This window comes from Lissotriton helveticus, chromosome 9, assembly GCF_964261635.1.
Source record: "Lissotriton helveticus chromosome 9, aLisHel1.1, whole genome shotgun sequence".
Classification (NCBI taxonomy): Eukaryota; Metazoa; Chordata; class Amphibia; order Caudata; family Salamandridae; genus Lissotriton; species Lissotriton helveticus.
Genome location: NC_136070.1, coordinates 829,646,256 through 829,790,434, shown reverse-complemented (window position 1 = coordinate 829,790,434; position 144,179 = coordinate 829,646,256). Strand labels below are relative to the sequence as shown.

The 144,179-nt window shown below is 45.8% G+C and overlaps 1 long non-coding RNA gene across 1 annotated transcript; it reads left to right on the top strand.

Annotated features, from left to right (window-relative positions):
* The first annotated feature begins 32,932 nt into the window (after positions 1–32,932).
* On the top strand, positions 32,933–131,665 carry LOC144783007 (uncharacterized). The gene is made up of 3 exons (XR_013601359.1): positions 32,933–33,065; positions 131,342–131,474; positions 131,570–131,665. It is a non-coding gene; the product is annotated as an uncharacterized LOC144783007 (long non-coding RNA).
* Positions 131,666–144,179: the final 12,514 nt, after the last annotated feature.

Genomic DNA, 144,179 nt, shown 5'->3' with positions numbered 1-144,179 from the left:
CACACCCCACTGCATCTGCATCAGGAATATCTCAAAGGGCACAATCCTAGAATTTTTCTTCACATGAGCGCGCTCACCTCTAGTGCCCCAACCTCAGTGCACTGCAACTCACGGACACTTCTGTTTGCAAGTTGGATGACCTCTGGACCTGCCCCGGCCCCTCCATGTTGCTCAGCAGTTGACTCAGTTATGCAGGTGTTTTCAGTTTCCTTTGCACTGGTGTCCACTGTTCAAGTTGTTGCCAGCACCAAGCACTCCGTGCGGGCTGGTTTACACTCACCCCACACACATCCAGTACAGGCATCACTGTACATGTGGCCCTGCCAATAAAGGGGCCGGGTGCAAGTGCCCGTAGCCAGTTCAACATAATATCTGCGTGTGTCCCTGTGGTCTTGTTGTATGCATGAGGAATCTGGGCCCTACAACATTACATTGTGCTGTGTACAGTGGGCGCAGACATGTCACCGCAGGCAGTGGGTTGGAGCTTGGACATGCAGCTTTTGTTTTCGCGCACTCAGTTCATAAGGGGAGTGGCCTGGGCCATCGTACGCAGAGCCAACATGGTTGTGTGACTGCTATTTGCATGCCCCTGGGCATGGTTCTGTACTGGGAATGTGCATCTGCATGTGTTTCTATGGCAGTGTGGGTCTCCTTTGTGGGCTGTTGGTGGTCCCTGAAGGATGATAGACACCAACGTATGTGATCTAGTTCGCCTTCCATGGGTTTGGACCTTCCCACACCTGTTCGGCCACCTCCTTTTGGTGTGCTGACACCTGGCATTGGGGTGCCATGTGTGGGTGAGTGAAGTGTCGTGAGCCCGCTGTGCTTGCGGGTGCTTCCTGCTGTGTGGTCTGTTGCAGGGTCTGTGTTCTTCTCTAAGTTGCTTGGCTGCCTGGGTCCTGGTGGTGGGTTGCGTGGGATGTTCATGGGCTGTTGTAGGGCATCGGTGTCGAAGATGTGGTTGTCCTCTCCGGCATCACAGATGTGTTATGTTCTGTGCTCTGCTGGAGGTGTTGGATGCCCCTCCGCAATGTGAAGGGGAGATGCATGTTGACATTGCGTTGACATGTTCGTTGGCGCATTGTTCTTGTTTACATGCAGACTGTATGACAATGTACATTGTGACTGTTTGGGAGGTGCTGAATATTGCTGCGGGACAGTGTACATTTGGATTACATGACGGATGTGAGGTTGTACGAGTGCATTTCCATTTCACAGTTTCCAGCTCTGTCAGATGTAGTAGGCATGTTGCTTCGCGTGTGGCGGAGCCAGTTGGGTCCTCTGTTCTGCAGTGTCGGCTTTGCTCATTGTACCACATTGTCTTCAATGTGGGTGTGCTGTTCTTGCTGTGTGTGTGCTGGAGGGTGCCACGGTGTACTACGTTGTCGTCAATGTGGGTGTGCTGTGCTTGCTTTGTGTGTGCTGCAGTGTGCAACAGGGATCAGGGAAATGATCCAGGGTAATTGTGGGTGTGCAGTGTGCTACACCTCGTTGTACATGTGTGCCATTGTGCCCATCTCCCCCTGCCCCCCCCCCAGTCCCTGGTCATTACTCACCCTGTTGATGTTGTGTCAGTTCCTCTCAAGCTGTGTCCATACTCCCTACTCCTTGCACGTCTCCACACTGTTGACTGTGGCCTCCATTTCCTCCAGCTTCTTCTATGGCGCAGCACTCCCAGCTCCTGTCACCTTTGCAGCCTTCCTGTTGGCAGTGGGTTTGTGCCTGGTGTAGGTTGTCACATCATGCCAGCGCCTCTTGGCCTCCTCGATTGGCCTCCTCAATACTCCGATTGCATTCCAGGTGGTCTACATGTGGGTCAGTTGATGGTTGTGTTCTTTAGCCTCCGTGGTGCTGATCTGGTTTTGCTGTGGACTGCACCCCGTCTTCCTCTCCCTCTCCTCCTTGGCCGTCCCCGTTGTTCCTTGCTGGTGGTCTGTGGGGGTTGTGGGGTTCGCGTTGGCCTCTGCGCTTGGTCAGGGGGCATCCATGTTGCTACACGCTTTGGATTGTTTCTGGTGTGTTGTTTCTGTAGTTTTTATGGTGCATTTTCCCACCAGACACGTGGGATTTGCAAGCCTGTCTCTGGTTTTCACTGCTTTATGTACCGCGATTGGCCTCATTGAAAGATTTTTTGCGTTCGCGTTCCGCATGGATGTTAACGCGGGCACTTGAAGGGTTATCTGGAGACTATCGCATGGTACCACCTTGTTGAGAAGGCTTGTTCTTTTTCACACTTTCCGCCCATACTGACAGAGAATGTCCTCAGTTTGGTGAGCTCCACTAAATCTGGCTCCCCTACTGATAGCTGTCCTTCCCATATCCTTCGTAAGATCTTTTCGATCTGTGTCGATCCACCCCTTACTCTCCTTAATAAATCTCTGACCTTGGGCGTTGTCCCTAATCTTTTTAAATCAGCCATGATCGTTCCTGTGTTGAAAAAGGTGGGAGCGGATCCGACTATTTCTTCCAACTTTCGACCCATCTCCCTACTTCCCCTTTTTGGGTAAGGTCTTGGAGAAACATGTCACCAACTGCCTTAGCTCTTTTATAGAGGCCTCTGATTACTTAAACCCTTATCAGGCGGGTTTCCGTCCCACTCACTCTACGGAAACGGTCACTCTCGCAGTGCTGGATAAGCTGAGAGTCAGTGCCGACCGTGGATCTACTCAGGCACTTGTACTTCTCGATCTCTCGGCGGCCTTTGACACGGTCGACCATCATTTTTTGGTCGGCCGTGTCCAGGCAGCTGGCATCTCCGATGTGGCCTTGAGCTGGGTTTCTTCATTCCTGGAGAACCGCCAACAGGTGGTTCAGCTTCCCCTTTTTCGTCTACTTTTCACACAGTCTCTTGTGGTGTCCCCCAAGGTTCTGCTCTTTCCCCTCTTCTCTTCAATCTTTACATTTTTCCTTTAATTTTGGCTTCACGTAATCGGGAGGTCACAGTGTTTAATTACGCTGATGACCTTCAACTTATTTTTTCCTTTTCTTCCTCTCCTCACTCTATTTCCCATTTTCAAAACACAATGATTTTTATCCAGGACTGGATGAGCTTAAACCATCTAAAGTTAAATCCCAACAAGACTGAGTTAGTCTTGTTCGGAGGCTCATCCAATCCCTGGTCTTCTAATTTTTGGCCTCCTTCCCTTGGACCTGCCCCCTCTCCTGGTAAGTCGGTGAAGAGTCTGGGCATTAAAATCAGTGCCGATCTTTCAATGCACACCCAGATTAGTATGATCGTCTCTTCTTGCTTTTTATGCCTCCACACTATTCGCAAGGTCTCCTGTTTTTTCACCATTGAGGCTCTTAAGGCTATCCTTCTCGCCCTGGTTATTACCCGGGTCGATTATGCCAATTCTCTCTACATTGGTATTCCGGCCTATGAACTACGCCGTCTCCAGCTCATTCAAAATCAGGCGGCTAGGCTGATTTATAACCGCTCCAGAGTCCATCATGCCCTCCCGCTGTTGAGGCAACTGCATTGGCTACCGGTGGTTCATAGATGCCTATTTAAATTAGGGTGTCTTATTTTTAAATCATTAGGGGGCTTAGCCCCCCTCTATGTTGCTTCTAGGCTTTTAACCTATTCTCCTTCTAGGAATTTGCGGTCTTCCTCCAAAAATCTCTTGGTTGTTCCTCGTTTTGTTAGGAAGAAACACGGAGGTCGCGTTTCTCCTTTCAGGCTCCCAGATTTTGGAACTCTCTCCCTGAGGACCTTCGATTTTCTCAATCCTACTTGGAGTTCCGCAAAGGTTTGAAGACCTTGTTATTCACTAGTGCTTTTGAGGCCTAATTGTCACCCTGTCTGCTGCCGACTGCCTTAGCGCCATGAAACCTTTTTGGTATACGCGCGCTCTACAAATTTCCCTAACTTCAACTTAACACAGCATAATTTTCCCGCTATAGACTGTGATGTTGGAAGTTGCGGTAAGTTACTTTTGTGATGGTTATCACACGTTCTTGAGAATATGCCCCGCAGAAATGTTAGGGTACCATGATTTACAGTATCACATTTAAACATCTGCTAAGGACCCCAATGTCATCCGTGGCACTTTACCAGTCCTGACTTTTTTACACAATTGCAATTCTGTGTTCGAACATTTAATCCCACGTTTATAGTAGTAAAAATGAAAAAAGTCTCAGCAGGTAGAAAGTCTATGGCTGAAATGTCAGGAGTAGCTGCTAGGGGTGCACTTGACACGGGGCTGCTTGGCAGCTAAGCTATCAACAACACTGTGCACTTGATTCACAAAAAAGTAATACATTTTCACAGGTTGTAGTATTTTTACGAACAGGTGCAGGTTTACTACTTTTGGGAATTCAAACATTTGCCCAGTGTTATGCATGGAAAGCTGTGCAAGGCACAAGTTACCAGGTTCGCTGCTGAGAATGTTATTTTACATATTTCCAGGGCTTTGAAAGGCAACCTGGTGCCCTATTATGTATATGGTGGACTTTTCCATTTTGCACCACAACTCACCTTTCAAATGGTGTGCCAGGCGCAAACAAGGAAAGTGGGCCCTATTATGTAGAATGCGCTCCCTCAGGGCAACTGCAAACTCACACTGTCCTGGGCATAGTACATTCAAGTGAAATACGGAGTGACTGATTTCAAAGCCACTCCGTGTTTCACAGTGGAAGCGGCATGCCGCCTGCACTTTCAAAACGGAATAGAGATCCCCTTGCAGGGGGGTGCAGTGAGTGACTGCACCTGCCTGAAGGGGATGTCTGGGGGGCCATGGGATCTCCTTCACCCCTCACAGGTCTTCCTTTGTGATGTACAGTGAAAGTGCACCATCTTTCTGGGGTGCACTTTCAGTGCACCTCCTAAAGGCATGTTTGCTTCTGCGCCCACTTCCATAATACGATGCGGGCACAGAGGCAAAGTGATTCCCTCATTTGCTTGGGGCTACACCCCCATGCAATTGAGGGAACACCCTCTCATGATAGCGCTGGCGATACATGTGTGCCAGTGCTATCAGTATTACAGAGGGGGACACACAAGCATGTGCAGACCCTTCCCTATTCCCATTGCACCCCAGGGCGTGCACAAAGCTGGCCCATATGCCTGTTGTACCCCGGGGCACAATGTATAATACGACCCTCGATGTGCAAATGTCATTTGTATTATTATTTGGTTTTTTCAACAAGGGGAAAACATGTTTTACTTTGGAGAAACCCATTTCCCTACACGACCTCCAAGTTTTGAGGTGATTGAATTGAATTGAATTGAATTGAATTAGGCACTTGTATAGCGTGACTGCCACCCTTTGGGTATCCTGCCGCTTGGATTATCGGGTAGATACCACACAGCAGAATCAATTGTCAATAAGACAGTCTAAGGACCACCTTTGGGAAATAGCCACGTTTTCAGGCTCTTCCTGAAGCAGGTCAGGGAGTTAGCCTGTCTGAGATCCAGAGGTAGCTCATTCCATGCACGTGAGGCAGTCACACCGAACGCTCTGCCCCCCATCCGAGATCTCTTAAATCTAGTGGTTGTTATCAGATTTGCATTTGAGGCGCAGAGCTGCCTCCCAGGACTGTACCAGGTAAACATCTCCTGCAAAGGGACAGGGCCCTGACAGTGTGCTGCTTTGTATACAATGCAGAGAGACTTAAAACAGATTCTCTCTTTGATAGGGAGCCAATGAAGGTCTCTCAGAACCGCAGTCGTGAAAGATCTGCGGTGTCTGTCAGGCACCAGCTTTGCTGCCATAGACTGGACTCTCTGTAACCCCTGCATAACATATTGTGGTGCCCCCATATACAGGGAGTTGCAGTAGTCCAGCCTACTCAGGATTACACTCCTCACTACAAGAGATCGAGTATCCTTTGGGAGTAACAGGAGGACCTTCCGTAACATACGCAGCAAGTTGAAACATACGCTAGCTGTTTTATTAGCTTGGGGGACCATTTGTAGATTTTCATCCACCATCACCCCCAGAATACGCACCACTTTAGCCGGAATCAGGGGCTCATCCACGGGGGTAAGCTTGAACTCTACCGGTATACGGCGAGACACTCTAGTGGCAGGACAGTACACCACCTCTGTCTTCCTCCCATTAAACTGTAGGGATTTTTTCCTGAGCCAACCAGCCATCTGGCACATGCACTCCTAAAAGGTGTCCATAGATACCGCTTGTTTCCCCTCTAGAGAGAACACTAGTTGGGTATCATCTGCATAGTTGACCAGGTCTATCCCATAAGATTTAATGAGGGGGAATAGAGGGCGCAGATAGATGTTGAAAAGAATTGGGTTGATCGACCGAGCCCTGTGGTACCCCATGTGGTACTGAGGACATGCCTGAGGTGAACGGCGTCAAAGACACAGCTTGTTGTCTTCCAAACAGATAATATGTTAACCACTGTAAGGCCCGTCCATTTACCCCTATGCCTTTCAGTCTCTCCACTAGCACATTATGGCTCACCGTATCAAATGCGGCTGACATGTCCAATAACACGAGGACAGAGAAATTCCCATTGTCAGCACACATTCGTAGATTTTTCATTACGGTTGCCAGTGCAGTCTCAGTACTGTGTCCCGGGCGAAAACCATATTGATCCCTATCCAGCAGAAAATTATCTTCCAGATAGCACAATAGATTTTTGCTAACAACCTTCTTAGAATTTTAATAGGGTATGGCAGTAAAGAGATAGGTCTGAAATTTTCTGGATTAGTATGGTCCAAAGATGTTTTTTTTAGCAGAGGAGTCACTACAGCTTGCTTCCATGCCTCTGGTACCTGTCCTTCCTCCAATGACTGGCAGCAGATCTTCCATAGCCAGAGGAAGGTATCTTGACCAACCCTTTTCCAGATTTTATTAGGAAGAGGGTCTAACGGAGAGCCCGAGGATATGCTTTGAGCCAACTGATTAAAAGAGTCCTCCGTGGGGGCATGAAGAAATTCAGCGAGGCATCTGTTTGAGAGTCTGTATCTGACGTCCAGGCACAATCATCTGGGTCAGCATGATGTAGTTGCCCAAAAATTGTGGATATTTTTTTCTAAAAAAAAATGGCAATCTCATCGCAGAGTTTCTGCGATGCGACAACCTCATTACTCATACAGACAGGATTAGATAAATCCCTAAAAATGTTGAAAAGCGCTTTTGTACTGTTTGGAGATTGCAGTATGGATTTAGCGTAAAAATCTGCTTTTGCCCTGACAATAGATTCCTTATACTGGGCCTGGGCCAGTTTATGGGCTTTCTTATCTAAGTCTTAATAGCTCCTCCACCATTTTCTCTCTGCTTTTTTACAGGCTGTCCGTGTTTTTTCCTGTTTTTAATACGTCTTACTGGGACTATTAAATACAAAGTACTTACTATATAATTGCAGTAGGACTGATAGTTTTCCCCTACAGGGGCAGAGGGAGTAAAAAGATTCTGATCCCGAAAGATCGGCAGGGCTCTGTTATTTTCCAACTTGGCCCATTCTCTACCTTTTTGATAGGTCAATGGCTGGTTATTACGATCTTCTACATTAGGTGTTGTAATGCGAAAATGGATTAGAGAATGGTCGGTCCAGCTTTGGGGCAGAACAGCGATCACCTCAGTCTCTGCTGCCTGATTCGCAAATAGGAGATCTAAGACATGTCCTCCTAGATGTGTCGGTTCTGAAACCATTTGATGTAGATTAACATTCTCACAGGTATACCTTAGGTCTCTCAGATGGTTATCTAGGTTACCGTTGTCCCATAGATTAAAATCCCCTAATATAATCAATCTCGAATGGGTTAGGCTCAGGTCAGTAATGGAATTAAATAGATCTTGGTACTGTGTATCTGCGCCCGGTGGTCTATAGCAGACCACTCCTGTGAGTAGCCTGCCTTTAGTGTCTTGCAATAAGAAATCCAGCCCTTCAATCCCAGTGACCTCATCCACTTGTAAAGGTGAAAAATTCAATTTTACTTAAAAATCACCCCAACCCCCCCTCCTCTCCCAACTGTCCTAGGTTTATGAAAGATTTTATATCCATCTGGGCAGGCAAATCCCATTTGTACCAGTGACTCAGTGTTGGTCCATGTCTCAGTTAAGAAGAGGAAGTACAAATCCATGCTTTCTAGCATGTCGGACACCTCCTGATAGTGTTTCACCAGTAATCTGCAGTTGATCATCCAAAAGTTTAAAGTACCTTTACAGTGGCCCATGCCAGTGGGCAGTGGGCACTTCCCTCCTTCATCCTTCTTACCTATGGCAAGTAACTGATGTACCGAAAAATAAATAATATCATATAGAGCTATACTTACTGATAGCCCCCAATACCAATTACTAATAACCAGTCAGTTGGCAGTGAAGAAGATACAATCATTTATTACACAACAACTCTGCCAGAGGAGCCTCTCGGGACCTAACCCCTCGAGGTCCGCCGAGAAGACTGCTGGCACATTATCAAGAGATCACATATATACTGTTACATTTCGAAACCGTTACCTAAGAAGGAAAAATACAAGTTGGTACAGGTTGCTGAACAGGAAAGACCATATATGGCATACAAAGCAGCTTCAGTTTAGCTCAGCTCGTTATAGCAAGGTCGATGAGGGTAACTCCCTTCTGCCTGTCTCAGGAGGGTTCGCACAGTGCCTCCTGGAATGTGTTTATCCGGCCTACCCCACCTATAACCTTGACAGGCCTAACATGCAGGAGCAGCAGTTTGTTGTAGTTGTCATGCTATTTGTTAAGGGAACAGCCCTTACCAACTATAAGATGGATTTTACTAGTGCTATAGACAAGCTAGGCCACAAATTGCGCTGGTCGGGTTAAGTTATAATACCCGTCAAAAGGCAGAACGTGTTCAAAAACCATAAGAAACTAACTAATGTGAAACCCACTAATGCCAGGGTACCTATACTGAACTGAATAGATGCATCACGCTAATTTCTAACCAATACTATGTGTCTGCAGCTTTTTCACGAGGCCTGATTTAGACTTCAGTTCCTCAAACCCTCCTTTTAGCGTGATGTAGCTAACTATTAAGGAACTAATCCTGGAAAACCTCCTCATCAACGGCCATCAACTCATTAATCTCCTGTTGGAGCATCTGAGTTTTGGAGGAGATGGGAGAGGGGACAATCAGGGCCGTAAGTTTAGTAGCACAATAAGAACAACAGGCAGGACCACATTGCATACAAAGACAGCAAGTGAATAGAATGCCTGCAGCCCCGGCCACTATCATTAATAATTTCCATCCCCATGCTGATAAGAGTCCCCAGAACCAACCAGAGAGTGACCAGGATCCATTGTCTGTGTGTATTTCTGAGGCTATGCGATGTAACTTCTGAATTGCTAAGTGAACTGTGGGGGCGGAGTCTGGGATGTAAACACAGCAGGAGCTGCCGATCACGCGGCATGCTCCTCCTCGATCAGTCAAGATAACGTCTAAAACCATCCGATTTTGAAGCGAGACAAGTCTCGTGGCCTGAAGCTCTTCCGTCATGTTTGTCATAATTTCCGTTGTAATATTGATGACATTTTCCACCACCCTGGGCAATCGCCTAACTTCTCTACTAGTGAATATGGGACCCAGATAGGAAACAATCCCTTGGCAACGTCATAGAACTGTTGCAAGGAAGTATCAGTCTGATCAACTTCGGACATCCCCAACTGCCTCCTGCGTCTGCTAGGAGCTACATTGGAATCATATAATTGATGAGTTTTATGATAATTTGAAGGTGCTATACACTGGGGGGTACAAGAAAGACAAATAACATTGACCTGCCCATCCCCGTGGTAATCAGGTATAAGCATTTTCCCCCACATACAAAATAAACATTTGGAGGGGTCAATAGGTATAATTACAAATACTATTCCCCGACCTGTACATGTCCCATACCTTGTACACAGAAAGCGGAGGAAGTGTTCAAGTATGATAAGGGTAAAGAAAGGAACAAATCATGTTTGTGCATAACTGATGCCAAAAGGCCACAAACCCAACAATCGGTAATGTTAGTGCTACTATGCGTCTGATGGAGCATTTCCACATATACATTTTTAGCATATGTTTGACGATGTCTTTTCTTATGGGGAGCCAAGGAAAACAACAAATGTTCTGGGGGAGCAACAGTAGTTTTCATCATTGTTTGCATCGGATGTTGATACTCTAAATATATGAATACACTCATAAAAATTACTAATATAACTGCTATCACTACTACAAAGGCTATTTTCACACGCATGGTCCAAGCAGAAAACATGGGTTCATAAAAAGGTAAATGTCGCGGAGAAAAAGGGCGTTCTTCTTCAGGCACAATACGACCAAAGGGGTACATCCCTAGCTAAAAGTCCAAAACTACACTGGGCCAGAGCAGACCTTCCTGCCAGAGGGTTCTTCTTCCCTGTGTCCGTCTAGAGTCTCACAGGCAGACTCCTATTGTTCATCTCAAGAACCATGAATCCGTGTCGTACTTCGTGATGCAGCGAGGAAATCAAGCATACAACCTGGGCCCTGGTATACAAAAGTCTTTCTTTCTGAACAGAGCAAAATATCAAAGTTCCAGCTCTCAACTGGTTCAGTCCAGTGTCTCGCTCAGTACCTCCAAATGAAATCTAGCAAACCCTATTTATTCAAGTCTTTCCTTATCTCCTAGCTGTTTCGTCTGAGGTACCGTGATGTTTTCTTGGCCGCAGGTTGTAACGGACATGACCCGGGACTTCAGATCCGAAAATAACACAGGAGAAGATGTGTCTCCTTCATCAGAGCCACTACTAACAGAAGTGACAGCGACAGGGTCAGAGGCAATTGCAGATTCCACTGGTGCTGCCTCACCCGATCCTGTTACTCCTTCTTCTTGCCTCTGCTCTATTTCACAGGCGTCGGAAAAAGGAAAAAATCTAGTGGCTCTCTCGCTTTCCTGTGTCAGAATTCCATCGGGATGCTGCTGATCATAAGGAAGCGGGAGGGGCAGCTTCTTCAGGTGAGACACATGGATCCAGTGTTTCCATCCACCTTCACTGCTGTCTGTGTCGCCAGGAGAATCTGGTATGGCTTAGACCACCTTGGAGCCAGGCTGGTGTCTCGCTGATATTTCTTAACCAGTACTCATTGACCAGGTTCCAAACGATGTCCGGGGCCCTCTGGCAGGGGCTGCAACACGGATGCTACCTGCTGATGAATAGAACGAAGATCTTTAGTCAGAGTGTACAGATAGTCTATCAACATAGGATACTCAACATCTTTAAATGATCTCGGCCTAGGTACTCCCCATACATTAGCAGGCCGTCCAAAGATTATTTCATAAGGTGATAGGCCAGATCGTGAATGAGGGGTAACTCGTAACGACATTAGGGCCAAAGGTAGGGTATCAGGCCATTTCAGGTTAATACTTTCTTGGATTTTTGCCATGTTTAGTTTCAAGATTCCGTTATATTTCTCAACTAATCCTGCTGACTGAGGATGTCAAGCTGCATGGAATTTCTGTCTTATCTGCAGTCCATTACAGATATGCTTAACAAGGGCCCCATGAAAATGTCCCCCGTTGTCCGACCAAATCAAACGGGACAATCCAAATCTTGGGATAAACTCTTTGAGAAGAGCTTTTGCTGTCGCCAATGCAGTGTTTTCTTTAGTCGGGTAGGCCTCAACCCATTTGCTAAAAGCACAGACCACCACTAAGACGTACTTCAGGTTGTTGACGCGCTCCATATGGATATAATCCATTTTGAACACTTCAAAAGGTAAATTTGGGGGTGCAAAGTTCCCGCTCAGAACAGTTTCCCCTTTCCCCGGATTATGTTGCAAACAGACTATACAATATTGGACTAAATGGACAGCCGTCTTCTGAATATTGGGATTATTCCATACTGGGTCCAATAGGGCACAAATGCCTTTCGCCCCAATATGAGCTGGGCCATGAGCCATAGTTACAACGGCCTGTACCAGAGCATTGGGCAACAGCCATCGTTGTCTTTCAGTCAAATCCACCCAACAGTTATTCTCATCCAACCTTCCCACCTCCTGCTCCCATCGAGTCAACTCAACTGGGGTAGCCTCTTTCTGTATTTCTTGCACACTTTCTATGGTATTATTAAACAAATCAGATTCCTCCACCCACCTTGCAGAAGAAGTTACAAACATAGAGGTGAGTGTGGATTAAGCCGTTTGTTTAGCTATTTGGTCAGCAAAAGCATTCCCCTCCCCCACGTCATCCACCACTGCCTTATGTGCACTACATTTTATTATTGCTACTCTTTTGGCTAATGTCAGAGCTGTAAGCAATCGCAACACTAAGGGACCATTCTGTATTTTCTGACCATGAGAGGGAAGAAAACCTCTTTCCTTCCACAGCCTCCCGAAGCTATGGGCCAGGCCAAAGGCATATTGGCTGTCGGTATAGATGTTAACCTCTAACCCCTCGCTCAATTCACAGGCTCGTAATAATGCCACTAGCTCAGCAGCCTGGGCTGATCGATAGGGCACTCGAGAAGTCTCAACTACTGTTTTTAGCGTTGTGACTGCATATGCAGCTGTTGTTGTACCATCTGCTAACTTGAAACAAGAACCATCCACATACAATTCCCCCTGGGGGTCAGATAGTGGAATGTCTGTGAGGTCAATCCTCCCCTTCGTTTCTTCTTCTGTCCGGAATATACAATCATGTGCATCATTTTTAGTTTCCTCCGAAGGGAGAGGTAGCAATGTGGCAGGATTTAAAGTAGCACATCGCTTAATCATGATATGTGGGGCAAACAAAGTTAATTCATAACTGGTAAGGCGTGCACTCGTAAGATGCTATGTTTTTGTTTTATTTAACAAGGCATCCACAGCCTGGGGCAACATCACTGTTAGGCTAGAATTTAGAACGAGCTCCTCCGACTGTCAGATGGCCACCGCTACAGCCGCAGTGGCCCTCAGACAGCTAGGAAGCGCTCTGGCAACATTATCCAATGTGGCCGAAAAGTAAGCACAAGGTCTTTGCTTACCACCAAATCCTTGTGTTAACACTGAAAGCGAGCAACCGTCGACCTCATGCACATATAGAACAAAAGGTTTATGGTAGTCAGGAGTACCCAAGACGGGTGCAGAACAAAGAGCAGATTTCAGAGAGTCAAAAGAATGTTGACATTCATCAGTCCACGGAAGGGGTTCATACACATCTTTAGTGGTTAAATGTAACAAAGGTTTAGCAAGGAGAGAAAAGTTAGGAATCCATTGGCGACAGTAGGAGGTAATGCCAAGAAAAGCACGAACATCACGCTGGGTGCAAGGCACAGACATGTTAGAGATAGTAATAATACGTTCAGGAGTCAAACGCCTCCCCTCCTTCGACAGTAGATGACCTAAGTAGGTCACCTCCTGACGACAATATTGGAATTTGGACAGGGACACTTTATTACCTTTCGCCGCTAGGTGGTGCAACAGTTTCACAGTGGCGTCTTTACAACCGTCTTCAGTGTCTGATGCTATTAACATATCATCCACATATTGTAAGAGCACATTACCTGCAGGCAAAATCAAATAGTCTAGAACTGCTTTAAGGGCTTGACTATAAATGCTAGGACTTTCGGTATAGCCTTGAGGTGCGCGGCAAAATCTGAAGCTGTGGCCAGATAATGAGAAGCCGAAGATCTGACGGCTATCGGGATGGATTGGGATGCTAAAGAAAGCATTTTTCAGATCAATGACCGAAAAATACCTAGCAGTCGGAGGGATCATGGTAAGTATGGTAGTTATATCAGACACCACTGGGTACGGGGGCACCACAATCTTATTAACCTCCCGCAAATCGATCACAAAGCGATATGTATCGACATTTTCCGGATTCCCAGTATCAAGAGTCTTTTTCAAAATCGGGAGAATAGGGCTGTTACAAACATTAGCAGCTGTTTCCTCTACTACACCTTTATCAATCAAGTCCTGTATAATGGAGAGTAAAGCTCGTTCGCCAGCCGGCAAAATTTTATATTGAGGTATCCGTGGTAACTTTACACCAGGTTTTAATGTGATATGAATGGGAGGGATGTCTAATTTACTGACATCCGCATCCCCCGTAGCCCACAGCGTAGAGGGAACAGTGTTGAATTCAGGTGGAAGAGGTTTTAGTTTTTAGCAAAGTACTGTTTTATATTTAGATTGGGGGGTTGTATTGTCAGATAGACACCATCCGGGGAACAGTGGATTTTTGCGTTTAGTTTCTTTATCATATCCAGGCCTAATACATTTTCACCACTATGTGAAGTTAACAGAAAGGGGGAGTCAACAGTAACTGGACCAATAGTGAATGGGAGCGGCCTGGAGATGGGGCTTACCACGGGAACTCCTGAAAATCCTACTGAAACGTTATTTTGCCCAGACAGAGCAGCCCCTGGGACCAATGATCGGCCAACGGAACTGGTCATTGCTCCTGTGTCAATCAGAAAATTTTCGGAAGTCCCCATCAACTCCCCCTTCACATAGGGTCCTTGTTGATTGACTGGTATCGACACTTGGACCCCACTCTGTCCTTGGCTGGCCTATGTATAAACATACGCATCTTGGTCTCTGAACGCGTAGTCCTCGTTAAAGTATTGCCTACCTTGAGGATTATCAAAATGATTTCGTTCAAACTGTCCTTGCGCTGCTTCTTCTCTACGTATATCACGTCGGTCTGGACTACCTCGACCACATCCTCGCCCTCGGACAGCTCCGTTCTGTGCTAACAGCAACGGACACTGAGCTCTCCAATGTCCTTCCTGTTTACAGTACGCACACTGATTTATTCCCAACGACGGGACTGGGCCTCCACCCCTTCCTGTCCCCACCCCTCTGAACACGGGCCCTCGGAAGCCTCTTCCTCCTCCTCGTCCTCTGACGACTTGCTGTAATAACACTCGTGTTTTGAGATCGTTAGCCTTCTTTTTTTATTTTATCCTTACTTTCGTTTTCCCTATGCTCATAGTACTGAGCCATACTCAGTATAACAGAAGGGGTGGACGTAGTCCAAGTGCTCTCAGCGACTTGTAGCCGGGTAGAGACTTCTGGTAACAATTTAGCCACAAAACGATTTACAGACAACCGAATCCCACCCTCTGCAGCAAGGTCCTGTCCGCTAAAGTCGATAAATGTGCCTTCAAATCTCGTGAAGAAATCGGAAACACTTTTCTCTTTCTTTTGCTTACAAGCCGTCAATTTATCCCAATCGACCTTGCGAGGGGGGATCAAGGAATGCATATAAGCAATAATTTTGGCTGGGAGGGTAGTAATTTCATTTTTCAGCTTGTCCCCTGGTTTGCGATCCCATTCTTTCAACTGTTCCCATATTCCCCCTAATTCGGCAGCGTGATCAGTGTCATGTACCTGTCGCCATATATCCACAGGGACCAACAGCCTGAAAAACAATTCAACATCGGCCAAGGACATTACGGCTGAAGCCGCAGCTTCAGTTAATTCCTTATAGTAGGCTGTGGGATTCTTGCGGGGATCGGGAAGCTGCGATTTTAGGGCCAGGACTTCACTTCTTTCCATGGAGTGTATACCCATTGCTCCTGTAACCGAGCCTCTACTCTGTCTCTTGTTACTATGTTCTGATCATTGCGTAATTCGGGCACTTCAGGAAGAAAAATGGGATGCACTTCCCTCATGGGATGTTGAGAATCCCAATTGGGACATTTCAAAAACATTCTACTTCGATATTTTACCAACGTTTCTACGTTCTTGTACACTTCCCCTGGACTTAAATCAAACTTATGAGTTCGGTCCAAAATGTCGTACAATATCTGAGAAGCCAACCCGTCACAAAAGCATTTCTCCCAAACTTCAATAAGGTAACGAGACATTTGATACAATGCATGCTGTTGCATGACGGGTTCAAGATCCCTTATGGTACTCCATAAGTCAATCACAGTATACACATTTTTCTGCATCCATTTAACTGCCTGTTCTGTTATTGCTTCCTTTTCACTATATCCAACTGCTACCCTTGTGAACAGTCGCCTAGCGTTTGGTCCACTTATGTCCCCTAACGGTGTATGGTCCCTTACTTCAGGTGTCGTACCAGCCGATTGAGAAGTCCATATAGGACTTGGGGTTGCTAAAATTACACAAGAGCCTCCCATAGGTTGCTGCGCATCAGGAATTAGGGTAGCTGCATCTCTTAGTGAGGTAGGTGTAGTACTCGAAGTACCAACAGTAGCTAGAGATGCAGCTACCACTGGGGCCGGGTCTAAGGGAGCACTGGAGGGGGATAGCGGGGTACACGCGCTGCGTCGCATACGGTGGGGGAGGTCGAACGTCCAATAGATCCTCTATTTCATCTTCAACTTCATTTCGAGTGACGTAGCTTTTGTCTATCTGTAATCTAAACTGTCTGTCCAAACAATCAATATTCTGTTCAGTCTGATTTTTATCATAGGCGACGGCTTTCTAGGTAACAGTCTGTCCTTCTTTTATCTTGACTAATTTCTCTGCTCTGATGCGTCTACGCTTCGCTTCTTTCTGCCATTTATTAAGGGTGTCAAACATGGCTTGTCTGCTGCGTTTAGGAAACAGACAATCTTGTAAATATTGAATCTTCTTTTCATCAAAAGACCCTGTCAACGGCCACTGTAATTCTACATTATCCTTTGTATATTTGTGCCATAAGGTATTAAACAAGAGCGGTACAATCCTGTGCTTGCAATACATATCATGACTAGGGCTCCCTTCTGGAGGGGCCGGTTGGCTTTCATCCAATCTTGTGCCTTTCCGACAAATACTGCTGAAGCATAACTTACTGAAGCACGGCATTATTTTTCTACGGTCTAATTTAGCTGGCTGGAAGGGAAAGAAAGTTAATTACAACACTCTCATACACATGGCCATGTTCAAGCAACTTCAACTATTCACATATAATGAACATACAACAATCTTCGGACAACATAAAAGACAAAACAAATTCATACTAAACAAAAGGCAGAGCCCGCGACTCCTGCTCATGGAGAACTCGTGTATTTTCCAATTCTTAACAAAAAGAAACCCAAAGTCAAGTAGTCCTGTCCTTAGACTACCTAGAGATAGCCACACAGGTTTTCAAACCACAGACCGACCTACGGACCATCCGGCAGCCTTCCTGGTTCACCTCTTGGACTATTCTGGCTTAGCCCGCTTTCCAAGCGTCGCTCCAGATCTGTCCAGGGGCTACCCAATCGTGACCGCCAGCATTTCCGAGAGCAGTCCGACCGGGTGCGAACATTATCACAAGGCACACCTAGGCGTCTGGTTCATATCTCTATTACTCACCAAGTTTGCTCAAAACAGGAGCGTCTGCCCGTACAGTCTCAGTACTGCCCCGTCAGACCCCCACTAAGTTCTCCGTGGTTTCAAACCACCAAATACCGAAAACCAAAGTCAAAGGATATCCAACACAAAACAAGACGAATCACTCACCTGGTGCACTCAGGTTCGATTGCAAGTTTCTCCACTGCCAACTCCTGAAGACCAACACGGTCTGCTTCTGGGTTACACCCGTAGGACTCCGGCGTGGGGCCACTAGCAGCCAAGGCTCTCCTGATCGGGTGAGCGGAGTAACTCCCAAACTGCGGTCAGTCTACCCCCTCGACCAAGATTACCTTTTCTAAGGTCCCGTTCTTTTCCGATTAGGGAGGGACGACCCCAACGCGGAGTCCCGGCGGAGTCGCCAACTTATGTACCGAAAAATAAATAATACCATATAGAGCTATACTTACTGATAGCCCCTAATACCAATTACCAATAACCAGTCAGTTGGCAGTGAAGAAGATACAATCATTTATTACACAACAACTCTGCCAGAGGAGCATCTCGCGACCTAACCCCTCGACTACGCCGAGAAGACTGCTGGCACATTATCAAGAGATCACATATATACTGTTACATTTCGAAACTGTTACCTAAGGAGGAAAAATACAAGTTGGTACAGGTTGCTGAACAGGAAAGACCATATATGGCATACAAAGCAGCTTCAGTTTAGCTCAGCTCGTTATAGCAAGGTCTATGAGGGTAACTCCCTTCTGCCTGTCTCCGGAGGGTTCGCACAGCGCCTCCTGGAATGTGTTTATTCGGCCTATCCCCACCTATAACCATGACAGGCCTAACATGCAGGAGCAGCAATTTGTTGCAGTTGTCATGCTATTTGTTAAGGGAACAGCCCTTACCAACTATAAAATGGATTTTACTAGTGCTACAGACAAGCTAGGCCACAAAATGGCGCTGGGCGGGTTAAGTTATAATACCCGTCAAAAGGCAGAACTTGTTTAAAAACTATAAGAAACTAACTAATGTGAAACCCACTAATGCCAGGGTACCTATACTGAACTGAATAGATGTATCACGCTAATTTCTAACCGATACTATGTGTCTGCAGCTTATTCACGAGGCCTGATTTAGACTTCAGTTCCTCATAACTGTTCCCTGGAGTAAATTATCCTGTTCTGTTTTTGACTACTACGGGCAGCCAGGCTGGCGCTGTGCGCGACCATGGCGTGGACGAGCGCAGACGGGCTTGCCTCTGGCACGCCTCCGCGCTGAAAGAGAAGTTACTGCATTTGCTGAAGTAAACTCCATTTCAGGGGTGAGAACGGGTCAGATCAGCGTTTCTGAACATTACAAACACATAAGTTTGTTAGCATTCACAAATTTTTGAGCCAAACCAATCTGGATCTGTCCACTCCCCACGCTTTGTATGGGGTTTAATACTGCAGTTTTTTCTGCATGCATTGTGGAGAAATCTGCATTAGCAAAACTATGTATGTCTGTCAGGAATCCTTCAGTGAATTTCTCACAAAAGTTAAGGAAGTAAGGATCCTATATACTAACATCTGTGTTTGAGATTTCCAACTATCGAATTTTTACAAATCGCTATTTGGTAATCGCAAACACAAATGTACTAAAATGTGTTTTACACTTTTTGCGATTCTCAGTGGGTTGCAAATAGACCAACCTCATGAAAAATAATGAGGTAGGTCTCAGCTTGAGTCCGATTGAGAATCGCAAAAATCACAGGGATGGCGGCCTGCTGAGGTCAGCAGACCATCATCTCGGTGATTGCTTTTAAAAAAATAAATCTTTTTTTTTTAAATGCAGCCTGTTTTCTTTAAAGGAAGATGGGATGCGTCCAAAAGTTTTCTTTTCATTTTTTGAGAGTAGGCAGTAGGCCCTTCCAAATATCACATCCCAAACACAAATTAAGATTTGGTAACGTGTTGTATAACGTGTTGTACATATGTATAAGAATATTTGCGGTCTGAAACTGCCCGATCGTCCGTTTGTGACCGAAAAAATTACTTTGTAAATGGGGCCCTATATTTCTACCGTAATCATACGCTTACAGCCAAACATTGCTGTGTGGAACAGGTCTCCGTCTGCTGGATAATATTTGCAGGAGATCTTGGAGAAAAGCCGTTCATGCTGTCTGACCACAGTGTGTGTGAGATGACATAGTAGGCATCAGTGCTGATCTACATACAGATGTTGTATGAGGGGCTGAGGAGCAGCACAGAAGGTCACATCTAGCTAGACACTTTGTAATAATCCTGAAAAAGTGTAAAGTAATCTCATCCTACTCCTGAGCCACCAGTATCCTTCTTGCCAGGCTGCACCATTGGTGTGGCACTGGGCCCAGTCTTGTTTGCATAGCCTCAACTGTGTAAGCCAGCATCGCATGCATCCGTAATGTTATGTGTTATATTATGTTAATGAGTTTTATAAAGCGCACAGCTGCCCCAGCAAAGGGGCGTCCCGGCGCTGGCCGCGTGAGGGCACAGACAACATAACAGTCTAAAAAGTGGCAGTTAGTCCTGTAAAAAAGCTACATTAGAGGAAAAAGAAAAGTTTTAATAGCTTTCCTAAAAGCGAGCAAGCAGTGTATGCCACGAATTTGCTCAGGCAATGAGTTCCACAGCCTAGGGAAAAGGTGGCGGAAGGAGCGTCCGCCAGCACGGGAGAGCCTAACTCTAGGCACAACCGCCAGATGTTGCCCCGCCGAACGAAGCCGGCGGGAGGGGACATAGAAGGTAAGCAAATTGCGCAGAAGATCAGGACTAGCAGGTTTCAGTGTCTTAAAGAAAAGACACAGAGTCTTAAAATGAATCCGCTTTTCCACAGGGAGCCAGTGCAACCTACCGATAGTACTGGTGGCAGAGCAAAAGCATGGAAGACCCACCAGGGCTCTGGCAGCAGCATTTTGCACACGCTGCATCCTGAGTATTTCCGCCTTATTCGCCCCCAAGAGGAGGGAGCTAGCATAATCCAGGCTGGATAGAATAGTCGCCTGAACAATCAGTTGTCGTATAGGTGGATCAATGAACTTCAGAACGGGCCGGAGGCCCCGCAGAAGGCCAAAGCAGGTGGCAGCAACTTGCCTTGTGTGGTCTTGAACAGAAAGGGATGAATCCATCAGGGCCCCAAGGTTTTTAACCACTCTCCTGGGCGTAGGGATTACACCCAAGGCAGTAGGCCACCAATACTCGTTCCACAGACTGGCATTGTTTCCAACCAACAGAATCTCAGTTTTGCTAGCATTTCGTTGCAGGCAATTGGCGGCCATCCATTCTGCTACCGCAGTCGTCCCTTCTCTAAATCTAGAGGCAGTCGAAGAAGATCCTTCGGCCAGGGTGATAACAAGCTGCGCGTGGTCAGCGTAGGAGACCATAGTAAGGTCCCATTGCTTAGCGACCGCAGCCAAAGGCTGAACGTAAAGATTAAAGAGCGATGGGCTCAGTGCCGAACCGCGGGGGACCCCCTGATCGATGGAATGGATCTTAGAAAGGAATGGGGGGGCAGAAACACGGAAAGATCTTTTAGTCAAAAGAGAACGAAACCATTCTAGAGCAGACCCCGTTGCCCCCACCTCATCTAGCCTTCGAAGTAGGATGCCATGAGAAACCGTGTCAAAGGTGGCACTGAGATCTAGCAAAAACAGAGTCACACTTTGACTAGTTTCCATGATAGACCACAGGTACTCAGTCGTGGCCAGTAGGGCTGTTTCCGTACTATGACCCGGACGGAACCCATTCTGTGAGGAGTCCAAGATGTTATTAGAGTTCACGAACTGAGTTAGCACGCTGTTAACATGTGCTTCTGTGATTTTGGCCACCCATGGACGAAGGGATATAGGTCTGAAATTCTCCGGTTTGGTTAGGTCCAGTGTCGATTTTTTTAGAATGGGCAAAACCCATTCCTGTTTCCATAAGGCCCGAACAGTTCCAGTTGAAAAGGAGGAGTTGATAATTTTGCAAAGCGGGGCCTGAAAGATGGAAAGAGTTTCCCTGAATTGCATTGGCCTCAAAGGATCAGAGGGGGAGCCAGTTTTAATTTTTCAGCTTAGCCTACTGAACTCTTCCTCTGACAGGGTCGGGATTATTGACAGGGTTGCACTGGACCCACTGCCAGACAACAGTGAGGTGAAAAGGGTGGGAATTTGTGGAAAAGATTGATAGATGGTGCGAACCTTTTCCACGAAAAAGGTTGCGAGCTCGTCGCATTGGCGTGCAGATGATATAACAGATGCCGCAGCTTTCCTAGTCCTGAGATCTTTGAGAATCTTAAAGATGCATTTAGCTGGATTAGGACTTAACCTGATTTCATTCGCATAGTAGGCAGCACAAGCTTTACAGATAGGTCTGTGATAGTGTTTAATTTTAGCCAGATAACATAGCTTTTCCCCAAACTCATAGTCTTGTCTCAAGTCCCGTTCAGTTTATTTGCATTCTTTTCTTAAAGCAGTCAAAGAGTCGTTATACCAGGGGCTAGAGGTGGAAGTCCGTCCCTTAACCCATTTAGTGGGGATAAGGGTACTTAAGCCCTTCTTAATCCAGTCGCAAAACCGACCATAATCTAGGTCGGTGTCATGCGAAGGTCCCAGCGGATTGGCATCGAGGAAAGTATGAAAATCTTCCAGCTTCAATTTACGCCAAGGACGTTTAAAGACCGACTTAGAGGTCTCTGAGTAAAGAGGCTCTGCGAGCGGAACAGACCACTCAACCAGCGAGTGATCGGTCCAGCCCATAGGTTTAGGTGTCTCCACTCTTAGGGATTGCAGATTAGAGAATAAGGGGTCTAGCAGCTGCCCAGCTTGATGCGTAGGGCCAGCTACCAATTGGTCCAGCTGTAGCGCCGCCAGATCTGCAAGTAAGCTACAAGAGGCACTGTCTTGGGTGTGGTCAAAGTGGATATTTAAGTCTCCACAGATACTAAAGTTAGCTGAGCCCGCAACGAGCACGCTGGCCACATCCAAAAGAGCCTCCTTGAACTTGGCAGCCAGTCCCGGAGGACGATATACCAGGAGACCTGTTAAAGTATACTGAGAGCTTACAGAGACCCTGAAGCGAGCCGATTCACAGCCTGCAATAGTTTCTTTATTCAATTGACAGGAGTAACAAGATTTGAAAGCAACAGCTAGGCCGCCCCCCCCTGGAGTCCCTATTTATCGTACAGATGGAGTACCCTGGAGGTAGAGCAAGATTAGGTTCTGCTACCATATCATCTTTTAGCCATGTTTCGCGCATAAAAAATAAATCAGGGGCTTCCTCAGTGATCAAGTCATATATTTCCGAGTAGTGTTTTACTAAAGATCTTGCATTAAGTTGGAATATTTTCAATCGAGCCTGAGGTTTACTGATCTGTACACATAGAGGGGGGACAGGGGTAGGGATAGAGAAACTGCTACAAACAGGACATTCCCATTGCTTTACCCCTAAATAAGGTGGAAAAGCATTGCATATGGCAGACCCAGGGTTAATTGACAGGAGTTCTTCCCTACCATAGGAAAGTGGTCCAAGCTGTTTCCAGACAGAATTCCTTAATCCAGTCCCTTAGGCAGCAGTTCCTGGAAGCCACACCAGCAGCCTCTCCCTACCTTCCACTTCAAGATTCCCAGAAGAAGAGAGACGCGCAATAATCCTCAAGAAAATGTGACGGATCCTGACTCGGCTATCACTCTTGCTGATCTTCACAGTATGCTCCAAAGAGGTGGGCCTCAAACGGGCCCAGCCATGCACAGTGGTGTAGCCCAGGGGATCTCCAACCTTTTCTGTAATGAAAGCTACTTAAGATCCGTGAAAAACGTCATGCGCTGCTGAAGACCCAGCTTCATTACTTTAAACCTAATGTCAATGGATCCCGATTCTATGGTTTGAACAAAATACTTTGACAAGGGGTACAATGATTGGGTTGACATGTGAAACAGTGAGTGCATAGTCTTTGTGGATGTATGATAATGTGTGTGAAAGAATGGGATATATGTATGGGCGACTGAGAGACTATGTCATATTTACTTGTGTCACCGGACATACCTTTCCCCATATGTGACATCTTACGTGTACAACACAAACACAACATTTTTTTTAAATGGGAGAAATGTAAAGTACATTTTTCTGCATTTGGTTAAATGTGAGGAATTTAAAGTGAAGAAACAAGCTTCATGAAAGATTAGGACATTATTGGCTTAATTTAAAGTAGAGAAAATATAAGACAATGTTTCAAAGAAACATTTTTCTTCACGTTAAGTGTCTCAAATTTAAAAGAAAAAGACTATTTTTCAGTTATAAATATGGCACTGTGTCTACCAGCCACTGGGAGCAAGATGCCTGCTGTTTGTAATGTGACACTTTGAAAAGGGAGATCATTAAAATGAAGAGTTAACTTATTATTAAGTTAACTCTTCATTGTAATTTTGTCTAATTTAAAGCATTCAGAAAAATAATTTTCAACTCATGCCCCAATATTCAGTTGAGAATGACTTTTATTTAAGAATTAAATATCTTAGTGCTTCAGTTCTGAACTCTGTGACTCACATGGGTCGTAAATCTGAGTGGAGCACTGCTCATTATCAGACTCTGCTATCTGCAGCCTGATAATGATGTTAAATAACCAGTGAAGGTGCCCTGCAGGGGGACCAGAAGCCCACACTCACCCCCACCGAAGACAGAGGCCGGGCAGCGCCGTCGCGCTCCCCATTAAAATGCCCCCACAGGGTGCCAGGAGCCCACCATGGCCCCTGACGAAAATGGTGATGGGGCACGCCGTTGCGCAACCCAATGCAGAGGAGGAGGGGCCCGGGACCCCATCCCCGGGCCCGAGGTGCCAGGATGGGGGGAGCACCGTCGCACCCCACGAAGATGTCCGGGGGCCTGGGACCCCATCCCCGGGCCCCAGCGAAGAGGAGGAGGCCAGGGGAGTGCCGTCGCACTCCTCCGCAGGAGTCCTCGCTTCTGCACGGAGCGGGCTGGCCAGAAGGGATCGGCCGGTTCCCGTGGCAGCACAGAAGAGTGCTGGCCACGTGGGGAGCCGGCGGGGGCAGCTGGGGGTGGGCTCCCAAGGCTGCCCTCCAACAAAGGAGGACGGCGGGTGTCCCGGGTGGGACCAGGGCCCCCAAGGAAGACCACAAGAGTACGAGAGGCCCAGGTAAGACTGGGCCCCCGGAAAAGAGGAGGAGCGGCCGGGGGTGGGCTCCCCGAGCCTCTTACGATTACCTGGGGGTCCGGGTGGGACCAGGCCCCCTAGCAAGGCCTGAAGATGCGGTGAAGCCGCCAGCATATCAGCGCTGCTCTCCCCAGCGCAGCGGGAAAGCCGCTCATCACATATTCACGAGAAGGAGCACAATCGCCCCATAATGCCTCAATGGTGAAAAGGTGCCAGGGGGAGCTGCTGGAGAAGCGCAGTCTCCCCTCTGCATGAAGAAACACATCACCCTAAGTTTCCTAAGTATTTCGAAGGAATAACCCCCCCCTCCCCTCCCCCCCCCCCAAGGGCTCAGCCAACAATTATCACCTTCTGGGCTGGAACTATTGTTTTTTTGGCTGAGGGTGCTTGCATAATTGCCTCAAGGAGTGAAGGGTTGAGGCGGGTTGTCTGGAAGAAGGCATCCCCTGCAGATGAAGAGGTGTAATGGCACCAGAAATGCTTTTACTAATGGTTATTTCCTTTAAAGGGACTGAAGGTCACCTGAGTAATGTGAAGTACTGGTGTAAGGTGATGTCATAAGCAAAGTGGGGTTAGGTTATCAGACATTCCTGCTAGGGTGTCCGGCTTTATATGCATAATCCTGTGATCATCTGTGATGCCTTTAGGGGCTGTAATTGCAATGCATTTTTTAATGATATTCAAATGTTATGAGTATGATCATTCTAAAGTGGTGCTTAAACATGTATTCTTGCTGCTGCTGTTAGGTGAGGAACAACCCAGACTGTTAGCCCTTAAGATGTAGAGGTGCATACTTTATGGTCAGTAGGAGATGCTCAGTCAGGGTTATGTGTCACCAAGGCAAGTGTACCCATTTTTAATGCTGGTTGACGTAATGGGGGTGTGGGGGGTCGCCACTGGGATGGTGCCAGTGTGCAGGGCCCTCGCTCCAGGTTAAGTCCAATTCACTGCATTGGGGGCAAGATGATGTGAATACATGGGAGTGGTGGTACTAGACCCCACCCCCCTACGGGAGGGGTGGAGATGTTACACAATGTCACAAAGTAATTCCAACAGCTTATGTATATTTGTAAATTGGTGCATAGTATTGAGTAGTGTGTGTGTTTAATAAATGTACTCCCACTTTAATAAAGCAAAAAAAAATAAACGTATGGCTGGGACTGACTCTGGAGGTTTCTGAGAGATCATGGGAGCTCGCGATCTACTGGTTGGAGACAGGTGGTGTAGTCAGTGTGTCATTGGCCCTAGAGCAAGGAAGGAAATTGGCCCGTGGCTCCTGCTTGAATTGTGAAATGCAGCAATACTTAGTGTTCATTGGGTCCCTCAGGCCTCTGGGCCCCAGTGCTACTAAACTGGCTGCACCAACAGAAGCTATACCCCTGGCGATGAAAGCCCTTGTGTGAAAACCTATCCTGTACTTTGCACTTCAGAGCACAGGGCTACGGTGGAAGGGATTGCCATTGAGGTCCCTTCCTCTGTGCCATAAACTTAGGGAAACCAGGATTTCTTTGCCGAACATCATCACAGCTGTACACCACAAGAAAAATCTTGGTAGTCCAAAGTGGGTATGTCGCGAGCCTTTCCTGGCAAAGATTAATTATATATGAAGACAGTACTGTACAGAGCTGGGGTCTTACACCTTTTCTGTAATATGAGCATTACATAATTTGTGCCTGTGTTTTTCGGTGCTCAGCACCAGCACTTATTTCTTAACACTGGCACTTATTTTTAACAGTCCACAACATGGTGTTGCTGTCTATTTTTTTTAGCAGTGTATGTGATACAAAAGTGGTTTCAATCCATGAAGGATGTTATGTGAGAGTCAGGGGGAGCTATCCACACTTATACTACTGTTGCCTGACTGCTCTGTCATGTCCTGTATATTCCATTTCTCTCCTCCACTGTAGGCCACCACCGCCAGCTCCTTGGGTAGAGCGAGTACATAGACTCCCGGGCAGCCACTCTTACTTGTTAAAGATGGCCACCAAGGTATCAGGCGAGTAGCCCAGATTTCCTACACCACGCCCCACGTTAAGTCCCAATTTTCAGGTCACGGGGAGGCAGCCAGCCGGTTCCCTGGCTGACAGCGTCCCGCGCCATTTGATCAGCGCTGTTTTGAGGAGCCCGTCCTTCCGGGTGAGCAGACGTTGGGGTAGGTGATTATACAGACTGCTACAAGAGATAATTGTGAGTATGTTATGCCAAGCGGGCAAGTTTTTCCTCAACTGTCCGATTCCCTTGTTTTAACTTTGAGCCTCTTCTGTTACCCTATCCTGTAGATCTCATTCAGTGAGCGCCTGCTCTTATCTAAGGGGCTATATCCTTTGCAAAAGAGGGTAAGCAACATATCCCTCTTAAGTCATGGATATTTATCAATAAGCAAAATCTACTTATGGTTTTATGTGTTTGTTGTGATGGTTGTGTACATGAGGTCCTGCTAACAATACAATACTTTTCTTTAAGCACGTTAACGCATGTCAATCACACTTGATTTTTTAAATGAGTGACACCCAGCAATGATATAATCTTCATACTGCACCACAAGCAGTTCTTTTCTATGATGTGCGGATACAGTTTAGTGTCACGTTATTTCTGATGCTGTATTCTTAAATCATTTTTCTTTCCTCTTTTTCAGGTTGGATATATATGTTTTAGGTGACTGGCCATCTACGCTTCTCCTTGCAACTAATTTACTAGTCATACCCAGAGTAGGGCACAGGTGGGTAATCTATTGATACCCCCTACCTGGGTTTCCGTCTCCTGAATCTGGTCAGGGATAGATATTCCTTTTTACTTTTATTACACTATACTTGGTCCTGATAAAATGCCATGGATCTCTCCTGGACCAATAGGGCGTGAAACATGTCGACCCAATCCACTTCACCTGCACCTATGAGTAAACTGTGTTTAATCATTGTTGGGAAGTCACAGTTTGGCTTCTGCTTTTAACCTTACCAGATGGACCCAGGAATAAAAATCTCCCTTTTTGGGTACCACAGCTGTACTTTTAACCCACAGTTTCACCAGCTCCACAAACTGGCACTCACCATTATGGCGTTTTATACTTTAAAAGATCTCTGCCAAAGAGCACTCTTGAGGGGACCGTGAGGACTTACAGCGCCGACCCCACAAGGAGCAAAAACACCCAATGATGAAGCTTGACATCTTCACGGGTGTGTGATGGCAACACTTGCTAATAAGGAAGCTTCCCCTGACTCTAACATAACATCTGTAATAAAATAACGAAGTACACTGTAGTTGAAAAGGAGTCTTCTTTATTGCATCTTAACACCATCACGGGTTCCAGTCAGCTGGAGGCAGCTGTGGAATGTTCATGCATTCTTGCGTGGGCAATACCAACAGAAGGCTGGGGAAGGGGGGGAACGGAAGGAACCAAGTGAGATTACAACACATCTCCTTATGGAGGGAAGTAAAGAAAAGGATAGACAGTACATTGCATAGATAACAATTTTCCATTAATAAGGTAGGCAGAAATGAGGTAATAATACCACAACGCAGTAATCAGTGCAGAAACAAATAATCATGTGGTATAGTAATCTTTGCTCCACCGGGGTGCAACTGTGGGTCTAGACGACCTTCTGAGGGTCACTTGACTCATACTGTGAGGCAAAGACTGCAACTGGGGAACATTGAATTCCTTGTGTAGAACAATTCTATCCATTCTCCAGGTTTGACCATTGGCTAACTGTACCACATTCTTACCCACTTTAGTCACCCGCAGGGGATCCGAGAATCTGGTGGCACCTCTCCGTCTAGACTTGGGAAGGTCAATGCGAACCAAATCCCCTTCTCTCACCTGGCTGGTTTTTACATGTTTATCCACATTGTACCTTGCTTCATACTTTTCTTGGTGGCTTTTATAGGGTTCTCCAATCACATCTCTGTTTACCAGACAATTGGCCTGTCTTTTAATTGGGGGAGAAAGTCTGGTTTTAGGAACTCTCCCCTTCAATGAAGTGAAAGGAGAAGGAGACACCCCCGTGACTAAGTTAGGGGTAGTGCGGTGAGCCCAGATTGTTTCTTGAAGAGCCTGTGCAGCAGGTGTGTTTAAAATCTCTGCACGCTGTATGCACTCTTTTACCAATCGGTTCATGCGCTCCACCAACCCGTTGGCACGGGGACAATACAATGCAGTTTTTTGGTGGATGATACCCATGTCTGAAAGAAACTCTTTCATTTCTTCTGATGTAAATTGCACCCCGTTATCAGTAATTAGAATATCCGGGATGCCTTCCTCGAAGAAGGTTTCTTGGAGGAAGCTTACGAGTGCTTTGGTGTCAATTTGGTGGACGCATTTGTAAATCACCCACTTCGAGTGGTAGTCCACCAAAACAAACATAAATCTTTCCCTCAAGGTTTTCAAATTAAGTGGGCCAATTATGTCCAGGGCTAGTTTGGACCAAGGCCTCTCTGGTATAGACACCGGGAACAGGGGTGGTTTCCTGGTTTGATGGGTTTTATCAGCTTTGCAGCATTCCATGCAGTCTCTCACAACGAGTTCTGCCATGGCATCCATCCCCGGCCACCAGTAGTCCATCCTGATCTTACTTTTAGTTAAGCAACGGCCCAAGTGTCCCACATGTGCCAGGTCAACAATTTTCTGTCTTAAAGAATCAGGTGGGACCACCTTTTCTCCTCTGAATACCACACCATCATAAATGTTAAGTTCCAGCCTCACCTCCCAGAATCCACTCAATTCAGGTACCACCTTGCTCTTTTCACCCGGCCATCCATTTACTATATAGTCTTTGAGTGCTTGCAAGTATCTGCCTTGGTTCAAACCTTGATCCCACTCCTCTTTGCCCAAACATGTGAGTTTCAACACCCGTTCCTCATCCTCTGTTACCTCTTCGTTCCCATCAACACTGTTTGGTGAGCGGGACAGGAAATCTGCAACCACATTTTGTGAGCCTGGCATGTACTTAACAGTGAAATTGTACCCCTCCAAACCTAAAATCCACCTTGAAATACGTGGCGTGGTTTTCTCTGATCCTTTCGTAGTGAAGGCATACATGAGGGGTTTGTGGTCGGTCCGCACAGTGAAAGGAATGCCCCATAGGAAGGAACGAAAATGCTTTATAGCCCACGTACATGCTAGCGCCTCTTTCTCTACTACAGAGTAGTTAACCTCCGCTCCTTTAAGAGCGCGTGACGCAAAAGCCACTACCTGTTCTTTGTTCTTATCCATCTGTACGAGGCTAGCTCCCACTCCCTTGTTACTTGCATCGGTAAATAGAATGGTGGGTTTGGTCGGGTCAAATCTCCCCAAAGATGGGGCTGAGGCAATGCTGTCTTTCACTGTGGTGAACGCCACTTGAAACTTTCATTCCAAACAAACGGAGTTCTTGCTTTCACCAACATTCTTAGTGGTCCAACAATACTGGCATAATTTCTCACGAATTTGGCATAATACTCTGAAAGCCCAAGAAATGACTTTAACTCATCAACATTTGTAGGTGGTTTAGTACCTTGAATAGCTGCAACTAGGTTTAACTTGGGCTTAATACCATCCTCTGAAATTGTGTGGCCCAGGTATTCCACTGACCCCACCCCAATGCGACACTTCTCTCTTTTTAGGGTTAACCCCCCAGCCTCTAGTTTAGTTAATGCCCCCCTCAAAATGGAATCATGCTCCTAAACATCCTTGCCATAGATGAGGATGTCATCCTGGAAGCACAACGTCTTAGGAAGGCCCCCCAGCACATGTTGCATGATCCTCTGGAATGCAGCAGCAGCTGAGGCTAAGCCAAAAGGCATGCAGATGTACTGGAAGGCTCCCAATGGGGTAATGAAAGAGGTTAAGTGCCGTGAATTGGGGTGTAACTCTACCTGGTGGTAGGCAGATGAAAGGTCAAGAACACTGAAAAAACTAGCCCCTTTGATCAAGGTGAGGACCTCGTGTATGCGTGGCAGAGGATGCCTGTCTACCCATATGCTGTTGTTGAGGTCCCTAAGGTCCACACAAATCCTAATGTCCTTTTCTGTTGACTTCGTTGTGAGGACAATCGGGGCCAACAACTGTGAGCTCTCTATGGGCTCAATAACTCCTTGAGCTAACAGTCTGTCTATCTCTGCTTGTAGCAGAGCCTGCATCAAATGGGGAATAGGCCTTACCCTATGAGCCACAGGCTTAGCCTTCCCTTTAAGTTTTATAGAATGCTGGTAGCCCTTGAGTAATCCCAATTTATCCGTAAACACCTGGGGAAACTCCTCACACACATTCTCGCCCCCTACAGACTGATCCACCAGGAGTACTTGATCAGGACTGTTGGGGTCTAGTTTGATGCCTAACTCCCGTTGGTGTCTCCATCCCAACAGACAAGAGCCTTTCTTTGTGATATAAATTTTACCCACAGTGCACCTTCCTTTGAACCCAATCCTCATCGTTGTCATTCCCACCAAAGGTATAGGTTCCTTATTGTACCCCCCTGGGTTGTAAGTCATGCTGTCCTGTGGGAAACACTTTAGAAAATGTCTCCTCTTCAACTAATGTATATGGTGAACAGGAATCAGCGAAAACGGTAACCTCTCTCTGGTCTAAAGTAATAGTGCAAGACGGAAACTTCTCAGCCTCGTCTTCATTATCAACCTTGAACACCATTTTGACCTCATGGTCAGTCTCCTGTTCAATAGAGTGGACTGATTTAGGTTGAAAATCCTTGCACAGGTTAGCTAGGTGTCCCCTTTTCCCACACTTGTGACACATGACTGATCTTCCCGGGCAACTTGCATGATTGGCCAAGTGATTAGGGCTCCCGCATCTGAAACACTTAAGCTTAGTCCCAGGAGGAACCAGCCCTTGACTTTTCCCTTTAGTTTCCCTGTTTGTTTCCTGTTTGTTTATGGCATTAACCTCAGTGTTCTTCTGCCCTTCTCCCTTCATGGCTGCCATGCAATCTGCCGTGTGCTCGATCCCTACAGCAATATCCACAGCCTGCTTGAGATCTGGATTTGCAACCAATAGTCTCTCTTGAATTTTGTTGTTATTAGTACACCTAAGTAGTTGATCTCTAATAAGGGAATCTTGTAAATTCTCAAACTCACAAGTGTTTGCTAACCCTTTGAGTGCTGCAATATAAGTTTTCACCTTTTCCCCTTTACCTTGCACCCTAGAGAAGAATTTATGCCTCTCCAAAATTACATTAATGGTCTTCCCAAAATGTTTTTCCAGCCTGTTAACTGCTGCTAAATAAACATTTTCATCGTCATCACTGTCCTCCTCTGCCTCCGCAGATATGTTATCATAAGTTTTACGCCCTTCCACACCTAAATTATGAAGTAAGGTGTGCAGTTTTCTTAAAGCAGAAAATTTCTCGCCCCCAATGGCTATCAGATAAGACTCTAGGAGTCCCAACCATTGTTTCCAGGGTAACTGTGGCTCCCCCACCTCGTTCAAAACTGGTGGTGGCTGAGACATACTCGTGCTCGCCTTGCTGTAGGAACAATAATACAATGGCTATACTTCAATATTATAACAAATGATGTACCTCACAAGAAATAGTCACTCCCTTGCCCCTAAACCTTGTCAGGAACACTCAACCACAAACCTATAATGTTCTAAAACATTTCAAAGGTACAAATGGAGTTAACAAGGATAGAAGTTGATAGTACACTTGAATGGAGGGTTCCTGGTAAAAAAAAAACGGAAACGTTCCACCACCTCTACACAGCTGTGCCCATAAGCGAAAGATAGACAGGCAACTCTTTAAACATGCAGAGAAGTGAGAACAGTCCAGCTGTGCCTGTCAGCGAAGATGCAAGCAGAGAGTAGACAGTACCTGTTGAATAACACACTTGTCGATCAAGGGAACACTGCTACCACTGTCGCCTGACACACCTACTTGAAGGAACAGGTAACGCAGGCGTTGTACTTTCTCCCCAACTCCGGCGCTTACGTACCAAAAAATAGCTTGAGGGAAGTCGTGTAATTAGAATCAGCTGTGCCTGTCAGCGAAGAAAGCAGGCAACGACAGAGTGGCACCAAAGGGGTTAACACACCCTCAATGCTCCCATCAATGCTCGGGAGGAGGCACCGCTTAAGCTTACCGTCTACTAGCGGACACCTCTGTGAGGGAAAATTAACTGCGCAGGTGCGGTGTTCTTTCCACAGCTCCCCGGCTCTGGCGCTGTGAGGAAAACTAACTGCGCAGGTGCGGTGCTGTCTCCACAGCTCCCCGACTCTGGCTCTGTGAGGAAAACTAACTGCGCAGATGCGGTGCTCTATCCACAGCTCCCCGGCTCTGGCGCAACTTCGTGAAAGGAGCCGCGTTCCTTGAGGAGACCACACAGCAAACGCACAAAGAGGGAGCTTGTGCCGCACGACTCCACAAACTGACCAGGCAGATACACCACCGACAGCCCCTGCCGCACGACAGGTCTTCTCAGCAACTGTCACAAAGATCCTTGTAGCGCACGCTACACACTACGGAGATGAGGCGACTAACCCTTCCAGGCGACACTCGCAGGCTGCACATAACTTTTCCCGAAAGTTACCACACCTGCTCAACCACTTAAACGTCAAGCCACGGAATCACTTACTGGCTGACACAGCTGATGACCGCACCGGAAGATTCCCCACACCTCACCTCAGCACGAAGACCAACAGCAACGTAGCGAGAACCTCGGAGTAGACGCCTCAATACTCCATCCTCTCCTTAAAAGGTGAAGAAGGTTCACGAGGGACACGTCTCCTCTCTTCACAGGTATCGTTTAATTCTTCATTTAATTACTTGCTGTGCTGGAGCATAACTTGGGGGTGATGGTGAACTGCCCCCACGCAGTCTTCAATCGCCAGTGTAATAAAATAACGAAGTACACTGTAGTTGAAAAGGAGTCTTCTTTATTGCATCTTAACACCATCACGGGTTCCAGTCAGCTGGAGGCAGCTGTGGAATGTTCATGCATTCTTGCGTGGGCAATAACAACAGAAGGCTGGGGAAGGGGGGGAACGGAAGGAACCAAGTGAGATTACAACAACATCCTTCCTGGATTCAATCCCCTCACATGGCTCTATTCGTTTAGGAACAGCTACCTCCTTGTCTATTACATACCTGTTTGTGGGAGCTAGGGCACTGGACCTCTTTTTCTGCTCCCCGTCCCCATCTCTTGTGATTTGTATTTTTTTTAGCAGACCATATCTTCAAAAATTTGTAACAAAAGAATGTACTTTAAAAAGCATAACAATATCAGGTTGCAGAGGCCATTCTCACAGCCTAGGTAGGTGACCTTGTTTTTTTGATTGTTTGCAATGGAATAATCTAAATTGTGCCTTTTTTTGGAGTATCGGCATCAATGGCACTGGCATTTGCCAGATCTGTCAGGAGCTGTGGCTGGTGCAGCGTGGAGCGGCATCATGTGAAATACCTTTGGCCCTGGCACTTTTTTAAAATACAAATTAAGCACTGAATATGAGTTACTTATGTACAATGACTATCACCCTGAGATACTGTTATTACTGTTGTTATAGTGACTTTGTCTGACAAAATGACATCAGTGGCCACCCCGTGCAAAATTACCGGCGATGATTACCTCAGTGCCTCAGACAGGGTTGCCACCAGCAAAATATAAGAGACTTTATCAATTTGGAGTGTCTCTACATGGATAATACATTAAAGCCATAGCTGAAATGCCCCTGATAACGAGGTAATAATATAAGTAATAGGTCTCCCCGACACTGTGTAATTTATTACTCAAACATCACCTTTAATTTTATCTTACAAAGTCAATCATTTTTCTCCAAACATCAGTTGATGAGTTCTGAAGATATACACATTTTTATTTCCTATACACTTTTTTCAATTTTGGTATAAAGCAAAAGTTTCTACTTTAGTAGGCTGGGCTGCATACTGGAGACCTGCTTAAAGGTTGCTAGGGAGCCACCAGTAGCTCACAAGCTACTTATTTAAGCAGCCTGGTATACATAGGCAGCTTTTGAAATGATGCCTCGGTGAGTTTAATACTCGCTGGCGGCTCACACAGTGATCCACTAAAGCTGCCATCATCTGACACCATGCCAGATCAGTAGATTCAGTATCATTTAAATGGTAGTAGTTATGTGTTATTTACAGTGTTTACTTTGCTCTTGGTTCTCTTTGCTATGGCCATGCTGGAATGCTAAAGTTAAAGAAACCAATATGACGGTAGGTGCATTGCGATGCATAGAGTGGCCATTTTGGAATGTTTCTTTCTCCTAAGGAACAGAGGGGCATATTAGCAAGAACCTCGTTAAAATTATTGCTGTTTTAGCGGCAGGAAACTGCGGCTAAAACGGCGATAATGGGCTTGCTAATATGCGTTATAGAATTCCAATAGAAGCCAAGGTTACATGTGCAGGACATCTAACCTGGGCTTCTATTGGAATTCTATAACGCATATTAGCAAGCCCATTATAGCAGTTTTAGCGCCAGTTTCCTGTCACTAAAACAACGATAATTTTAACGAGGATCTTGCTAATATGCCCACAATTCCATGATGGCTGCTGTGTGCTTGCATGCAGGCACCTGCATTGTGATACTCCGGCGACTATTTTGTCTTTTTTACTTTACAGTTTCAACATGGCTGATTGGCATTTTAGAACAGTAAAATAAAAATAAAGCATGTGGGAACACAAAAGGGGGGAAAGCCACCCATTAGAACAATGCAGCTGCCAGGCCATTGAGAAATAAATTAAATAACAGTTTTTAAAAAACGGGGACCAGGGTAAAGAGCATGGGGAGCAGTGGGTGAGCAGTGGGAGAGCAGAGCTGGGTGGTGTAAGCACCAATGGCAGCTGCTCGTATTGCTTAGTGATGGGGCGGGGAGAAGGCAAACAATTGAAAAGGAAGACATAATTAAAATTATTTAAATTGCACTTACCTGCCGCTGCGACTGCTGTTGCCTTGCTTCTCTCTCCCGATACTCGACTCCGGCTGCACACTGCATGGGCTCCCTGATGCCAATCAAGGTGCTTCTCTCATGCTGGGAATAATATTCCCAGCATGAGAGAAGTGCTGGGATTGGTCTCAGCGGCCTGGTTTGTTGCTCAGACAGTGCCTGGGAGCCAGTGGCATTTCTCCAACCCAGTTGTGCACCACGCTCGGTTGGAGACACCAAAGTGTGCATGTTTGTTTGACTGGCCTAAGACGGACTGCTAAACTGACATGTGCCCTTAAAAGTGCCCCCCACTCCTCCCCTGCCATGCCTGTCACACAGGATGCCTGGACCCACCCCGCTGAAGACTTGCGTCGTCGACTATCAGATAGGTAAAAATAAAAGGATAATTAAATGCTTTTATTATCATTTTATTTTTCATCTTTTAGCAGGGAGAGGCACTCCTCCACCATTACGGAGAAGCCACCCCTGGTAAACACAAGCACCATGTTTTGAGGACAATAATCAGTGAGAGATGTGGTGCCATTAGCATTACTCTTTTCCTATTTTCCTGCTTGAATTTTGCAAAGTCAAATTAATATTGTGGGTCTGGTTAAGGGCAGATCTTTGGTGGTGCACAGCATTGGCTTAATAAATAAAACACTCTACTACACGAGTTGTGGACAAACACACATAGCATGGAAGTATCTAGTACCAACACATCTGAAGATAAACAAGCATTGGCAAAGCCAACAGGCCTCATCAATTACAGCTATTGACTGTCAATGTGTGTTGCCATGCTGTGCATCAGTATGGCTGCTGTGCAGTATGGCTAAAAGTAATTTACAAAAGCACTGTGACGCGGCTAGCGATAGAAACCGTGCACTTCATGCATTACTTATAGCAATGCAGTACAGCAGAGCTGCACAGCATCTGAGCTGCTCAACAGCATTGCTACAAAACACTGACAATGTCAATGAATTTCCTTGGCAAGACCTATTGGTTTTGCCAATGCTTGTTTGTTGTTTGAGGTGGAGGAGAGTGTTGCGCATATGCACAATACATCATTTATGATGACACAACAAGAGTAATGGAAGTGTTTTGAAAGTATTTATTTCCCAGTCAAAATAGAGACACGTTCATCCTCTGTTGTGTTGTTTGTGTGCTTTTACTGTAAACCCCTGGTTGCAAGCCAGGGTTGTTGTTGATGGTTAGCCACCAAAGACTCCATATTATGTTTTTGTTGCTTCATCTGTGCAGCCACAAGATTGACGTCTATCCTCATTCAGTTCATGGTAAACAGAGAGGTGACGAGAGGCACATCCATTCACTATACTGCACATCATGTTTGTTTATACTGAAATAGCTGGTCCTGATGTTGCTGTAGTCCCTTTTCTCTAATGTAAAATTATAGTGCTTCTGGTTAACCTGGAGCAGTGTTAGTCCCTTTAGAATTGAGTTGCTCCTCCCTGGATCTGATCATTCAAAATTAAATTTAAAACACATTAGGCTTCACAGTAAAGACTGACAAGTAATATAAAAAAAGTGAAGGTTTATTTAAAAGTTAAAGGCATTATAGAAAGCAAAATAAATGTTAAGGAGTCAGTCAGTTAGTTATTTGTCATATAAAAGCATGAATCTCAAAATAAAAGGCAAAAAATAAAATAGCGCAACAAAGTATGGCCCAGCTCAAGTGAAATATATCATAAATAAGACAGACATTGTGTCGCCTTCTAAAGATCTGGGGACTGTGAGCCCATAACCCTCAAGAGGGTGCCTCTTTTATATGAAATTATACCTAAGATCCCTACATTTGAAGTTAATGTGCAAAGGTGTCACAATCCCGACCAGAGTATAGAAAGAATGTTACAGTTTGAAATCCCATTATGTAGCACTATCCCACACATTAATGGCATGCAGTTCTGTAGGCACCTCAGTTGTTATTACAAATAATGAGAATCACACTGTGGTCCCAATTCGTGAGGCCTTGAGTACCAGTCACTTTGCTAAGACGGCATGTAAACGAAACTTAAGAACGAAGCATCATGTTGTTAATGGAAAAGAAACAATACGTTTCAAAACAATATTTACAAAGTTGCCTACGTGTATTGTGAGCATGGTGAGAAAAGGGCAGCGAGATAACTGCACGCTAAAAAACATGGCTGCAGGAAGCAGCAGCCATTTTGAAAGTGAGGCCTACATTGTCCAATGCTAAAATAAACACAACTTCTCAATGGAATATCTCAGATTCATTATGTGCTAATCACGTTGTTTTAATACAATTAAACATTTGATTAAAAAGCCGTTATCACTGAGCTACACACTTCCGTCCGAGGCTGGTTGTTTAATCCAGGAGGCATTGAATAATTGTAACAACCTTCCACTTGAGGCTTTAAATTACTGAAAAACTCAAAAGTCTAAATACTCTGTACTGTCTATAGAATGGCATTACGAACAAATACAATGGAAGTTTCTTGTTGTATTGCTTTTTTAGATCTGAAATTTATAGCGTACGGAAAACGGACTTAATTATCACTGAATGAAGCATACATGTTTCCAGTGATCTGAAATTCGGTTATTTCAGGGAGTGCAGGAATCAGGACGATTTTCTTCTATTAGAATTAATTTTGCGCAAGCATTTAAGGAATCGCAAATTGCGATTCCTTAAATGCTATGTATGTAGCATTTAAGCTTTGCGAATTTAGGCTAAGAAATCGCAAATTACCACCAACTTGCAGTTGGTGGTAATATGCTTATTCTTTTAAAAATGCAGTTTTTGAAAATTCTAAAGGTGCCATGTGACGCTCATACATGCCCCTAGGGCATGTATGTGCGCCATATGCGCACACATGCCAATGTCAGGGGTGCAGCAGGGTGTCCTTAAGACACCCTTGCACCCTTGAAATTATTCTCAATTTGCGATTCGCACAATGCGAATCGCAAATTGAGAATAATTTCACATTCATTCCTATGGGCCTCCTGGCCCATAGAAATTAATGGGAAATTATTTCTTAATTGCGATTAGCAATTTGCTAATCGCAATTAAGGAATTTTAAGAAATCGCTAAAAAATAGCGAATTTCTACATACATCCCAATTTGCTATTCCCAAATAGCGATTCCTTAAAAATCGCTATTTGGAAATCGCAAATGATGGGGATGATACGTCTGCCCCTTAGTTTCCATAGCGTAACAATGGTTGTGCATGAACGGTTTCTATCAAAAGTTCTATGCATAAAGACTCTATCTTTTACAAATAGCCAAGTTATCCTATTTTTCGGGGAAAAACAGGCTACTGAAAACATTTGGAGACTTGATTTCAGAAACATCATTGGTTACTGTGTCCTGAATTTGCCCCAGTGATTGAGGGGAGAGCTATCAGTACCAATCTCCAGTGCCGTGGGGGGTGTTGGGACATGTGGCCGCGGTGCCCACCCATCGCGCTGCATGTACTGTGCAGGTCATGGCTGTTGCTGTGTCGGACATCTGGTGCAAGATTATTATGGAAACACAGCTACAGATATCAGCAACTGCTCACTTCAGCCTCCACTGGTGCAGATAAACTACCAGCAAAGCGCTGATGAGCACCAGGTATTGGAGCACATATGTCAGGCTAAAGCAATAAAAATTATTTAAATAAGTACATGGTTTAAGTGTCAAAGTACCTCAATATGAGCTGGAGCAGCAGAAGGACACTAATCACGTAATCAGTCAGTACTTGGTTCATGCTCCATCAAAGCGAAAAGCACACAAAGAAGAAAGTAAAACCAGCATATGCTTAACAATGAGAAGCCAGGAAAACTGGTAATGAAGCCAACCAATGATACAAATTGGTCGAGCTCTGAGAGCTTTTCCTATTTTGTAAGGAACAACAGATCTTGCAGGTGACAATGCATGTGTTGTCCCAGGCAAGACCTAAAAACATTATGTACTCATGGGCAACACCAGCAAATGGGCAAGCAGGCACATAGCCTCTTGTTTGCACAGAACGGTACAGTTTACCTGATCCAGCCACAAAACCATGATGGTTAAATCAAAGGGACTCTCAAACATTCCATAAATGCAGCAAGATGCAGCGGATGCCCCTACAGCTGTTCCTGTAACAGCTGCATTTCTTGGAACAACGCCATCTCGTATACATCGTGAGCTGATCTACTTCTGTTACTAAAACACATAAAAGCAAGCAGTCAGGGCATTTCTTCAAACAGCACCATCCGGTATACATCCTCAAAGTTGATCTACTTCTGTTACTGGGACACAGGGTTCCTAGAGCTTTGAGCCCCGGTGTCACTGTAGCTGCTGCACTATTGAAATCATGACCCTAATGACTGCAATTATAGAGGTCAAATAGCGTTCAATATCTAGACAGACTACCTGGGCCTGACAAAAGTTGTAGAGACAATGAGAAAAGAGCACCTGCAACGTGTGCAGCCCCTCACAAAAAGAACACCATCGTGTGGCTTAGACAACGCACCACCCTCAAGGCCAGAAAGATGGGAGAAGAGCCAGGCGCCCTCACACTGGTCCGAGGTGGAGCGCCGAGACCCTGTATTCACAAGGAGAGAAAGGCAGCTGGAGGTTGCCCCACGGTCCTCACCCATATGTGAACAAAGTGGCTCGAGCATTAAACACTCATGGGGGTCAGAGAGATTTAACCAGCTACCACCAACCCCGTCTGAGCCATGTGGCTTCGATACAGTGGGGCTTGTGTCTGGGCCAGAGGTAGAAAATGCAAAGTAAAGTACTATATGACCACAAGCAGTGCAAATTGACCCCAGCCGATCCACTGCTGCTGCCACTCAGTAAACTGAGCTTGTGCCCTTCAGTGCACCATAAGATGTCGATCGGAGCGGCCAGGTAGACGACCTCATGTCCTTTCCTCCCTCCTCCTCCTAATTTGCCCCTCAGGGGTTTCTGCAGATGAGAAAGCGCCTTCGATACACGAAGACCGAAGGGCGGCCGGTGGCTGACCGGACGGTGCTCACCTTATGCCACCCAAAAAAGCCTCAAATAACAAGGTCTTGCAATTCTTTGCTACTACCGTCACTAGGTAGAGAATGTGCCTGGGACCGGAGCGCCTATTGGGACCCTGGGGCAGAGTAAACAGACCAAAGAGGCAGCAATGGAGCAGAGGTGAACGAGGGGTGGAAGCGGCCACCACCTAATAAATGCACAATGACAATCTCTGAGCATACTCCTGATCTCCTTCCTGACAGCGGAGTCCGAGCACAATGTCCGACGCCTGGTGGAGCTGCTCTGTTCAGCTATTGAGGAGGTCGTCCTTGGATCATCCCCTGACTGTCACCTACCCAGCCGGACTTGGGCCCAGTTGTTTTCCCCCGTCTCCCTGTCTCCCCCCCATCGTATTTCTGGTTGTGTGTGGTTGTGTGTGTGTGTGTGGTTGTGTGTGTGTGGTTGTGTGTGTGGTTGTGTGAGGTTGTGTGGTTGTGCGTGTGGTTGTGGTTGTGGTTGTGGTTGTGTGTGTGGTTGTATATGTGGTAGTGTGTGTGGTTGTGTGTAGTTGTGTGTGTGTGGTTGTGTGTGGTTGTGTGTAGATGTGTGTGTGTGGTTGTGTGCATGGTTGTGTGCATGGTTGTGTGTGTGGTTGTGTGTGTGGTTGTGTGGCTGTGCGTGTAGTTGTGGTTGTGTGTGTGTGTGGTTGTGTGTGGTTGTATTTGTGGTTGTGTGTGGGTCTGGTTGTATGTGTGGGTGTGGGTGTGGTTGTGTCTGTGTGTGTGGTTGTATGTGTGGATGTGTGTGGTTGTGGTTGTGTGTGTGGTTGTGTGTGTGGTTGTGTGTGTAGTTGTGGTTGTGTGTGTGGTTGTGTGTGGTTGGTTGTGTGTGGTTGTGTGTGGTTGTGTGTATTTATGTGTATGTGGTTGTGTGTGTGTGTGGTTGTGTGTGTGTGTGTGGTTGTGGGTGTTTGTGTGGGTGGTTGTGTGTGTTTATGTGTGTCGATGTGTTTGTGATTGTGTGTGTGGTTGTGTGGTTGTGTGTGGTTGGTTGTGTGTGGTTGGGTGTGGTTGTGTGTGTTTCTGTGTGTGGTTGTGTGTGTGGTTGTGCGTGTGGTTGTGTGTGTGGTTGTGTGTGTGGTTTGTGGGTGTTTGTGTGGGTGGTTGTGTGTGTGGTTGTGTGTGTGGTTGTGTGTGTAGTTGTGGTTGTGTGTGTGGTTGTGTGTGTGGTTTGTGGGTGTTTGTGTGGGTGGTTGTGTGTGTGGATGTGTGTGTGGTTGTGTGTGGTTGTGCATGTGGTTTTGGATGTGTGTGTGGTTGTGTGTGTGGTTTGTGGGTGTTTGTGTGGTTGGTTGTATGTGTTTATGTGTGTGGATGTGTGTGTGGTTGTGTGTGGTTGTGCGTGTTTGTGTGTGTGGTTGTGTGTGTGCTTGTGTGTGTGGTTGTGGTTGTGTGTGTGGTTGTGGTTGTGTGTGTGGTTGTGTGTGTGTGGTTGTATGTGTGGTTGTGTGAGTGGTTGTGTGTGGTTGTGTGTGTGGTTGTGTGTGTGGTTGTGTGTGTGGTTGTTGTGTGTGGTTGTGTGTGGTTGTGTGTTGTTGTTTGTGTGTGGTTGTGTGTGTGGTTGTGGTTATGTGTGTGGTTGTGTGTGTGGTTGTGTGTGTGTGTGTGTGTGGTCGTGTGTGTGTGTGTTTGTGGGTGTGGTTGTGTGTGTTTATGTGTGTGTGGTTGTGTGCCTTTGTGTGTGTGGTTGTGCATGTGTGTGGTTGTGTGTGTGGTTGTGTATGTGATTGTGGTTGTGTGTTTGTTTGTGTGGTTGGGTGTGATTGTGTGTATGTGTGGTTGTCGGTGTGGTTGTGTGGTTGTGTGTGTGTTTGTGTGTGTATGGTTGTGTGTGGTTGTGTGTGTAGTTGTGTGTGTGTGTGGTTGAATGTGTGTGGATGGTGTGGGTGTGTGTGGTTGTGTGTGTGGTTGTGTGTGTGTTGTTGTGTGGTTGTATGTGTGGTTGTTTATGTGTGTGTGTTTGTGGCTGTGTATGTGGTTGTATGTGATTGTGTGGTTGTGTGTGGTTGTGTGGTTGTGTGTGGTTGGGGTTGTGTGTGGTTGGGGTTGTGTTTGTGGATGTGGTTGTGTGTGTTTGTGGTGGTGTGTGTGGTTGTTTGTGGTTGTGTGTGTTTGTGTGTGTGGTTGTGTGTGTGTGGTTGTGTGTGTGGTTGTGGTTGTGTGTGAGAGTGTGTGTGTGCATGTGTGTGTATGTTTCTTCTAAAAATCGGGACAGGGCAGACATGGAAGTAAGCTTGAAGGCTTAGTCCTACTTTTATATTCGGCTTGTCCTGGTTTTGGCTTTGCAAAATCTTGTCACCCTAGACCTGGGGAACCAGGCTAGAGTCCCGGCGTTAGCTCAACATCATGTGATTCTGGAAAAATCACTTATTTTCTCCATGTCCAACAAAAATATCAATCTGAACCTGTGTAATGTAACTGGTGCCAATATAAAACATGAAAAACTTATTAGAGGTCATCATCTCGTAGCTTCTGGAGTAAGTAGGACCTCATTACCCCATTATCCACCTTAGTGAGGAGTGGTATCTTTTGTGACAAAAAGGCCAGGATAGAGAAGACTAAACATAATGCCTTTTCTTGCCATTCTTGCCATTTTGTAAGCTAGTGGAACTTTCAGCTGCCTGTAGGTGAAAACCTATTGTGGACCATACGAAACACTTACAGTGGGCTTAGATCCCATCCACTGCTTATCGTTGGATGGCTTTATTGTCACTCTCATTTGCTTGCTCTTATTGTCTTTGTCCCTTTCCTTCTCTTTACCATTCTTTTCATTAGCTGACGTGAATCCGTCGACTGCACATATATAGGATATTACTTTTTTGTGAAGCACTCCATCAGAGCACATGTGTTTGCTTACTCTCTCCCGTGCACTGACTATACGCCTTTTCAAATACCTTCCTCCTACCACCCATTGCTAAACTTCACCCGCTTCTCTGTTGCCAGCCTACACCTTCATTTAATTTTGCATTTTTTCCAAGGACCTGGCAGCTACCATTTCCTGCCAGGGCCTCACAAGCTTTTTTACTTGTATCCATTGCGCTCTCGCCCCATCCCCACCCACTGCTTCATTGCTTCCTCATCCTTCATGGTCATTTCTATTTTATCGATTTTTTGGGAAGACCAGGCAACTGCTGTTTGCTGCGGGGTGATCCCGTAGCCAAAAAGTGCTTTTGCGCACATACATTTTTATTTTTTTTAATCGAAGAGACATCCACCTTTCTAGATTAGTATGTAAAACAAGCCTTTGCAATGCAATAGCTCTCGCATTTTCGAGAGTTTGAGCTATTGGCATTGTGAATGACAATGCCTTTTATTTATGTGTTTATTTTTAAACAGATAAATAAGGTGAATTGTCATTTACAATGCCAACAGCTTAAACTCTCACAAATGTGGGACCTATTGCATTGCACATTGAATAGGAGAGAACATGCCCTGACTTTTCCTGCTGGGAAGAGCAGGCGTGACAAAGCTCTTTGAGAAAATAGTGCTGGGAGGCTGTAATTAAAGCCTACTGAGCAACAAAACACGTAACAGGGGATGTCCTCATGGGAGGTTACAAAATGGGAAACGGTGGTACTAAGGAGGGGCTACTAATCCTATTGACTAATGAAAAGCCAGAGTTTAACATGAACAATGACACAAGCCAATGAAAAACCTCGGCGGAGAGAGTGGGCGGAGCTTCACACTCATACCTTAATACAGCATACCATCAGTCTGAGGGCCCATGCATGCCTGATAATCAAGATCATACCGACAAAATAACACAGACGGCAACCGCCATTGTGTCTTTTTTACCGCTTTTTTCCGCAATGCTGAACGGCGTCCACAAAAAGCATTGGCATAGCCTGCAGGTTAGAAAGGCAATACCTACTGACTTTGCAATTGTTTTTTACGTTCTATCGTAAGCGTACTGCCTTCTAGTTTTTATGGTGTTGCATAGCTTCTATTGTGAACGTACCCTGTCCTCAGGCTAATATATTATGTTCTATCTTCTGTGATGAGAATACAGCCTGAATGTAAGGTTTTTAGGTTTCAGAGGTGAACAAAGATCATCCTGCTTCTAAGGTGATGGTAGGTTTGTTGAGGTCTGGCCGTTCACATGTTTTTTTTTAGATAAATCCTAACTTCTATTCTTCTGTCTCCAAGCACTCCAAAACTTGCCAGAATAGAGTACCGAGGAACAGGTAGATCAAGTGATTTGGCCAGGATCACATAATGTGTCTAAGTTTAGAAATAATGAGCGAAATTAAACTCTCCTAGTTCCAAGAACAGCATTTTACCTAGCCTGAAAGCAGGGTGTTGAAGCACTCTTGAGTACTGAGTGTTCTGCAAAATAGCCAAATAAACTAATGGCAAATTAAATAATTTCTGGTATAAGTAAGTAGTTTTTGAGCTTCTCTGCATAACATTTTAGATGATTTGCTTATGACAGGATCTTACCTCTTTAAGATAGGGGCCTGCTATTTTTTGTGGGGTATGAGAAAGATAGATGGGTTTTTCAACTATGGTTGGGAGCACCCAGTGTTGTTAAAATACCCCTCACACACCAAAAGGACCCTTGGTGTCATGCTTCATCATTGGGGTCTTCGCACCCCTCAACGGGATGCGGCGTGCTACGACCTGCGACTACGCGGGAGCACTTGTTCACTGACTATGTGTGGTGTGTGGGAGGGTTTTTGTTTTTGTTTTATGTGCGTGAGTGGTGAGGTTATCGACGAGTGATGTTAAAAAGTGCCTGGCTCGTGGGGTAAACACAAAAGAAATTTTAATGGGCCCCCGGGCTGGCGCTATTAAAAGGGGTGAATAAATGGAGGTGTGAAATGCAGGACAATGTGCATCACCTCCTGTGTGTGTGTGCCAACATGTTTCGGAGTGTGGAATTTCTTCTTCAGGACGGGGTACACAAATCCCCACCTTACTCACGTTTCTCTACTTTAAAATATGTTATTTACAAAAGTGAGATATGGTGCAGGTTATGCAATGTACCTACAATTTCGCTTTTATTTGTCGCTATTCAGCTGACTGTTATGGGTTAATTTTCAATGCCTCATGAGCCTCAGGAACATAGGGGTCTTCGTGCCGGTTCGCTACGATGCCTCAGAGAAAATCCCTCTTGACTACGGAGCCGCATACAGGGTAGTCAAGAGGGATACAAAAATCAGACATTTTTTAGACGCTAGCTTGACTCGATTGGCCTAAACAGAACGTGGTCGACGCGTTTCGAATTCCAAACATAAGGAATTCTCCTCAGGACCAAATGACTGTGAAAAGAAAAACATAGTGTCTTACTCCTCTCATAAACTGTGCAGACCTGCAAAAACATCAGCTCATGCAGCTAGAGCTGTCTTACCTCATTGTTCATTCAGCTCATTCTTTCAAGGTAATTCACTTTTATTCCCTGTGAACAGAAATTTGGAATAATATATGTAGTCAGTCTCTGACTAAAACTGTGGAGTGCTGTGTCTAAAAATAATTAGCATAGAGGCTTACTTGTGATCCAACAGGCGTGGAGCGCCTGGGATAAGATGGTATCTTCTTTTTAAGTCTCAGGGTGGTAATGTCCTGTAACACAACCAGGCATGGTCGGGTCAGTAAATGATGGCTGACAGTAAAAAGATTTTGCGAGCGTGTCAGATTACTCTTCATACCTGTAGGGCTCCTGAATTACTTGGACTTCTTAGTTAGGTGAGGCTGTCCGGTTTCTGTAAGGTGAAAAATCACATGTCAGAGCCTGTATTACAATTGGCTTCTAGATCATCAAGCTTCAAAAGCCATGTAGTTTGTTGTTATTACATCACAATCATTCAGAGCAAAGCAATGTGTGACTGGAGCGATATTGCCAACCTATGCAGCGTGTAACTCCGGCGTGTGCATGTTACAGTGCTTTCTTACGTATTTTGGAGCTATATGTCGATCGGCATGTCGCCGACAGCGTGGTCCTTTCCGTCTGAGTGTTTCTGACCGCTACCCGGGGAGGGGGGGCCTGACTAGCAATGCTTCGAAATACTCGGGAGTAATCCCCGTGGGGTGGGGCAGACATCACCCGCGATCTTTCCAATGTAAAAAAAACTCTTGACGTTGTGCAAACAAATCCTTTCTCTACAATATCTTTAGCGCCCTGTTTCAGAGGGTTGACAGGGCGCTTTTATCCATCTCCAGCGAGTTGTGCTCCATTGTTGACCAATATTGTGTGTCTTTTTACCAAGGAGAAGTAGTTCTTGAAGTTGTTGCCAAACTTGATGGCAACTAATGTTGATAGATAATTACTTTCTTTTCAGGGTCCAGCAATGTTAAAGTCTTGGCTTGGTCATTCCCTGTGGTCTGCAGGTCTGCATAATTCACAAACAATTTATTTCTTTTTATGGTCTGGCTTGACAGCTCACCTGTCACTAGACAATTATGTGCAAATCAACAGGAAGGGACTTTGGCTCCACTCACATGTTGGTAATCGGGAATACCTATTTTGATTGGTCTGAAGTTCTGTGCTTCCACAAAAAAAAGTGTTTGCCCTCCACACAGCTCTGGCCATTTTGTTTATTTGTCCAGATGTCTGAGCTTGAACGTTCAAGGGCACACACATGCCATTGTAAAACTATTAAAGTGTCTTAGATAACTAGATAATTTATGGTGTTTTTGTCTGGCAGCAGAACAGATGGGAGGAGGACAGTCATTAAATTGCATGGAGTTTTAGGTCTGGCTTCACTGTGCAAACGCCACCTGACCTTTTAGCCTACACCAATATTTATTCTACAGTTGTTTGCTTCCACACAAATACATTTCCATTCCCATGCTATTTTATTTGATGATTCACATTACCATACAGGTTGTCCCTGGGCTTGGAACAAGTGCTATATTTCACATCTTAACACCAGATTGAGCAGCCAATTAGAGGTACAGTGAGGTCAGTTATCAGTTAATCTGCCAAGGGATAAACTCATATTTTAATGTAGATTATTTTTTACTTGTGCTTGTTTGCATCTGTATTTAATACCTGTGTGAAAGTCTGGTGTGAGTGTATTGGCATTGTTAGCTTCAATAGTAACCATTTTAGCAGTATTCTTTAACACAGTAGTCATGATTATTCAAAACATGTGAGGTCAAGTAATGCAGAGCATTTGCATTTATAGAGTGTTTTTTTATCAGTTATTCTGCATGTCACTATAGAATCCTCTCAGAGTGACAGCCAAGCCAAGCAGCCCTGTCATGGTGGAAACAGCAGTCCTGAGACAGTTCCTTGAAAGACCGGATGGGCCTGGTATTGACAATCTGCACACAGTCATCAAGGAAGAAGGGATTTTGGACATTCCCTTCAATAGAGACTAATAGAGTTCATGGGAGTCATTGAAACATATGCCTGTACGGTGGTGGCCATAACATATGGGAGAGGATGTGTCCTTACGGCCCGAACTGCCAACTTTGGAACTGGGGAACAGGCCCGGTCAAGTCTCGGTGTCGGCTCAACATCCTGTGATTCTGAGCAAATCACTTTATCTACCAGTGTGTGAAAAATGAGTTGTGACGTTGTGTAATGTAACCGAGTCCCAATGCTTCGGGTAGTGGTCGCGCTATATACGATTCTCAAAAATACGAACAAAAACAGATACCGATGTACAACTGGGAGGCCTTGTCACGACAATGGTGGTCTAGCGGAGGTAGGCTTTCAGTGCTTAATTTGAGCCGGTGGATTCCGGTGCTCAGCACCAGCATTTAATTGGTTTCCGGTGCTCAGCACCGGCACCGAATTGTCAACACCATACTTAGGTGGCACTGCTCATCTAATTTGGAGATGAGCAGAACAATGGTAGTTTGGCACCGCAATACAGATTACATTAGCTTCGGGAACCTGGAATAATCTGAACTGTCATATTTACATGTGAGAGAGATGGTTAGTAATTGTTTTGACAGCGATGACAAGGGTGATGGGTGGTGCAAGCTGCAGTGGCCTCCTGGCAGGTGTGCAACACCCATTGGGCACCCCCTCCTCCCCGTCGTGTGTGTCAACCCGGGCGGAGACAGCTTCGCGGGCTAGTACCCGAGTACTTAACAGGTCTTTAAAAGACCATTTACGTGTAAATGAGGCTTTTGTTGTGCGTTCACCCCTTCTTACAGCCACTCTGCCCTTGGTTGGAAGAATTAGCCCCCCCCGAAATATTCCCCCCCCCCCCCCCCCCCGAAATTTGCCTCTAGTTGCCTGCCTGCCTCCTGGTCAGAGCCTGGCACTTAATATTTTACAAATTAAGCACTGTAGGCCTTGTTTTTTTGTGACAGAGAGATGGCATGGCTAATCATCGCAAAGGCCTACGCTAGGCCTGGCACAGCCTACTAAGAGCGATGCGTGGAGCATTGGCAGTCAGTGATCCTTGGCGCAGCCAGTGCTTGCTGCCAGGTGCCAGAGCTCCAAAGCTCCTCGCGCGTCCGAGGAGCCGCGTCTGATGCAATAACCCTGCCTGCTTACGGCACCTGCGTCTTCTCGCGCTGCTCTGAGGCGTCACAGGCCTAGCCCAGGTCCTGTCCACACTTCCTGTTCGAAATGATGCAACTTGATAAAGAAATTAAGGCAACGGCTCTGTGGCTTTTTGTTTTTTAATAGCTGTGAGACGGTTTCCATTTCAGCCCTCACTGGAAAATGTTCAACAGCCCTTAAAATGGAGAATGGGGTTTTTGTCCTCGATTGAAATGCAAATCAAACCGCACTAGGAGATTAATTCACTGAATGGAATGCCCCTCTTTGTGAGAACGGCTGTCACGCCAGCTGGTGTCAGTCGTGGGACGAATCGCTTTTTTTCTGGTCATTTGTTTACTAAGTGCTATTGTCACACTGCTTTGCAATTAGACTAGTCTGGCCAGCTCCCTGTAGGATAAAGACCTGAGCTTTCATTTACCCGGCACGTGCATTCTGGGAGTTGTAGTCTTGGTTTGCTTCCATTGATCCTATTGGGCCTAACAGCGATGATTTTGTATAAGGCGATCCCGGGAAAGGCAGCATGGTGTCCTGACAAAGTGGAGAAAGGTGGCAACCCGTGATTAAAGGAATGGGCGCACATAATGGGGAGATTAATATTACCATGTAAGCGCCAAGACTTCAGCTCTTGAGGGTGCCCTTAAAGTGAGAGTGTAGCAGATGTGAGACAGCAACATAGCACTTAAACCATACTCATTTGAAATATCAACTGTATGACGTTTAGTGAAAAATAATCACCCACTCCCAAATTCAAGGCTTTTGGGTCTTGTTTCCCCCCAATGCCCTTCTCCTCTGACTTTCCGTCCAGCTAACCATGGCATTGGATGAGGGCTTTGGGGAAGATCTTCCTGTACGAGGAGTTCTCCGTCATTCCCTCTCCACTGACACATCCCTCCTTTGATCTCCCCATTCCAGCCCCTAAAGGGGACCTCAAGGCTGCATTAAGAATTTGACAGGAATGTAACATAAGATATATAACATAAAATAAAATAACATATAGATTGTTTAGTACATTTGAAAGGGCATTTGGGCAAACATGTCAGTGCTGAAAGATGCCTATGAGAAATTTAACAGATTGAGAACTTTTTCTTTGCTCCAATGAAGCCAAAGCATGTCACAAATTTGGCCAAAGTGCATGGTACATTTAGACTCGGTAAAAAACACTGGGGTGCCCATGCTATTTCAATTTGCCGAAGTGTGGGGCATATTATCAACAAATAGCGATATCTATCGCTAAGTAGGGTTAGCAACAATATTTTTATGGCTTCACATCACAGGATTTTATCGCTGAGATAACGTGCTATTAGCAACGTTTATCTCAAACGCGATAAAATTCCCAGCGATAGCGGCAAAATCCATGAATATCGCTGAGAATACAGCGATATTCACGCATTATCACTAACAGGGTCTTAGCCATTATATCCACCTCCCATTGGATATAATGGCTAAGAACTGGTCTGAGCAGGTGTTAGTTTTTGGAGATATTCGCGCTTAGCGCGAATATTTCCATCGCTATGCCTGTGTTGGTAATAGGCGATAGCAATGTTAGCGACTGCTTTCAGTCGCTAACAGGTTGGGTACGCCCACTTTGCATGTCATTAGCGATAAATATCGCTGACATGCAAAGCGGGCCCCAAACCGCTCGCTATCGCCTACAAGCTGTCGCTAAATGCTGTTAGCGACAGCTTGCTAATAGGGCGATAGTATTATCGCCGCTTAGCGGCCGAAAACGGTCGCTAAAGCGGTGAAAATTGCCTATCGCCCCCCTTGATAATATGCCCCCGAGTTTGTTGCAAGTATTATTTAACACACAATTTGGGTAAATTACATTAGATTTGGGGCAGTCTAGAATCAGAAGAATGGCATGACGCCAGGATACCACCCTGGTGACTTAAGCGCCCTACAAATACTTTTACCAAAACATAATCCAATCGGACTACCCTCTCAGGTTTGGACTTGCTCCAGTGTTACTTTTATGGGTGTCTATCTACTGCTGGTCCCATGTCATTGGCATTGGTGCACAGCTGGATGTGAACTGCCTCAAAGGATTTTAGGGCGTCTTACCCATGACCACGACATACGAAATCCGAGGTAAAAAAAAGTGCAGCCTTTTTGTGACTTTTGCTGTCAGAGACATTTTAAGGAATTTTGGGACCCTGGGCAAAACGTATTTTGGTGGCTCCTGCTTGGAACAGCTTTGAATTTATAATCCAATTTGAGCGCTTTCATGCCCTCTTCAGCCAGGTCACTGCATAGGCACACTCGTCCAAGTTCTACTTGTGTCTACATCTTATATTCAGGGATAGTGACCTGTGTTTTCAATATTGTAACACAACAGCAAATCATCTCTGTGGCACCTCCCATTTCTAATATGTGAAGTTCTGGTTTTATATAAAAGAAACTTGTTTTTATGGATGTTGCATGAGACTTAAACACAACATTCCCCTGCAAAATTTCCCTAATAGCCACTCACACATCACTCACATTAAAATAAATTAAAGGAGGACAGTATTTAAAACAATCTCTTTAAGGATTATTCAAGGTCATCAGCAGAGCACCGGTAGTTCTAAAAAGCAGGTGCTGAGATGGGTCCCTTACGGGCTCTCCATTTTTGCCTTCACCCTCGGGGTGAAAAGCAAAAATCTGAACTCCGAGCAGTACCGCTCTTCACTGTAGTTGAAGTAACTTCAAACAGACTTGGTGTGGTTCTTTTCACATTCTCATCCTGACAGAACCAAAGCATTTTCAATCTTACATACAAGCCTTAGTTGTTGCTAATTTATGTTATTCAACTAATAACCATTGACAAAGCCAACAGTCCTGGCTGGATGTATGTCATTACCTCGCATACTAATACCACGCGTGCCATTACAAAGCGGATATTACTACGCGATGTCAATGACATTGCATGCCATTACAGCACATTCTTTTACCACGAGTATGCCTTTAGCACACATGCCATTACAATGCAAAGGCATGCATGGTAAAGCTATACTTGTGGCAAACGTTTGCAAGGTAAGTGACAACCCTACCCCTACACCTACACAGCACACTACTCCCACCCCTACACTACCCCTAACCCTAAAACACTACTACACTACAGCACTACCCATACTACCCCAACTCTACCCCTAACCCTAAAACACTACTACACTACAACACTACCCACACTACCCCTACTCTACCCCTAACCCTAACACACTACTACACTAAAACAATAACCACACTACTCCCACCCCTACACTACCCCAACCCTAAAACACTACTACACTACAACACTACCCATACTACCCCTACTCTACCCCTAACCCTAAAACACTACTAACCTACAGCACTACCCACACTACTCCCACCCTACACCACCCTAACCCTAAAACGCTACTACACTACAACATTACCCATACTACTTCCACCCCTACACTACCCTATACCCTAAAACACTACTACACTACAACACTACCCTCACTAATCCCACCCCTACACTACCCCTAACCCTAAAACACTGCTACACTACAGCACTACCCATACTACCCCAACTCTACCCCTAACCCTAAAACACTACAACACTACCCACACTACTCCCACCCCTACACTACCCCAACCCTGATACACTACAACACTACCCATACTACCCCTACTCTACCCCTAACCCTAAAACACTACTACACTACAGCACTACCCACACTACTCCCACCCTACACCACCCTAACCCTAAAACACTACTACACTACAACACTACCTATACTACTCCCACCCTACACTACCCTAAACCCTAAAGCACTACTACACTACAACACTACCCACTCTACTCCCATCCCTACACTACCCTAAACCCTAAAATACTACTACACTACAACACTACCCACACTACTCCCACCCCTACTCTACCTTAAACCCTAAAACACTACTACACTACAACACTACCCACTCTACTCCCATCCCTACACTACCCTAAACCCTAAAATACTACTACACTACAACACTACCCACACTACTCCCACCCCTACACTACTCTTAACCCTAAAACACTACTACAATACAACACTACCCACACTACTCCCACCCCTACACTACCCTAAACCCTAAAACACTACTACACTACCCACCCACACTACTCCCACCCCAACACTACCCTAAACCCTAAAACACTACTACACTACAACACTACCCACACTACTCCCACCCCTACACTACCCTAAACCCTAAAAAACTACAACACTACCCACACTACTCCCACCCCTACCTACCCTAAAACACTACTACACTACCCACACTACTCCCACCTCTACACTACCCTAAGCCCTAAAACACTACTACACTACAACACTACCCACACTACTCCAACCCCTACACTACCATAAACCCTAAAACACTACTACACTACAACACTACCCACACTACTCCCACCCCTACACTACCCCTAACCCTAAAACACAACACTACCCACACTACTCCCACCCTACACCACCCTAACCCTAAAACGCTACTACACTACAACATTACCCATACTACTTCCACCCCAACACTACCCTAAACCCTAAAACACTACTACACTACAACACTACCCACACTACTCCCACCCCTACACTACCCTAAACCCTAAAACACTACAACACTACCCACACTACTCCCACCCCTACACTACCCTAAAACACTACTACACTACCCACACTACTCCCACCTCTACACTACCCTAAACCCTAAAACACTACTACACTACAACACTACCCACACTACTCCAACCCCTACACTACCATAAACCCTAAAACACTACAACACTACCCACACTACTCCCACCCCTACACTACCCTAAAACACTACTACACTACCCACACTACTCCCACCTCTACACTACCCTAAACCCTAAAACACTACTACACTACAACACTACCCACACTACTCCCACCCCTACACTACCCCTAACCCTAAAACACAACACTACCCACACTACTCCCACCCCTACACTACCCTACCCTACCCTACCCTAAACCACTACCCCACCCCAAGCACAATCAGCCTTACCGCTTCCGGTTCCTGCTTCCTGCGTGGTCAGAGGTAAACGTCGTTATGAGGAAACAGCCTCAGTTTCCTCACAACGACGTGGATAGCCATTAAATCACGTTCGTTGAAAAAGCACATGCGATATAATGGTATGCGTGGTTTTTACCACACGTTGTAGCATCGCATCCGTTGTAACGCATGCGATGTAATATCAACGTGTGGTAAAAATCGCGTTGTAATGGCTGTTCCCCGTCCTGGCTTGTTGGAAGTGTGATGTTACTTGCTATAGTATATATTTGTGTGAAATGACAGAAACAGCAAAATACCAGTCTGGTGGCACACTATGCTAACCACAGATTTTCAGTTTATGTATTTTAAGCCACACCCTTAATTACATTGCCCCCCACCCCCACCCCAGTTTTTTCGTCCCACTTAAGTCACTGCATAGGTGGATTCTTTAATGGCCAAGGCCTGCTGGTCAGGTGTAACAAAATGTCAATGTAAGGTGTGTGCATGTTACCTCCACTCCTCTTCCTTTCATTACACGTCTTGGCACAGCACTGTCATACAACAACGTCACTCACACACAACAACATTAATTCCACACATAAAACGCTGCAACTCAACACTCTTTTAACCAGCACTCATGGATACTTCGCTTCTGTGCCTCTGAGGGTTATGAAGCGCTATATACATGCAATTACAATTGCAGTCAAATGGGGCAGGGCTTAAGAATTCAGAGTGACAGTTTCTGCACTGAGTCGCTGTACTGCTGGTTTCTCAGAGACAGTGAGACTGTAGTCTTTGAGTGTAAGGCATCTCGTGGAGTGGTTATGAAACTCATGCTCTCAGAAGAGTGAATCCATACTCAATGAATTGCAGGCTCTTTTCACTCAGACCAAGTTACACTACAATGAAAGAGGCACAGAGCTTGTTTCTTCACGGACTGATGCTACACTTTGTGAAACACAGACCCAGCAGTGCTTAATTTGTAAACGAATAAGTGCCGGGGCACAACGTTTTGCTCAGAAGCCTGAGAAAGGTGCTTCAAATGCCAGGGTGCTGAATAGCAAGGCTTGGTTTCACTTCATGCATCTTTAACCATCACTAGACCCTACCTGCCTCTTTACCTCACCGTTGCAGGTGGGCCCCACCTGCAAGCACCGGCTCAAATTAAGCACCCCCTGTGCCCTCTCTCGACTGCCATTAAAAAGGCAACAGACCTGTGTCCAAAAAGGGGCAGTTTTCAGTTAGTGAAGTGTAGTGAGCCCACCCCTGCAGTATAAGAGAGATTGTGGCCTCGGAGTCAGGTGCAGAGAGTGAGGTGCAGGGCCTGCACTGCCAGAGGGAGTGAGCGAACAGTCAGGCAAACAAGGGTGAGTGAGGCGACAGTGAAGGAGGCAGAAGGCCTATTTTCTCAATGTAAGCCAGGCTTCCCTCAGTCAGGTGCTGACAGATAGTCTACCATCATGGAGGCGCTGGGCCTACCTCCTCGATAGTAGGAGAGACTGCAGTCTGTGAGACACAAGTCCTCTGCTCTTATTGAGGCCCGGGGCCTGTGCTCTCATTGACAGCGAGGCAGCAGCTAGAGGCGCTCAGGGGACTCACTACCCCTTTTGAGTGAGAGAAACTGCAGTCATGGAGGGACACGACGAGTGTCTTCGCAGGCAGGTGCAGCAGCCAGTGAAGCACAGCTGGGCCTGCGTTTTTGGAGTCCGTGAGGTGAAGTTAGTGCTGCACAGGAGCTATGTCCTCAGTGTGAGGAAGTCTTCAGTCAGTGAGGTACGGAGGGTCTGTCGTCACTCAGTGCTGAGGCAGCAGCCAAAGGGAGAAAAGCTCTCATTTCATATTTATTTGATCCGTCCATCATCCCCTTTTGTATCGCTTTGTTCGCCCTAAGTGTGGCAGGGTATGCTCAGATGTGAGTCCCTTGCTCACTTGGCCACTGGATTCAAGATAGCCTGGCTGATGAGGATTATGAATCCGAAACCGGTCCCAGGATGCTTGTTTCCGGTCCAGGGAAGACATGGCTTGGCAGTACCGGCTGGACTGTTCCCATGAGGCACAGAGTCAGACTGATTTGCATATAGCCATGTCTGAACTGGGGTGGCCGAGTGAGCTAAAGAATGGTGATGGATTAAACCCAGATCAGTTGACTGGGGGTGAGTGTTTGATTTGCTCAAATGCTCCGTCCATCATCCCCTTTTGTATCGCTTTGTTCACCCTAAGTGTGGCAGGGTATGCTCAGACGTGAGTCCCTTGCTCACTTGGCCACTGGATTCAAGATAGCCTGGCTGATGAGGATTTTGAATCCGAAACCGGTCCCAGGATGCTTGTTTCCGGTCCAGGGAAGACATGGCTTGGCAGTTCGGGCTGGACTGTTCCCATGAGGCACCGAGTCAGACTGATTTGCATATAGCCATGTCTGAACTGGGGTGGCCGAGTGAGCTAAAGAATGGTGATGGATTAAACCCAGATCAGTTGACTGGGGGTGAGTGTTTGATTTGCTCAAACGCTCCGTCCATCATCCCCTTTTGTATCGCTTTGTTCGCCCTAAGTGTGGCAGGGTATGCTCAGACGTGAGTCCCTTGCTCACTTGGCCACTGGATTCAAGATAGCCTGGCTGATGAGGATTATGAATCCGAAACCGATCCCCGGATGCTTGTTTCCAGTCCAGGGAAGACGTGGCTTGGCAGTTCGGGCTGGACTGTTCCCATGAGGCACAGAGTCAGACTGATTTGCATATAGCCATGTCTGAACTGGGGTGGCCGAGTGAGCTAAAGAATGGTGATGGATTGAACCCAGATCAGTTGACTGGGGGTGAGTGTTTGATTTGCTCAAACTCTCCGTCCATGATCCCCTTTTGTATCGCTTTGTTCGCCCTAAGTGTGGCAGGGTATGCTCAGACGTGAGTCCCTTGCTCACTTGGCCACTGGATTCAAGATAGCCTGGCTGATGAGGATTATGAATCCGAAACTGGTCCCAGGATGCTTGTTTCCGGTCCAGGGAAGACATGGCTTGGCAGTTCGGGCTGGACTGTTCCCATGAGGCACAGAGTCAGACTGGTTTGCATATAGCCATGTCTGAACTGGGGTGGCCGAGTGAGCTAAAGAATGGTGATGGATTAAACCCAGATCAGTTGACTGGGGGTGAGTGTTTGATTTGCTCAAACGCTCCGTCCATCATCCCCTTTTGTATCGCCTTGTTCGCCCTAAGTGTGGCATGGTATGCTCAGACGTGAGTCCCTTGCTCACTTGGCCACTGGATTCAAGATAGCCTGGCTGATGAGGATTATGAATCCGAAACCGGTCCCAGGATGCTTGTTTCCGGTCCAGGGAAGACGTGGCTTGGCAGTTCGGGCTGGACTGTTCCCATGAGGCACAGAGTCAGACTGATTTGCATATAGCCATGTCTGAACTGGGGTGGCCGAGTGAGGTAAAGAATGGTGATGGATTATACCCAGATCAGTTGACTGGGGGTGAGTGTTTGATTTGCTCAAACGCTCCGTCCATCATCCCCTTTTGTATCGCTTTGTTCGCCCTAAGTGTGGCAGGGTATGCTCAGACTTGAGTCCCTTGCTCACTTGGCCACTGGATTCAAGATAGCCTGGCTGATGAGGATTATGAATCCGAAACCGGTCCCAGGATGCTTGTTTCCGGTCCAGGGAAGACATGGCTTGGCAGTTCGGGCTGGACTGTTCCCATGAGGCACAGAGTCAGACTGATTTGCATATGGCCATGTCTGAACTGGGGTGGCCGAGTGAGCTAAAGAATGGTGATGGATTAAACCGAGATCAGTTGACTGGGGTGAGTGTTTGATTTGCTCAAACGCTCCGTCCATCATCCCCTTTTTTATCGCTTTGTTCACCCTAAGTGTGGCAGGGTATGCTCAGACGTGAGTCCCTTGCTCACTTGGCCACTGGATTCAAGATAGCCTGGCTGATGAGGATTTTGAATCCGAAACCGGTCCCAGGATGCTTGTTTCCGGTCCAGGGAAGACATGGCTTGGCAGTTCGGGCTGGACTGTTCCCATGAGGCACCGAGTCAGACTGATTTGCATATAGCCATGTCTGAACTGGGGTGGCCGAGTGAGCTAAAGAATGGTGATGGATTAAACCCAGATCAGTTGACTGGGGGTGAGTGTTTGATTTGCTCAAACGCTCCGTCCATCATCCCCTTTTGTATCGCTTTGTTCGCCCTAAGTGTGGCAGGGTATGCTCAGACGTGAGTCCCTTGCTCACTTGGCCACTGGATTCAAGATAGCCTGGCTGATGAGGATTATGAATCCGAAACCGATCCCCGGATGCTTGTTTCCAGTCCAGGGAAGACGTGGCTTGGCAGTTCGGGCTGGACTGTTCCCATGAGGCACAGAGTCAGACTGATTTGCATATAGCCATGTCTGAACTGGGGTGGCCGAGTGAGCTAAAGAATGGTGATGGATTGAACCCAGATCAGTTGACTGGGGGTGAGTGTTTGATTTGCTCAAACTCTCCGTCCATGATCCCCTTTTGTATCGCTTTGTTCGCCCTAAGTGTGGCAGGGTATGCTCAGACGTGAGTCCCTTGCTCACTTGGCCACTGGATTCAAGATAGCCTGGCTGATGAGGATTATGAATCCGAAACTGGTCCCAGGATGCTTGTTTCCGGTCCAGGGAAGACATGGCTTGGCAGTTCGGGCTGGACTGTTCCCATGAGGCACAGAGTCAGACTGGTTTGCATATAGCCATGTCTGAACTGGGGTGGCCGAGTGAGCTAAAGAATGGTGATGGATTAAACCCAGATCAGTTGACTGGGGGTGAGTGTTTGATTTGCTCAAACGCTCCGTCCATCATCCCCTTTTGTATCGCCTTGTTCGCCCTAAGTGTGGCATGGTATGCTCAGACGTGAGTCCCTTGCTCACTTGGCCACTGGATTCAAGATAGCCTGGCTGATGAGGATTATGAATCCGAAACCGGTCCCAGGATGCTTGTTTCCGGTCCAGGGAAGACGTGGCTTGGCAGTTCGGGCTGGACTGTTCCCATGAGGCACAGAGTCAGACTGATTTGCATATAGCCATGTCTGAACTGGGGTGGCCGAGTGAGGTAAAGAATGGTGATGGATTATACCCAGATCAGTTGACTGGGGGTGAGTGTTTGATTTGCTCAAACGCTCCGTCCATCATCCCCTTTTGTATCGCTTTGTTCGCCCTAAGTGTGGCAGGGTATGCTCAGACTTGAGTCCCTTGCTCACTTGGCCACTGGATTCAAGATAGCCTGGCTGATGAGGATTATGAATCCGAAACCGGTCCCAGGATGCTTGTTTCCGGTCCAGGGAAGACATGGCTTGGCAGTTCGGGCTGGACTGTTCCCATGAGGCACAGAGTCAGACTGATTTGCATATGGCCATGTCTGAACTGGGGTGGCCGAGTGAGCTAAAGAATGGTGATGGATTAAACCGAGATCAGTTGACTGGGGTGAGTGTTTGATTTGCTCAAACGCTCCGTCCATCATCCCCTTTTTTATCGCTTTGTTCACCCTAAGTGTGGCAGGGTATGCTCAGACGTGAGTCCCTTGCTCACTTGGCCACTGGATTCAAGATAGCCTGGCTGATGAGGATTTTGAATCCGAAACCGGTCCCAGGATGCTTGTTTCCGGTCCAGGGAAGACATGGCTTGGCAGTTCGGGCTGGACTGTTCCCATGAGGCACCGAGTCAGACTGATTTGCATATAGCCATGTCTGAACTGGGGTGGCCGAGTGAGCTAAAGAATGGTGATGGATTAAACCCAGATCAGTTGACTGGGGGCGAGTGTTTGATTTGCTCAAACGCTCCGTCCATCATCCCCTTTTGTATCGCTTTGTTCGCCCTAAGTGTGGCAGGGTATGCTCAGACGTGAGTCCCTTGCTCACTTGGCCACTGGATTCAAGATAGCCTGGCTGATGAGGATTTTGAATCCGAAACCGATCCCCGGATGCTTGTTTCCAGTCCAGGGAAGACGTGGCTTGGCAGTTCGGGCTGGACTGTTCCCATGAGGCACAGAGTCAGACTGATTTGCATATAGCCATGTCTGAACTGGGGTGGCCGAGTGAGCTAAAGAATGGTGATGGATTGAACCCAGATCAGTTGACTGGGGGTGAGTGTTTGATTTGCTCAAACTCTCCGTCCATGATCCCCTTTTGTATCGCTTTGTTCGCCCTAAGTGTGGCAGGGTATGCTCAGACGTGAGTCCCTTGCTCACTTGGCCACTGGATTCAAGATAGCCTGGCTGATGAGGATTATGAATCCGAAACTGGTCCCAGGATGCTTGTTTCCGGTCCAGGGAAGACATGGCTTGGCAGTTCGGGCTGGACTGTTCCCATGAGGCACAGAGTCAGACTGGTTTGCATATAGCCATGTCTGAACTGGGGTGGCCGAGTGAGCTAAAGAATGGTGATGGATTAAACCCAGATCAGTTGACTGGGGGTGAGTGTTTGATTTGCTCAAACGCTCCGTCCATCATCCCCTTTTGTATCGCCTTGTTCGCCCTAAGTGTGGCATGGTATGCTCAGACGTGAGTCCCTTGCTCACTTGGCCACTGGATTCAAGATAGCCTGGCTGATGAGGATTATGAATCCGAAACCGGTCCCAGGATGCTTGTTTCCGGTCCAGGGAAGACGTGGCTTGGCAGTTCGGGCTGGACTGTTCCCATGAGGCACAGAGTCAGACTGATTTGCATATAGCCATGTCTGAACTGGGGTGGCCGAGTGAGGTAAAGAATGGTGATGGATTATACCCAGATCAGTTGACTGGGGGTGAGTGTTTGATTTGCTCAAACGCTCCGTCCATCATCCCCTTTTGTATCGCTTTGTTCGCCCTAAGTGTGGCAGGGTATGCTCAGACTTGAGTCCCTTGCTCACTTGGCCACTGGATTCAAGATAGCCTGGCTGATGAGGATTATGAATCCGAAACCGGTCCCAGGATGCTTGTTTCCGGTCCAGGGAAGACATGGCTTGGCAGTTCGGGCTGGACTGTTCCCATGAGGCACAGAGTCAGACTGATTTGCATATGGCATATAGCCATGTCTGAACTGGGGTGGCCGAGTGAGCTAAAGAATGGTGATGGATTAAACCGAGATCAGTTGACTGGGGTGAGTGTTTGATTTGCTCAAACGCTCCGTCCATCATCCCCTTTTTTATCGCTTTGATTCAGAACTCAACTGAGATCAACAAATGCATACATTAAATTATTCTTAGTGAATTAAGATGACATTTTTAAAACTCTTTCTAAAATGGAGAAATAACAAAATATTGCGGTCCGCTTATACAGTATCTGATTGTATAAGAATATAAAAATTATGCATTTTACCTTTAAAGCAGCTTTAAAAAACTTTTCAAAAACTTAAGTAGATTATAGCATACCAATTCATTGACTTGAGAATTACACAGCAAGATTAAATCATTTGTTAAAATAGCATTGTACTTTAATTGAATTGGGATTATGTATCGTCGTCGAGCCTCTACCGTACTTGAATTTGGACAAATTAATAGAACGTGAAGCAAATGTTGTTGTCCACCTTGACACAATTCACATATGCCTTTAGAGTTATTTGTACAGTCCCAACTGGCTAAAACTGTTGCTAATGGGAGTATGCCCATACGGAAGTAAGAGTAAGTGAAAAGCTCTCAATTTTTCAAACAAAACTTATGAATAGTTCATACAGTCGATGTTTTTAGGTCCCTCGTAAGGCAGCTCATGTGCTGTCTGTTGCAAGCTATCTCGTTATCTTGAACACGCGGTGAGGAAATGGGTTGTATTATATGCAGTGGCTGTGTGACCTCACCGAGTAAATCACTACTAAGCCCACTAGGACCAGTCACGTTTCGTTTGTTAAACCTTGGCTCAACCCTGGGTAGCTTTGACTCTGAGCAGTTAGGTTAGCTCAAAGGAACAAGTGTAAAGCATTTAAGCAGCACCAAAGCAATTGTAGTAGAAGAAAACTGGGCACTCAAGAAACCCAACAACAATTTATAGAAATAGAGTATAATTTTATGAATTTATGGGCAAAACAAATGAAAAACATTCGCTGGAAGGTAGGGTCCAGAAGATGTAGATTTTACAAGATACCGTAAATCAGGACTTTCGACTTAACTGCGAACAAACGTTGGCAAATTCAATTAATTTGACGCTTAGAAACTTTTTCAAGAAAAACATTCGCAGGTTTGTATGCAGTTACTTAGAGTTACATTGGGTGCCCAACTTTACCTGAGAGCCAGTCAAGATGACCAGCAAGGTCTAAAAAAACAGTTATCACCTTAAGAAAAGCAGTCTCCAGCCCAGTTAAGTGCCAGTGCCGCTGGCTCCTTGCCATTCACTTCTATGGAGTGGTACAAAAGCAGGGGATGCTGAAGATGCTCAAAGATGCTGTACACTTCAGTGGGGTGTTCCTGGGGCTATTCCTTGTCCACAATCCTGGTAAGGTGATTCCAGCTACAGGGTTCGACATCCCTCAAAATCCTCCCTGGGTCAGCAGAAACAGGCGCCACTGGGCTACCAGTCACCGGGCACAGCAGTTTTGCTGGTTTCCTTATTCTGGCAGTAACTCTCCTTGTGGGTGACCAATCCATACTCCGATGACACTTCTGGGTCCAGAAGACTCTGGTGCAACTTCAGAGCATTGGGTCGTGGTCTCTTGGACCTCACTGTGATAAGGAGTAGCAATCCGGTGATCTGGTCTACCAGCTCGACTGACTCAGTTATTGTGGCCCTGTGCTGCGAACAGAGAGTCACCCAACTGACTCTTGGGATCCCTGCTTCAAGCTGGGCTTGGGGGACAAGTTCTCTCTTTTTTTTTTATTAACTTTTTTATTGAAGTCCAAAAATAACAGCATTAAATCCATTACAGCCAATACATCCATCCAAGAAAATTACCTTTAGGCAAACATACGATTTGTACAATAAGCTAAATAAAACACAAAGCATTATGAAGTCAGGGACAAATACACAGAGACACAAAAATAGTTTTTTGACCACATAAATAAGGTAATCCCCCGCTCAATCTCAGTCAAAATACGTAGACCATATCTTCCCAAATTTCCTAAGGCCCCCCCACCCGTAGTGCATACATACGTTCAGTTTTTCTAACTGCTTTCATTTTATGGGCCTATTCCAGAACAGAACACCTTTGCAGAATAAGTGATCCGGCCACTGCCATTGCAATATATAAACATTTAGCCAGGTGGTGAGAAAGAAAAAGGTCAGGATCCGAGCCAAAACCTATTAACAAATCACTCGCTGCGAATTGAGTGCTACTTTCGATTTTCAAATAACAAAATATATCCTTCCAAAATTTTTGGATCATAGGGCATTGCAACATTATATGTGAACAATTTGCTAAGGGAAAATTGACACAATGAAAGCAGTGTGGTGAATGACTAGCATACATTTTCGACAAAGATAGAGGGGTTCGATAAAGTTGCCATTTGCTGAAAAAAAGCATCCTACACCAATTCGCCCCTCTAAGCGTGTTAAAATTAAGATTATGAATGGATGACCACAGATTAGCTGAGATTTCTAGATCTTCACAATCTTTCCATTTTTTAATAGCCTTCTGCCCAAGATCTGGGGCCCTGACTGAGGCTAAGCGATTTTTCCATGCCCCTGGTTTCCTCACAGATGGATCTTCTAAAAGTTCATTAGTTAGCTGATGTTGTTCGCTAATTTGAGAGGCATCTAGCTCAGCGAGGAATTTAAGGAAGATACTTTATGACCCCAAAAGAATAAAGTCATTGACTATTAAATGTGCCATTTTTAACATAGTCAATTATTTTCCATTCCTCAGAAAGTCTACAACCTTACAAAATCCTACAGACACCCATTTTAGGGTAAGTTTTGAGGATCTTTTATAAAGTGCCTGAAGTAAAAAAAAAAAAAATGAAGACACTTTTAACAAACCTGCTTAAGGGATCAGAAAATAAACAATGGGGAATGGATTTGACTTTCCTTACACATTAATTCCATAAAAAATTAATAAAAAGACTTGACTGAGGTTGAGATTAAAATCTAGACAAATACTGAGCAAAATAAGCATAGTAATAATAATCCCTGAGGTTTGGGAGGGCTAAGTCGCCTTGCTCCTGTTCTTTATATAAAGTGCTGAGTGCAATACGTAATGATTTTTTGGCCCACAGAAAAGATGTAAACATAGACTCTACTTGGGAGAAAAAGTCGCTTGACAAACAACAAGGGATGGTTGAGAACAAAAAATTAAACAGAGGAAGAACAGACATTTTATTCAAGGCGACCCGGCCCAAAATAGATAACGGCAAAGAGTTCCAGCGTGAAAACAAGGCCTGGATTTTCTGCAAAAGCGAAAAAAATTGAGATTATACAAATCGGAGACTCTTTCAGAGAAATATACTCCAAGATATCTTTTAGGGTGGGAGTTGGCGCAAGCAAGGATATCGGGGTGCAGATCCAAACCTGCACCACCGCATTGTAAAATTTCGGTTATTAATGCGATATCCCCCAAGGGCCTCAAAGTCTTCAAAAACCTGAAAGACTTTGGCCTGAACCTCAATTTCTGGTTTGATGATAAGCATGATATAATCGCGTATAATTTCTTTTTTTTTTTGTTTTTTTTTTTTTAAAACCTTTATTAGACAACATAAGCCAACAAGTACGGGCCTACAACCCACAGGCCGGCCTCGACAGCATTTAAAGCACAATAGCAAGCAATTGGGCGACTCAGCAGCATAGCAAATCAATCACAATTAACCCAAGTTACATTATAAGCAAGTGTGCTGCCGAGAATCAGGATAAGTGAAGGTTTTAATTTTAATGTTTGAGCGTGTCCAAGGCAAGAAAAGTCAAGAAGGATCCGAGTCCAAACAATACGTCCAGGACAGAAGTGGGCAGTGGTCTTCAGAGAAATCAGCAAACATTATTCACAAAACACGTGGCTGGAGGCGAGTAGGTCAGGATAGAAGACGAACACACACCGTATGATACACCCCAGCCATCACCCACATATCCCAATCCCCCCTATGGCCCAGAGAAATAAGAGAAGAAAAGAATAGAAGAGGAAGAAGAAAAAAATTAAGGCCCATAGGAACTAAAACGAACAAAGAAAACCCCCCCGCACACCCCCCACCCTACACGCATGCAGAGGCTACGGCCTACCCCCCCCTAGCAGTGTGTCTGTCGCCCCAAAAGAGTACCCGAAATTCAGAAGTAAGAAAAAGAAAGAAAAGGAGAATCACATAAGACCGGAGGAGGGCCAGAGAAATTACCAAAACAATCAGTACTTGTACCCGCGGCCACCTAGCCCCGGACCCCGACCCAGCACCTAACTAAACTTTACCTCCAACAATTGTCTATTACAGTCCCAGCAATACACACAGCAGGTTGCAACAAAAAGGAGGAACATCCTCAGCCCTGTCCCTTACGATCCAGCATGAAAGCAGAGTCCAGATCTAAAGCAGCCAACGTGGACGGAGAAGGCAACTGTGAAATCCACCGCAGAAGTCGAGGCACTTGAGATGAGTCACACCGACTGGGAGGACGATAACAAAAGTCAATGGAAGCCACTGCTGCTCGCCCGAAGATGGTACAGTGGGAAGCAAGACAAAACAAAAGTTCAATCGTAGCAGCAGGCAAAGGCGAGGGCATCAAATCCAGGAAGAAGCGAAGAGGCACGCCATCTGAAGACAAAGGAAATGGAAAACATGGCGTCCGAAGCAGATGCACCAGCCATCGAGAAAGACCATTATCGCCAGACCTCTCCAAATCAACCACGGAGCGTACTGCAGCGGAGACTGAGGCCTGACCAGCTATCGCCTCCACACGCTCCAGGATAGATAGTCCACCATAAACAAGTTGAGGATGTGGCATAGTGTGCAGCACTGAAAGGCAATCACTACCAGCGGGAGAAATCGCATCAAGCCGGTCCCCCAATCCGTGGGCAGTGTCATGAAAGGCAACCATTAGATCCTCCAAAGCAGCCAACACATCACGAGGCCCCAGCGGTGATTCCGGGATGGAGGATGCATCATTGTCCCCCGCCCATGGTGAACGGCAGCAGATCCCTTCCGAAAATAAGCCGCCATTGTCAACCATCGACCTGCAACCGGACTGCATAGGATCGGCGAAGCACCGCAGGGACAGAAACATGAGGGCAGCTGATCATTAAACAGCGCCAACTGTGGTAATGCCGGCAAACAATCAGCCCCCGAAACGAGCAGAGGACTCCGCTGGCAGGCGCTCGGTGCTCGACGCGGAAAATGGCGTCCGCTACTGGGGTAGAGCAACAAAGAAGCAGGCCAGGCACCTTCAAGGTGGGCAAGGATACAATGTGTAAGCGCCGGTATAATGTGTCCAGGCGCGTTGGATCGTCGAGCGGAGGGAAGCGCTTCAGCGATGAGCCCAGCTCAACAATGCGACTCCAGCCGGCCGGCTCCTCCTCCACCACGGCGGCCGCTGTTGTTGTGGCCGCTTCCGGCCGTACCCACAGGCTATGGCCCGGCTGCGATCCCTCGGAGGGCCGGGAAGAGAGCAGGGACGCCTCACCACCGGTATCGCTCGGATTGCGCCGGGAAGCACATCGGCGCGGTCAGGAGCACTTCGCGAGTTCACTCGATGTGTGGAGGCACAGGATATGAGGCAGGATGACGAAGAAAGGCACAAGGGTCGGCGGAGCCGAGAGACTAGGCGGCCATCTCGGCTGCAGGCTAGGCTCCTCCCAATCGCGTATAATTTCAATATTGCCATAGATGGAATAGGGGGACAAATATCAGAGCAGTTTCTAATAGCTATCGCCAAAGGTTTGATAAAAAAGGCAAACAAAACCGGTGACAGAGGGCACCCTTGCCTTGTGCCCCGTTTTACTTTGAACCGTCCGACCACCGAGTTGTTAATAATTACATTAGCTTCCGCATTTTTGTACAAATTATGGATCAAGGCAGTGGTCTTTAAGGGGTTACCAAATTGATCTAAAATCTTAAACAAGGTTTCCCAAACAACAAGGTCAAAAGCCTTCTCGGCGTCTAGCAGAAGGACTAACACGGGTATGCTTTGAGTCTCGAAATAATCTAGCGCCTCCAATAGATAATGTGTGTTAGATGCTAATTGTCTCTCAGCGATAAAACCGTCTGGTCCAAATGTATCAATTGTGCCGCATGATGGTTGAACTGGAGTGACAACAATTTAGTAACGATTTTATAGTTAGAATTTAGCAACGTTATCGGGCGATAGGAATTCGGATCCTCACTATTCTTGCCTTTTTTTGGAAAGCTGACTATATTTCCTTGTCTAAAAGACTCTGGTATTCCCCACCCCCCTCCCCCGTCAAGCATAGAATTCGCCAAACGAAGAAAAATATCCGCCAATGAGCTGAAGAAGACTTTTAAAAATTCAGGCGGAAACCCATCCGGGCCACAAGCCTTCCCATTTGGTAAATTTTTAATAACGCCCTCCAGCTCTTCCATAGTGAAGGGGCTTACCATGGAAAGTTTCTCCGAATCCGTAAGTGTTGGGGGGCTGTTGTTCTGTAAAAATTATTTTAACAAAGTCATATCCACGGTCTGGTGTTGACCATAGATGGACTTGTAATGCCGTAGCATTATTTCCCCTATTTTAACTGGGTCGTCTATACATGAGGCAGTTGAGGGACATTCGAGGCAGCTTGTTACCTGGCTTGCCAAGCTAAGAACCTGCCCGTAAAATTGCTTTCTCATAAGATTTTTGGTGAAGTTGTTGAAAGGAAGCATCGCTCTGAGCGTAATAATTGGCACTAAGAGCACGCTTAGCCTGTTCCAACTGCCGCTGATTATAGATGGAGGGGTTACTTAAAAAAGCTGAGCAGGGCGCTTGGATCTTCTGCTCCAAGGTTCTCTTATCTTCCTTAACTTTTTTTAACAGTTTCCGCATCTTTGCCAATAATTAACCCAGAATAAAGGCCTTAAGTGTGTCTCATACCACACTCAGAGGTGCAGACTCAATATTTCGCGATAGAAACTCCTTAATCTCTATCCCCATAAACGTCACCCAGTCCTCTTTATTCAAATATAGTCTATTCAACAACCACTGTTTAGGGGACCAAGTGCAGTCACCTTAAAATAACTCAAGAACCAGCAAGGCATGATCAGAAAATCCATTATATAAAAATCTTTGCTGACTAAAACTCAGCGTACATGAAACCAAGAAGAAATCAATGCTTGATAAAGAGCGAAATATGCCTGACAAACAGGTATACGCTATTTTGGTTGGAAAAGCCAAACGCCAAGGATCCTGAATATCCAAAGTTGCTCCATAATGTTGCAGGGTTCTCAATGATTTAGGTTTCAACTGCTTTTTACCCTTCACTGACAAATCTATTTTGGGGTTTATTAAGATATTAAAATCACCCCCTACAACCAACTCCCCAGGAACCTGAATTAGGGACTGAAAAAGATCCTCATAAGGCTTATGATTATCCTCAACCGGGGCATAAATACTAACGAACGTTAAAGGTCTCTGACTTTGTCTAAGAGAGCAGGTAACCCAACACCAACGCCCGTACGGATCTTTATCAAAATTAACAACTTCTGCTTGAAGTTTTTTGCTTAAGAATATTGCTGTCCCTCTATAAGAGGCTGAGGACGAGGAAAATCCCATATAGGCAGCCCAAGATCTGAACATCGAAAAATCGGGCAGCTTTACAGCTGGTATATGAGTCTCTTGTAACAAAATCACTGCTGGGTTTTCTGTTTTAATCCACGATTCGATTGCCTGCGTTTTCTTTTTGTTATTAAGACCGTTAACATTAAAAGATACCACCTTCAGCAGTTCTTTACTAGCCATGATCGAAACTTAAGCCCCCTAAACATCCTACCAAGAGTCAAGCTAACGAAACAGGAGTATAGGACCTGAATGGAATCAACAAACAAAAAAAGGACTTCATTTTTTAGCTCCTTATGCTCACCACCCACCCCTTGTGACCCACCCCTCTGAAATGTGGAACCCCCCCTCCAACCACACCAACCACATTTCACCCCCCCCCTAACCTGGGTGTCATGTAATTACACCCGATGATCTAGCCCCTGCCCCCCCCAGCAAAAGTGTAAAAGAGAGAAAACAAAAGGTAGCCAATTGAATATACAGACAAGCAGGCATGAACAATAAGAATACAGCATCGACTATTATCAAATAGTAGCTAAACAAACCACATAGCGTTAGCTGGACCTACCAACAAGGGAAATGACGGGTAGGCATTGCTCAACCCACCTAGACCCCCGTGTCCCTGCCCCCTAACCCCCAGAGCCCAGCGAGATCTCCTTTAATAACTCTTGGGCTTCATCCAAATCGGAAAACATGAAGAATTTGCTCTTCACCAGGACCCTCAATTTGGACTGCTGGGAAATCGATGCTTGTGCCCCATTAGCCTTAAATAAATGAAGCATCTTCACAAATTCTTTCCTCCTACATGGCGCCACAGCCGTCATATCGGAGAAAATGCGACATTTCGCAGTCTCATTCACTGGAAATTGTCTCTGCTGGATTGCCTTAGACAATATCTTCTCTTTTATGCGATAGTCTGCAAAGTTTAACAGAATTGTCCGTGGTAGCGTGGAATTCGGAAACGGGCGGGCAGGAACACGATGAGCCCTGGTGATGGTAAGATCGCCTTCAAACTCTGGGATGACCTTTTGTTTAATAAACAAATTAACCCACTGCAGGGTTTGGGAGCCCTCAATTCCTTCCAGAATTCCCACTATCCGAAGATTGGCCCTCCGAGAGTGGTTTTCTAACTCCTCCAGTTTGTTCTCAAGGGCATGCTTGCTTTTAACTGCCTCTTTGGCCTCGCCCATTACGATGATCATCTGGTCCTCTAAGGCTGAGATCCTGACTTCTGCCTCCTGCAACCTAACTGGATAGGATGTCATTGTGCCTTCAATTTTCTCTAGACTTTGATGAACAGAGGCAAGTTCCACTTTCTGGGTTCTTTTCACCTCACGGATTTCCTCCAGGATTAAGTTTAACATGTCTTTGACACTCATCTGAATGTCACCAATTGGTTCCAGGTTAGAGCTAGAAATAACATGGGGAGGGTCCAAAACCGAAGAAGAGCTCCCTTCCAAAGTGTCGTCAGGGGGCCTCACTTGAGTTGAGGATAAAGTCTCTTGTAAGGGGGCCTAAGCCTGAGCCTGGATCTGAGGCTGTAAATTAACTTGAGGAGACAAAGTTGTGTGGGGGGGACTAGATCTGATTACGGTTAGATCTGGGACATCAACATTTTCTGGGATCTCCACAGACTCTAAATGTCCCACTCGTCTCCGTTCCAGGTAGAACGATGAAGTTAAAGCTGTTGTCATGGCTGATTGGGTGTTTGACCTGGGTTTGGCTCAGTAGCTACGGTGAGACCAGCTTTCGGATTCGCTTCTGATTGAACCAACTCGAAGGGATCAAATCTGCTGCAGCTGGTGTTGTTAGAGCCGATGGAAAGATGGCATCTGAAGGCTCCTTAGAGAGTTTAGGGGCGGGACTTGAGCCAAGAGAAGGAGACTGCAAAGTTGCCTTTTTCAGGCATAATGCGAATTGTTTTGCCTCTTTTGCCTCCTTTGTTGTTTTCGCCTTTTTGGGGCCTTCGGACCTCAAGATCTCTTGTGGAGCTAATTTAGGCATAGCTGTAGCTGAATTCTGGCCCGCCAAACCCGCTAAGCTGGCTTGGTCCGAAGATGCAACAGAGGGTGGTTCCTCATCCTCTGAGCTCTCAAAAGTCGAGTCAAGGTCAAGCAGATTCTCCTTACAGGCCAGTCTGGCTGCCTCTTTAGCCTCCTTTGCCTGGGCTCGGCGGGTTTTAGTTTTCAGGCGCGCATTGAGCAGCTTCACCATACTGGCGCCTCCTTGCCACTCCTCACAGCACCTCAGGATAATGTGGAGAGAGCTTGTAGGATATTCACCCAGGAACACCCAATAGGGCACTTGACGTCCTTCTACACACTACTTCTCCCAGAATGCAGCGTAAATTTAAATCAGGATACAGCCAAAGTATAGCCAAATTGCTAAAGAGCAAGGGGAGGCACTTTGCAACAAAAAAAAACTGGGGCCAGTGTCTATACTACTGCCTGTCAAAACGAGGTGTGCCAGGATATCTTATGGGAGCAGACGAACACTTGAAGCCAGAGTCAGGGTCAAAAGTATTGCTTATAAGCACAAAGCGAACAAATGCAGAGATGTTGTGGAAATGACCATACCAATTTCGATTTCCTCCCCCAACCTGCAGCCAGCAAGGGAGCCTCGGCGCCTGCTGTGCAGCCAAGGAGCGAAACACACAACACACAGCGTGTGCAGCGCGGAAGCATCAAAATGCTGCCACCACCGCCGTGGCCTCTCTCGTCTGCCTCTCCTCACCTCCCTGGGAAAGACCGCAGTCCGGAAAGAAGCACCGCAAAAACGTTCAGGCGAGGGAGAAAACACCGCGGGAAACAAATGCGCTCCTCTGCATCATTCCATGGGCCAGGTTCATCCGCGATCTCAACCTCGGAAGCCGAGAGGAGAGAATGCCAGATTCAAACACACACGCCAGGTACAATCCGCCATTACTGGGGGGGCGGAGCTCTGATCACCTGAGGCCATGCAGCGTGGTGTTCTGAAGCCATCTTCCCGACAAGTTCTCCATGAGCAGGACACCGCATGCACAAACAATCCTTTCCTTCGCTAGCCCAAGCAGCAGCAGGTGCAGTCCAACTTTGGTGCAGCCTCTTCATCTCCAGTCCCATGGTCAGCAGGCAGTCCTTCTTCAGTCCTCTTCTTCCAATCAAGTGAGATCTGAGTTCTGGGGTCCTAAGGTGCCTCTTGTATGCCCAGAAGGTAACCGTGCGGAGGTCATGCTTTCTAGCTAATGGGCTACTACGATCCCTCCCGACTGTTGGCAAATTTCTGTGAAGTGTGGCTTCTAGCTATCCCAGAGTGCTTTATACTGCCCACTCTTAAGAAGGCAGAACCCCTCTCTCAGTCTTGAGAGCTTGGAAGCTCACCCCTGAGGTATGGCTACCTATGAGCTACACGCCCACGGAAAAAAATGTTTGGCAACTGGCTTTCCCTATCTGTTCCAGCTGCCAGCCTGTCTACCTCGACAATAGGGCAGCCTCACCCACATGTGCTTACTACTTGTCCTTCAAATCCAGCTTCCTCTTTGAATCTCGCCTTTTGGGCCAAACCCAGTGTGGCTTCCTGCCAGGAGGAGGTAACACCTCCTATATTGGTAGGCCTCTATTGTTACCTGTCCTGGAGATAGTTCACATGTCTCCCCAGGAGGGCAGAAGGCTGTCTCTTAGCCAGTCTCAGCAAAGGTTGACTGGAAGTCTGGGCAACAGTGGTCAACTTTTTAAAAGTTGCCTGTGGTAACAAGTTACATTCATTTTGTCTTGGATATCGTCGGGCTTAATATAACCAGTTTTTTTATACCTTGGATTACCAACTTTGGTAGTCCCATAGAAGTCAGCACAGCTGAGTTGTCAGTACATAACTCAGTATTTACCAATGGGGCAACCAATCTCTCTCCCAGAAAAAAACGACGATTGCTGGTTTTTACTGCCAGAGCATGTTAAGTACATGTACTGCTTTACTAATATTTTGCACATTGCCTTAGTACTTGATAGGCCTGCTGTAGGGGTGACTTACACACAATAGAAAGGCAGTTTGGGCTTTGCCATTGCTTAAAATGGCAAAGTCGAGTTCGCAGTTTAAAACTGCTCTTCCAGTCTGAGTGGCAGACTGGGAGCCATGTTTTACTGTATACCACTCAGGTGGCACAACAAGTGCTGCAGTCCCTAAGGGGGCATTCTAACTTACAGGCCCTGGCTACCCCTGGTACCAAATACTAAGCATGGGCGAGCTGGGCCCAGGCCCAATGCACCAATCTTCAGAGGAGCGAAAAGAAGTGCCTGCATTAACGTCATGCAAACAGTAGCATCCTTCTCACTTGACACTAATGATTCTCTTTAAAATGCAGTGCTTTTAATCATTGTTAAACATGCAGCATGTGAGGTTTTTAAAACTCTATCAGCCCCTTTCCTTGCCCTCCCATCTCGCTCACACCCCCTACCGCAGTGCCCTCACAGATCACCGCCATCCCACCTAAACAATAAGGCACCAGCATTACAGAGCTAAATTGTGAGTGTAAGGAGTGAGATGGAGAAGTTGTGCAGTTAGAAGTAAGTTAGCTTATGCCAATTGCACATAAACCAATCAACCATATACCTTTGTTTGGGTCAGAGCACATGCACTGAGTTGTGATTAGCAGGGATCGTGGCATTTCAGAGCCATCACACCAGTGCCTAGCAGTCAAAATGGGGCAAAAAGTGTGGTGAAACCTGCAACAAGACGGTTTCCGCGCATACGTCTGTTAACGCGGGATTACTGGTTACTAGTTACCTTACCAGATCCCAAACCAAGTCGACTGGATCGTTGGTACCTGTCATTGAGTAAAAGGCAATCTAACAATAAGTCAATCAATTAAGAACTTACACCACTCTAAATGACCACTGACTAGGATTAAGTTTTGAAAATTTAATATACAACCAAAGATAACTGAAGATACAAACTTCTTAAAATGAGATTCAAAAGGTAAACTGGTATCACTATGAACATAAATTCTTTGAATAATCTGAGTCTACAAAACAGAATAATGAGTACAAGTTCGAAGATCATTAGGTTTGCAAGGATTGATATGAGTTGCAACCTAAGAGTCATTACAGAAAAGAAAATGCAAGTTAGTCTGTCCCTACACTAGACTAAGTGACATCCCTACTTAACAAGATCTTTACCCCAAAAAGGTGTCAGCCGTGGTGACTTCCTAAGAAGATCACGCACTTCTCTTTGTTTTCTTCTCTGATAATGGGTCTCTCCCGATCAGCCTATCTGCCTACCCATCCGCTTCCTTAGGCTCCCAAAATCATCTGCTCTGCTCTCCTCCCGGGTCGCTTTCCCTAATTACAAAATCACATTTCCGATAGGAACGCCCCTTGGGACGCCCCTCACGTGGTACATCTTTGCGCGGTAAACTCCATGATGGTACTCTTCAAGACCCTCGTTAAAGTTGACCTTGGTTCCCAGGCTTCTTCTCCAGTGCGCCGATACCCCCTGAAATTCCTGAAGACTCCTACAGGCCTGCGCCAAGCGCCACTGAACAAAGCTCCATTCATTTCGACTGATTAGGACCCCTCGCACCTGCATACAGGCCATCCTACAGTGGGCCTCAAATTCCAGGCTCCCCCATATCTATAGGTCATAAAGCATATGGAAAGCACAGTACTTGGCACCTCTCGACTTCTCCTCTAACGAGCACATTTCAGATCAAAGGAGCATCACTATCAGTTCGGGCCTACTTGATTTACATGAAGCGGGTCCCTGCACTCTGAAAACATTTAACTTGATTTAAACAGCATTCTTAACTAACATACGTTTCTTAAAGCACACATCTATAAAGCATATATTTCAAACTAAATTCGATAATACATTTTGGAAGAACCATGTTAACCCCACCTCACATTATTTTAGCAGCACGTTTAGATTTTCTGTGAATTGCCATGAGGCCTACACAATATAACTGGTTTGCAAGGTTCCACTTAACTCTTACATGATTCCTTTAACATGAGAACGTGAGGTTTTCATATTCATTCCAACATTTCTACATTAGTCTCACACTGTTATGATTATTGTTACCCTACTTGAACACTCTATACGTTTCACTACTAAATATAAGACACTCTTGTGCAAAGTATATTTAAACTAACTACGTGCTTGTAAATATGGTGCACTTATACATTTTTTCTCAGACTAGTGCTCTCTCAGTCCCCCCTTTGATGACCTTCAGGGGTCATCACCATCAAAACACCATCACAAAAATGTAGGACTCTTCAAAGTGAAGTCGTGGCCGTACCACTTCTTTTCATTGTCTCCAATGCCTTCAGACTCTTATATTGTGTATCTTGCATCGCTGTCAACCTTTTCTCCTGTTCTCTCATAGATCTCTGCAATCTGTTTGCTCTATACCACTGATACAAACGCACCAATCCCCACAAAGTGATTACACAAATCACAATTATGATGATGGGTTTCAGTATGTACCAAACGATACCCTTTCCTAGGTTGGCAAACCAACCTCCAACTTTACCCATTCCATGACCTACTTTTTCCCACACGTTTATCTTTGTCAGATCCTCAATTTCGTGGTGTATGGCAGTGATGTTTCGTATGTACTTTTCTAAAGGTTTTGAATTATCCGGAATGTAAGTGCAACATTCCTGGACCTTCAAAGCCTTACAGACTCCGCCCTCTTTGGCTAACAGAACATCTAAAGCAAGTCGGTTCTGAAGAACCATTGCCCTTATCGATTGCATCTCACCCTCCACCAGCATTAATGATCTTGCAGTACTGGCAGATAACCTATCTACGACTGTAGCCAATCTCCTAATTTTGATGTCATTCAGTATCACTCCTAGGATAGGGAAAGCAGCACCGAATACATCCCCAATTACTTCTGCTGCACCTAGCCCTCTCTTCCCTCTAGTTGATATTCCTTTCTTTGTCGTTTCTAAATTCTCAACATGATATATTTTAGGGAAGACAATTGCTAGATAGCATGATCCGTACCAATTATCTGGTAGCTTCACATAGGCATTTCTTCCACATACAAAATAGACATTTGGAATTGCTTGCATCTCTTTCAGAAAATCTTTGGAGTAATACTCCAATTGAAAAGCATGTTCACAACTGACTTGACCTACATACAGATTCTCATAATAGGAGTAACTCCTGTGAATGCACAGTTTCCCCCATTTCTCCTTGTCTAAAGCAATTGGACCAAAGCTACCCTTTCTTTGATGTATCCTTTCTTCCTTGGTCCAATCTGTTTCCCATTGTCCTGAGGCCTTTAGAATCTTCTGCCTCCTGTATCTAGTATCTACCTGCCCTATAAACTTTTTCTCAATTTCTGACACTTGACAAGTCAGATTATTTCTTCGGGCATGTGAAGTATCTAACGTTTTCCATGGAATGAACCATTTGTGTAATCTGTCTTCGCTCTTGTAATAGTCCCACTTGTTCAAATGCTTGTAATTTGGGACCTCTGGCAATGTCGAATCAAAGTTCGAGAAGTAATACTCGAACCCCTCTCGTCCATAGAATATGCTTAACAATAAACTACATGTAATTCCATATGTCAATGGAAGATGATGGTATCTGATACCCTCCTCCACCAAAGCTGGTAATTGCATACAAACGTAGCAATTCTTCGCCTCCATGACATCAATGTATTCGTAAAGCAATTTGGCATAAGCATTTGACCTGAAGTTTCCCTGTGATTCGTCTGTGTGTAATCTTTTTATTTCCGCATCTAACAACGCTTTGTCTTTATCATTGATGTTTCCCTTACTATTAACAGTGATTGTCCTCTGTGTTGACACTCCCTTGATTTCCTTAACTGCAGTTGCATCTCTCTCGTGTCCCACTATATATGAAACAGTAACCACTAAAACTATAAGTGAAATCACCACCCCTAAAAGTGTGCCAACTATACATTTTGCCCTGCGGTTCGGGTTGCCAGCCTCCATGATCTCAAACAGTGTAGTTTTGGATGTTCTTCCAGCATCAACTTCTCCTTCTCTCCGAACAAAGACTTTCTTTCAAACAATGTCTCTCTTTTGAACACTTAGAAGCTGACAATTTGCTCCGCAAAACAGTTTAAAGTCCTGTAGGAAATAGACAACCCTAGCCCTTCTCCATCCTCTAAAAGGGAGACCCTATCATTTTCTTCTTCCACTCGGCGCTAGGTTATCTTGCAGCAATATTTTACAAAGTCCTTTTCAAAAGTCTTTTATCAATCAGAATCTATGAATGTTGCAAGGAGTGACACTACGTCTTCATAAATGTCCATTCGAAGAAACATTCCCTCAAGTATTGGGCATTCCTTGCAGCAACATGGGAATTCAACTGTCTCTAGGATTATTCTCCTTATTTCACTCTGGACCAGGGGACGAACAAAATGAAGAGTTAATGTCTTTTCAATCTCCACTCCTGGTACTATCAGTTCTACATCCACAGTTACAAAGGGGTCCGTTCTGACCAAGATCACCTTCTTCACTTTCCCAGTTCTACGCCCCTTTGAAGACATTTACAACAAGGTATCAATCCAAGACAATGAGTGTTCCAAGAACTTCCACTACTCGCTCAAGCATTTCCAGTCGAAGAAGAGTTCCCTCCAACACTGGATATCGTGAACAGCAAACCGGAAAATCAACTGTCTCTAAAATCAATTTTCTTATTCCGCTCAGGAGAGGAGGATAGACGATGTTGAGTGTCAGCAACCTTTCGGTCTCCGCTCCTGGCAGCAGGAATCTTATTTGCACTGTGATGATCGGATCAGTTCTGATCAGGCTCACTTCCCTGACCCTCCCGGTTCGGTGTCCCACGGACATCTGCAACGAGGTAGTTCCAATCGGGAGTAGAGTACCTTCTGCTAGGCACTCGCACCCTCCTTGATCTTCTAAGACCTTCCTCGGCTTGATCCTGGGTATCTTCTTCTGGATCCGAGTCTTCGGATATAGGAGCAAGCGTTTCTTCCTGAGCCGACCTTAAACTTAGCCTCCTTCTCCTTTCCGGCCAAGTGGCAGCTCCAAGCCTTGTTCTCCTATTTCTCGTCCTCACACTCAGTTCTTGGTCGCTCTGGTACTGATCTGTGTCTGAGTCGTATTCACTACAGCTCTCCCCTTCAGTCGCGTCTTCAGTCTCACTGCCGTCCTGTCTTCTCTCCTCTTCTGGATCCGATGCGTTCCCACCTTCTTCCGACACCCCCTCAGCTGATCCAATCCCCTCTTGTGACTCTTCTTCCGCGACTGAACTTTCGTCTGGGATAGGAGCTGTTTCTTCTAGAGGTGCTGGAACTCTTCGAGTATGGGATGCATGGATCCAATTTGGCAGCCCTCCGCACTTCACCGCGGTGTTCGTGATCAGGATTACCTGAAAGGGCCCACGCCAGCGTACATCTAGGCAGTTCTTCCGGACGTGCTTCTTGACCATCACCCAATCTCCTGGGTTCAGATCATGACACAGATTCCTTGATGCTGGAACTTCAGCCGCCTGCACCTGAAGGGACACAGAATGGATGGCGTCAGACAGTCCCTTACAATAATCCAAGATCAGATCATCTGTAATATTCAATAGGGCAGCAGTTGGAACTGTGGGAAATCTCATGGCCCTCCCCATCAGAATCTCGTGTGGAGAGAGTCCTGTCCTCCTGTCAGGTGTGCTGCGCATGCTCATGAGCACTAAAGGAAGAGCATCTGGCCAACTCAAAGATGTGGATGCCACTACTTTAGCCAATCTATTCTTCAGAGTGCCGTTCACTTGTTCCACAATTCCTGAGGCTTCTGGTCGATAACTACAATGCAGTTTTTGATCGATCTTTAATGTGGAGCACAACATCTTCACTATTTCGCTGTTAAAATGTTTTCCTCTGTTCGATTCCAGAGAGGCAGGCACCCCGAAGCGCGGTATCAGCTCCCTGAGCAACAATTTAGCTACTGTGAGAGTATCGCACCTACGTGTAGGGTACGCTTCAACCCATCTGGAAAATATACATACAACCACCAGCACATACCTAAGGCGGTTAACTCTTGGCATTTCAATAAAGTCTAATTGCATTCTATTGAAATGCCCCCCTGACCTCCCAATGTGACTCAGTGTGACTGGTGTCCTTTTGCCTATGTCCAGTTGTTGGCAGGTAACACATCGCTTGCATACTGATTCTGCTGCTATTCTAAATTTTGGGCAATACCAAGTCTGCCTAAACACTCTCATCATAGCGTCTCTTCCTAGGTGTACAGGACCATGTATTTGCCTTGCCATGGGATTCGCTAGTTCCTCAGGTAACACAGCCCTCCCATCTGCTGAAATCCAAAAATCCATTTCACTTCGTACACAACCTGCTATTTCCCATGCCTTTTTCTCTGCTTCAGGTGCGTTCTCCTGCATCACTCTTAAATCCTCCCAAGTGTCTACAGTCTCTAACATCATGCTTAATTCTGTCTTTTCTTCAGCACCATCAATTTCCACTTTTGAAAAAGAATAATCTTGTTCCGCACAATAGCGTGCGACCTCATCAGCGTACCTGTTGCCTTGTGATACAAAATCTGTATTCTTAGTATGAGCTACACATTTCACTATTGCTATGGCAACTGGACCTTGTAGTGCTTCTAACAACAATCGCACAAATTCTCCATTTCGAATGGGCGAACCAGAGGAGGTCATGTAACCTCTCTGAGACCACAACTGCCCGAAATCGTGAACCACACCGAAACCATATTGGCTGTCAGTGTATATGGTGACTCTCTTTCCGTTTCCTGCTATGCAGGCACGGGTTAGGGCAATATTTTCTGCTACCTGTGCGGAATGTACTCCTTCCAGGCAAGCGGCTTCCACAACTCCAGTAATGGTACAAACAGCATAAGCTGCTCTCAACCGACCAGTATCGTCTCTTAAACATGAGCAATCGACAAAGTAAATCTCATCAGGGTCAGACAACGGCTCATCCACAATATCTGGTCTGGGTTTCGTGCATAGTTCAGTCACATCAAGGCAATCGTGGTCTTCACATCCTTCGCCTTCTATTACAGTAGGTAATGGCATCAAAGTAGCAGGATTCAAGACAGAGCATCTCCTGAGGGTCACGTTCTCCGCGGCAAGAATAACTTGCTCGTAGCGCGTGAGCCTGCTATTAGTCAGATGCTGCGTCTTCGTCCTGGTCATTAATAATTCTAGAGAATGCGGTACATACACCACTAACGGATGTCCCATCACAATACTCTCGCTCCTTTCAATGCTGACACCCGTTGCAGCAACGGATTTGAGACATCCGGGCAACGCTGCGGCTACTGGATCTAATGTAGCCGAAAAATATGCAACTGGTCTACGGGCATTTCCGTGGGTCTGTGCCAAGACTGACAAAGCACAACCCTCCCTCTCACAGCAATAAAGTGAAAATGATTTCTCGTAATCTGGCATCCCCAGAGCCGGAGCACGACACAAGTCGTCTCTCAGCTGCAAGAACGCCACTAGGCATTCGTCATCCCATGGTACCGGATCACTCACCTCCTTGTGCGTCAGTTTCTGTAAGGGTTTTGCTTTCAGTGAAAAGTTAACTATCCACTGTCGACAATAACCAACCATTCCTAGAAACATCCGAACTTCTCTCTGTGTCGTAGGCGCATTCATCTTCATTATTGCCTCAATCCTCTCTGGGGACACCTTGCGTTTTCCCTTTTCTAACCGGTGCCCCAAATACTGTACTTCTGTCAGACAGTACTGCAACTTGCTCGGAGATACCTTATGTCCATTTTCAGCTAAATGGTTCAATAAGGCAATGGAATCTACTTTACAAGCTTCCTCAGTCTCTGACGCAACAAGTAGGTCATCTATGTACTGGACCAGAACCGAATTCTGCGGCAGTACTAGATTTTCGAGATTCTTCTTCAACAACTGGTTGAAGATAGATGGGCTGTCTGTGAATCCTTGTGGGATTCGACACCATGTTAAAACGCGATCTTCCATTTTAAAAGCGAAAAGATACCTGCTCTCTTCATCCAATGGGATTGAAAAGAAAGCCTGGCAAAGATCTATCACTGTGAACCATTCTGCTTGACATGGTATTTGAAACAGTATCACTGATGGATTCGGTACCACGGGACAACATGAAACGACTATATTGTTAATTTTTCGTAAATCCTGAACTATCCTGAACTTCCCGCTAGGTTTCTGCAAACCCATAATCGGGGAGTTACAGGGACTACCCACGATTTCTTTCAGTATTCCCTGTTGAATCATTGACTCGATCACAGGTTTTATTCCTGCTATGGTTTCCTGGGACAATTTGTATTGAGGCGTTCTGGGAAACTCGGCATTTGGCTTTACCATTATTTTTACTGGTTCTACCCCTTTAATCAATCCTATTTCTTCTCCTGTGAAATCCCATACCTCTGACGCTACTGTATCTCGTAAGTCTTGGGGAAGATCTTCTACTGTCAGAGTAGGATATAGTTCTACACAGGATTTTGAATTGGCTACCTTGAAAGTAGCATCATCGTCTGTAGTCTGTACCTCCACTCCTTGCGGGGTGCAGTATATTGTGCAGTTCAATTTGCACAGTAAATCCCTTCCTAACAGACATACAGGACTCGAATCACAAACCACAAACTGATGTTCATTCATATGGTTTCCTATCTTCACAGACACTGGTTCTGTCAATGGACTAGTCAGCCTTTTGTTTGCGACTCCTACCACCTGAATTGTTTCCCCTGACATCGGCAAATCTGGAACCACTGCTGACCTCAGAGTTGATCGAGTAGCTCCAGTATCCACTAAGAACGTTGTAGGACACCCTGCCACTTCTGCCTCAACAAACGGCCCTCTCTGATCCACCTCTAGGACTGCCCCGAGGGTACAGTCCTCTTCACTACTCACACGTTGTCCTGTCAATGGATCAATATAATAACACTTTTCCTCCTCAATAAAGAGAGGCATTTGTTTAAAGACCTTTCCCCCTGTCGCTATTTTCGGTGGCTGCGGGAACTGGGCCCGTGGAGCCGAAGTCCCCCCTTTGGCCACCTTGCTTCCTGGAACTGTCACCTTTGGAGCTGGAACTTCTTGAACCTGCTCTTCTACTTCTAGCTCTCCATTTTCAGGGTTAAAGGGACACTCGCGTCGCCAATGTCCCACCTGGTGACACTGGTGGCACTTTGTCGTCTTTTTAAGAGTGGCAAAGTCTACCCTAGGTCTCTGACCTTCTTCATTATCCTTGTTCTGACCACTTGACTTCCGTCCCATTGTCCCCGTTCCCTGTTTCTGCTGTCCGCCCTTCCCGGCTGACTGCATTTGCACCACCATCAATTTCTCTTTTAGATTCTTGGCTTTAGAATCGATTTCGTCATTACAGTATCTCGCATATCGCAGGATCTCATCTAGTGGTTTGTTTTGCCAACATATTAAATGTTGCTGAATCATCAAACAAATATCAGGTCTCAACCCCAAGACAAACTTTGACACAAACTGCCCTATATCTTTGGGATCCATTACATCGAGTCCACTGTATTGTTTGAATGTTTTCAATAATCTCTCATAAAACTCGTGAACTGTCTCCTTGGGTTCCTGCCTCGTTCGGTCTATTTTTACCCAATCTATATCTTGTGGAGGCACTTTATCTTTCAGCCAAGCTATTACCCTTTCATACTTTTGCATGACAATCTCGGACGGTCCATTAGTCCGAGCATCCCTCACAGGTTCAGTATTCGGCCATTCAACACTAGTCTTGCATGGTGTCCATAAGTCAGATGGAACCACGATGTCAAACAACGTGTTCAAATCAATCCACAATACCTTCGAGATCTTTACAAACCTTTCTACCTGCTTATACCACTCTACTGGATTGTCCCTTAACTTCGGAAATGAGTTGGTAAACGCAGCTAAGTCTCCTCTACTCCAGGGCACATGTACATAATTTCCGTTCGATATTTCTCGCAAAGGGAATGCCTCCATCTGCATTATCCTTCCCTCTGGGGTCATCACACTTGTACTCCGTCTAACAGTGCCCTTTTTCGACCACCTCTCTTCCCATTTGTCCAGTTCTCTCCACACTCTTATTCCTGATACCAACTCTCTTATGTGTGTTTTTAATCCAGTAGTCCTCTTCTCATCTAGGTCTTGGTCTGAGTACTGCAATCTGTGGTTACTCTGCAATGCCCTTGTCCTAGATAAATCTACGGCATATCTGTCTGCCAAATTGGTCAGTTTCTCATGAAACGCTCTAGCTTTCCTAGTAATATCCTTTGCCATGAACAACAGCTCATCCTGTTCATACAATTCTATCCTTTCTAAAGGCAATGTACCATCAATTATCTCATCGACATCTGATTTTAAACTGGTGACATCAAGTCTCTTTGCCTTAATTTCAGCTTTCAACACACTAAATTTAGTTACTCCATCCGCATCTCTCCCATCCCAGCTCCGAGATCTACGTTTAGGCTCCGGTGAGTTATGCAGAGTCTTCCCATGCTCCCACCTCTCTAGATCCCAGGCTTTTCCATCCTCTCGGGGTGGATGGTGAAATACTCCATTTCTTCTCACATTCCCACCTTCCCCGTTCTGCCTGTTCTCTCTGGATGTATAGTAAGGCATTCCATTACTCCCCCTTTCCTCACTATTTCCCTGTGATTCCTGATTACTCGAGGCATGGCGGGACCTATCACTGTTCTCCTTTCTCCAATGTTGGACGTCTTCTCCGAGTACATGATGAAGGCACCTAAACCTATTCTGAAAAGCATGTACCATTTGGTCTCCACCTTTCTCCCAGAGACGGGACATCTCCTCACACTCTACACTCCTACTATTTTGCTCCTGTTGTTCCCTCTCATCCGTAGGACGTGTAACTCCTCTATTCTCCTGACTTTGGCCTTCCCGCCCCTGACTGCTTTCGCTGGCCCCACAATGAGATACAGTCCCGTTATCTCTGCTTTCCCATTCTGGTTCTGTTCTTGACCTGTTACTCGGGGTTACTGCGGACCCATCCCATTCCCTCAAATCAGCTCTTAATTCTGTATAGGACTTTGGCCGCGGTCCCCTTAGGTCCATCGGTCCTCTCTGACCTCCCTGTCCTGTGTTGGGACCTACAGTTGTATCTAATGGGGTGTTCCACGTTACCGAACCTGGCAATTGCTTCCATGCATTTGTCACGTTATTCCTCCTTTCCATCTCGATCCTTTCTCTATCCAATTGCCTCTGTTCTTCCTCTCTATCTCTCTCAGGGTTATAGATTGATACTATAGGTCCTATGGTAACAGGCACTTGAAGAGCGTCTGGCAATCCAAAAGACTCAACCCTTTCGGTGGCTGGCGTTTTCTGCACCACAAACCTTCCCACTACACTCTGTACTGTACTAGCTTGAGGTGTCTCCCCACCTTTGATAGGTGTCCATTCCGATATAGGGAGTGGTGTATACCCCTCTATGGCATTCCCATCTTCCCTTGCGAGCCCTCTATCTTCAATTTCCTCAACTCTCGGAGGTGGTCTGTCCATCAATAATCTATTTATCACATTGTCCTCCGACTCGCTCTCCTCATCCTCTTCCATGAGGTTCCTCCCACCTACCACCTCCCTCATTGGATACAACTTCTCTACCTCAATAGCCTGTACCCTCCATCTCTTTGCCTCCTCGTCCCATTTGGAATCTCGCACTGCTCTTACCGATCGCGTCAATCTTTGTTGACGCCTGTCCAAATTTCTATCGTGTGCCGCCCTAATCCATGCATTAAGGGCCTCAAACTGTGTTGGTCTAGGTGAGGGTTTCAATGAGGACATGGTTGCTTTTAGCCGATGTAACACCTCTAGCTTAAACGTTCCGTACTTTGGGAACTGCATTTCCTCATTTCCTTCCGTAAGCTTATTCCAAGCCCCAATCCATAATATCGTATGCAGCCCCACATTCGTTGCCATATAATGAGCTGGTGTACCCTCCGGCGGTGCCTCTTCCCCGTAATAATGTTCACTTCTTTTTCTTTTAAAAATCCCTTTCAAACACTTAAAACACTTCATGATTTCTCTTTTCTCCGCGTTTGTTTACTTCCTAATGACAATCTACCAATCGCCGTGCTGTTCTCGCTAACTGGCCTATCCGAGCGCGGCTTTCCTCCTACGTCACTCTAGCCGCCCAACCAGAGCGCGGCTCTAGCTAACGTCACACCAACCGCTCAATCACAGCGCGGCTCTATCCAACGTCACCCGTCCCCCTTCGCAGCAGTTCCCCTCCTTTTTCAGCTCATCTCCTCGGTCACGCATGCATCTCATTCATACTCTGAAAAATGATTACTTCCGTCCAAGCGATCACCTTTCTTGACTGTACGCCCACAGTCTTTTCTGTAGTTGTCACCTTAACTTGACGAAATGTCTTTCCGTTTCCAGACAATCGCCTTCTCTGATAGGTTACTCACACACAGTAACTTTCGACCAGCGTCCGTTACTCATACGCTCACTCTTACACTCCCCCTATCTCGGTCCCACGGCGGTCAATGGTACCTCGTGACCTCCGTACTATGTGTAATGAAGTTAGTAGTTCAGTAGTTGGGGTGGGCGGAGCTAGGTGGGCAGAGGGGAAGAGGAGGGGACAGAATAGGAAGGGGCAGTCAGAGTAGGGACAGGGACCAGAGGAGTTGTGAGAGAATAAAGCTCCAGTTATAACACACCAGAGAGTCTGTGGTTATTGTAGCAGGATGCTACAGCTGGCGACGAGGGTGGGATCTGCTTGAACCCCACAGATCCTCACGAGAGAGCCCTGTCCCCAGTTTGCCTCGAGGAGCAGGAGACGCTGACCAGAAGGACGAAATTGCGACCTGCCACGTGAGGCCAGTAGCAGGTGACCCTGTCCCCCCCCCAGCAGTTGGGAGGGACTCAAGAGGGAGCCGAGGCACCCAGCGTCGCAACGCCCGAGGCAGAAGAAACCCCTTCGCGCTAAAACGCGACTTGCGCTGGAAGAGCGCGATGACCAGCCAGTGCTGCAGGAGCAGAAGCCAGGAGCCTACCCTGACTCTGCCAGACCCCAAGAAAGAAGAGAAAGTGCCCTCGCGTGGAGGACGGCGCCCCACGGAGACCGCTTGCTAAGCGGTGCTGACCGAGGAAAAGCTCACCCCCGATGCGTGAGACATCGCCTACCTGATACGCGGTAAACAGGGAGCTCGCCTGGACCGTGTCTGACCGCTCCAGTGTCCGAGGAGCGTCTGAAGAGGTGCGGAGGGCGAGCTGTGTGAAGAGTCTGGCTGCCGGTGAGTGCCAAGTGGAGAATGAAAGCCTGAATGAAACCCTGTGAGACACGAGACTCTCCTAGCGGCGGCCATCTTTAAGTCAGGCGATTTCTGGGACACTCTCCCTGGGCAAAATAGGGGCGGCCATTTTGAAGTCAGGCATCAAGAAATATATATAAAATAAAGGAAAACAAGCATTGGAAGCAGTGAAAAGAAGTAGAAAGAGAAAACAAGCATTGACAGTCGCAAGGAACAAACAAGCATTGCTAGCTACAAGTGACGAAACTTGGAAACGCACGCCAGTCGCTGACGCAAGAGGCAGACGCAAGCGTCGAAGCTCAGTGCCACGATGTCTAACCCTCCCGCGCAGAAGGATGTCACGGGAGGCACCCACCTGCGCGCCCCGGAGCCATTGTCAGTCACAACAGGAAGCAGCATGGGACTAAAATGGCAAGAATGGCTCGAGGACTTTGAGGACTACATCGAGGGGTCCAAAATTGAACCAGACAAGGACAAGATCATAGCCCTTCGCAATCTAGGGGGGCGTGAAATAAGCAAGATCGTACGAGAGATTCCAGCCACAGATGGTGACACATATGATAAAGTGAGAACTGTTCTGAACAATCGTTTTCTGCATAAAAGAAACGTCGACTATGAGAGGCATAAATTCAACCAGCAGCGCCAAGGTAAAGAAGAACCACTGAGCTCCTTCATACATCGGCTGCGGAGGCAGTCCCTACATTGTGACTTTACCAACTTCTCGCCGGATGCAGCCATCAAATCTCAGATAATCACGGGGTGCCACTCGGAGTCCCTGAGACGGCGACTGCTGAGAAAACCTCAAGAACTTGCAGAAATCGAAGAAAACTCCCGACTGTACGACCAGGCCGAGGAGAATGCGGCGGAAATTGAAACAGGGCCCAGTACCAGCCGTGAGCACGCCAACCGCATCACTGAGAGACGGCAGGGACGTCAGGATCGGCGCGACAGTGGACGGCGTCACCCGCGAGACAGATCGAGGCGCTCCAAGTACTCACCCAGGCGACGCCCGGACTACAGAAGAAAGGAATCCGATAGGAGAGATCGCCGACCTGAACGCACGAGGCGATGTTTCAGGTGCGGGTACGACTATCCTCACATTGACTCCTGCCCTGCCATGGGCCAACGGTGCCGGAAATGTGGACGGTCCAACCACTTTGAGGCCATGTGTGGGGATTACCACAAAGAAAAACGCAATGATGGCGGCAGACGGGAAGGATCGCAGCGGCCCTCACGTTCGGAGGCCAAACGTCATCACATCAGAGCAGTTCAGGAAGAGCCTCCTGGATCTCCCACGTCCTCACATTCGAGTCATGACTCACGGCGCTCCCGATGGGACCGTCGTTCCCCCTCAAGAGACTCAAGGTCATCCTCATCAAGGCACTCATCCTACACCACCGAATATGTCAACTTTGCTGACCACGATCAGTTCAAACGTTATCCACGCCTCAACATCAAAGTGGGTAACCATGCAGCTAAGTTCATGATGGACAGCGGAGCATCGCTTAACTACATATCTGTTGCTGAACACGACCGTATGGACCCCAAACCACGTTTGCATTTTGCACCTGTCCGCGTCTACACCTGGATGGCGAAGAAACCTCTCCAATGCTTGGGCAAGTTTGACACCACCCTAACACATGGCAAGCTCTCCATCCCAGCGGTTATCCACGTGATCAAATGTCCTGAGGCTGACTGTCTGCTGAGCCTCCCCACGGCGGAACGTCTTCAACTGGTGCACATCCTCTTCAACGTCCATGACATCTCGGACTGCGCCGGAAAGTTCCCTTCCCTCTTCCGAGGTCTGGGGAAGCTGAAGGGCCGTCAGATCCACCTGCATATTAATGAGCAAATCAAACCAGTGGCCCAACACCCGAGAAAAGTGCCGTTCCACTTGCAATCCGCAGTTGAACGTGAACTGCAGGAACTTTTGGACGCAGATATCATTGAGCGCATTGCGGGCCCCACTCCATGGGTGTCCCCGGTGGTTATTGTCCCCAAGAAAGGCTCCCAAAACAAAGTCCGTCTCTGTGTGGACATGCGCCTGCCAAACCAAGCAATTGAGAGGGAGCGACACCCAGGCCCGCTCCTGAGCGACATGATCACAGCCCTCAACGGGGCAACCGTGTTCTCAAAACTGGACCTGAACAAGGGCTACCATCAGCTCGAGCTTGACGACAGCTCCCGCCCCATCACGACATTTGCCACCCATCTTGGTCTTTTCCGCTACAAACGCCTCAGTTTTGGCGTCTCATCGGCCGCAGAGATCTTCCAGGAGGCCATACGTCTTGTCATCCACCACATCCCCAACGCGCTTAATTACAGCGACGACATCCTGGTCTACGGCTCGGACACGAAGGAGCATGACACCGCCCTTGATCGTGTCTGCCTCGCTCTGATGGAAGCTGGGTTGACTCTCAACAAAGAGAAGTGTGAGTTTCATCAGTCGACCCTGAAGTTTTTCGGACACATCTTCTCTGCGAGTGGCATGAAACCGGACCCGGACAAAATCGCCACGCTCAACAACACCAAGAGTCCGGCAGACGTCAACGACTTGCGTTATTTTCTTGGGATGGCCAGCTACTGCGCCCGCTACATTCGTGACTACGCCACTGTGAGTCACCCTCTGAGGCTCCTCACGAAAGCTGGTGCGCAGTTTGTGTGGACTCCGGAGTGCGAGCGTGCCTTCAAAGACATCAAACACGCTGTGGAATCAGCCAAATGCCTCTCCTATTTCAATCCTAGGAGGAAAACGGAAATCACCGTGGACGCAAGCCCGGTGGGCTTGGGGGCCATCCTGGCACAGTACGATCATGAGTCGGATCAAAGGAGGATCATCGCCTATGCCAGCAGGAGTTTAACAGACCCTGAGAAACGATACTCCCAGCCGGAAAAGGAGAGCCTGGCCGTCGTATGGGCGTGCGAACATTTTCACATTTTCATTTATGGGAAGCATTTCACGCTCATAACTGACCATCAGGCGCTTGTCACGATCTATGGCAATCCCAAGTGCAAAATGCCCCCCAGGATCGAGAGATGGGGCTTGCGGCTGCAAGAGTATACATTCTCAATCATTCACAAACCGGGGAAGGATGAGAATCCGGCCGATTATATGTCTCGCCACCCCCGAGACTCATCAGAGACTGTGCCTTCCATTGCAGAAGAATACATTCATTTCGTGACCAGTCATGCTCGTCCACCAGCCATCCCCATGCACGCCATTCGGGAAGCGACCAGCCAAGACAGCACCTTACAAGCAGTGATGGAGCGCACCCGAACCAACAGGTGGAGATATCACCCGCAGGAGGCAGAGGAAAGTCCTGCTGTCAGGAAAGAACTCCAAGCCTTCCGGCATGTCTCCGACGAACTCTCTGTAACCAGTGACGATCTCCTCCTCAGAGATCACAGACTAGTTATACCAACGACACTGAGACAAGGAGTGATTGATCTGGCTCACGAAGGCCATCGAGGAGTCGTCTCCACCAAGAGAGCACTGAGAGAACGTGTCTGGTTCCCCGCCCTCGACCAGATGGTTGAGGACACATTGAAAGACTGCCACCCATGTCAACTGACCGGCCGCAGTAATCCACCCGCACCCCTACAGATGACCCCATTGCCTAATGGAGTATGGCAAGAAGTCGCCATGGACTTTTATGGCCCTCTACACTCCGGGAAGTATGTAGTCGTCATCCTGGACGAATACTCCAGATTCCCAGTGGCCCAGTTCATATCATCCACCAGTGCCGCCTGCACCCTCAAGGTGCTAGAAGAAGTCTTCGCAACTTGGGGTGTCCCCCGGGTCATCAAGACGGATAACAGGCCCCCATTCAATAGTCATGAGTTCAGTGATTTCGCGAAACACATGGACTTTCAGCATCGCAAAGTCACGCCACTCTGGCCTCAGGCCAACGGCACTGTGGAAAGATTCATGTCCACCATCAAGAGAACATTCCAGCAAGCCACGGCCGAAAAGAAAGATCTTCAGTCAGCACTAAACGAGGTCCTTAGTGCCTACAGGACCACTCCCCATTCCACAACGGGCCAATGCCCCGCGACCCTCATGCTGGGGAGGACAATGAGGAATCGGATCCCCACATGGGACGGAGCCTTGAGAAAACCTCAGTCGGACCAACAACACAGAGACATGGCCATAACCGATCGACACCGCAAGGACAAGATGAAAGAGTATGCGGACCGCAAGCGAAGAGCCCGGTCCCCCTCCCTGGAGGAAGGCGACCGAGTTGTTGTCAAGCAGGAACAACGCCACAAGACTGATTGTCGTTTTAAAGACGAGCCCCTAACAATCACCCAACAAAAGGGTACCATGGTGACAGCCGAATCACAGACACGAAGAGTCACCCGCAACGCTTCTCATTTCAAGAAGTGCTCTCCTGAGATTCCTGAAAACGCACTTGTGGTGCCCACACCTGAAAGCAGGGACAACCCTGGGACTGTCGCACCTGACACCGAACATTCACCTACAGAAGAACTCTCACCTGACGCTGTCGTGTCCACACCAGCGAGACCCCGCCGTCACGTGCGGCCTCCCAAGAGACTGATTGCGGAGATGGACTAATCTCTATTTCTTTCATTTGTTGCTTTATTAAGAAAGGGGGAGATGTAATGAAGTTAGCAGTTCAGTAGTTGGGGTGGGCGGAGCTAGGTGGGCAGAGGGGAAGAGGAGGGGACAGAATAGGAAGGGGCAATCAGAGTAGGGACAGGGACCAGAGGAGTTGTGAGAGAATAAAGCTCCAGTTATAACACACCAGAGAGTCTGTGGTTATTGTAGCAGGATGCTACACTATGGTCGACAACTACTCTGGATGTTCGATACACCCAAAACCACTTAAGCTCTGGCCTGAACTTAAGATTTGCCAGTTCACCCGTTTATCAGGTAACCGGTTCACCAGGTTGCGCGCGCTCACAACCTTCTCTCATTCACACTACAGGCATTCAACTCCGCAAAACATTACGATACAAATACAACATAAAACACCGCAATCTGTTCACGCATGACCCTTGTTATACTCACTCTCCTCCGATACTGCTGCTTTTCTCGCACCGTCTGCACCTTCGGCGCACGATTCTTCCGCTGCTCGTCTCTCGATGTCTAGGGGCCTTGGGGTAAACTAACCTCTCTAGATTACCTTCCTCAAGAAGATAACCATCCTAACTGCTACCAACTGTTAACGCGGGATTACTGGTTACTAGTTACCTTACCAGATCCCAAACCAAGTCGACTGGATCGTTGGTACCTGTCATTGAGTAAAAGGCAATCTAACAATAAGTCAATCAATTAAGAACTTACACCACTCTAAATGACCACTGACTAGGATTAAGTTTTGAAAATTTAATATAAAAACCAAAGATAACTGAAGATACAAACTTCTTAAAATGAGATTCAAAAGGTAAACTGGTATCACTATGAACATAAATTCTTTGAATAATCTGAGTCTACAAAACAGAATAATGAGTACAAGTTCGAAGATCATTAGGTTTGCAAGGATTGATATGAGTTGCAACCTAAGAGTCATTACAGAAAAGAAAATGCAAGTTAGTCTGTCCCTACACTAGACTAAGTGACATCCCTACTTAACAAGATCTTTACCCCAAAAAGGTGTCAGCCGTGGTGACTTCCTAAGAAGATCACGCACTTCTCTTTGTTTTCTTCTCTGATAATGGGTCTCTCCTGATCAGCCTATCTGCCTACCCATCCGCTTCCTTAGGCTCCCAAAATCATCTGCTCTGCTCTCCTCCCGGGTCGCTTTCCCTAATTACAAAATCACATTTCCGATAGGAACGCCCCTTGGGACGCCCCTCATGTGGTACATCTTTGCGCGGTAAACTCCATGATGGTACTCTTCAAGACCCTCGTTAAAGTTGACCTTGGTTCCCAGGCTTCTTCTCCAGTGCGCCGATACCCCCTGAAATTCCTGAGACTCCTACAGGCCTGCGCCAAGCGCCACTGAACAAAGCTCCATTCATTTCGACTGATTAGGACCCCTCGCACCTGCATACAGGCCATCCTACAGTGGGCCTCAAATTCCAGGCTCCCCCATATCTATAGGTCATAAAGCATATGGAAAGCACAGTACTTGGCACCTCTCGACTTCTCCTCTAACGAGCACATTTCAGATCAAAGGAGCATCACTATCAGTTCGGGCCTACTTGATTTACATGAAGCGGGTCCCTGCACTCTGAAAACATTTAACTTGATTTAAACAGCATTCTTAACTAACATACGTTTCTTAAAGCACACATCTATAAAGCATATATTTCAAACTAAATTCGATAATACATTTTGGAAGAACCATGTTAACCCCACCTCACATTATTTTAGCAGCACGTTTCGATTTTCTGTGAATTGCCATGAGGCCTACACAATATAACTGGTTTGCAAGGTTCCACTTAACTCTTACATGATTCCTTTAACATGAGAACGTGAGGTTTTCATATTCATTCCAACATTTCTACATTAGTCTCACACTGTTATGATTATTGTTACCCTACTTGAACACTCTATACGTTTCACTACTAAATACAAGACACTCTTGTGCAAAGTATATTTAAACTAACTACGTGCTTGTAAATATGGTGCACTTATACATTTTTTCTCAGACTAGTGCTCTCTCACGTCCATTGGGTACCGTTGGTTAGCTTCACTGGCACTCTCATTTGTTTCTAATTCGTTAGTGCATGAGAGCTTCACTTCCTCCTCTTGGGGTTGTCTATGCTTTAGGGACCTGGACTCATTACTTGTATTCCTCCACTAATCTGTTGTCAGGTGCTCCTTTTTTCTTTTTATTTACGTACTCCAACAGAATGTGTGGGTTTTCATGCTGCCTCCCTCGTGCACTTCTCCTCCTCCGCCGCTCACGCTGCCTGTATGCTTTCCCTCGAATTTTGTGTGTTTATCCTATCCCATGTTGCTCTTTCGCTGGTGTCCTACTACTCCACCTCTGCATTGTGTGCTCTGTAGTTTGTTTGGTTTCCCCCATTCTTTTCTCTCTCCCTTTGCTCACCCACCTCTGTTTTCCTTGCCTGCGCCCTCCCTTTCACTTCCCCCCAACCGCGCTACTTGTGTTGCTTCCGGCCTCTGTGTTGCTTACCCTATCCCATGGTTTTGCTCCTCATTATTTCTTCCCCCTCCAGAGTGTGGCTTACCCCCACTTTTTTGGCGGGATTACCAATCCAACTCGGATCCGCAATAGGAAAAAAGCGTGTAAGTCATTTTGTAGGCATGCGCATGCTTGGAGCACGTTTAAAAAATGATGCGTGTTCAGCTTTTTTTTTCTTGAGTAAAAGCCATGCTTTGCAACGTTTAGGATGCTTTACACCCAGGCTAGAGCCATTGGCAAAGCCACTGAGACCTACTTGCTTTGCCAATGCTTGTTTTCTTTGCATCTTGGTACTTATAGTCTTGGCGGTGTAATACGCGAAAAGAGGGATACTTGCCTGGAACATGATTTTAACGTTTTATATTGGTCGACAATGACCATACTACACCATCAAAAGGGATATACCTAATAATACCAGTCCTACTCAGGATGCTAATATAAAAGACGCACAGCTACGAAGATCACCTACTTAAATAAAACAACCCTTAAGGTCATAAATCCACAAGCACCATTCCAATCAAAGGCTCGAAGACATACAGAAGGGGTACCATAAGGCTTGCCTAATTGGAGAAGATAGAATAGTGGTGCAATTAAACAGATTACTGATGAGCCCTGAAGAAGTCCTTACATAGGACGAAATGCTTTGGCTACCTGTGAAGAGAAAAAAAGAATAAAGTTTAAAGAATAAAGAAATGTGTGAACAATTTCAATTGGTGGAACTGTTTTTTGCTATTATTATGTGCTGATCAAATGTTCAATGTGAATATTGTTTCCACATAATAGGAAAATATGAGGTCTTGTTTCCTTTGATCTGTGCACCACATGTTTACAACTTCCCATGGTATAGATAAGTGTGGTTTTAAATCCAAGACCTCTTTTGTAAATCATTATACAGGAAAAAAGCGTGCATGTCATTTTGTAGGCATGCGCATGCTTTGAGCATGTCTAAAAATTGATGCTTGTTCAGCTTTTTTTCTTCAGTAAAAGCCATGCTTCACAATATCGAGGATACTGTACACCCAGGCTAGAGCCATTGGCAAAGCCAGTGGGACCTACTGGCTTTGCCAATGCTTGTTTTCTTTGCATTTTCTTACTTATAATCTTAATTGTATTATGGGATAAAGACAACTGCAATCCCCAGAATGTAAAGAAAATCCTGAATTTGGACGATCTACTCACGCCTGTGCCTGAGAAGCATGCGAGCTCTGAGCCATTTGAGGTACAGGGCCTAAAGCCATTTTAGGTACAGGGCTTAAAACCATTTTAGGTACAGGGTCTAAATCCATTTGAGGTACAGGGCCTAAAGCCATTTGAGGTACAGGGCTTAAAGCCATTTGAGGTACAGGGCCTAAAGCCATTTTAGGTGCAAGGCCTAAAGCCATGTGAGGTACAGGGCCTAAAGCCATTTGAGGTACAGGGCCTAAAGCCATTTGAGGTACAGGGCCTAAAGCCATTTTAGGTACAGGGCCTAAAGCCATTTGAGGTACAGGGCCTAAAGCCATTTGAGGTACAGGGCCTAAAGCCATTTTAGGTACAGGGCCTAAAGCCATTTGAGGTACAGGACCTAAAGCCATTTGAGGTACAGGGCCTAAAGCCATTGAGGTACAGGACCTAAAGCCATTTGAGGTACAGGGCCTAAAGCCATTTGAGATACAGGGCCTAAAGCCATTGAGGTACAGGGTCTAAATTAAAGCCATTTTAGGTACAGTGCCTAAAGCCATCTGAGGTACAGGGCCTGTACCCTCAGAGGCACTGAGGCTCAGGATTGCCAGGTTGATTCATTTTGAAGGCCGAGCGCGCTTAAAATGTTAAAAGCTGCGATAGGCTTAAATGGGAAGAACAAGGCCCCGACGCCTTAAATGCCCAGTGCCTCGAGACACCACTCCCTTCGAAATAACGTCTTAGGTCCCAGCAGGTCCCTCTGCGGCGGCAGCATTCTTCCTACAAGGCCTCCATTCACAAGCGGTGACCTCATTCACCCACATGGCAGGGGGCCATCTGGTACAAACGTATTTTTCCTTTTCGCCCCAGAAGCTAAGGTGTTGTATTGCTGGGAATTTCCAAGAGTGTTTGTACCATAAACTAAATGTCGTTTTTCCGTCTTCCCTCTCCCTTAGCAAAAGCCATATTTGAGGCTTCCAGTTGCAATCTGGCAAGCCCGCGCTGTTTAGCCCTAAGGCAGCTTCCCAGAATTACTTCATTAAGCACCTGAAGTTGGCAGCCAAACACCTTACATGCACACAGCCTGCTGGCTTCACTCCTATAAAACACATTTGTGTGCTTGCCGTTCAGTGGAGAAAAATACGTGTGCACAGAAAGTAGAGCAGACATAAAATTTAGCGAAACACAAACAATATTAGTCAGCAGTGATGACAATGCAAATAATACTTGTGGAACCCACAAACTGAGGGCAGGAGGAGGTGACAGAAAAGGGGGGAAGTGGGGAGGCAACGGCATCAGTAGAGAGGTGAGGGAAAGCAACAATTAATTCATTTATATAAGTTCAGCCCACAAAGAAATTGACAAGAAAAAATGTCTCAGTAAAGTTGTTCTGGTTTACATGGTTGGTTACAAACATGCGGCATTTTAAGGAAGCATAAAGGGGGACCAGTGGCAGATGGATGTCTATGTGTATCCAATACGTTTCAGGATACAGCTAAGGCCACTGGAATTATGCGGCAGAGTAGGACCAAATTATGTGGCAGAGCTGACTGAATTATGCGGCAAGATAAGGCAAATTATTCTGCATAAAGCGGTACAGTTTGTGATAGTACTACTTAATTACCTTATCAATTGTACACTTCTTAACACTGTCTGGGCATAGATATAGCCTTATTAGTACCCGGTTAGTCAAACATAGGAATAAGGAACAGAGAGGTGACTAGTCCAAGCAACACGTATTGCGTCATCTTTATTCACTTTTGACCCGTTGAGCTAGAAATAATTTGTCTTGTTAAAATCTGCAGGTTATGTAGCAGATGATGGATAATGTGGCAAATCCATAATTATGTGGACATCGCTTCAGCCACAAAATGGCATAATTCTAGTGGCCCTGGGTATGCTACACATAACATATTATTTTGTTAGGGCAATTGAAGGGGATATCTGTGTGTAATCTATGTCGCTGTAAAATTGGAATCATAATAAGCAAGCATTGGCATAGCCAATAGGTCTCGCCTTTGGGACCTTATAAGTATTTAGCCAAGCAGCATATTATACTGGGTGCTCCAACATCTACTGTTACTTCACATGCCACTGGTGAAAGGCCACGAATACCCAAGGTTGGGCTTCTGTGCTATGTAATGAACACTGGAAATGTAATTTATGCCCAGATAAGACAAGTCTTCAACCTAAAGGAATTTAAATGATGACTAAAAATAATGTTATTTAAATAATGCCTTCCCTAACTGGACCAGTTGGTGACGTAATGAAAACAAACCTATATTGATTATTGGCAGGAGAGACATGATGCAAGTTACTTGATTATTACCTATGGGAAAAAGAAAAATAGTACCTTAATCACAACGCCAGCAGCAAAAGGACCCTCATCAAGATGAAGCAATCTGTACTTGGTCCATGCTCCAGAGGAAAGAAGAGGAAGTGAAGCTGGCAAGCGCTGCCCAATTAGGAGGCAGAAAGTAAGAGTGACAATGAAGCTAATGAATGGAAAGCAATGGGCGGGCCCCAAGCTCCTTGTTGTATATAATATCTCAAGCAAGCATATTTGTAGCTGCCTCTGTGAGGCATGTCAGCGTGTGGAGGATTATAAAAATGCCAAACCTATTGGGTCTGTTAGTGATAGTTTTAAAGGGGGATAACTCCTACCACACACTATATTCATGAAGAATAGTATGACAATATATCCCATTCAGTATTTTAACTGTATTGTACCTGCCACAGTCGGGTCTTACAATGATAAAGCAGATATTTCCAAGACTAACTGGCAAGGACAATCTTTTCATTTATTAGAACATTTCTCGTATTATTACTGAGTCCGTGTTTAGCGTAGACAACTGACTGAATTTTAGGGTAATATTACGTAATAGCTGTGCCTCATCGGGGTTTGATTTGACCACAATATTGATCACATCAGACAAACAGATCAGAGTTAGCAGTGAAAGTCATGAGTTGTATTTTAATTTGTAACAAAAAACTTTATTTACTGACCTACAACTGGAGAAAATCCTAAAGCCATTTGGTGACCCTCTCTAACTCAGTAACCAAATGTATGTTGTCCAGGTGAAATTTTAGGTAGTTATTGGATGCTAACAGTACACCAACAAGCTTCAACATAGATGACATAACCACAGTTTGTTTGACACGCCCTCCCATACAGTGATTATTGGTTATTCTGCAGCTCATACAATACACGCTGTAGCTGGGCATGCTGTTGCGCCACGATACAGATAGAGTAAGCCATTTAAAAAGCGTATTTTATTCTCTAAGTATATTCTTATTTTGTCATTCGGTTTTGAACCTCACATCGCAAGGCACTATTGGTAAAATGTCTTATTTTGTGCGGTTTTCTCATTTCAGATGCAGTACCCATGTGTGCTGTATGGATCAGACCTCGACATTAAACGTGCGCATGTGACGTCCTTTAGAGACCTCTGGACCATGGATATCTCACATGCCGATTTAAACTCTCTATGGTGTGGATTCTCAGTTCAGCTATTTAAACCATTGTCAGACCACTCTATCTAATAGACAGCAAAGGGCACTGGTGTCCACATAACACGGATAGCATGGCTCACAACGAGCCAAAGGCAACAAAGACATTGTCAGGGGAGCAATGGATACACACAGGAACAATTTGCAGATGGGATAATTTATACAAGACAGATACCGGTTACTTATATTTCATAATAATGGCAAATTTACAAGAAACTAAAAATATGAAATTTATAGCTGAAACGCTTAGCACGGAGTGCATTGTTACACTGTATGATATATGCATATATATATATATATATATATATATATATATATATATATATATATATATACATATATATATTTATATATATATATTTTTTTTCTATATGGAAATTAGTCTGTACAGTTGTGCATGTTTATTTAAGGTTAGACTACAGTGCTAAGTTGTAATGTTGAGAGGTCCTCTTTTTAAATAAAATCTCCACCTTGTTCTACACGAGTAGTGGCAAGGGGAGCAGGAGCAGTGGCAGCAGGAAAGTGATGACAACATCTTTAAGCTACCATAGTCAGTTGCAGAGAGGCAGGGCCATTTGGAGTGAAAGGACAAAGGGATGTTGGAGTAGTTGATGGCAGACAGTAAAGTGCGGAGCCTCATTGCTGATAAAAGAAAGCACTGTGGCCACCATGCTAAAACATGTAGTTCAGAGGCTGTGAAGCGGGCGCCTTGTTGATAAAAGAAAGCTGTGCGGCCTCCTGAAGCGGCTGGCATGCTCACACCTGATCAAGGGAAGCGCTGCTGCTCTACTGGGCCACCATTCCAGTAACCATAGCCCTGCGTGGCTGTAGACCACAACGGAGCTTGGAGAATAGCGAGTGAAAGAAAAAAAACACAAAAACAACACATGAAGACGAAGGCCTAAAGACATGGTAGTTGAGCATTGCTCCGTGGGAGGATACAAATGACAACAAGGAAGGAGAAAGAAGATGGGTTAACCATGAGTAAGCAAGCCTTTTTGTTGGACAATCAAAAGTGCAGAGTAAAAAGGCAATAGGCGGGCTGTAAGCTCACAGAGTGAATATAGCATGTCTCGAAGCGACAGCGCATGCGCTGTCTAGGCTCAACCAAAAAATATCTAATAGGGGTAATGTGCCTGCTACTGAGCACTGCATATATCAATCTTACAGATTGGTATAGTTTGTGGGATAACTCAGCAAATTACTTGGTTGCAAACATTCTTGTGTAAAATTAGGGTCACATGTTACAATCCATCATATGGAAAAGGGTTGGGTCAGGGTGACAATCGCAGGGCAGCTATCTGGCATTGCTTTTGTAGAGAAGATGTTATGGGCTATGCACCCTTGGCTGGGGAGCTAGGATTGCGGCTCTTGGAAGGTTGGGCGTGGGAGGCTGGTATGGGGATCTGAAGTTGAGGCCGGTTTTCTGCCAAGTGATTGATACCTAACCGGCATTGTCCGCCAAACTTGGGGAAGCTGTTTGGTTTTGTTGTCTAATGTGTTAAATGTTTTTGGGAGCATTCAGGTGTTGGAACTGCTCAGATGAAAAGGGGAAAGGGTCTATATTGGTGGGAGGTACAGCCAGAGCTGGGGGGACTGCTAGTAAGAATCCAGAGGTGTAAGGCAGAGCAGAAGGGACAAGGGGTGACCCTGTTGCGGCAGCCACATACAAGTAGGCAGTGTTGCCCAGTATTTTGTTTTTTTGAAGTTTAGAGAGGTGGGCAGGAGATGTCTAGGGCATGGTCTTTCAACATGACAACAGGTCACCGGGGTCGGCCTTTCAGCTTTTGCAATACTGCGCCAAGCTATGAGGCACGTGGGGCTGCTGGCATAGGAATGCGGGACACATTTCCTCAGATTCAGAGCAGCTACTGAGACGAGCAGGTCTGGTTGGGGAAAAGAGCAAAAACAGTGACTGGGGATGTTGGCATCAGACTGCAATAAGGCTTATGTGCGCATTGGGGAGTGTTGAAGTGCATTGTTATTGTCTAATTATGTGTTTTTCTTTTGAGGTTCAGTGCTGAGAACAGAGTACTGGGATGAGTGTCTGGATTGTGGGATGCTCTTTTGTAAAATGGGCAGAACGTCAAGCAAATGGACGGAGGTATGGGTCACAGCTTGGTTTGCCACAACAAGGGATTAAAGTTTCATTGTTTGGAAAAGGGGTAATGTTATTGCAGGAGCAGCATCCTCATTTGAATTGCTTGAAGGGTACAGATGACTGCCTGGATGCGTTGGTCATCCACTTTGGGAGAATGATTTGGTTCAGAGGAAGGGATTGGTGCTGTTGAAGGCCAAAAAGGCAGACTTGGAGGAAATACGGAAGTTGTGGGCAGGAACTCATATTTTGTGGACAGAGCTGGTTCCACGCCGTAGGTGCAAAGGGGCAGACAGGCCGGCGGCCAATGACAAAGCACGGAGTAAAATCAATAGGGAAATGAGGACGTTTTGTATGGAGAGATGGTTGGGGAGAGTGGTGCATGCAGATATTATGTTGTAGGTCACATTTTTGGGGTGATGGTGTGCATTTGTTGGACTTGAGTATAGACCTCTATCTTTTGCAGTTGAGAGAAACAGTAGGTGAGCCTCTGGGAGTATGCTGGTGGCCTACAGGTTGAGAGCAGGATTGGTGCTGCTGCAGAGGGTAGGGCAGAAAACCTCAGATGGAGCTTTTCTGTGTGGCATTTGAAGAGAAGTTTTTCAGTCTTCAAGTGGTTTGTATTGTGTTGGAGCTGGGGGCGTGGGAAAAAACAGTGCAGCATTATTTTATCTTGTACGCGCAGTAAGTGGAAGAAGTGGAAGGTTTTTGAGTTAGAAGAATCAAAGTTGGGTTTGGTAAAATTCATAATGTAAAGTGCTGTGCAGGAAGGTCAAGGGGAAGTGTTGGGGTTAAGCTAGCTAGTGGGGGTATGAGAAGCCAGTAGGTTTACTTCCTGTATGGCGAGGCTTTAGTTCTGTAAGCCATTTTTAGGTCTCGCGCCTAGCGATACACTGCGCAGCAGTGTTCGCGCAGCGAGAGTCCTTTTGTCCGGGTTTTGATAATGGACCTGGAACATGCACACGCTCGTGCGTGTGATTTTACCTTTGCGGCCTGCTATTGGCCTTTCCCTGCATGTTCTTTTGTAAAATAGACACCAATAGGCCAGAGGCGGGTGCATAGCTCCGCCCCATGCCTATTGGTGTCTATTACGTGCATTTCCTGGCATATGGTTTCAATTATCGTGCCCAGACACGGGTGCGATAATTGAAAGCATATGGGCGCGCGCGCACCACTCGCGGCTTTATTTTTCACAAAGGCGATCGATTTCGGTTATGTGATCGCCTTTCTCCACCCTCCCCTCTCCCCTTTGGTCCCCTCCCCTGTGCCCCCACCATCTCCTCAGTAACCAGCGCTAAATGGGAATATCTCAAAGGGCACCCACATACTGCTGCGAGTTTGCAATTAAAACGAGATTATGGGAGCAGCCCCATGTGAAACAGAGCATGAGGTCGCCGCCACTTGGTAGAGCCCCTTCTACAGAGGTCTTGGTTCTGTCACAGGCAACAGAAATGGTACTTCAACGATGTCCGTGGTGTACGGCTCCTCCGCGATCAATTAATTGAACACTCTCTGGTACACAGACAAGCGATTCTCTTTGTGCTCTAGAGCCGGGGGGGGCGAGGGGAGCAGTAGGTCTTGGGAGGGACGAGATCCATTGGGCGCTCTCACATTTAGTGGGGATGGGGGGCTTGATCGCCCGTGAGGCTCTTGGTGCTCACTTCGTCGGAAGAAAAAAGAACTCCTCGTCCTGCAAAATATGACTAAAACAACAGTAGCTCTTGGGAGCGCTGGTGCTTTGTTCTGACCTGGCCGTGCCACCTAAAATTCGAAGGAGCATAAAATCCAACACAGCAGACAGCAACAACTATGCCCCTTGGTGCGCAGCCCCCCCCACTCACCAGGGGGCGGGGGGTAGTGGTAGATGAACGGAACACGTGCAGAGTGGGCAATCCAGGTGCATAGACACAGCAAATAGTAAACTTGCAGAGCCGCGGCGAAATGGGACCGGAGGTTTGAGGTATGACCCTCCGGCTCCCCAAGCATCGCTGGAGGAAGCTCTCGTCTCCGGCGACGAACCGGGCGGAGCAGGGCAGCGGTTGTGGCAAGGTGAGGCGGGTTGCGAAAGGGGGGGTCAGAGCGCTGACATGATTTATTGCTGTTGTTTGGTTGTTAATAATTCGCTTTCTGATTGCGCAAAGGGAAGCATGCTATTTAGAAAAAGCCATTAGGGTAGCAAAAAAAAATGCTGCTTGTGCCTCCAAGTAAAAACTGTAGCTAACAATATATAATTGCAGCAAATACGGGTATGGATACCGAATTTCCTCTTTCCAGCATGTACGATGGAATCGAGTTGGGCAGCGGCTCAAGTACAGGCCCAGTTACTCTCTGCAAACGCCTGCACATTGCCCGGTTGGGGGTTTGGAATAGTCTTGACAACTGTCTGTGTGTGCACACCCGGGCTATCGCTAGGTAATAGCTCTCTTTGTAGGCTACACCAGAACGGCAAGAGGCAGGCTCCCGCGCTCGGAAATTGTTGAGCGGACTTTACAGCAAGACAGTGGGATGACCCAGGGAGATCAGCGCTCACTGTGGGTATCGAGGTGAGCTTCGGCTAGCAGGCTTGAATCCTGGCAAACTCTAGTCTGCCTTTCATCCTAGGGTAACGTCAGGGGCAGTATTTAACATACTATACTTGGCGGGGCAGAAAATATCATGATATAAGCCGATCCTAGATACCCAAAACATGTGAGCTCGGTCGACTAATTCAGTGCGTTTCCCGCCTCCACTGTGGTTGTGGGGGTCCCCAGGTACAGTGGGCACTGGGCGGAGGAACGGACCGCATTGACTTTGTGTGCATGCCCTGGGCTCCAAAGGTATCAGCATGCAGGTAAACAAACTCACACGGCGATCTTTTCTAATTTATGTTATTGTGTATTTGACAGTGCTGCGAGTTTACATTGCGCAATTTAAATAAAATAATTGCTATGCACCAACAGGAGCGCTGGCGCTGCGGACAGTGAGCATGTTGCTGCTTCTCCGAGAGACTGCAGGCTCTGCAGGTCGGGAGGGATGAAGGGAGGGGCGCTAGCCTAGGGGTTGGTGGATTTGGGAGTTGCAGTGCAGCGTTGGACGGTGGGGGCTGGCAGCGGGGGTGTTTGTCCCCCCCTCGGTGGGGGATGGTTGGGATTTGGTAGTACACTGGCTCTGGTAAGGTACAGTGCTAAGGAAGTAAGGTTGGAGGGAGGTAAAGCCCGCCAGGGGGAGTGAGGGGGGGCACCAACCTAGGCATCCAGGGAAGACGCAGCGTGGGGGGGTTTAGGTACAGGGGAAAGGGGGGCCATCCGAGTAAAGGAAGTATGAGATAAGGGGAACAGGGAGGGCAGGCTATGGCATTTACAATGCAATAGGTCTCGCATTATTAAAGTTTGAGCTATTAGCATTGTAAATGACAATGCCTTTTATTCATTTGCATCAGTGCGTAAACAAGAACTTTGTACTTATCGTCCATGCTTATGAGAAGCAAGGCTGGCAGTCTCTTTTACTGCCAGCCTTGCTCATTGTAAGCAAGGACTATACGTTCAAAGTGCATGTTTATGCACTGATTGCAGGTTTTAAAAACAAATGAATAAAAGGCATTGTCATTTACAATGCCAATAGCTCAAACTTTAATAATGCGAGACTTATTGCGTTGTAAATGCTTGTTGTCTAGGGTTTGGGTCCTGTTTTTGTGATGTGCACCTGCCTCACTAAAGCGGCTTTTTTCCACACTTAGAAATGGTCAGTAGTACATGTTATGCCCTCTCGTCTAACTTGTGAGTGTAAGGAGTGATTTGGGGGAGTTATGCAGATGTTTGTGTTCAGAGGGCAGTCACTCTTCTGAAGTACTCAGCCGGGGTCTGGCCTGCGAACACAAAAGAGACCACCATCCTGTCCTATTTTATTCACAAGCAACAGGCAAGGATGCCAAATTCTCTTCCTGCCCATTGTGCCATCCGAGTACGTGCCGGCTCTGACATTGCAATAGGACACCATAGGGACAGTGTTCTGAGGCCAGCCTAAACCCAATTCCAGCTCATGAGCAGCCACCAGAGCTACATTTGCTTAGTTATCACTCAATATCATCACTGCTGGGGAGACTTCCACAAAGATAAGTACTTGACAGGTAGATTTCCATATTGAGAACTTCTAAATAAATGTCACCTTGTGCGAGCAAGGCGTGGGCCAATTGGGGGGGGGGGGGGTTAGTGCGGAGCATAGCCTGAGGCACCTCTACATGCCACCAATCCATCCAACAAAAACAAAACATCAAATACAAAAGCTTCTAAGGCTGCTGCAGATGTCCTGGGCAGGGTTCACACCCTGTAATGAACCTAATTTGTGCAAGGCCTTCAAACAGGAGCCTGAAACCCACTTAATGAAGTGGTTTCTAGTCCATTTTTGTGTCACTGTGTGATAAGGGCTCTTCACCAGGAGACAGTGTGAAAGGAAAATACGCTGCCACTTTGTGAGTTAGTAGGTCTGTGATTTTCTTGCTACCCAAGATCATTGCTTTGAGATTAGTCAGAGGAGGAACTTGCTATCTGTTAATATCTCCTTCATTGCTGATAACAGTGCCTCAACTTAACAAATATACTGTTGGCACTTGTCAAAGAAAGTGTGGGAGTTATGCAATTCCAGCTGTATTGTTTACATTCAAGGTTGTAATTATTCCATCTCGCGTCAGTTCCTGTGGAGTAACAGAGCAAACGCCCGAGTGTCAACCATGATCTTACAATGTTCACAAGGAACTCATTTATAAAGAATATATACAGAAAATGCAAGCTGAAATAACTCGCTCAAATTAATCAAAGGCATATAATTCTAATCCCAACCTTCCTAATTAGGTCCCAGTAGAAATACCTAAAAAAAAGTATAAACATTACACAATATCGTAGGAGAATGCCTCAAAAAGCCCGAAACAACAATTAGTCAAAGTGGTTCTCACTTAACCCTCGATGCCTTTCTTGCTACTTAGCTTGAAATATCGACATTGTGGTGAGTTCACCCGCCTCCTCTTACTTTCACGGTGCATGGCGCTAGTAAATAGATTCAATACATTCACCCATGCTTTAACCTTAAACCTTATTTCAGTATTCATAGTCATAGTCAAAATACTTCATTCGGTTTTACAAATAGCAAACCATAAAATCGATATTTCAACAATAAAAAGGACAATTATATGATTAAAAATATGTACGTTAAACTTGTGCAGGTAATAAAACAGTTCCTTCGTATATTAATACAAAACAAGTTAAAAAGCTTGCATCCCAGAAGTGCAAACATAAGTCTAAAATTTAGTTGAAACCAAGACTACGGTACAAGGTTCCGTTAGTTTGGGAGGCTTTTTCTCAGTCTCAATGCATTTTTTTAAAAACCAACCACAAATAAAGTGCATTCTGGGCTCAACATTTGCAGGAAGCAAAGAGCCGGACGAACCTGGGTGAAATATTTCATTATTCGTATTCATTGTTGCTGCTCATAATATTATCCGGTAAGCATTTTCCGCTTACCACCTAATGTAGGTGACAGTGTAGTCCCTCTAGTCACCCCATACTGAAGTACTCATGTGTATCTCCAATAGGTACTCCTCCTTACTGTCCAGATATACTCTAGAAATAGACGCCTTGAGTTGACAACGGTAAGCCACGGCTCGCCAATTAGTCTTTGCCTATCTCACTTCCACGATGTATTCCCTTGCCATATTGACACTTTCCCCTCATTAGTCCCCAAAAGGTCTTGTTACGCCACTGCATGGGACTGATTGTGGACTCTGAATTATCTTTTGTGGGGTACATCAAGATCATGCATTCCATTGTTTTGTGCATACTAAGCATCACTAGAACAATTCTTCACTTCTGTTATTCAAGCATACCTTTTATATAGGATCGACTGGTGAAACTCTGCTTGCAGGATTGCGGAAATATCTTTTAAACAGAGTTCCGATGCTTGAGAATACGGCAGCCAGAGTGACTTTGGGTCTGGCGAAATCGTCAGCCATCTCCACTGAGCTCAAGAATCTCCACTGGCTTCCTGTCTATTCCTATTCAAAGCTTTGTGCCTGTGTCACAAAACCATTTATAATAGCTGGCAGTTTTGTTATAAGGTCTCACTGTTCTGGTATCAACCCCCTCGTCTTCTTCGATCTCAGTCTGCTTTCCTGGTAGATGTCCCCAATGTAAGCAAGCATTGGCAAAGCCAATAGGACTTGCCTATGTGAGATTTATTGACTTTGCTAATGTTTTTTTTAGCTATGATGCAAATGACTGAAAGTAATGTAAAAAAAGCTGTATGGCACGGCAAGAGTTGTATGAGTTATAGCGATTTAAAATAAAATTCATTTATGCTGCAGTGAAGATAGCGCTGCTGTATAATATGGCAAAAAAACCATTGACAAAGTCAATAGATATCACATAGGCGATACCTATTGGCTTTGCTAATGCTTGGTACGTAATGCTGTATGTTAAGTTATAAGTATTGATATCGTGTTTGCAATGGCTGAATTGCTAATGTTATAGAATGGAGAATGCCCTTGCCAAGGTGTTAGAGTGTCAACCATTCAGAAGCATTTTAGGCCCATACAAAAGCTGTGAAAATGTGCAATATAAATGGATTGAATGTAACATAACTTGCAAGTAGACAGAAAAGTTCAATAGGTTACAACTTTTATTATAGTTATGCTTAAGGCTATGTTTTACTATGGGTGCAATGGTTACAAACTAAACAAAAAAGCACTTCTGAGGGCTTTTTTAGTGGTAAAATAAAGCAATAATCAGTGTTCAGTGGGTTTCCCAGACATTTTGGCTTCTGTGCCACTGCACCTGTCGCACAATTGAAATCAGGGCATTAGTCCCTGTAAGGTAATTGTACTTGACTGCTTGTTTAGTAGTACAATATAGCAATAATCTGTGTTCAATGGGTTTCCTACAGCTTTTGGCCCCTGTGCCACTGCACCTAGTGCACCTTTGAAATCATGACCCTAGTGCCTGCAAGGTAATTTCACTTGTGAATACTTGTTTAGTAGTAAAATATAGCAATAATCATTTTCAGTGGGTTTCCTAAAACTTTTTGGCCCCTGCGCCACTGCACCTGCTGGACCATTCAAATCATTGCCCTAGTGCCTGCAAACTAACTGCACTTGTGATTGCTTGTTTAGTAGAAAAATATCACAATAATTTGTGTTCAGTGGGTTTCCTACAGCTTTTGGCCCCTGTGCCATTGCACCTGCTGCACCATTAAAATCTTGGGGCGAGAGGATGCAAGGTACCTGCACTTGTGACTGCTTGTTTAGTGGTAAAATATAACAACAATCGATGTTCAGCGGGTCTCCTAGACCTTTTGGTGGCTGTGCCACTGCACCTGCTGCACTATCATGAGGAGTCTGAAGATTGTTTTTGAGGTGGAGAGTTCACAGAGAGCCTAAGAATTTTGACCTGTAATCCCCAATAGACTTAACTCTCCAAGTGCATACCCAGTTTACGTCATTAGGTCCACCTTTCGGCGACATCTCTTTTTCTGGGTACCCTGATCGTTAACATGATTTCAGCCGCAGGAGGATGATACTGCTGAGGGATGTGAGGATCTCCTGCCACCTATCTGTCATTCAGTCATGATGCTTCTCTAGTTCTCCTCCCCCCACGGGCATATTGTGGAGTGAAGACTCCTGTTTACATGTAAATCTTTTACAGAACAGTATTTGGGTTCATGGGTGATAAGAATGATAATAATAAAAATAATTTTCTAAAATGCACATCTTCCTCTGAAGAGACGTCCTGGTGCTAGTGGCTTAGGTCAAACAAGAGAAGAGTAGAGTTGACGAGAAAGATTTCAGGTTTTTTCTAAAGCTTGCTTCAGATGTAGCAAGCCTCATGTTTGTAGGAAGGGCATTCCAGAGAGCAGCAGTATAAGTGCTAGGAGCGAGTAACTGCAGAACAAGAAAAATAAAAGAGAAACAGATTGAGTGAATAAAAGAGGTAGAAGGAGAGGGAGAAGAGATAAATTGAGGAAGAGAGAGAGAAAGATTGTGCATAAATATGTCGGGGTAACCAGTGCTTTAAACGGGCAGGAACTGTCTGGAACTGAGTACCTGCACTTCTTTCACGTGAAAGGGAAAGTACCTGCACTTCTCAGCACTCCTGCAATACATTTAGTGGGAGAGTACCAGAACTTCTCAGGGGCAAACATACTTAAAATACTGAGTATCTGCACTTCTATATTTCCACTTAAACTACTGAGGTTAATGCACGCCGCCACCTTTGCTCAATAACTGGATTCGGTACAAGTAACATAGGTGAAGCAAATTATGCATGATGCAAATCTCTAATGCAGTGCACCAAAGAATGGTGAGAGTGAGGTGGAGACATGCCATCAATTAATAAGCGGGACTTGATGGGGTATATTTACAATGCCCCTGCAGCACTTTTACGCCACCAGAGCGTCGCTTATGTGACGCTCCGTAGGCGCAGTGTGCGGGCCCATATTTACAAGCCTACGCAATGCCACCCTGCGTGGTTTTTCATGCCCTTGTAAATATGGAGTAAGGTAATGTCTTACTCTGCGTGTAAGGGGCGTTCCATGGGTGTCGCTGACTTTTGTGGTGATCGTAGAAAACTCACTCCACTGACTTTAACTAGTCACGCAATGGAAGCAGTTTAAAGTAAATACCAGTAGCTTTTGTATTTTCAGCAGGTTAACTCTTTTTGTTGCGCGGTAGCGGGAGATCATGACAAGAATACTTCCAGTAGGTGTAGTACCAGAATATTGTGCTCAGAATATAGTCTGACCCAAATATTGTGTCACATATATCATTAACACAAATAACACCACATTGGAGGTCATAATAAAAACTCTACACTCCATTTTTTAAAGGATAATATGTACATTATATTTATGTCAGATAATATTTCTGATTAAGATGCTCTGACATACCACTCGTCCAGATTTATACATGAACAATTATGTAAGTATCTGACTTCTTAAAAGCCCTTACTGCAGAATGTGGGAAAGCACCTTTACCTGAGGTTGGACAGCAGAGCAGAGTAATAAGTGGAATGTGAGCAACCACCCAGTTCAAAGAAAGATCTTGTAATATTATCATATTCAAATAGACCCATCTTGGAACTTTAGACCTTGGAATCCGCAGACCTGTTTCCTAATCTCGCCTTTGGCTTGTGACCAAAAATTATATGACGGGAACATTGCGATAAAGTTAAACATAAAAGCAGTGTTTGAGCATTTCTGCAAATTGTCCCACGCTTTTATGCCAGAAACAGGAGTGAGTTTGCTTGCACCAGTTTTGTATGTTTGTATTGGGCGAGTGACAAAAGAGAGCCTAGTTAGTCGAAGACATCCCGTTGACTATTAAGGTATGCATCCCTGCCAACTCACACAGTGCCAACATGTGACACGCGATATCGGCTCCCATCAGACGGTCTCCCAGTCAAGAGCTGATATCACACGGTGGCTGCAAAAACGAGCTGAAAATGACCTGAAAACCACTGTAAACTGCTTTTCCCGGTTGTTTGAACTGCTGGCGTCAATTAAGGGTTGTGAAAACACCCCAGGACATCGGCACCAACCTCAGCAGGCTTCTTTTTGTTTGGGAGGAGGGGGCTTGGGTGTGGGTGTGGTTCAAAAGTGTCTCGTAGGGACTCCTCTGCATGAGTCCCGCCCTTTCAAGTCCCCCCCCCCTCCTCTAATGGTGAGATTGTTCTTCAAGTTGGCAGGTATGACAGGCCAGAAAAGCTCCTCACAGCATTTCTCTATCTGTCCCAAGAATTACATATATATGGCAAGCCACAGTCAGACTGTCCACTGACTTTGCCCTTCCAGACTCTGATCCCATACTGCTGCCACCTATATCCTGGGGTAAGAGTTGTCCATTTTAAGTTAACATTTCCACACCATATCCTTGGCTCCTCCAAATTGATGACAGAATGGAGGGCCGAGCGTGAGAGAAAGGAAAGCCTTCTCTACTTGGGTGCATTGGGGCAAGGCACAAGGGATTGTGGGCATGTGGGGTGACATGTCGGCACACAGACTTTTGTCCACAATGCATTTGCTGTTGGAAACAAGCATTGGCAAAGTCAACAGGGTTCGCCTATGCAAAATCTATTGGCTTGGTCAATGTTTTTTACATGTTGCACAGCAGCACAAGCTGTAAAGAAAACAGGATAGGGGGTTGGAACATGAGGGTGGAAAACACAATCGAAAGCAGAGGGCAAGGTAATAGAAACGGGGGTGGGTTAGAAACAACAGGAAAGCTGGAGAGAAGGTGATTTATAAATAAAGGAAAGCGGGGTGGGTTAAGGAGAGCTGGAGGAGAACAGTGAGTGGGTTTTAAAAGAACAATAGGGAGCAGGTGTGTTTTAAAAATAAGGGAGATCTGGGAGAGTGGTCTAGTGCTCTCAGCTGTGCCTCATCATAAACATTCATTCACAACATGAACTTACGTAGACACCCCATGTGACTCTGTTCACAGTATGCCATATAGAAGCTGTAGAATGTGCTATATGTTGCTTAAAAAACATCAGAAACAATATCTGGAAAAAGCAAATAATCTTGGATTATGCTGGATGATGTACAAACGTGAAATGAAAACAGGCTCTGCATCGCTACCTTAAAGGTTTTTACAATGGTTTGTTGAGATACTGATCTAAGTTTTAACATGTTAAAGTTTAAGTACATGGATACAGAACTGAAGGGGGCCCAGTTCAAAGTCGCCATCTTATTTAAAGCCCTGGATAAGTGTTTTCTCCAGTAGCGGCTGCTACCGGACAGGGTGGTAGGGCGGGGGGAGGAATGTAACAAAAAAAAGGACCTACCTTTAACGGCCAGCCGCTGCCTCTCCTCCATCCTCGTCCTCTTAATTTTCCTGTCCCGGCTGGTGGCAACAGGAAGCACCCGGGCAGACAGGCTCCCCTGAGCCAATCACAGCGCTGAAATGCGGTGTTGTGATTCGTCTGAGTGCAGATGGGACAGGGAGCCTGTGCATGTTCCTGACCAGGCTGTGTAATGCAGCCTGGTAGGAACATGCAAAGTGCGCATGAACTATTTGGTCGGCTCAGCTCTGACCAACCCCACCCACCCCACCATTGACTGCAATAGGAAAAATAAAATGATAATAACGATAAGTTATTATCATTTTATTTTCCTTTTGAGCAGTGGGGCGACGCTCCTCCGCCCTAGTTGGTTTTCTCAGAGCCTAAACAGTAGCATTAAATTCAATTTAGCAAGGTTGTCATCAAGAATATCTATCCTGTGCTGCAACTAGTGCCTGCACTAAAAAGAAGATATAGTTGCCATTTTTGCCAGAAATTATTTCTACAAAAGTACACACAAACCTCTCATTAGCCATTAAAATGCATGAGCGGTGAAGGATATCAGCTGTTAGGTATTTCATTTTGCTCAGACAGTGATTAGTTAAGCTTAATGGAAAAGAGCGTACGTTTAAAACAACCTCTAGTCAGTGCTGTCACTAAGGTTTGGTTATGTTTGTTTCCTTCTATTTTAGTCAATTTTAAACTTTTCTGAAAACGTGTTCTCTCAAGTCGAGCCTTTGGCTCGTAGCCAACACAACAGCAGGAAGGGTAAACTGCAGCAGAATTTGTACAGAAATGCTCTCCCAGATACCGGGAAACCAATATTGCCCCATAATTATTACGTGATAGTCTGCTGTATTTTACAATCCGATGTGGCTTGTTTGCTGGTGATGTCTTGGACAACGGGTTCCGAGCACCTTAAAAGCAGAAAGAGTCTGAACAAGGACAGGTGGGAGGGGGGTGGAGGGAAACAACAGCGGGCAGGAGGAGTAAGGTGGTGGGTCAAAAGAATGGTGAGCGGGTGGTCAAAACAACTATAAACGGGGAGGGGGGTCAATACAGCGAGTGGGGGGAGGGGGTAAAAACAACAACAAGTGTGGAGAGGGGGGCAAAACAATGACAAGAGGGCAGGGAGGGAGTCAAAACAATAATGAGCGCAGAGTAAGGGAGGTCAAAACAATGATGAGCAGGAGGAGGCAAGGGGCAGAGAAGGCCTGGAAACACATACACTCTTATGGAGCACTGATGTCAAAATATAAGTACATGTGCAAGCGGGCGCAGAGTGGAAGGACACTGGCCACAGGCAGGACACTGTACTTCGTCTAATCTCCAAGGAAGACGGAAAGAACTGAAGTGGAAACCATAAGAAATGAAGAGAAAGGGGTAGAAGGAGGCACTGCCCAATGGGGGGCCCCAGGGGGAGCGTGGCGTAAGCAGTCTCCCCCTGGGGTTTACCCCCGAATGGAACGGGCTGGGAGAGCGAGTGGCGGGAGGCGCGAGGGTAGCGGCGCTCGTACTGTAAATGTCGGTAGCTGCGCATTAGGCGTGAGTTACCTTTTGAGGAGGCAGGCAGGAGGGTGGGAGAGGTTTTCTTGGCGGCAAAATCCCACCTGCCCACCCCAAAAAAAAAAAAATCATGCCACTATTAGACAGGTGACTCTGGGAGACGGGCCTGAAGGGCGAATTTGAGGGGGGTGGGTAAGTCTGGAGCGGGCTTACCCATCCTTTTGGATGCTGAAAGAAAGGTAATAAAGCAAGGTTTTTGGAAAAAGTTACAAATATATATATATATTGATGGTTTTGGTCAGAAAGTTCAACATTTAAGTAATGAATTGCAAGGTTTTGGCCCATTTTCCCAAAGTGTATATACATAATGAAATAAAGAGCATTGCTATTTGTAGAGAGTTTACTTGATTTAAATAAAGTGGCCTTTTTTGCTATACTGATAATGTGTTAGTCTGTTCATTTTGGGCGATGGGAAGCAAGGAAAAGAGAGCGACGTAGAAGTCAACCAATGCTAAGTAAAGGTAAGTAATGGGCATGCTCTAAGCCCATTTAGTTTATTTGTATTTACGAGAGAGTTCACAAGCACTGAGCAAGCGCTGTGCAGGGGACACCTAAGAATCATTACCTTTTGGGATGTAAAAAAGAGGCCGTGTGGCATCTTGTCCCTAGTTATAGCGCCTTCATGGAGGACTAATAGATTCTGCGTCTCACTGAGTGGCTTGAAGGACAGACGGATGGCATCACCAGGCCGTGTGGCATCTTGTCTCTAGTTATAGCGCCTTCATGGAGGACTAATAGATTCTGCGTCTCACTGAGTGGCTTGAAGGACAGACGGATGGCATCACCAAGATTCATGACAGATCAGGACATCCAAAGAGTGCAGTGTTTGCAAGTTTCCTGCAGCAGATTTAGCTTGTGGAGTGTGCTTGAGATGAAAAAATAAAAAAACAGGTACCCAATCCCAGAGTACATGTTTACCTCTGAGAATTGACAGTACTATCCAATTGAACGTATTGCACCTCTGCTTAGAGGTAGGGGCAGGTACTCTCCTTCTCAAAATTAAGTGCAGGTATTCAGTACCTGACAGCACTGGCCCATTTTAAGCACAGCTTGTGGATCCCCCTGAGGAGGTGGAGGAGCGTTGAACAGTTGTGGGCTCAGAATGAAGGATACGGTGGAATGATTGCACTTAGAATAGGGGTTCAGGGGCATGGTCAGTCAGCAGATGCCTGTTGGAGGGAGGCATTGTGAGGGCAATCCAGTGGTTATTAGGTACACAAGGGCTAAGCAACAGAGGTTGGCAAGAGAGGAAGCTCTGGAAGGCGCCATTGTACGCTCTCACAACAAGCAGATTTGAGGTGTCTTAATTGGTTCCTACAGAATGTGACACAAAGAATGCAGAAAGAAAAGCCTCGTGGAAAAAAACTTAATGCAATGCAAGTATGAAAAGCAATAATGAAAACCTGATTAAAAAGAAAAACAAAAGGAACAGAGCGGGCATCCCCATAGGAGTAACCTTTAATGAAAGTAATGAAAATTGAATACTCATCAACACAACAAGTTCTATCCCTTCCTGTTAGTCACATCCTTTTTCAATTTCAGTCTGTGTTTGCTCATGTGGAGAAAACAGCGATCAAACTTTGCGCACCAAAAAATGTTATGCAGATAAGTTGATGAGAGCAAAATGCCAAAGGACTTTGCATTGCCTAAAGCCAAATCTCTGAAAGTAAATGCAACAAGCATTTGCAATACAATAAGTTTAGTATTACTTAAAGTTTGAGCTATTGGCTTTGCTAATAATAATGCAATGCCAATAGCTTAAGCTTTCAGTAATGCAAGACCTACTGCAATGCAAATGCTTTTTTTCTATTTATTTAATTTTGAAGTAAGCGCGGCACCCGCGCTTGCACTTAAGATGTTTAAAGCTAAAGTGCGGGTGACACGATTATAACAAAAGTAAAGAAATATTAAAAAGGGCGTGCAGCTGCATTTTTTTCTATTCATTGACTTTTGAAGCAAACGAGGCACCCGCGCTTTAGCTTAAGATGTTTAAAGTTAAAGCGCAGGTGCCGCCTTTGCTCAAAAATAAACAAATGGGAAACAAATGGTGGCCGCATGCTATTTTTTTCTATTTATTTACTTTTGAAGAAATCGCGGCACCTGGGCTTTATCTTAAGATGTTTAAAGCTAAAGTGCGGGTGCCGAGATTGTATCAAAAGTAAAGAAACAGATAAAAAAGCATGGAGGTGCATTTTTTCCTATGTATTTACTTTTAAAGCAATCGCGGCTCCCTCGCTTTAGCTTAAGATGTTTAAAGCCTGCTGCATGTTTTTTTGCAAAAACAATGTATAAGCAATGGTGGCACCCACAAATTAGCTTCAGGTGTTTAAAGCTAAAGCGGGGCGTGCCGCAATTGTAACAAAAGTAAAGGGAAAAAAGGTGTGCGGCCAAGTTCAGCGAGCCGCAAATATGGAAAGAAAGGCACAGCCGCCATTATTGCAGCTGATGCATGCAGCGCTGGTTAAAAAAAAAGTGTTGGAGATAGTGTGTTCTACTCACAGGCTGTAATTAAAACATGCAGAGTAACAACACATGTAACGGGCAGTCCTCATTGGAGGTTGCAACAGGAAGGGACTACTAAGCCTATTGACAAATCAAAAGCCACCATTTACAAAGAACAGTACCAAGAGCTAATTGAAAAGATAAGCGGAAAATTGACATAGCTTAAAGGCCATACCTGAATACAGCATGTCTCGAAGAGACAGCCCAAACACTGCCTAGGTGAGACCTAAAAATGGCAAGCCGCAAATTAGAAAAGAAAGGCGCGGCCGCAGCTGGGGCGTGCCGCGCTGGTTAAAAAACAAAAAAAGGGTTGGGGGAGAGTGTGTCCATTTAAGAAAATAGTTCTCAAAGGCTGTAATTAAAGCATGTAGAGTAACAACACTTATAACAGGGGCAGTCCTCATGTGAGGTTACAACAGGAGAAAAGGAGGTACTAAGGAGGGACTACTAAGCCTATTGACAAATCAAAAGCCACCATTTACAAAAGCACAGTAGCAGGAACCAATTGAAAACATAGGCGGAAAATTGGCGGAGCTTAAAGTCCATACCTGAATACAGCATGTCTCGAAGAGACAGCCCAAGCATTGCCTAGGCGAGACCTAAAAAAGCTGAGCAGCAAATAAAAAAAGAAAAGCGCGGCCCCATTATGGCTGCTGAGGTGTGCAGCGCTGGTTAAAAACAAAAAAACGTTGAGGGAGAGCTTGTCATGCTTGCAACAGCAGAAAAGAAAGGCACACCCGCCATTATTGCAGATGAGGCGTGCCACACTGATAAAAAAAAAGCTTTGGGGGAGAGTGTGCAGTGCTATAATGAGCCCTATTAATGCCAAAGTTTCTACATGTTATGTAAATATACTTTTTAAAATTTTAAAAAGACTTTATAATATTTTATGTGATGCTTTTTTGTATAATTTACAGAGCAAACATTTTCAGGACTCAACTCATGCATGGGCTCTAAGCGAAAAGCAAGACCCTAGGCTTAGCTCATCCTGTTCATTTCTTGGCTCGCCCTTCTCTAGTATTTCGGGGCAAATTTATGAGTGCCTTGAGTCATGCTTGCACCACTCAAAGTAGTACATGCACAACGCAAAGCCCCAAGTCATATTTATGAAGTCATGCAAAGCCACCTTGCGTGGCTTTGAATGGCTTCACAAAAATGGAGTAATGCAACGCAGTGCAAATTGCCTGTGATGCCTCACTATGCGCAAGGGTCGCATTCCATGGGCATTGGGGTGGGTGTTCGCACGCAATTCCCATGGTTTTTGATGCATTCCTAGATTTAGAAGGACTTTTAAACCAGGGAATGCATCAAAATCTTACGTCTCCAAAGTTTAGGCGTAACAAGGAGAAAAATATTTATTTATCCTTGTTTTTTCCTCTTTCTAGGCACACATCCAGGATTGTTTTTTGTGCCGAAAGGATACCCTGCCTGCACAAAAACAAGCCTGCTGACAACACAGGCACCCTTGCATCATGGTGCAAACACACTAGGCTGCCAAAACAGCGCCATCACAAGGGAAAGGACAGGAATGCACCGTACTAGATACAGTGCATACCTGCTCTTTCTCTATGGCTAGGGCAGTGCTTCCCATTGAGGCTAGAGCTATCTACAAGACTGCCTGTATCACCCACAAAGCCTTGCACTCCTCGTCTCCTCGCTACCAGGCGAATAAATTGAAACTCTCTGGAGGCATCTCGTAATGCGGAAAATGTAGTGCTTGAACCTCCCACTTTCAAGAAGGAAAGATCGATGGCTCAATCCTTTTCAGGCAACGCAGTGAGAATCTGGAACTCACTTCCGCCTCAGCTCTGGGCCACCACCTCCTCCCAGGCCTTCAAAACGGACCTCAAAGTTCTCCTCCATAGACACCTCCAAATTTAATTCATGCCCTCTCTATTATCTGAAGGAAGAACTCCCATTATTGAAAATTCGTTTCTCCATGACTATGGAAGTGCCTTCCCAGTGTGTTCCTGTGGTTGGAGTGGTTGCCATTTATTGCAGTATCATCCTTGTACCTGTGTACGGTACTCTTTTGTAACATGCACACGCCACTTTTCTCTTGTAACACACTGTTTGCTACCTGTCACATTTGGTTTGCTTTAGATACTTGCACAAGTGCCACCATTGCCTACGTAACGTTTGTTCTTGTGCTTGAGTGTCTGCCATATATTGCAGTATTGTACCTCTAATTGCAATTTGTTTTCTCTTGTAACCTGCACACATGTCACTTTTTCCTCCTGTATTTCACCGTTTGCTACCTCATGTAGTTTGTTTGTTCACAATTGTCACTTTTGCCTCATGTAACTTAACGTTTGCTTTTGTAATTTGTTCACTTGTAATTTTCTCCTCATGTATCATTACTGTTCCTATTGTGAAGCGCTCTGACGCCTTTGGGTAAAGTCCGCGCTATATAAAAACGCATAAATAAATAAATCCCATAAATATAACACCAGGAGTACAAATGTGGTGCAAAATTCTGCTGCCCAGTAGCATAAATTGGCATGTTCTGCTAGTGCAGAAGCTAAAATTATCAGGGCACGGCTCTTTGTAAATCTGGAGCTGTGTATTTTTCATCAATTACGCAATTCACCCTGCAGTTTTTCATGCGTCGCAGCTCTGTCGGACTTCTCATAAATCTGCCCGACCTCTCATAAATCTGGGACTCTGTAAAGCACAACTTTCATTGGAAATCTGTCTGCTTATTTTACGCATGGGGACCGTGTTGTGTAATATTTGGTATCCCGTCGGGATCGTGCATCCCATGCTTTTCGGCAGTCTTCGGAGGCCATGCCTATTAGACAGCTCCGAGGGGGGCACAGCCCAGCAGCCCCGCCCACCACCGCAGAGGGGAGCCTCGAGCCAGTCTGCAGTCTTCGTCAGAGTTAGTCCTTGTGGCGCGAGATTCCTCCAGTACACTGACCTGCCAGCACATTCCTGACCTTTCTCGTCACGCGCTGGGTGACTGGGTCCGCCCAATGAGGATTCTCCAAAGTCTGTACAAAAGACTCCCTTATCCGCAGCGCGTGCGTGGCGGCGACGATAAGCCGGCAACATCTGTTCGCTTTCAACCTCTCTCTGCTGAATTAATCTTGCTTTTTACTCAGCAGAAATAACACAAAAGACACAAAAGCCTTGGCTGCTAAACTACACAGTCATGCTGACTGGGAAATTTGACCCCTGGCCCCGGACAGACTTTCTGTCAGAGTGTGTCCCAGGACGTCGCCCCCCTCAGTCTGTGTTGTTGGAATCAAGGGTACTTACCTATTTAGGAGAGCACTTCAATGACAATTGTGAGAAGTGCTTCTGTGTGCGAGATTGGGAGGGGTTGAAAAAAGTTATTGTTGTATAGTATTGTGATGGTATTAACATATCGCTTCCAAACCCCTTGTGAGGCCATGGACATTCTTTCCATAGGCTCTAGTTGCATTATACTTTTTGAATTCTCCGATTACATTAACATTTTTTTGACCATAACAGTGCCTGGTACATAAGAACATCTCTATTCCTGTGAGAGCTAGCAAGGTACATCTTTTATTACAAAAACGTGTACACACATTGGCTTGTTTGTCGTAAGTGGAAAACTACGTTTATCCCATCTATGTTACCTGTGAGAGGTTGAAACGATATTGCTAGTAAAGTTGCATTTCCCTGTTTCATACAAGATTACATTATTAATTGCTGGTGACTATGACTTTGAATAGGATCTTCTGAATGTGTAGTCTTGTTTCTTAAGAAACCTGGATATATTTGTTTACCTCTGGAATCACTCTTGTCTCATTTACACTCTTAGACTAGCTAGGCAAAACACACACAATGTGATATATAACTTGTCTTTAGTTCATAGAACACCCCATAATTTAGCTTTCTTAAGCAAAAAATGTAACGTTCTTCCTGGATAATAGTGCCATATAATTTGCACCTTTGTTGCTGCACTATTCCAGTGGGCCTGGCCTCGACTCACCCAACTGGTCTGGTGGCCCCAGCGGTGACGACCTGCACTTGTCATCCACTCAGTGCCCGACCAGGAACCATTGTGTCTGGCTACAAGGACTCCTGTCCATCAATACAGTCGTTAACAGAGCAACCACTTCCCTGAAGAAACGTCATCATTTCACTGTAGGAAGTCATTGTACCTCGTTCCAGACAGCACCTCTGGTATGCCTGGTTGCCTCATCCTGCCTTTGTGACAAAAAGTGCAATGCTGGGTGCTGCGCTTCATTGTGCGAAAAATAATAAACCTGCCCCTTAGTGACCATGCCTGGCCTGCCCAGACATGACCCTTACACTCGCAGGCAGTTAGTGGCAATTAAATAAAAAAAAGTAATATTTCTTTTTGATTTCGCTCTCCTAACTTCCCTTCACCTTTTCTGTCTTAACACTCTCTCTGTATGTTTACTGTTCAATGTTCATTCATCCTTTCTCTGTCTCGGCTCTCTCTATCTAATAGTTGTCTACATGTCCTCTTGATATACCAATATGCCCAGGGCACAAATCCTATAAGAAGAAGTGGGGGGACTGACCAAGTAAGACAATATGCAAATGACCTCATGACATCACGACGTAGTGCTATAAAAGTAATAAATTAGTACTACTTAAATTATTTGTGCAAATCCTGGGCCAGACTAACCCATATGACAGTCTTACAGTGTCTGCATTTATATACAGGGACAGAACAAAGGCAAAAGCATGCCTCTCTTAAGTACCTGTGAAGAGAAGGTAAGTTGTGTGCCTTTGTTTCCGTCTGTGGCATTTACATTTAAATGTAAAGGTCCAGGCAGCCCCAGTCAGCATATACAAACAAAAGGAGGCTGGATGGCCCCTTAACTTCGGCCCAGCTGGAGGTGAAAAAAGGCTCCCTCGCTGCTTGCACGTTGCTGCTGGGAATGGAAAGCAGGCAACGTGCAGATGCTGCTGAACGTGTCCCGGTGTTATGTTATGTTATGTTAGGATGCATTTATAAAGCACTTATCACCAGCGGTCTCTAAGCGATGCATCATAAGTCAGACAGTCGGAGTTCTTTCGCACCACTGCGCTCAGCATGGACCAATGTAGGCCTGGCCAAAAGCCTCTGTGAACAGCATCGTCTTGAGTCTCCTCCGAAACTGGAGCAATCCAGCTTCCTTGCGCATGCCGTCTGGTAGTTTGTTCCAAATCTGGGGGATGGAGACCGAAAAGGCCCGGCATCCTAGAGTGGCCCTATTGAAGCAGGGCAGGCACGGAGGCTGGCCTGTGAAGAGCGAAGATGGCGGCCCGGTTCATAGGGCTTCAAGTGATCTTTAATATATTTGGGTGCTTCACCAAACAGGGATTTATGTGCAATGCACAGGCCCTTGAAGCTTACCCTTTGTTTGATAGGTAACCAGTGCATTTGATGCAACAGGGGGGTAGCATGCGCTCTACGAGGTAGTTTATATATCAGCCTTGCTGCGTCGTTCATGACCACTTGGAGTTTCCTCAGGAGTATACCAGGAAGGCCAATATAGGCTGCAGTGCCATAGTCTAGGCGAGATAGAATTATTGCAGTCACCACCGCCTGCATGGGAGCGGGTGAGAACAAGATCAATAGTTTCCAAAGTTGTCTCATCAATCCGATACAGCTTCCCACCACAGCAGACACCTTGGTCTTTAAGGTCAGTCATGTGTCCAGCCTAATGCCCTCTTCATGGCTGGCACCGGCGTTGGAGTAGTGCCCAGCTCTTGGGGCCAGAAGAGGCTGGACCAGGGGGAAAAACCTGAGGAGAGTACCAAAACTTCGGTTTTATCTGGATTCACCTTCAGAGATTTCGAGGTAATGCAATTCATGGGGTACCGAAGAATGTTCTGAACGTTCCGCTGTGAATCAAGCGAGTTGTCAATATGCACTATTAACTGAGTATCGTCCGCATAGTTAAACACCTGGCAATCTGCTTTTGCCAGAGCCTCAATCAAGGGTTGGAGGTAAATGTTAAAGAGCAGGGGGGGACAGCGCCGAACCCTGCAGGACCTCCCAATGAAGATCACCTTGCCTGGACGTATGGTCTCCTAATTGGACCTTCTAACATCGATCCTCCAAGAATGAGGTGAACCACTGGAGAACCGTCCCAGTGACTCCCAGCCGCTGTATGTGAGCAAGTAGCTGCTCATGATTCATCGTACCAAAGGTGGCTGAGAGGTCAAGTAGGATTAGTGCTGAGGGAGTCTTCTTGTCGACTGCGAGTCGCAGATTATCCAAGACTGAAAGCATCACTAACTCAGTGCTGTTATGAGCCCTAAACCCACCTTGGCGGTTATGTAACAAGTGATGTTGTTCGACATACGACGAAAGGACTCTGAGTACATGTTGTTCAAGTACTTTAGCCAGAAACAGAAGTTGGGATATGGGGCGAAAGTTTTTCAAGTTCCTAATGTCTGCCCCTGCTTTCTTCAGCAGTGGAATCACTATAGCTTCCTTAAATTTCTGTGGTACTGTTCCTGTTGTCAATGATAGATTCAGAATGGATAACACCTCAGCCTCTACCAGGGGAATAATCATTTTAAACACCTTCGGAGGGCAAGGGTCCTCAGGTGACCCAGATTTCACTTTGGCCACTATATGAACCAGATCATGTGGTTCGAGCGCAGGGAACCAAGAGAGAGAGATGCCCAGTAGGTCAGAGGGCTCCTCCTCCACTGGTAGGGGACAGGGGGTGATGTGCGTATTATTAATGACATAAATAATATCTTCGACCTTGGTTAGGAAGAAGTCCTGTATTTTGTCGCAGTCGGCTTGGTTAATGACCGGCATTTGCTCAGTCAACCTACTCAGCGTCTGGAAATTACACCGGGACAAGTTCAGCATTTTTCTGTGGGGCCCAACTTCTTGGCAGGGGGGATGGCGTCTACCCCGTGAAAAGAGTTGTGGGAACACCTTGTACCTGCGTGTATCCCTGACTCGAGCCCTGAATATGCCTCGCTGGTCTTCATCTCACTTTGGACAGAAAAGTCCTCTGGATGATAAAGACTTGTACCCCTACCCTGAGCGCCCAACTGTACTGATGTCTGGATCCCTAATGCTGCTTTTTGTTGTTTTAGACAAACAGGGTTCATGAGTGTGCCATAACATAGGCCTGTCTCATGGATTGCCGTATTATTGGCTCGAGAGGGGGGCCCAAAGTGCTACCTTCATATTGGTGAAAGGCTACTGCTTTCAACAGGAGTTAAGCCACAAGAGCATGGTGGTGGCAGCATACAGTGTAGTGATGAGTAGGAGTGAACAGGTCCTTTTTAACCGGTGTCACTGGAGTGAGGCCCACCGGCTCAATCATCTTTAAAGTTCGACTGCTATATACTTAACTCACCCTTGGCCTACATCGCTTTGGTGTGAAGTGCTGTGTAGTACAGGAGTGGTGCATCTGGGCTGGATGTATGTGTACCTGGGAATGGTACAATACAGGGATTCTGCAGTACTGCACAGTGTGTGCATGTTAAATGCATGAGCTGCATGTGTGTGCCTATGAGTGGTAGAGTACATGAAGGATGAAGTGCTGTGCAGTGTGTACATGCAAGTTAAATGCATTTGCAGGGTGTAGGTACACCTGTGAGTGGTTGAATACATGACGGGTGAAGTGCATGCATATGTGCTGGATGCACATGTGCCTGGAAGTGGTACAGTACACAAAGGATACAGCGCTGTATAGTGAGTGCATGTTACATGCAGGTGCTGGATATATGTGTGCTTACCAGTGGTACAGTACATGGAAGATATAGCAGGGGTGGTTCCTTAATTAGGGCTGAGGGGCACCACCCCCACCTCAATTCTGACCTCCTATTGTTTTCTTATTTCGAACCATGCAGTCACTATAAATGTAGAAGCTCTGACCTCGCTCTGTTCGAGGGTCAAGCACAATCACACACTTTGGAAAGGCACATGCGCTAATACACATGTGCCTGCCGTCGCAGGTTTTACAGGGCTTACCTAGTATCAGCCCTGGTCCTCTATGCCCTGGAACAATGTTAGGCCACTGCCCTATAGAGCAGCCTCTCTGATTGAAAACAGCCTTGGCGCTTTAAGCTCAAGCCCTGCATTATCCGAGGCGATCAGTCAATCAGCGAGGGTGCACACTGTACAGCACTGCACCCCTCCCATTTCCTAAATCGTCACAGGGTGGGATGGGATCAACAAGCCTCCAAGGCTCCTTCCCTTCCTGGTAGGAGATCGGAAAGATTTGAAAATCCGAGGCTGGCAGGCTGTCCACAGTGAGATCTGTGACACACATTCCTCAAGAAACAACAGAGGTGAGCAGGGTGCAGAACTACTGACTGTTAGTGGCAAATACGACTCAGGGCAGGCTACAGGAAGGGGGGATTTAGAGCAGGATTTTCATGGTTCTTTTCATTCTGGTGGTAGGTACCAGTACTTACAAAAAAGAATTCTTTTTTATTCACAAATTTGTATTGCATAAACTCCTCCAATGGGCTATGGAGTGCCTTCCAGGAGCACTAGATTTTATTACACTCTTTCTTTGCGCCACAGAAGATTGGTGTGCCCGGTATCACATATGATGGCCCACCCACGCCGAGACTCGATCTTGGGGGCATATTATCAAGCAGGGCGTTAAAATTATCGCTGTTTTGCCGCTAAAGCGGCGATAATGGGCTTGATAATATGCCCAGGAGAATTCCAATAGAAGCCCATGTTCACACCAGAACATGGGTTTCTATTGGAATTCACAAGGCCATATTATCAAGCCCATTATCGCCGCTTTAGCTGCAGTTTTCTGCCGCTAAAACGGCGATAATTTTTAACGCCCTGGTTGATAATATGCCCCTTGGTTCTTCAGATGCAGTCGGCATCTCTGGCATTAGCCCAAATCTTCCCCCTCTTCGCCAGACTAGTCCCTTTTGTGTCCTTAATGAATTGACCTTCGCTCACATGTGATTGGCAAAGTTTATTTCTTGGCTAACCTCTGCCAATAAAGTCGTAAACAATCATTTAAAGACAAATTGAAAATGTAAGGGAAACGGTCTGCATGTTTTTTAATCTCTTCACTGCTAACCATTTTTTTTTCGTTGCTGTAAACTTCCTCTTTAGTATTCAGGAAGGGCCTTCTATGGGGAATCAGCTACAGGGCAGTTGCTTCTCACAAAGCAGTAAATCCTTTATTGGATTCAGAAGCTGGGATGCTCTCAGAAGTTTAATATTTGCTTGGCAGGCATGATTCCTTTGCATTTTCACTGTCCACAAAGTGTAATGGTTTAAAAAAATATTACTTAGAAATTATTACACAGGACAAATGTGCCACGTCTTCAACAAATCTCACGCAGGCGCTTGTCTGGTCTGATTGTTGATCATTTATGTGAAACATTTTTTAAACAATTTAACTTTATGGTGCGTGAAAATCGCATGGTGAGCAGTTGCACGTTTCGTCACAGGCTCCCTGCAGTCTCTAACTTGTTGGACAATTAAAATGGATGGAAAATGTTGATTGTGCAAACCCTGCCTTTCTCTGTGCTGAAGCAGTTTAGGTGTATGCACATGCACAATGCACCCTCCCTGGCTGCTGCCCCACAAAAGCATTAGTGGGGGTGCAGGGTTATGTTTCAATCATCTTCCTGTGCATCATGTAATATTGGAACAGGGTTGGGAGGAGACAAGGGACAGAGCAATGAGCATGACAAAAGGTGCTGCACTCCCAGGCAAGAACTGGGCCTTACATACACCCATATGGTGCTGCTTGCGGTACACCATCCCTTATTACATCTGCAAGCAGGTAATTAGGAAGTGACTGAAGGCAAAACTCCCAAGTTTTTCACACATTGCATCCATTTCAGGTTTGTTGGCTGCATTCTTGATATTGTAGTCTTATAATTTAGTATGTTTTAAACCTGGGACAACATGTCCCAGAATGCAAAGGAAAAATCGGATCTGTATGAGCTACTCATGCATGGATAAGAGATAGTTTAGAACCTCCATCTGTGAGCTTGCTGATTACCACAAGACCAGTGCCTTATGTAAACAAAATACTCCCAGGTTTGACGAACATACCAGCATATTGAATATGGCAACAAAATCACCTATGCTGTCAGTGACCAGGTCAGGTGAATGGCACAAGTCTTACAGCATGCACAGCTGCTAAAATGCAGTTGTCTCAAGCTTGTATTTGTTTGGCCAAGCCCAGTACAAACATGAGGCAATTTAGATCTTTTTGGCTTTGATTGCAGCAATGCATCACTACCGTACGGCTCATGAGATAACTGGATCTATGTGGAGATTTCTGAGCAGAGTGCGGTTTCTGAGCAGCCTGTGATTTCATGAGTCCAAAATCCACTGCAAGCAGAAACTGGGTGTGTCAAACTAGTCTGTACATCCACAGGTGACTGCCCCATTCCATTCTGATGTCTGGAACGATGCCAGTGAAAAAATATAAAGCAAGAGTACATCATTTTGTGTTAATGCTTTTGTCCTCTGAAAGTCATACTTTCAACCTCAGGCATTATCATCTGTTTCACTTGCACTCATTGTGGGTGGGTCTCTATAAGCGGTCTTGGGGTGTCTCCGTCACAATTACCAGGGTTACTCAGGCACATTCATCTACTGAGTGTCTTACTCTTTGCAAGTATACTCTGGGTAACTGTCATTCTTTCCTTTGTCTGTATTGGCAAGAGAGACAGCCTGGTGGATCTATAAAAGATGTCTTAAACATCTCTTGCAATCTCTTTCCTTCCTTCCAAAGCCCCTTGGCACAACTGTCCTCAGTCGTTCTGGCAAATTTAGGAGTTTCACTTCTGGCTCACCAACTTCAAAGTTCACTAGCTGCCACTGGGTTATAGTACTGTGCATGTATGCTGTGTATATACACTTGGTGTGTGTGCCTGTGAATGATACACGGAGAGCCATGGTTTCCATTTTGGGAGACCCAGGCCTGCATGATGAAGCATGGAGAAGAGGTAGGGAAATCCCCCAGACAGATTTTTGTATTGATGTAGCCCTGAAAGCTTGGTGAGGCATACACTGAGGAGTGGAGAGCCAGGCTTCGCCTATACATTTCAAAGGGTGCCCCTTAATTCAGTGAGAGGTCACACGGAGGGCGCCTGGGCACTTCACGGGAGGGAGATAGGGTTAATAAGGCAATAAAAAAGAATAGAGCTGGGGCCCTGAGATAACCTTTTGATGCATGTATCACTGTGGTTGACTTCCAGGTGTGAACTCTTGACACTTCCATAGCCTACATTGTGGGACTATCACCTTTGGAATCACCCCTGCTATGACAGACTGCTTTTCAAGAGGAAATAAGAGCAGAGGTTTACGTACTTCAAATGAAGCAGAACCCCAACATAAACTTAGAAAACTCAGGCCCGAAATCACATTTGGTGCCCGGAATAGACTATAAGAAGGGGCGATTGACATGGGCTTACTGACTATCTTTCTTTTCTCTGCAACTTTTGCATCTTTTACTTCTCCTTCATCACACTCACAGCTAGTAGGAGCAAAGGCATGCACGAAGACATGAACAGGCACATGGCACTGAGGGCAAAAGTGCCCAAAGGTAATCCACCAGTACAGCGAACACGAAGCGGCACTAATGACATACAACAGCCAGAATAGCATAGTGTCAGATATCAAAATAGTCTCCCTAAATGTCAAGGGGCTAAACAGCCCGGTGTAAAGAAGGCAAGTGCTTGAACACCTAAAGAAACTTAAAGGCGACATTTATGTGCTCCAAGAGACGAGACTAGAAGAGGCAGACATCGCGCGATTAAGAGCCAACAGGATAGGGGAGGTGGTGGGATCTCCAGCTCAGAACAAGAAGAACGGGGAGGTAAAAATAATCAGCAAAAACTCGAACATATCACTTACAAGCTACCAAGCAGACACCCAGGGAAGAACACTGGTGACCAGTCTCAAGAGAGCAGGGGAAACCTACCATGTCGCGAACATATACGGCCCCAACAGTGAGGATAAACAATTCTGGGAGGGGATAGGAGCGCAGTTACACACCCTACCACTGGACGACATGTTGATCGTCGCCGGAGACATGAACCAAGTTCTCGACCCAGCGATTGACAAACACCCCAGTAGACGCTACCCAGCAACTAGCCCTAACATCCTTAAAAACCTGTGCTCCAAACTGAGAATTAAAGACCCATGGCGCCTAAGCAACCCAGACGCCAGAGAATATACATTCTACTCCAACCCTCACAACTCCTACAGTCGAATAGACTATATACTAATGTCAGAAACACACACCCACCTCATAGACCACACAGAAATAGGTCCCAGAACAATATCAGATCACGCACACATAAGTCTATCCCTATCGGGCAGACACAACGAAAAGCCAACCCGCAGGTGGCGATTCGACGACGGCCTTCTTCAACACACATCAGCGAAGGCAGAGATAGAGACAGCGATCAAAGAGTACCTGACAATCAATGATACACCAGAGACACCCAGAGAGGTACTATGGGATGCTCTAAAAGCTACCATACGGGGGGCAGTAATGTCAATCAAGGGCAGAATGAACAAAGCAAGGAACAAAAGAATAGCCGACCTAGAGAAAGAGATTAAAGCACTAGAGAACAGCCACATCACTAGACTAGAAGACAACAACACACTCACAAACCTAACTAAACGGAAGTACGAGCTCAACAGAATACTAAGCGAAAGAGCAGGGACCTGGATCAACAAATACAAATCGGTTAACTTATGCACTGCGAACAAAGCGGGGAAAAACCTTGCAACCTATCTAAAAGGAAAACAAAAGCAGCACACAATAGGGGCAATCAAAGACAAACACAACAAGGCCCAAACTGCCAATAAGGACATCTTGGAGGTCTTCAGGGACTTCTATGAGGGCCTATACACAAGAGATGACGCGCTAAAAGAGGACGGGGGCGAGGAACTCCTGAAAAACATATCCACACCCACACTAACAGAAAGAGAGCGAGACACTCTAGAGGTAACAGTAACGGAAGAAGAGATAAGGAAAGCTACGGCCAGCCTCAAGGAAAACAAAGCACCAGGGCCAGACGGTTTTTCTGCAGGGTTTTACAAACAATACCTCACCACGCTCCAACCTACATTGAAACAGGTATTTGAGGAGTACGTCCACAAAGGACGCATGACCCCATCAATGGCCGAGGCAAACATAATAGTCATACCAAAGGAAGGGAAAGACATGACAGAGGCGAAGAACTTTAGGCCGATCTCACTCATAAATGTAGACTGCAAGATATACGCGAAGATACTGGCCAACAGACTTAACGCGTACCTACCTAAGCTCATACACAACTCCCAGGTAGGATACCTCAAAAACGGCATGTCCCACGACAACACCAGACTACTATGCCATATAATTAACCACTCGGCCCGGAGTAGTAAAGCTGCCGTAATGATAGCCCTAGACGCCGAAAAAGCGTTTGACAGAGTTTCATGGCCCTTTCTAGATCGGTGCTTGGGGAAATTCGGCCTAGGACCTACCTACAGGAGGATGGTGATGGCGCTATACAACAGCCCCAAGGCGCGGGTGGTAGTGAACGGCGGCACCTCAAACATACTAAACCTGGGCAGAGGAACACGACAAGGCTGCCCACTCTCACCTGGCCTCTTCCTACTGGCAATAGAACCACTCCTAACAATGATAAGAACGAACGATGACATAGCAGGAGTGCCGATAGGAGGGGAAAAATTCAAGCTAGCAGCATATGCGGACGATGTTTTAATAATGACAGAAGACCCAGAAAGATCCATCAAGGCACTAACAGACACAATAGAGAGGTACTCCCAGGTCTCAGGGTACAAACTTAACAAGGACAAATCAGAGTGCAAACCTCTAAACATTCACACAACAAGCACAGTACTAGGAGCGTCAGGCCTAGCGTGGCAAACAAAACCTATTAAATACCTAGGCATCCTCTTTGAGAGGGACCTGAGAACCACACTAGAACACAACGAGCAAGCAACAATACAGAAGATCAAGGACAAAGTAGACGGGTGGTCCCCCAAATTCACAACATGGTGGGGGAGGGTAGAAACAATAAAAATGATGCTCACACCAATGGTGAACTACATGCTGACCATGCTACCACTAACCAACACAGACGACTTCCACAAAAAGGTAGACAAGATACTGAACGATTTCTTATGGAGAGGGAAGAAGGCCAGAATAAGCATGCAAAAACTCAGACTATCAAAAGAACAGGGGGGACTAAACATAACAAACTTCAAACGCTTCCACGAAGCGTGTATAGCCAGACAGGGACTGCATTGGCTAGACCCGAGACAGGACTACACCCCAGCGTGGTTAACACTCGAACAAGGGCTGCTAAAAGGCATGAAACCCATCACTCTCCTCACGGCCACCAAACACCCAGCGATCAAAGACAACCCAGTCCTCAGAAACACAAAACGAGCCCTCCTGAAAGTTGACAAACTTCTAAACACGAGCATCAGGGGGGGGGCCCTTTGAATCCATCTGGCATAACCCCACCCTAAAATACAGGGGTAAGGTCCTAGACATGCACGAGTGGTATAGCCAAGGGATATCCATAGCCAAAGACTTTAAGAACAAAGGCGCTGACGTAACGTTCGACACCCTAAAGGGGGAATACAGCCTAAACAGCATAGAACTATACAACTTCCTAAAGATAAAAGTCGCGATAAGGAAGGCAAACCTCAACACCCAGACACCATCGATAGTACTGCTCGCTACTAGCCTGAACACACTAGGACACCAGGTAGCACACCTCTATAAGGTCCTGTGCCCCAAAAACACCAAACTTAATGACAAGGTCATAAACTTCTGGGGGGAAGCAGCAGGGCATGCACTAAGTGAGGACGTGAAAGCCGAGCTATGGAGATCCACGACTAGGAAAAAAGTAACGGCCACACTGAACCAAACGAAATTCTGGCTGGTGCACAAGGCATATTGGACACCAGCCCGACTAGCCACCCTAGGCATTAGAGATAGCGACGTATGCTGGAACTGTGATAAAGAGAGGGGAGACCTAGAACACCTCCTACTAAAATGCCCAAATATAAAGGACTTCTGGGGGAAGATCAGAATACTTATCCACGAGATCACAGGCATAGACATACAAATAGACCTCACAAGCCTGGCCCTAGGTTTCACATCCGAGGCAATCACAAATACAGAGGATCGTGACCTCATTGATCTACTGCTAACAGCCGCAGTCAAAATAGTCCTAACTAACTGGAAGGACACATCAAAGGCCGCACCACAGGCATGGCTCAACTGGGTGACGTTCCTGAGGGGGGCGGACAACATCACAGCAAAACACTCACCGAAAACGCACAAGCAGTCGACCATGTGGGGGTCCTTAGACCACTACCTTTCATCACACAAGCCACCATAGGCGTGAACAAGACACAACTGAGGGCGCATGCTGAAACCTTTGTGAGAACGGAACACCGTGCACATCTCCTACTATACCTATATCTATCTCTCTCTACTGTTCCCCTCGGGCCCGGGGTGCGGGGCATAAGATGAGCGACCACAGAGACGTACAAATGTCATGGAACATCAAAACGACGGAATACGAACTATGGAATAACGGACTAGCGAGTAATCTCAAGAATACAGACTACCGCTCCCCCCCACCCCCCCCCTCTTCCTTCCTCCCTTTTTCCTCCTCCACCTACTTTCTTCTTTCTTCTTCCACTCATGTATGAGCCTTGTCCATGTATGTAAATATATATTTTTTTATATACAATAAAAAATTTCGGAAATAAAAAAAAAAGAAGGGGCGATTGAGACCCCAAAAGTTATCATCTGCCAGCAGTCAAATGAGCTGTGTAATGAGGGGACGTTCGGCAAGACTGCTGCCTGAGACTAGAACTGGGGGGCCAAGGCCTGCTAGCCTCCCTGCTGGGTGATGTGACATCACCCTGCGAACCCAAGCCACCTGCCCTGGAGCACCAGCACCTATCTGCTTTCCAAGTCCAGTTTGCCTTGTGAGGAAGAGGACAGCATTGGAGGGAGTGAGGTTCAGTAGGAAGCTCTGCCGAGTGGACTCTCTATGCGAGGTGTGAGGAAATGGCTTCTACACTGATTGGGTCTTTGCCTGTGTGCAGGACTGAAACAACATCCCCGTATGCCATGAGAAGGCCCCTGTGTTCTGAGCCATGTGCCGTCCTACAATGATCTGGCCGCCTCCATGAATAGTGCCAGGTTGGTTACCACTTATGCCAGGAGTGGCCGTCATGATGAAGACTGCAGAGTGGAAAGGGCCGCAGCCTTGTCCATTGCTTGCACTGCCCCCTTATGTTAGGAGTGGCTGCCACAAAGGATTTCACTGTGCCGGTCAAGCAGGAGCTTGTGTGCTGTGAGATATGGTTGAGATATGGTGACCCCATATGCCAGTGGGGATCACCGAGGGCATTAAAAACGGCGACATCATTTGCCACCTCCTACCGGAGACGTGAGGACACAAATGGGAGCACCTCTGGACCATCACCCTGGCAAGGGACCCAAGATAGGATAGTCACAGAGACCATCCCACCACAAGAGGAACAAGACACTTATGCCACAGGAGGAGCTACAGAGTGCTTCTGCCACTGTGGAAGTACAACTGAAAGGAGAGACTCTGCATCCGCTGTCTGCATCCGCTGAGTGTAGCAGCTTAGGGCGCGTGCTGCTGACTCACCCGAACTCTGCTGCAGCCGCTGTGAGCACCCACAGATTGGGTGCACTCAGGAGCTCGGGACTTTAAACACTTGCTGGCGATGATAACGCTGGTTATTGGCTTGTGGGCCCCTGGGGAACTTGTTGCTAAGTTAGTACAGTAGTGCTGGCACACTAGTGACTTTAAAGCGTCAAAGTGGACTCTTGAGACTAGGACTACAAGTGTGACATACCCTGAATGTCACACTTGTAGTCCTAGTCAAACAACATGGAGCTGGGAGAAGGTTTCAATTATACACCCTGCACAAAGCGGGACCCCATGTGCTCTTATCCTTTATTCTGGATGTGATATCCTTTTTTATGGAAAAACGACTGCACCTAGTATTTTTGGAACTAGGAGTGACTCAAATTCAGTCCTGATATGATATGTAACTGGAGGACAACTAAAATGAGAATAAAACATTTGAAAATAGTATATTTTTCCTCCATCTAGTTCCTAGGACCTGTGGGAAATTGATTAATCCCATGTGGAGAGAAGAGGCGGATATTTTCATAACTCTGGTTTATTTATTCGAAAAGCGCATACCCGACTTTTACTGAGGAAGGAAGCCAGAAAATAAATATCGGTGAGTCTTTTCAACAGAATCAAAATAGCTAAAACAGAGACACTATAAAAAAAACAAAAGTATTTAAGTAAAAATGCCCTGTTTTTTTGCATCAGGTATCGCACTCCTAGCCAGAGCAACAGTAGGGGCACAACGGTTTTGGAAGTCCCATTAACAATAAGTATGTGGATGTCTCTCCTCTAAAAACCAAGGTGAGCGTGGTAGTACTATTGTATAATGACTTAAGAAGAAGACTCATAAGGAAGGAGAAATAATATACTTCTTATACTTCTTATTGCTCCTAGACACGTAGATTGAGATTGATACATATCCACATACTCCCTATCTATGTAGAACAAGGGATGATTATATTTTATAATATGAGGTATGTCTTTATGATTATATAACAAGGTACTTGGAATGAGTGATGGGTTAATTAAATAATTAAAAAATAAGCAGGTGAATTATACCCAGGATACTTGATGGGCAATTTGAACAATAAATAGGCAAAAGATATATGCGCGTGGGAAAGACAAGAATGGTGAGAGACTATAAGGACAATGTGGGTTTCTTTCTCTCTCTTTCCTATTGTTTCTCTTCGTCTCCTCTTCTTCTTTTTCTTTCATTCTTCTTTTTTCTTCTTCTTCGCTCCTCTTTTGTCACACCCTTTTCTCTCTTTTTATGAGGAAAGTATTACTACAAATAGCAAATACATTGAATTATGACAATGTATGCAATGTGAATTTCTTCAAAAATAATGAAGAAACTTATGGTATATTTTGTATTGAATTTTATTTGCAGATCATTGTTTTTAACATTGTCTTGAGGAAGGTGGTGCATAATAGCAAGATCCACTGAAACGTGTCAACACATTTCTGGTTTTGGATTGAATACTTTTTATAGATATTTTTTATATTGTGGTATTCTGATTTTAATTATAATCATGCAATTTGACATCCAAATGTATGTAAAATCTCAAAAGAATTGCAATTTGGAAAACGTATGTATTTGACAAGATTCATTACACAATGAAGCTACGTTTTTAAATAAATGTATTGTGATATATTGTTTTAATAAATTTGAGTCATAAGATAATTCACATTGTCTAAGCTAATCACTGTGTTTTTATATTTTCTATCAAAAAATTCTGTTTGCTTTTTGTGGTTCTACTCTCTATACTTGTTGATATACCATAAGAAAGGGTACGATGATCCTTATGTAGATGGTTTTCGAGAGTGGTTTGGTTTGGAGTGTATGTAGGTGATATAACATAAGATAGCAAAGAGGACACAGAGGGAGCAATTCTCATTTACGGATACCCTGGATGTTACCAGTAGATGTTGGGGAATAACCACTATCGATAACACAAGGAGGGAGTGGGACAGGAAATCGCCATAGAAACACTAGAGCCCGACCTCAAGGGGGGACTGTGTAATTGTTTGGCAAAATCATAGTTCTTCTTTGTGCTGATAGCAGAAGTAAATAAAATACTTTAGCATTTTTCATAAAAAGTGAGCATTTGGCTAAGCAACAATTAATTGCGGCAACTCCACACATTTTGAGTTGTGAGCCGTGTTCATTATCCTGTACCCGCACCTCCCCCTCTGAGTGAGCCTTGAACTGCTCGGACCACACTAACCCTGAGAATCAAGTGCAGATGAATACTTGGACAAGTTACTCAGAATCCATCCTAAAGTGGGACCAGAGTCATAAAGAGTTCAATGTCTCAACCCCCACGGTTGGGCTCAGTAACCCCTGCTTGCTCTGAGGGATTCTGACATCCCTCAACTTTCTCTCTCACCACCTTTCCCATATCTCTATCACTCTTTGTGCCTACATATTTGTTCATTACTCTTGATCTGTTCTCTGTACTGCTGTTCTTTTTGCTTCATCCCCTTCTCTGCACTTCACCGCTGTTTTTCCATCTGTCCTCCCTCCTCCATCTACTTCACTTCTCACACAACTGTATGTCTATCTTTACCACACCTCTCTAGCTCTCTCTCTATCTCTACTATTTTAACTCTCTCTACCTCTCTCTTAGCACTTGTTCTACCACACTATTCCCCTATTTCACTACCTAACCTCTTAATTTACCTCACCATTACTTCACTCCCTTATTTATCCATGCCGTTTCTCTTGTTCTATCCCTTTACTTTTCCTTCACGTAATTGTCCTACTCATTTTAGACTACCTCTGTTTTTCTACTTCTATACGTTTTACTCAATCATCAACGCTCTTCTCTTTTTTTCTCTCTCTCTGGGCCTCCTTCTATGTCTCAACTCACTCTCCCTACCTCAATAATCTCTCTGAAACTCTATTTTTTTTTAAAATAACTTTTTTATAAACAGTCATCGACTTACAAGTTTACAATACTGCAATACATATTCTGCTCAGGCACAGCAAATTCTGACAATAATTATGCATAAATTACACAGTTAGGACAAATCAAGTAGAGAGCTGCTCATCTAGTGCAAGTTGCTGTTGCGGAGTACATATGTCCCCTCTATACGATTTCTAGGGCCCCCATATCTTGGACCACTTTTTGGGGAAGCCTCGAGCAACAAATACAGTCTTTTCACGGAACGTGCACCAGTCCATATCCGACTTCCATGCCTTCAGAGTAGGCGGGGTTGAGGCCCCCCAAGCCTGGGCAATGTTTCTTTTTGCCACCATGAATCCCAGTGTGACCCATTGTGTCTGGTGTGTGTTCAGATCAGTTGGTTCCCATAGGTTTAGTAAGCATCTACGCGCCTTCGGAAGGAGAGGCACTCCCACCACCGACTCCACCACTCCGTGTATCCCCCTCCAGTAGGACTGAATGTGCTTGCATTCCCAGACAATATGTAGAAAAGTTCCCAGTTGGCCACAACACCTACGACAGTCTCTGGTAATAGCCCTTCCCATTTGTACCAGTTGAAACCCGGTCATATATATCCTATGCAGGATTTTAAGTTGTACTAAACGCAGTCTTGCTGGTATCGCCACCACCCTGGGAGACGACACCGCTGCCTGCCAGTCCTCGTCATTCATCTCAATGCCGTCCGCCACCCACTTTTGTTGTAACGAAATAAGAGGGTCTTCCATATTATAAATTAATTTGTTACAGATCAACAAGATAGTCGTCTCTGGGAGGTGCCCATCCAGTAGCCTACTTTCCAATGGGGCACACTCAGGAGGGGAGGAACCCCGGGGGAAGACCGAGCGTATGGCATGTCGCACCTGTAGGTAGTAAAAATGCTCGGAGATGGCCAGTTCATGTTGACCCTTGAGGGCAGCGAATGTTTTAATGTCGCCTTTTTCCCACAGGTCTTGGATACGAGAGATACTAATCATATCCCACTTATCAAATCCCTTTGTCGTCTACAGGCTCCCCAATCGCGTAGAGTCCCACAGGGAGGTTGGCAATGTCAGTTTAGCTTCCCAACCCAGGGACCTATAGGCAGCATGCCACACAGCCAACAAATGCCCAGTAGGGCCCGACAGCGGAGGCCTTGCCGGTTTTGAATACAATGATCTATTATAATTCCCATCCGGGAGAAGCCACCTGTCCATTCGATAGCCTGGGTTTTCAGGGGCTCCATAAGTCCCATGATTTATAGCAGCCATATTGGGAGCCCAATAATATTTTTTAATGTCAGGGAGAGCGATGGCTCCGTCATACCACTTCAAGGTGAGTTTTCGGAGAGCTATTCGTGGTGTACCATTCCACAACAGCTCTCTCTGAATGTGTTCAATTTCTTTGAAATAGGCCGGCGGGACAGCATCAAGTGAGTTTTGTAGGGCGTAGAGGAATCGGGGGAGGGACATAATTTTAAAAAGGGCTGCTCTCCCCAGGAGAGATAGAGGGAGGGTTCTCCAGCTAGCTATAGCATGTTTTAAACGCTGCAATTGGGGGGAGAAGATTATTGTTATAGCGGAGTATGGAGTCTAAGGAAATGAAGATCCCTAAATATTTAAAACCTGAGGTACTGAATTGTATTGGACAGTCACGGGGTATAGGTGAGACTTGTTCCAGTTAATCTTGAACCCTGAATATCTACGTACACCCCCAGTATGTCGATTAGGGCAATCAAAGATTTTTGGGGGTCGGTTAGATAGAGCAACATGTCATCGGCGTAAAGTGATATGCGGTCCTCCCAGTCCGGTGACCACTGAAATCCACTAATCACTGGGTCCCGTCGGATCCAGGCCGCCAATGGTTCAAGTGCCAGTGCAAAAGGGAGAGAGGAAAGCGGACATCCCTGGCGGGTGCCTCGGCTCAAAGGGAATGTGTCTGATTGTTTGTTGTTGACCACAACCCGTGCCAGCGGAGCAGCGTATAAAAGACGTACCCACCAAATGAACTCGTAACCAAACCCCAGTTTAATGAGTACTGCGAAAAGGTAGGGCCATTCGGCCATATCAAACGCCATAGTGGTGTCTAAGGATACTAAAACCGCAGGCTCACGGATAGTGTCCGCTCTACCATAACTCCATGGACACGGCGCAGGTTCAGCGCCGTATTACGATGTGGGATAAACCCCGACTGGTCAGGGTGGATGAGGTCTGGAATGATTTTAAATAAACGATTGGCCAGGACTTTTGCAAGAATTTGGGACTTGACATTAAGAAGGGAAATAGGTCTTTATGAGCTACAGTCTGTCTTGGGTTTGCCTTCTTTGTGAATAACAACGATATTAGCTATACGTTGATCCAGTGGTAATTTCCCCTTCTCGCTGCTTTCTTCAAACATAGATTTAAGGTGGGCTGCCAGTTTAACAGGGTTAAGTTTGTACAGTTCTATGGGGATCCCATTAGGTCCTGAGGCCTTTCCTGAGTGAAGCGATCTTATTGCCTGTGTTATTTCGTCTGTGGACAGGGGACTGTCCATTAATTGCCTGTCCAACGGAGAGAGGGTGGATAAAGTGATGTCTCTCAACAATTCTGCGAAGTCGTCTACATTATAAGGTGTCGCCGATTTATACACTGCCTTGGAGTGGGTTGAAACTCTATTTTTATTGATCTTTCTACTTCACCATCTATTTCTCTCAAAGCTCTCTATCGCTGTATGAACTCCACCAATTTGTCTCTATTTCACATATGTCACAGCTTACAATTGTTGCTCTACATCACATTCCTCTTTCTACCCTTCAGCACTCTCTCTCTCTCTCTACTGTTCTTTCTTCCCTATTACTTTCTCGTTTTTCTATACCTCTTTACCTGTAATTCTTTCTCTTCCTTGCATCCAGTGCACGAGTCGGGGGTACTCGCGGGTACACGGCGTCCACCCACTATTTTCACAGGGTGGACGCCGTCTACCCTGCTAAGAAGTTGGGCCCCACATAAATATTTTGAACTTGTCCTGGTGTAATTTTGAGACACTGGGACACGTTTAGCTGCTCTTGTACGTTGCTTGCTTTCCATTCCCAACAGCAATATGCAGGCAGCAAGGGTTTTTCTTTCACCTCCAGCTGGGCACAGATAAAGACAGAAGTTAAGAGGCCATCAGGCCTCCTGCATGCTTTTTACTTTGTTGTATATAAGTGCATGCACTGTAAGAATGTCAGATGGGTTGTCCTGTCCCAGTATTTAGACAAGTAACAATTCAAATAGCACTATTTTTATTTCTTTTATAGTGCCACGCATCCCAATGCAGAATGTTAGAGCTCTTTACACAACATGCACAAGATCTAGTCCAAATAAATCATGTAAATGTGTAAATCAATGTACAAGATGTGTTACATAAGACAGTCAGGGTTACAAGGTGTAGGAGTCAAATACCCTTAAAAGCTCACTGCGGTCTCCCACAAGGATTACAATGTATTAACTGCAACTAACAAAAGGATCTCTGTGTGCATAGCAGTAATCCAGTTACCCATCTACATAAAATAAAAAGTCTATGATCTGCATGTTACATGATATGCTTTGCAGGTGACAACTTAAAAAAACACATATTTTATTGCATTTTCAGTTGGCACTTGTTATAACATACACATATCAAAGCACTATTGCATAATTAAGTGGTACATTTGTGCTCACAACATTGTATAAAATGCACACCATGTGTGTTGCAATATCATGAATAACAAACCCCAAGAAGGTAGCAACAAAATAGAGGTTCAACAATCCCCAACCCCCCCAACCAACAGTGGGTGGTTATGTTTTGCTGGAGACAACTTAATCTTCTATACTACTTTGATTCAAATTTGGGACTACACAAAATGCAGACCTCTCCAACAAATGTGTCAACCTCCAGAGTTATCTCACCATAAAAACCCCATAAAATATTTTAAAATGCAGACTTTGCAACCAATTAAGCAGAACATCTACTAACATGCTTTTCCTTGATGCCAATTTCTTTGTGGCAGGGTCAAACTAACATGCGCAATGAGATGTCTCCTACCTGAGCTGCGTTGCCGGGTTCGAGACAGCAGGCACAGGCTCAAATCCACCTCATTGAATCCCGGTGTTTCTCTCTTGCTGCCAACAGCATGAGAGCAGCATTTGGATTGGCCTTAGGGGAGTCTGGGAGCCTCAGCTTGTGCTGCAGTGGAACCAGAGGAGCAGAAGAGCAGCGTTGCTTTGGGTGGCAGGTTAGTTCTTTGTTTTTTGTGTTCTTATTGTCCTGTTCCCCATCATGCGCTGCCCCCACCACTTTTTCTTGACGCCAGTCACTACTGTAAGCCAGAGAGTTGAGAGGGACATAAACAAGCCAAATAGCCTGTTTGAATAATCCCCGTGGATTATAATCAGTAACGAGGGAACAATGGTCAGGGCTAGGCATGGGAACGAAACAGTAATGAAGAACATCTCAATGTTGAACTAAATAAAACAGCCGATTAATGAGCAACATCCAGAGATGGTGGGAGACGTTTGGAAAGGAGGAGGAACACAAAAGATCCCAGTCCGACTCTCAGTCTGGGCCAGCAACTCCAACCACCATCTAAACTGATTTGCTAAGTGGTGGGAGCTGTGTCAGCAGTAGCAGCAGCTTGCCACCACCAGGAACACAAAAGTTCCCTCGAGGTACTGGCAGATACAATCGGGGTTACAACCCAAAGCGATCACAAAAGCTCAGAGGTTATATGTACTATGACTGAACTCAAAATCTGGTTCATGTTGAACTGCTGATTTTTGTTTGTGTTAGTTAAGGATGTAATGTGCCATCTAACATGGCAAGACATCACATGGCCGACCACAGGCCGGGTAGTTTATTTTAATTTTATTTAATGCGATTTTCTATAGCGCGAACATTACCCGAAGGTGTCAGAGCGCTTTACAAAAGAACCAGTTGCGATACATAAGGATTTAGGATTACATGAGTTACATAAAAGATACAAACAGGAATAAAAAAATTTGCAAATGTACAAGTTGTAAAGCCACACAGGGAAGAGATACAAATAGAAAAAAATGCAAATGTACAAGTTGTAAAGTCAGAGACACAAATGGATAAACTCTAAGAATCACATCGGAATGGTAGTGAGTACAAAGGTCTACTACATATACTAATTGTTACTGAGGGACTCCTGCTGCAGTCTGAAATGTATACTCGTGGCTACTGTATGCCTCCTGCTCCACGCCACAACACAAACTGCTGGCATTTGCGTTCCCCACCCAACTTACAACTTTCCCTAAAATGAGCCTGGTCTTCAACCTATTGAGGGTTTTATCTATATCCCATATGGCCAGGCCAACCCTGCTGTGAGGCTGTGACTTATTGCACTCACTATGACCCTCTTAACGCGATCACCTTTTACGGTTGTAAGATCCACGAAAGAACATTGATTTTGGATAAAATATAACTTGAACCTGGCCTAAAATCAACAGTCAGCTGATTAGAGCTTAGAATTATTTTTTTTTTTTTTTAAATAACCGACCGAGGTAGTATTGTCGCTTTTTGTTCCTTGCTTTTTCTTCTCACAAAGGGAGGAAATGTGGGTGGCCATCAACAGTTCTCAGAAATGGGATAATCTAATTCGCTCTGGTCATGGGATCCAAGCTTTGGTTCCTGACCCTCTGGCATCCTGGGCAGTCTGTACCTCCTCTAATCCCCTCTCTCTGTCGAGAAGTGTTTACTTCACCATTAGTTTGTCTGAACTGAACCCTCCCATGTTAATCTTTCTAGCAAAGCTGCATTGTTCTTCTCAGTTGGAAAAAATCAAACTGAGAACCTTTTAACTCAAAAATAACATGATCAATAAACTTAGCAAAATATTAGAATTCGGCCGGGCCAGAAAGAAATGGAGCTTGCAGAAACATTTGCTCCTTCCTAAATATTTTATTTTATACATTGAAAAGGCTTGTAAAAGCAAAAAGTAAAAACTGCACTAATGTGTTATTATAAATGTGTCTTGCTCTTAGTGATGAACCTTTATGCAACTATCTGTCAAATGAGGGCGAGTGGATAAGTATTTTCACAGCATGCTCGAGACGCGTGATAAGTGTTTCGTGGAAGAACTTCACATACATTCAGCAACTGCGGATGGTTCATAAAGTTAGAGCAGATTAAGGCTCAAGGCAACTATCCCCCACCCCCACGCACACCACCTATCAAGGGCCAGTACTACTTTTAAGGCTTCTGAAAGCAGCCACCACAAGAAGTGTGAAGAGGGTACCGAATTGCAAAGGTCTACAAAAGTGGCTTCTTCCTAGGAGCGCTCACATGTCAAAATACGTTGCTTGATAATCCAAAAGTCTTGCGCTCGAGCTGGAGCTTCCACCAGAAGACCAAGGGCATATTATCAAGAATGGAGTTGAAATTATTGCCGCTTTAGCGACAGATGATAATATGCCCTTGTGAATTCCCATAGAAGCCCAGGTTCACACCAGAACGTGGGCTTCTATGGAAATTCACAAGGGCGTATTATCAAGCTCATTATCGCCGCTTTAGCGGGAGTTTCCTGCCGCTAAAGCGGTGATAATTTTAAAGCCGTTCTTGATAATATGCCCCTTGGTGATAATGGGTGATAATGGGTGATAATTTTAAAGCCGTTCTTGATAATATGCCAAAGTGGCGATAATAAGCTTGATAATAGGCCCGTGTGAATTTCCATAGAAGCCCACGTTCTGGTGTGAACATGGGCTTCTATGGGAATTCACACGGGCATATTATCAAGCCCATAATCGTCGCTTTAGCAGCAATTTTCTGTCGCTAAAGCGGCGATAATTTTAACTCTGTTCTTGATAATATGTCCCAAAGTCCTTAACAAAAAGGTGGTTGGCATTTATCTACATGAGTTTTGGAGTAAGACTTTCCCACAGTATTTGGCCTTGTGTCACGAGGAAGTGTCCTTTATGGAAGGTGCATCTAAATGGGGTGCAAATAATACTTATTCTTACTGGCTGATCTTGGTGTACGGCTAGTTAGTACAGTTTTTCCCGCAGGTATTGGCAAACTATTTTTAGTTGTGCCTTAGGAAACAAAGTATGAACCTTGATTTTGCAGGTGCAGCAATCGAACCGAGTAGGAAAATGGGGTGAGCTCTCACAGCGAGGGAGAGGAACCTTTCCACAGCCCACACAACTTCCACTCCAAGCATATGGATGGAACCCATAAGCCCAGCCACCACTCCAACTGCTCAGTTTGGCTACCCTTGACAACAAATGCCCCTCCGCATGCACGGGAGCTCGTTCTACCGTGTAAATACAGTGGTGTAAGTCGGTGACTTAGCATATTGTCTGCAAGATTGATGCGACAACGCTTCACGTCTGTCAGCAGTTATGAAGCTCTCTTTTTTCAAGGACTAGGATAATGATTGTTTTTAAGGACTGAGGTGGTGAAAATAAGAAGCTGCTGCCCCTGCTGGGTAACAAGTAATATGATTAATAGCAGGTATTTTAAAGTGGCCCCAGTGAATTACACGTTTAGGACCCCACAGGAAGCTGCATTAGATACAAACACTGTACTTACTGGTTAGAAATATTGGGGCAGATTTACAAGAAAGTGGCGCATCTGTAGAGATGCGTCACTTTTTCCAGCGCCACCCTGAGAAACCTTTGCGCCACCATGGATGCGCCGTATTTACAATACGGTGCACCATGGCGAAAGAATTGACAGATGCGTCAGAAATTCTGACGCATCTGTTGGGGCAAAACGCACGCATTGCTGGAGTCCTGTGGCAAGCACGTCGCAACTCCAGCAATGCATTTTGAGGCCTAGTCCCACTACACTGCGTCACTCCTTAAGCCTGCCTCAAGGAGGCATAAGGTTTTGACACAGTGGTGTCCTAAAAATGGCACAGTGAAATCTCGTAGATTTCACTGCGTCACTTTTACGAGGCCTTCCTGTGTGGGAATGCCCACCCTGCATACATGATACCTGACACAGGTATAAAGTGACACAGGGCTTGACAACATGACTCATCTCCCCAGATGCGTCACATTGTAAATAGGCCGCATTGTTTGCATCGCTGTTGCGTAAAAAAAATGACGCAATGGCGGCGCAAGAAGGTGCAAGGGGCTTGTAAATCTGCCCCATTATGATTTTCTTTTCCCTATACACAGGTACCTCTGAAATTAGAAGGACTCATTTCAGACGAGAGCCTTACAACTCATTAGTGTGTATGGAGTGCCTGTAGAGATAGGCACAGACACATACATGCAGTCCTGAAGTATGCCCCAGACCCACATGAGCTCAGTGCGAGGGCCAAAAGATGTTGGAATAGATCAGGGGTAATTGAGAAAAATGCTTAATTAAAACCCTGTATTTGTTTTTAAATATGCTCCTGGTACCCTATTAATAAATAGTAATTCTTCTTGGGTATACCTTGAGGCATTTTTTATACTCTTTTTTCAACTGGATCCCTGCTTTATCGAGAAAGATTCTGTATATAAGAACTCACATTCTTGCCGATGATGAAGCACTATCTACAGGGCCGGACTGGCCATAGCGGGCACCGGGCAATCCAGCGGTGGGCCGCATGGGTGGGGGCCAGTTTTGGCCCCTTGGGGCCGTTTTTGTTACAGGGCCTTTTTTGCAGCATAGCTGCAAAATCGGCCCTGTACCAAAATCGTCCGAAAACCGGCCCTGGCAAAGAACTCGGCGACACCTCCAACACCCCTAACCCCCCTCCCCCCCACGAGTAGGGAGGGGGGGACGGCCGAGCACTTTTCCAGTGCCGGTTGTGGTTCCCAGTCCGGCCCTGACTATCTAGTAGGTGAGGCAGCTATAACAAAATATTTGGATTTCCCTGTAGGAACTCTAGGCGGGTTCCCTCTTTTCTGCTATTTGTGCCTGGTTGCCCTTTGTGTATTTATATTATTTTGTGATAATACCACTAGATCGGTCCTCTCTCACTCTCACTGTGTGAAGAATATTTGCAAAGTGGGCCTGAACCATATAAACAAGAGCCGACAGTACTGGGTTTGATGCACAGCAAAAAAGCTAACACCTGGGGTATAGGGGCGTAGTGATGAGATGCCCTTCTCAACAGTGACAGACTAAAAAACAAGCATTGACAAAGCCCAGTGGTCTCAGCTATGTGAGAGCTATTGGGTTTTCAAATATCTTTTAGCAATAATGCACATCAGCGTTGCTGCTCTTCAGCATGGCTAAAAGTTAGTAGTATGGCGTAGATTAGAGTGACATAGAAGGGCGTGGCGTGGAGGAGAGTGGGGTAGAGTGGAGAGGGTAGAGTGGAGTGGCGTAGAGTGACTGGACTAGAATGGCATAGAGTACTATAGAGTGGAGTGGCATTGCGCAGAGTGAAGTGGCATAGGATGGAGAAGAGTAAAGTGGAGTGACATAGAGTGGAGTGGTGTACAGTAGAGTGGCATAGAGTAGAGTGGCATGGAGTAGAGGGGCATAGAGTACAGTGGCATAGAGTAGAGAGGCGTAGAATTGAGTGGCATAGAGTAGAGTGGTGTAGAGTGCATTGGCATAGAGTGCACTGGCATACAGTGGAGTGGTAGAGTAGAGTGCATCGGCGTAGAGTGCAGAGGCACAGAGTGCAGTTTTGCATAGTCGAGTGGCATAGAGTGGAGTGGCGCAGAGTGGAGTGATGTACAGTGCAGTTGCGAAGAGTGCAGTGGTGCATAGTAGGGTAGTATGGGGTAAATGGCATTGTCAGAGAGTAGAGTGGTGTAGAGTAGAGAGGCGTAGCGTGAAGTGGTGCAGAGTGGAGTGGTGTGCAGTGGTGTGGAGTGGTGCAAGGTGCAGTGGGATAGGGTAAAGTGGAGTATGCATGCTGGGACATAACAGTAAGAGGTAATGGAGTAGCTAGTCACCACACTAGCAGACAACCAGGATATTTTGCCCTCCCCTCCTAAAGCGTAGCAAGACAACACAATGATGTTGCTCCTGGCACTGGAGCGAGGTCAGGGTTGGAAACCATAATCAAGCCTAGCAAAAATGTTCACACTGGCTCTACTCTGCAGTAGGCCACAACTAGAATAGAGAAGAGTAAAGTGGAGTGGCATAGGGTTCAGTGGTGTAGAGTAGAGTGGCGAAGAGTGATAGAGTGGAATTGAGTGGCATAGAGTAGAGTGGGGTAGAGTAGAGTGGAGTCTCGTAGAGTAAAGTGGCATAGAGTAGAGTGGCAGAGGGTAGAGTGGAGTAATGTAGAGTGACATAGAGTGGCATTGTGGGGAGTGGAGAGGCATGGCGTGATGTAAAGTGGAGTGGCGTGGACTAGAGTAGCAAAGAGTACAGTGGCATAGAATTGGATGGCATAGAGTGGAGTGGCATAAGGCTGATTGGCATAGAGTAACAGAGTGGAATGGAGTGGCATAGAGTAGAGTTGAGTACAG